The sequence below is a fragment of the Dreissena polymorpha genome, chromosome 12, assembly GCF_020536995.1.
Source record: "Dreissena polymorpha isolate Duluth1 chromosome 12, UMN_Dpol_1.0, whole genome shotgun sequence".
NCBI classification, from domain to species: domain Eukaryota; kingdom Metazoa; phylum Mollusca; class Bivalvia; order Myida; family Dreissenidae; genus Dreissena; species Dreissena polymorpha.
In genome coordinates, this window is record NC_068366.1 from 61,765,222 (window position 1) to 61,887,117 (window position 121,896).

Consider the following 121,896-nt stretch of genomic DNA (forward strand, 5'->3'; position numbering starts at 1 on the left):
GCAATTGTAATTACATTATCAACAAATGGACACTTATTTTGAAAATCGGCCGAAAAATTAACGTGCTGCACAATTTTGAAGTTGTTAGAGACACTTCTGGGAGGTTAAACAATATATCACTAATTTTAAGGCGCTTCATCGGCTTTTTATGTCTCACGGTGAAAGAGTTATTTCTAGTTACCGAGTCTGGTTCTGAATATTTTTACCTAAAAGTTCATTTTCTTCGTTTTAAGATTTTCTTCATTTTAAGATTTACGTAATACCTGCAGTTGATGAGGTTGGGCTTCGATTTCAAATGGCTTTTCTGGGTAGTGTTCAATTTCTGTATATTTTAGCAGGACGGAGTTTCTTTTGTGTTTTCTGTTCACCTTTCAAAAAAGACAATGTATCGGGCGTTGAACTTTTTTGAGATCAAATAATTTCTGTCTTCATTTTAATGTCATTTTGTTTTTGTATGTGATGGACTTTGTCGACTTTTGCGTAAAAACTGAAGTCTGAGCTTAGTTGCCATCAAACAGTGTTGTTATCAGATTAACGAAAATGGTTAATTAAATGGCAATGGCTATTCTAATTTTTAGCAAAAATACTAGCTTTCAAAGAATTATAATGTTAATACAACATTAAATAAGCGATGGTCTGATCGAGCTTTTATTGAGAATCGTGCTTGCAAATATATTTGGTTTAATCGTGCGCGGCTGTTCAAACTCGTCAATGTTAGTGTAGTGTTACCTCTGGCGCAAATGTTCAAGAAACCGAAAAGAAATTTACGTCAAAGAGTCGCGACAAGTAATTCTGACGCGGAAAAGAATCAGATTGGATTCTACCGGAGCCGAAAGAGCAAAAGGAACACACAATACCCAAATCTTCCTTCGTGCTGACTGCTGAGTTTCGTCCACAAAGAAGGTAATACGTTTTCGCGATTTACATTACCGGTGTAGTGAAATAACATTACTACAATGTTACCTATACACATAGGTAGATGAAGATCCCATCGATCATGGTGCCTTCGACAGGATACAAACAGATAAAAGTAACAGTAACAATAATACAACACTTGTTCTTCACAGATCTAGGTAGGCACTCTGGTTACCAGCGTTCTTTGCGGCTAGGGTACCGATTGTCCGAAACGGTCCCATGACAGTTTGGTCATTTCACCACACTCCTCCCCACTTTATAGTCCTCCATTGATACCTTGGGCTCGATTATACTCAATTTGGGCGGGGAGAGGGTGGTCGGGGACTTAATTGTTTCTTTTCCTCTCCTGGTACACGTTTTGAGCGTCCTCATCCGCTTCCGTGAACAGCGCAATTAATCCCTTTCCCGACATGAACAGATTGGGTCCACACACAATGGCCATGGTCATAGGGCTCATCTTGTTGACCTGCTCGTTGCATGCGACGATGGCCAGGAAGCGTATCACGTGCTTCCGAAGGTCATAATGTTCATTTGGCGGCTTCTTCAGCAGAGGTTTCAGATAAATCACACACGATTTGGGGTCCTTCGGGTACCTTTCATGTATGGCAAAGAACTGGGCGGTCATCCTGACAGGCCCTGAAGAACACATTGAGCATGCCTGCGATGCCATGATGTCGCCACACTCGTCCAGGCTGGCTTCTCCGCGGGAGTCGAACGGGCCCCTCAGGTTTTCTATCGTGGCATGACTGCTACTCGGCCGGAATATGTCCTCCGGGTGCATTCCCTGAAGTTGGATTTGCAAGCAGATCTTTTTCACAATGAACGGCACACGATTTCCTTACTAACGAGTTACGAATGTTCGGGCACCTTGCAGTGCTGGACGGTACTTCCATCTACAAGCCACATGACAATAAGTTCTCAACCAAAACACTCTTTTAGGCACAGACGTTACGGGTACTTCTAGTGTTATCTTAGCAACATGTGCCACGCGAAGATATTTGTGCCGGTTTTGTTGTCCGTAACAAGGATGGGTTGGTCACAATGCGGGGTGGGGATTTTAATTGCTTATCCCAGCAACAGCATTCACGGATCCTGAACAGCATGAAGTTCAGGGTCCCGGCGTCCTTCGCGTCTCACATGGCAGAGGTGCCGCTTAGCAATAGCGGCAGAGACACAGGCCGCTTCACCAACAGCGGTGCCGCTTAGCAATAGCGACAGAGACAAGAGCCGCTTTACCAACAGCGGTACCGCTCAGCAATAGCGGCAGAGACACGGGCCGCTTTACCAACAGCGGTGCCGCGTAGCAACAGCGGCATGGACACGCGCCGCTTCACCAACATTTTAGCCCCGCTTGGACCAGTCTTAATCCAGAAACATTCGCGCACTGAGGAAATGCTGAAAATGAAATAAATCTCTGAAGTTCAAAGCGCATATCACGGTCATCCTCATCTCGTGGTGGCAGAGGAAACTACATCTTCTCATATCCAGTCTTCTAGTACATCGCAAACACTTGTCCGTTCAATTGCGAAGAATAAAAAAACACAACTCTTTAAACCGTATTAATCCAGCTCTGTCCACAAAATTTAAAGCATTTTTTTCAAGATACAAAGGGCCATGACCTTAGCCCCTAGAATTATGGATGTTGAATGTGAAGCACCCCTAGATGATTGAGAACAACTATGGCAAGTTTCATGGCTCTCGCTCATGTGTTAGTGAAGATAAAGCTCTAAGCTTATATTAAAAAGCATTTTTTCAAGACAAAAAGGATCATAACTCTGTTATTAACAGATGGTGTACATCATCCTCTTATCCATATAATATACTCATACCAAGTTTCAATGAAATCCGCTAAAGCACTTACAAGATATGGCTCTGGACACAAAAGTGCCGGACGGACGGAATGACGGACAGACAGTGCCAAAACAATATCCCTCCGCCTATTACTGGGGATAACAAATGCCTACGATATGTTAACGACTTAAGTAAGGCTAACAGGTATATACTTTAAATACAATATTTAAATGGTTCACTTTTTTGCAATAGGACTAGATGGTGAATTATAAAAAACATTTATTAGAAACAAGATGGTAACATTTCAAACAATGTACAAAGCAAAAATACAATTTCATGTTATGGTACAATTCTGCATTAATATGTTATACAATTTAACAACCGACGTTTAAACATGTGTTCAATTTAGGAACTAATCAGAACACAGAGCCCACTACTTACAACTAATAAAGAAAAGAAATGAAATTAAGCATTCTACTAAAACTAAATTAAGAGTGAAGGTAGGTAACAACAATTTTTCATTTCAGAAACTACAGAAGTGAACTGCCAATAACGATTATACAATGATTTAGTGACAATTGTTTTGCTCTATGGGACATATATATCTGAACTAGTTATATGCAGGTGAAGTGTACCTGAACAGTTTTAAAAGATAACAGTGAAAATAAGGGACATTCTGCTATATACAACACAGGATTAATTTGTACCTGTATTTAAATTAGTATAAACCTGCATTTTAAACATACTGTTCTTTGAGTCAGTAGTACATCATAATGTAGCCTAGATATTAGTATACATGTATAAATTTCATAGATAAACAACACACACACTAGGCCACTGTGCCACTTTAAGGATTAGAAGATGCAAGATACAACCTTTTATTTATTCTATGTATAAAGTACTAATAAAAGTTAGCAATATCTATGTTCATGTTTAGCTATGGACGGACCACAAACTGATTATTACAAAATATCTAATATTAAGCTTTTTTTTCCTGTGTACATGCTATTATTATGGAAAACTTTGCACATTGCCTTTAAATAACTTTCTTTAAACCAGACCTGAAAATTGAAATATTAACACACTGACCAACTAAGCAATTTTTGAAAACAGGTTGAAATTTGCAAGCCACAAAGGGATTCCACAGATCTCCCAATTCCTATGAGTGCTCTACTGCAGCTAACCAGGCAGTAAACGGTTCATCATACATAAGCTTTATAACCAGTTCATATAACTTGCAGCACAAACACAATGAATTTTAAAACATCTGATATCTCAAGACCCGTCAGGGCTCTAAAAAGACAAAATTAAGACACACATTAATTTTTTGATTGTACATAGTTGGATTCCAGATGATGCTTTTGTAGAGAGCTGGAGTTGCCATTTCAGGTTCTAGGAGCACATCTTTTCAAGTTTCAAGTGTTTAACTCTCTTGTTTTATACTGTTAGGCAAAGTCAGGAAATCATATTGCTCACAGGAAACTTGAATGCATTCATGTCTTTCCTTCCAATAGAATATTGATTTCACAACCATTGATGGACTCTGAAAATATAATTTGACAATTGTTAAGGACTCTCTGGGTCAGGATATGTGAAATTTTGGTCCCTGGTGCGACCAGACAACTGGCTTCAAAAGTTAATGTCGAGCCCTGAAATGTACGATTCACTGACCATTTATTTACTCAAACCGATAAAAATGACAAACTGTCACAAACACAAACAGCTGGCGATCTCTATCAAACTCTTAAAAAAGTTGGTTAACTAAGAATAAATCTATATCAACTAAAACTTATCAAGTACATGTAGTTATTTATTATTTTGTTTAAAAGATCCATGTATGACTAATTAAACTAGATGAACCAGAACGATTGGATGGACATCCTGAGTGCATGTGAAAACTGTTCAGACCACCTGAGTGTACTAAAGTATCAAACCAGAATATTGCTTACAATCTGCGATTTATGTTATAACATTACACACTAAATGTCCAATAGTGTCATTGACATGAAAAACTACAAGTATCAAATTTTTTTAAAATGGGGGCGAAATGACAAGGGAGGAAACATCTTGGAAGCGAAACAAAATGCGAAAATACTTTGGCGCAAAACGTCCACAAATCTTTAACATAACAGTTAAGCAACTCCAAATGGAGTTATTGTTCTTCGCAACAGTGAAAATAATATCTATAATCACTTATGGGCAAGACTGAACTTTAACTGTACGCAGTTGTTTACCACTATCAACAAAGCATGGCTTTGGGGGCAGAAGGCTATTAGCCCCCGATACTAAGGAATTATTAAGGATAAAAAGGGTTATTAGGTGTTGCGTTTTGTGTTAGGTGTCGCATGCTTAGCAACGACGAAAGTATATGCTTTTCCATTCTTTTTTACGTGCCGGTTAAGTTCAATCGTCCCCACTTATGAAATAAAATGATAAGCTACCCTGGTCCATATAAACGTACTCCCAGAGCCTTTGATAATTTTTGCTATGGCGGCTTTGGGTTATACAGCTGAGAGTTGAATTATTGCAACTAATGCTACCCAAACCAACAAATATCCATACATAGTATCAGCCATAATTAACACTGTTAGCCATATATTTAAAATGATGGTCATCACAATATTCAGTGACCTATTTATCAGACCTATTCACACACCCATGTGCATTGTCACTTTAAATATGTGCCAACACAATTAATCATATAATCATTAATTCAATTATTAAATTTAATTTTCAATTTCAATTATTCAATTTATTAAAACAAAACTCACTTCTTATGTTGCTCTATGGATTCAATCATACGGACAATGATGTTAGCAAGTTCTTCCATCCTCGGAAGTTCGGTACACATTCTCCAAAAATTCAGCAACAACGAATTAAGGGTAAGGAGAGAGTCGTTCAAAACATTCCTACTTTGATCACCAAGTAGAATTCTACCGCATAATACAATAATTTCTTTAGCTCTCTGAACGAATTGCGCCGCCATTTTCTTCGAATATAGCATTTACTGCGGGGTCAATATTTCTTTATTCAAATTGTTTTACTTAATAAAATCATTAAAGGACAAAAACATATGAACAAACACATGAATAAGCTCATTAACTATCTTTATTCTTCCGTATTGATTTTATTTAAATTTATTGTTAAATATTTAATTATTTTCTTTAAAAAATCTTTGTTTGTATCGGCAAAAATGATTGGTTGAAAAATGACCCAAACAAATAAATGTAACAGCAGGCATAACAATATACCAACAGTCATAATTTGTGAACGATGTGAAAAAATTGTAACCGCAGTGACAAAATAAATATCACCGCAGTGATAAATTTATTACCGCAGTGACAAAAATGTCACCGCGGTGACAATTTTGTCACCGCTGTGATATCTATTTTTAGCTGTTGGCGTATCTGTACTTTTGACCCAAAGGGTACGTCATATGGTTATACTGAAAATGAGCAAGATGTTCAGGACTGATGCTAGTGGTGAACATAAAACCCACCCTTTTTTAGCGCAAGGAATGTTTTTAATTTAAAGGGCGGGGCCTTGAAACTAACATTTAGAAGATATGCCATACATAAAGAGCAAAAGGACGTGATTTCTTGGACCCCATCAATAACTACCTGTAATTACAAATATAGGTTTTAATAAAAGTCACGAAGAGCATCTTATACACGCCGCTTGTCGAAATATGAAGAAAGTTGTAAAAAAAGTGTTCCACGGGCATAGTGTCAAATCGACGTGTATTGTAACAAGTAACAAAGCGTGACAAATCTTCTATATTCGTACTTCCACATTGTGGTGATCGCAATCAACATTATGCAAGAAAGACGTCACGTTCGGTTACGATCTGTTTTGGTGTCAAGAATCGGGTGCATTATATATTATTGTGGTTAAGTCGTGGAACTCTCCGTGAATACAATCGTTGACAGCGAGAAAGATATTGAAAATATAGTCATATAGTATCGTAACGGAGTGCATTGATTCTTGACAAACGTATAGTAACGTATCACCTCGTGCAATAACGCACTTATTTTGGGAACCCAGTGATGAAGATTGTGTTGGAACGACACCAAAACGTGGAATAATTTAAAAACACTCCCATCGGACATTATGTAATCTTACCTAAACGAAGATGAGACCGTGTAATATCGTATCCACTGTTATTGCGACATCGTTCACATACTACAATCAAGCGCATCACAGCGTGCGCATCATATTGTTTCTAAGCCTGAACTGAAGACTCCTTTTGAATTGTTTAGTCCAGTTTTTTAAGCCACAAATATTGGGATTACAGAAACCTTATTGCGTTTTGTAATTGTATTTAGATATAATTAAGTTGAAGTCACGATTACTATTGAACCATAGTATGTATGAAAATAATTTTTACGTGTTGCTTGAACACCTATTTGATCTGATGCCGTTGTGATTTATTTTTGGAACAGTAAAGTTTTTGTTTGTTTGTGTACTTGGTTTGTCAGATTTTAGCCGTTCTCAACAGTATTTCAGTCATATCAGAGTTACCAGTAAACACATTCACAAATTGCCTGGTTGTCCGGATTTACCCGTACTAAGTGTTAACGCCATTAACTGACAACTGCCTTACTTGAATCAAAAGTAGGGATAGAATGACCGTTAATGGTATGTCATTACTAATCACTACATAAGTTATGGATCCAGGCCGGGTAACTCATCCACGATTCTCGGATTTGTAGAGCACTGGTCGGCCCTGTTATACAGCTTTTATATTGGTCATTTTTACAATGAAAATGGGTAAAATGACATGGTAACAATTTACAAAATATGTTGCAATTAAAAAACACAAAATATTTTATTTTTAGTGAAACATATTTTAATCAACGTGGTGACACATTTGTAATCACAAGAATGTTAACAATCTGTTAATTTACAAAAGGCAACGAAATTATTGAAACATGCTGCTATATTTTGCGCTTTTTGTTTCTACCCTGTTAGCGAAAAGCAGTGTTTATTCGACATATCAGACGAGTATGATATCGCTTTGACTTTCATCCAGACATTCTATGTTTTAATAAATGTAAGTGTTTTAATAAATGTCACTGTTGTACGGTTTGAAATGAGTTCAATACGCTTTAAGATATATTTTAAAATTGCAATGTTATTATCGTACGTGCTTTTACTTATTATTTCAATGTTCCTTAAAGTTTTCATTATTTCCATTTAATGTAATTGGTAACGGGATCTTCATTTACGTACGATACATTATTTAGTTCTTAATAATTAATTATTCTGTTCATTACGGTCTTAATGAATGTTGTATTTGTAGTGTTTCATTTTCAATTAGCATTAAATATTACCATTCTTCAATTTATGCGAATTAGCGTTAAGCGCTAATATTCTATGATCCATAATAGATGTGAATAATCAAAGAAGTCGACAGTGTAAACAGCCCATTTTATTCTCTGTAATATCCGAAAAAACACTGTGGTGAGTCCCCCACAGTGTTTTCTTAAATATCCTTCAGATGCAACTTTCTGAAACCTGATCAGACTTTTCCTAATACGTTTCTCACGTGATCCTATGTGGTCTCACGTGGTACGCTGATTCACCTACTTTTTTATATTTGTTCGGGTCAAAGTTGTTAACCCTTGGTCATGGAACTTTCCAGAAGTTTCTATTGCTTACGTTTGCGTTCTTGATTTGGTAAACAATTTAGATTGGAATGTGCTATTCTTTGTTAGCTTAGTAAGCTGTTTTCTTATAGTACATCAATATGATAGAGTTTGTAGCTCACCTGGCACAAAAAAGTAATCCGGTGTAGTTTTGTGAAAACTGGGCTTAATGCGTGATCTGAATGGGCAGATTAAGAAATGCTTGTTTTATGTCTATTTTAGTAAAGATAGTTGGCTTTTTTTCTGCGATCATATTTTGAACATCTACAATTGTAGGCATTTGATAATACATTTTCTTCGAAATTTTATTTAACAGTCGGTAATCAATGCATAACCTATATAATTGTTTATTTTCCTGTTGGTCTTCTGGTGAAATATCATCTGAAATGTGTATGTTTTTTAACTAATACAATAGGACTACTCCAAATTGAAGTTGATGGTGAAATTATATTTTTATCTAGCATTTTCTGTAATTCATCTTCAATGATTTGTCTCGTTTTGGGGTTTACCGGATATGGTCTTGAACGTATAGGTATAGCATTCGGTATCAATTCGATGGAACATTCAAAATTTTTAACAGCGCCGACATCTGTTTCTGAATTACTAAAAATATCTTGATATTGCTTTAAGAGATCGAACAGTTGCTGATTATTCGCAAATTCTTTTCCTATTTTATTATGTAATATTTGTTCTTTTTCGGTTGTCGTCTTAACGTTTCCACTTTCGTTACATTTATCTAAATTATTAATGTCATATATTTCGTTTTCATTTAAAATATGTATTGAAGCTAAAATATCATATTTATTTATCATTTTTTCTGTATCCGAGTTATTGTAAATTGGAAATTGTATAGTTTTATTTTTGTTGTCTGTAATACATAAATCAAGTTCCATGATATTTGTTTCATCCATAACATGTAAATCTTTATTCAAAAAACATTCTTTTAATTGAACAGGTATTTTCTGAAATGAATGAGCTTTAAGTCTTATCTTTTTATTAGCTTGAATACAGTGAATTTCATTTGTTATAAAATTGGTTTTGCATGTATTATTATCTTTATTTATTTCAAGAGTATTAGTCTCAAAATTTAATTTTGCCTCGTATTGCGAAAAGAAGTCTACTCCTAGTATTGCATTATTCGTTAAGCCTTGTACTATGTAAAACGGGTGCTCAAAGCGCGTGTTGCCAATTAGCATTGGGAGGTTAATGACCCCTTCTACATTGTACGAATTATCAGAAATGGCGGTCTTGACATGGAGATTAGATGGTAGGCATTCGTTTCGCGAAATGTTTGTGGAGGCGAAGAATGATTTGCTGATTACAGACATACTACTGCCCGAATCCAAAAGAATGTTTGTTGTGACATCTGCAATTGTGCCTGGTAAAGAATTATGAAAAAATGTGGATACTACCTTTAAAGCTAATATTTTACGTTTAGATTTAATACTTTGTTTTTGTTTATTTTGAGTTGTATGCGTGCTTTTGTTAATTAAACCCTTTTTATTTATTTGTTCGTGTTTTATTTGGAATTTTGAATAATTTGCGTTGTTAAAATGGTACCTACTGCTCTGTCTTTTCCATCATTTTTTAGTTCGAAAACACATTGATTGAAAGTGATTGAATTGTTGGCAATTGTTGCATCGTTTATTGAATGCAAAACAGTTTCTACCCCCCCCCCCCTACAAGAATCGTATCCGCATTTGGGGCAAATTTGGTTTTGTGCATTTTGTCTGTTTACTTGTAAACGTGGGTTAGATACGGATCTATCGACTATTCGCGGTCTTTGATAGTCTAACGGTACTGACATCCTATAATTTTGGTTTTGTCGTGGTTGAAATTGTTGATAACGGCTGTAAGGAACAGATGGCATTTGATTTGGAAACATATGTTGTTGAGCGTAAGAATTTTCTACCGGTATATTTGGTATTGGGGTTGACTGTAAAGCATTAATTTCCTTAATTTTGATGTCCGCTTTTAAGATTTTAATCTCTTCCAATAACGTTTGAAATTTTGTGTCAATAGCATTGACTGAAAATGACGTGGTCATGTCACAGAGTTTACAGTATTTGGCCAGTTCTGACAGAGATTCTGGCTGTCTTAAAATAACATCTTTCTTAATACTGTCTCTTAATCCATTGACAAGCAAGCTTACGAGAACTTTTTCTTCTAAGCCTTGTACATCAGTAGAAATTTTTAATGCTCTCGAGATATAATCATCACATGATTCATTTTCTCTTTGTTTAATAGCAATTAGATGATAATCTAATTCTTTAGTCTGAAATCGTTTAGCAAGTGCTTTGGTGAGTTCTTGATAATTAGATTTAATATCTTCGGTCAGATTATTGTAAAAATTCTCTGCATTGTCGGACAGGTAAAATGGAAGAACATTTGCGTATTCACCCCTATCAATGTTATTCATGCTACAAAATTTCTGAAATTTTGCCAGAAACGCTGGTAAACTATCATAGTCTCTGCCTGTAAAGCATGCTAACTTAATTATGTTTGGCTTAAACATTGTAGCTCTTGGGTCCGAAGTCTGTGCGGTATGGAAGTTTCTCGCCGGTCGTTCCCCGTTTGCTGGAGAGTGGCCAGGTGCGGAAGGCGTCTGCCTACGTAAGTTAATATTGTCACTATTAGCACTTTGCGATGGAAAATTAGCACTATTAACACTAGGTGATGGGGTATTTAAGAAAAAGTTAGGTCTCTGCGAAATAACACTGGAAATTGGATCCTGTAGTCGTTCGTCGGGAAGGCACTGAAAATTACCATATGGCGGTGGTACTGGGTCGTACCGGAAATTGGATAATGGCTCGAGCAGCGATTCCTTCGGCGGGTCCTGCGTTAATGGCTGGAGTGTTGTTTCTTGGGTTTCTTCGGTGTCTGATGCATCGGATTGTAATGGGTGACTTTGAAATGGGCTGTCATGTATTGTTACTCTTCTGATTGTTTTGATAGAATTTAATTGTTTATGAAAATCTGAACGTAATTGTTTTTTACGACGTTTTTCACTTGCAACAAAATCTTCGGGAGTTTGTAAATAAGGATTTGACTCACTTGATGATTTTGGAGTGTCTTGTTTTGATATGGTAGTTGATGGTTGAAATGGCTGCTCCGGAACTGTCGAATCGTCAGGTGGGGATGTTGGCGGCGTCAACTGTGGCGGTAGAGTGGCTGATAGGCGAGAACGTAAATTGTAGTGAGACATCTTGAAACATTTCTGACGATTTTTGTTGTGGAAAATGTTATTGTAAAGGAATTAAACTTTAGAACCTATTCTCCACCAGATATCGTACGTGCTTTTATTTATTATTTCAATGTTCCTTAAAGTTTTCATTATTTCCATTTAATGTAATTGGTAACGGGATCTTCATTTACGTACGATACATTATTTAGTTCTTAATAATTAATTATTCTGTTCATTACGGTCTTAATGAATGTTGTATTTGTAGTGTTTCATTTTCAATTAGCATTAAATATTACCATTCTTCAATTTATGCGAATTAGCGTTAAGCGCTAATATTCTATGATCCATAATAGATGTAAATAATCAAAGAAGTCGACAGTGTAAACAGCCCATTTTATTCTCTGTAATATCCGAAAAAACACTGTGGTGAGTCCCCCACAGTGTTTTCTTAAATATCCTTCAGATGCAACTTTCTGAAACCTGATCAGACTTTTCCTAATACGTTTCTCACGTGATCCTATGTGGTCTCACGTGGTACGCTGATTCACCTACTTTTTTATATTTGTTCGGGTCAAAGTTGTTAACCCTTGGTCATGGAACTTTCCAGAAGTTTCTATTGCTTACGTTTGCGTTCTTGATTTGGTAAACAATTTAGATTGGAATGTGCTATTCTTTGTTAGCTTAGTAAGCTGTTTTCTTATAGTACATCAATATGATAGAGTTTGTAGCTCACCTGGCACAAAAAGTATTCCGGTGTAGTTTTGTGAAAACTGGGCTTAATGCGTGATCTGAACTGCGCAATTCCTTAAGTATTTCTAACAATGTACAATAGTTATTCTAAACAATATGCAATAGTTATTTTAAACAATATGCACTAGTTGTTTTAAACAATATGCAATAATTATTTTAAAATTTTGTTAATTGAAATTAATTAAAACTTTATTAATTATGATTAATTAAAATTATTAAATAAGTTAAAGTGAAAATTTAAATATTACAAATATTTCATAAGATTGTGATTTTAATTGGATTACATTATTCCTTGCGGATTCATTTAACCGATGTATGACCTCCTATACAGCAACAAGCACAGTGTACAATATAGGCAAACATACAAGAGGTGAATTAAATAAATTAGTGTTACTACCGGACAACAATTATATACAAAATAAACGAAACGTGTGAGAAAAATAATAGTTACAAATTAAAATAAGTCACGAAGAATTGCATGCATATCATATGTGTATTAAAGATATATTAACAATAACATTAAAAATACAATATCAAAGTGCCAGAAGTTAACAATTCAAAACATAGATTCTTTTCCATGTGTTATACTTTCAAAAAGTATTAATTAAGATATTTCCTCAATATTTAACATATATCAGAGTCACACGACAAACATTACTTTTTACCTTAAAATACAGCTTATTTGGGATCAACATTTTTCAACGCTCTTTTGTATGAGCCTTCATAATTATTTTCCCTAAAACATAATAATTCTATCCAGTCTGTTGATATGTAATATAAGGTATAAATGTTAAGGATGACAAGGATTTATCGAAGGTCATACCGGTTAATAAAGATGCATATTAAAACCATGCATATTACCTCTGTTCTTAATGAATGACCTGTTGGTGAATGCTTTGAGTTAAAAAAAATATACGCTAGCCTAAACCATTTTTACGATACCCCAAAAGCGCACTTTTGTGGCCAGAATTAGCTACCAATATCAACGGTAATGTTTTGTGAGCACTCTAATCAGATGAAATAGTGTAAAATACTACTTTTTTCAAAATACAAAGGGCCATTACTCCGTTATTAACAGATGGTGTACAATGCCATTTGGCGTGCATTATCCTCTTATCCATATTTATAAGCATACCAAGTTTCAATGAAATCCGCCAAAGCACTTCCAATATATGGCTCCGGGCGGAAAGAAAGACGCACGGAAGGAAAGATGGACGGACAATGCCAAAACAATATCCCTCCGCCTGAGGCGGGGGATAAAAATAGCCACGGCTGTATCACCCTTCAATGTCGTAACGCGATATCAGTTCTATGGGATATTTAAGAATTAACCAGAGGTCCATCATTTACTCATCAGCTAATCCAAACGTAAAGAGGGGATTGTATCAAGTAATTGTTTGGTCGGAATGATTTTGTTGTATCAAGTAATTGTTTGGTCAGAAAGATTTGGTTGTATCAAGTAATTGTTTGGTCAGAAAGAGTTGGTTGTATCAAGTAATTGTTTGGTCGGAAAGAGTTGGTTGTATCAAGTTATTGTTTTGTCGGAAACAGTTGGTTGTATCAAGTTATTGTTTTGTCGGAAAGAGTTGGTTGTATCCAGTAATTGTTTGGTCGGAAAGAGTTGGTTGTATCAAGTTATTGTATTGTCGGAAAGAGTTGGTTGTATCAAGTTATTGTATTGTCGGAAAGAGTTGGTTGTATCAAGTAATTGTTTGGTCATGATACACTACCACGAACATTGCAATGGTTGCAATTGACATGGACAAAATTATATTTAATTTTCTCTTCAAACTATTTCATCTACATTTTAATTAACACATTTGTATTCACAAGAATGGTAGACATAAGTAAATTTACAAAATAAAAGGAAATACTTTACATAATGACAGATTTTGAACATTTTACACTCGACATATGGATATTAAATCCAAACGTATAAGGTACCGCGTTGGATTTCATGCAGACATTCTGTGTTTGAAACACGTATCTATTTTCCTCATGGATAACTGCATCAAATAACAAACAATTGCAACTATTTACTGTTTGAAATAAGTTGTCTAAGGTATTTAATCAGTAATATGTATTTCATTATTTTTTATATAATGGCATTCATAACAATGCGATTACTTAAAGTTTCGATACAAATGTATCACATCCTGTAAAAAAACACACACACTAAAACAATTAACTAAATAGGTAAACATACAAGACATGAAAAACAAGGGACAAAATTGTCACAAAACCAGGTTTTCATTGTGAAAAAAAATCTGATAAAGGGAGACAACTCAAACTGAACTTTTGAAATGAACAAAGAAAATTAACCCCCTTTGTAAGTTTGTTTTAAAATAAATCTATTTTTAGTCGTGGCGACCTTGACATTGGAGATATGCACATGAATTTTTTTTTTGACCTTTGACCATGAAGGATGACCTTGACCTTTCACCACTAAAAATGTGCAGCTTCATAAGATACACATGCATGGCAAATATCAAGTTGCTATCTTCAATATTGCAAAAGACGGTCAAAATTTGTGTGCGTATGGAAAGGCGTTGTCCATATACACATGCATACCAAATATGAAGGTTATATCTCAAGGGACATTTATGGCCATTTTTGACCTTTGAACTCAAAGTGTGACCTTGACCTTGGAGATATCGACGTAATTATTTCGCGCGACACACCGTCCAATGATGGTGAACAAATGTGCCAAATGATTTTAAAATCTGACAATGAACGACATAGTTATGGCTCGGACAAGCTCATTTATGGCCATTTTTGACCTTTGAACTCAAAGTGTGACCTTGACCTTGGAGATATCGACGTAATTATTTCGCGCGACACACCGTCCAATGATGGTGAACAAATGTGCCAAATGATTTTAAAATCTGACAATGAACGACATAGTTATGGCCCGGACAAGCTTGTTCCGCCCGCCCGCCAGCCCGCCAGCCAGCCCGCCAGCCAGCCAGCCAGCCCGCCCGCATTCGCCAATCTAATAAACAGTTTTTTCCTTCGGAAAACCTGGTTAAAAATTCTACCGGACAATAATTATGCAGATTTTAAAGGTGTAAAAACACTAATAGTTACAATTACAAGTAAATAAAGAAGAATCGCATGCCTATTACATGTTCATTTTTGACAAACATTAACATACAAATTACAATTACATAGTAGTTTACAATTCATAAAAAACATTCTATGGCATATATTTGACAAAAAAGGACTTTTACAAAATATCTATTATATGTCATAGTCAGACGACAACAAGTACGTTTTACCTAAAAATACAGTAAATGTTGGATCAGCATGTTCCAATAATCATTTGTATTCGTCACTCCAGGTTTCCCTTCACAAATATTTTCCCTAAAAACATTGCAATTGCATCTTGTCTGTCGCTTGTAATATTAGATTAAATGGTTTAGGATGAAACGAATTCATCGATGGCCATTCCCATTAATATAAATGCATATTAAAACCATGCATATTCATTTTGTTCATGCATATATTAATCAAGTATAAATGATATGTTGGTGGATGCTTTGAGTTATAAAAAATATACGCAAGCCTAAAACAGTTTTGTTCGATACCCCAAAAAAATGCACTTTTTGGCCAGAATTAGCTACCAAAATCAACGGTAATGTTTTGTGAGCATTCTAATCAGATGAAATAGTGTAAATAGCGGAAATAGTCGAGTTTTAATATTTGACGAAGTTCGTTACAAGTCTTTGTATATATAAAAATAGTACTACCCGGTATTTCGGTCTTGCTGTAACATTATACTTTAACAAAAACATTAAACATTACAAAATCAATACGGGTTAAACAGCATATTAAACACGTTTAAAAGGCGATATCATGCAGTCTGTTATGACACAGATCTTAGTTAAATAGGCAATATCGCAGGGTGAATGGAGTTTTATGATGAACACATTATATTTGTAAATATGTTAATTTTATCATTAACCAAGTGTTATTTGAAAGACAAAATCATATTACACGACTATAATTGTGATAATTCACTAAAATGTATCATACGAGCCGGAAACAGGTTAAACATTAGTGGAAGCCGACAGGCCCTTAGTCCCTGACATCAGAGCCAATTTTCGGAGAAAACACTTGAATCCTCAATGCAATAATTATTCAGAGAATACATGCGAAAATCCTATGAAAAACAAACAAACAAACATGATATGTGTTCATTGGTATAGCATATTAATCATAACCAAACAATATGATCAGCAAATGCTACTACTGTATAACAAAAAAGTTATCTCTAAGGACACAGACATTTGAAAATCATGCACTAGTGTTACGTGCAGATATCACAATACAATAATGTTTGAAATCATTTGGTGTTATACCTACTACATGAAGCATTTTTTAACACAAATCAATAATGCATTTAAACAACAAGATAAAACAATAGTGCTCTGTCAATAATTACTTAAATATATAACACATATACTAAGGATATGTTCTCCTGTTCATAAAAAGAAACATATTTTAAAAGATGTTTGAAACTGTTAGATTCTGTGAATGTCGTTCTTAATGTATACGTTCTTTGCTTTGTCTGCAACAGGTCTATCTCTGTTGAACCTTGCTGTATGTGTTGTACGCATAAATGGAATTTTTATTTAATTGACAACATGTGTCGTTGTACAAATACCATACGAAGATTGACCACTTTTGTTCCCACCATGTGAATTTAATTCACTATCTATTTTATACACTGGAATTTATACTGAATGTCATTTCGAATGTTGTTTGAAAAGCCACGTTTCAGGTTCAAGCTTATATTTCACATATACTCAAAACTCTAATCAGCCCCGAATATTGTAATACAATTTGTAATTATGCTCCATAGCCATAGCTAATATTTGGTGTACTAGTATCTTATTGTACAAGCGTTCAGCCACTCAAAGTGAACTTTACTTAAAATTATTTTACCGTCACATAATATGTCGGCATCATACGTGTCTCAGAACAGCAATGTAATACATAGAAAGAGAAGAATCAGAATGCATGTCTTTGCCTCACATCTTTCTTCATTAAATGTCAATGTGTCTTTGTATTAGATACTTTTTGAAACCATGATACATGTAAGTCTGAATATGTCTTTGTGCACATGGAGAAAGCATCCACATTGATCACTTTCAAAGAATTACACGATTTTCTACGATAGATTATTTAACCATTTAGTTCTTTGCCAATCAGTTATACGGAAATCCCCCTTAGGCCTGGCTGTGTCGAATCGATTTCGTCCACGACAAGCAAATTTCGTCAGGAAATGCATGAACGATTTCCCCACAAGTCGCATCATCTACAAATCTGAAACAAAAGAATGTATTTTTTCAAAGGCAATCGAAATAAACACACATGTCATGTTGGTCATAAATATACAACAGCAAGGAAGAGGTAATTGGTTACGTGTTTTTTCGGACATTTGAGAGTAACTGTATCAGTATTTATAATATGTACCATGAATAATGCGATCACATCCATACCCATATGTTCACCCTTTAGGAAAAAGTTACAACGTGATATATCATTTTACCCCATGATAATTTGAATCATACGGGTAAATAATACAGTCATGTAATTACCTTTTATTTCAACGGCCGCGAATTGCAGCATTGAACTTTCTATAATATAGTGTTCTTTTTTTGTAGGCTAAATAAAATATAAAAAATTGGGTATGAATGAATATAGCGTTCTGATCATAATAGTCCTCATTAAATTGTTCATAAATGTTTTCGATTGTTCAATATATGGCGATAACATTTTGTTTACTTTTTTTAACTTCTTATTGAAAGAAAAAGAAAATTTCAATTAACAACAATAAATATCATACATTACACAGTTGTTGTAAGTTTGCATTCACTTAAACATGAACTTTTGCGCTTTTACATTGGCAGGCTGGATATAATTATCGCAGTAAATCAACGTTAAAACCTATCGTAGACAGCTACGTCAAAAAATGTCCCAAAGTGATTATAGAGTGTAACGACATAGAACATTTGATTATTTTACGTTACGTGAATTCGTGAGGCATGCTTTAAAAAGATTTTACGTCAGTAGGACCGACATAACGGCAACTCTGCCGGGAGATTCCGAACACAATCGTTATCGGTTTTTCAAATCTCGGAGCGCGTGCTGGGGGTACAAACATTTAGCGAACAAAATGTGCATACAACAAAATTAAATGAGAATTCCGTGGAATTATGAAATAATTTCCAAACAGCCAAATAGTCAATAAATTTGAATAGATTATTATAAGATTGTGTTTTAGAATTCGAATAAAATGTAACTCGATCGCTTATAATATGTATTCATTGTCCATTAAAGTGATATTATGGGCGTGTAACAGTTTATAGGTGTCTATCGCAACCGTTGTTTATTTTTGATGTTTTCACTTCATAAACACTTATATTTGTTAATGCAGCATCAACATACTAAAACAATATCCCGGAAAGAGAAAAAGAGAATAAAAATGCATTTGAATATCAACCGTACTTTCGTGTTGACAACTGGCGACAGAAATGATTCGATGTACGATGTGAATCTAATTTTAGTTTTACTGCAGATTCGTTCATACGACACAAAGACGCTATTTTGTTTTACGGATCATTTCGGCTTAGAGGACTGGGTGGGTAAAATATCGAATATAATATATTATTTTTATATAAACAACTGGTAGCAAGATGAGTTGCAGATACTTGGTCAGTCACCAAATTTTAACTAACTCTTTTGACCTGGTAATTCTGTTCAGCTCAATTCAACAGTGAAAAATGCCCATAATATCACTTGAACATTACGAGACAATAATCTAGTACATCGCTGTCTTGTATCGAGATTTCTCTTCTCCGTATCGCGTTCTTGCGCTTTTAATCCAGTGGTCCAAACCACTGTCAACAATAGCAGGGCATTTTAACAAGAGCAAAAAACAGCGTATACATATACTGAATCAAATCATCCACTTACATGATGTATCACAAAGAGACCAAAATTCCAAAATTATAACAATCAATCCCGTTTTCTAATGACGCATGTTTTCGTGCATAGGGACGTTACTTGTGTCCGTTCCAAGCATAAAATCACAGTCCGTCTCGTGCATGAAGTTTCCGGTCCGGAACAGGGTGCCGTCGTCTGTTCGCCAGTAAGAGTAATTTCTACGACAACAAATGCACTTCACCGTAACTCCTAATCCCGTGTAAAAGAACCCCGCTTGGGCCAGTCTTAATCCAGAGACATTCGCGTACAGGGGCAATTCTGAATATGAAATAAATCTCTGAAGTTCAAAGCACATATCACGGTCTACCGCATCTCGTGGTGGCAGAGGAAACACCATCCTCTAAAATCAAGTCTTCAAATATTTTGCAAAAACGTGTCCGTTCGATTGTAAAGAATAAAAAACACAACTCTTTAAACTGTATTAATCCAGCTCTGTCCACAAAATTTATTAATTAATTTATACGCACTGATTTTAGAGTTCTAGGATTTTTAATACGATCCTATGGATTTCATTTAATTATAAGATTTATTTATACCAGGTTAAAATAAAAAACCAACTAACAAGCCATTATCATAAATATCACCTTTTTATTTTACGTATACAGTTAAGTTCTCAAATTACCTCGCGGATGATTTACATGTTATATTTTCATTGCAAAATGTAAAGTACACTTAGTCCAATGATGCGAAAACATGCAACACTTTTTATTAGCTATACTATAAATAAAGATGCGAAAACATCACATGCAACACTTTTTATTAGCTATACTATAAATTAGTTGTCGCGGTTTTATCAAACCAAAGATTTCAAAATGCTCTGCTAGATTGTTGAACACTGGCTATCATGTTTAGCATAATCTTACTTTCAACTATTATGATGTGTGTTTTAGTATGTTTTAATGTTATATAGTATATATAGTTATACATGGCTGTATACATGTATCTGTAAATATGTGTATATGGATGAGACTGGAATAAATAAAATATATGCAATCGCAAAATCAGATCAGTTTTACGCGTGATTATTAAATTTGCAGTGTAAAGCGAAGGTTTATATAGTGGGGTCCGAAAGCCGCCAATGTTCCTCGATTGATATCAGACGACTGTGATTTTGTTAGGCTGTAATCTTCGTATATTCCGACCATTTAACGGAAAAAACAGAGATATTTATCTATATGGGATTTATTTATTCGGTGGATCGTAACATAATAGTATTAGCGTCCATGGTAACCAGCCATTGTTACATTCACGTTTCACAAATATAATAATAAAAAAGGAATTGCGTTGCATCTTAATTTGAATAAAGTTTTAAAACGTACGTAAACAGTAATTATTTTCAATTGTATGAGTTGTATTACTATAAACAAACACGTATTTTGAGTTGATATGTACATGTATATGAAATCAAACACGGGGATGATGGCCATAAGTTCCCCTTATTTAAGTATGCTTCCATCGTTTCTTTCACTAGGCCTAAGCTTACTTAAGGGACGTATTGACCCTACATAACTCCTAAAATATATGACTTTTAATTAATTTGCTAATCTGCATCTGTGTGTTTGACCTTTTTAAGGGAAACTAACTGCTTGATGCCTATGATTACTGTTTTATCGCACAGGGACACATGAAGCTAACCTATTCCTATATTTGATTAGGCATTTTGTCCGTCAGCTGATTACGGTCCGGGCAGTCAGGCCACACCAGGTTATCAGAACAACACAAGAGTACACCATCCCAAAATATGGCGGGGTTGTAAATCAAATAAAGATAAAAATAGTTTGTCATATTGACAGTATTAAACTTTGTTTATAGTATTTAGAAAATAGTTTGAATGTCAAAGTGACAATATTAAACTTTATTTATTGTATTTAGAAAATAGTTTGGATGTGAAATTGACAATAGAAAACTTTATTTATTGTATTTAAACGCATTATTTTCTAGAGTATGTACTATGATAAAAGCGTTACTATAGCAGTGTGGTGAACAAAAGGGGAATAGCAGCTATAACATGCAGTAGTAGAATTTTATTCTGTCTGGTGTACTTGAGTGAAATTTTTCCAACATTGTATTTGCTGTTGATAATAGTTGTATATTTTATTAAAGTGACGCATAGTACATAAATATCATTGGTATTTACAGCAATAATACGATATGTATATATATATATATATATATATATATATATATATATATATACAAACATTGTACTACCCAGCCACTGAGTTGACATGTTATCGGTGAAGTCATAAAATAACATCAAAATAGTGCAGGAAAGATCACGATAATAAAAAGAGTTAAATTGTTTAAAGTATAAACATGGATAATTTATATCAATAACTTCTGTTCATTCCTAACAGGTGGACTTAAAATATTAGTATTGCAAGTTCATATAGAAATAACTAATATTATTTACATAGGTTATATAATTTACATAATGGTTTGTTTTAATTTATGTCGGATACATATAATGCTTCCGATCGTTTCATATAGCAATCTTGAATAAACAATGCAGATTTATAAATAAGTCGTTTATCAGTCAGCATACATGCTAGCCTCTCGCTATACGGGATGGTAGTTATGTTTGGTTTAATATTTGATATACAGTTTTAAAATGATAATCTTAAAAAAAGGTAGAAAGGACATTCAAATAAGAAATGGTATTCTGTTTCGACCTTATTGGGTTCTTTACACAGAAGGCAGAGTCTTTCTTCGATCTTTAAGTTTCTAAACCGCCCGGTTTCAATCCGCAGCGGTAAGGTACCTGTTCTTAATTGAGCAATGTAAGATCTCAAATGCTTTGGTAGTTGCATAGACACATAATTTTTACAACCAAGTTCGTGTTTAAGTTGCCGGTAAGTCCTGAGCTTGGGTTGGGATACGAGATATTGTTGCCATTGGTCAGCATATATACGTGTAAATGCCTCTTTAGCATGGCACAGCAAATTGTCCAGCGATAGGTTGCTCGTGGATTTAGTAGTGTACAGGTCAAGTAAATTTAATTGTTCAAAAACACGTTTCACGTCCGAACACCATCCGTGGCTGTGTGCGTAATCCCACAAAAATAATTTCTTCGTAATTCTGTCATCTGGCATTTCGACGGGGCGGTCCCATAGGCGGAGCATGTTCAGGTGATGTCGCATTGTGGGCGCTTACCATCCAGTATCGCCATTTATCGCCAAGTTCGACGCATGTTTATGGACGCCTAGAAACGACCGGATGGCCCTGTTCTGTATCATATCATATTTTGCGTATTTTTTATAACCCCAGACCCCAGAGCTGTAGTCCATCACCGGGATTACACTGGTGTCGTAGAGTTTTGTGAAGACGTTAAATGTAAGTCCATTTAATGCCTTAGCCTTGTTTGACAAGCCACCAAGTGCGCGACCAGCCGATTCCGCTAATATATTTGCTGTCTCCGTGAAGTCAAGCGTATCGTTTATAACTCGGTGCAACACTAATGATATCGTCTCCTATTTTAAAGAGGTAATCAGTTTTATTTTGACTTTGTTTTCTAAAGTGCACGATGTTCGTTTTTGTCGGATTAATTTTCATGCGCCAGTTTTTACACCAGTCACTCACTTTATTCAGCATGTTCTGTAATTTTTCCTCGTTTTCACTCAGAATAACAATGTCGTCCGCGTAAAGAAGTATGCATATATTTTCACCGTTAATCATGATCCCCAAGTTCATGCACTTCAATTCTATAGCTAAATCGTTTATATATAATCCGAATAGGGTAGGCGAAATTTTATTTCCCTGTTCTACGGAGCATTCTATGTCAAAGTAGTTCGTTAGGTGTCCATTAACATCAACCCTTGCACGAGAAGTGCTATACAGATGTCGCAGTATATTATAGAACTGTCCGTGGACGCCGACGGATAATAGTTTTGCCAGCAAGCAGTCTCTGTCAACCCGGTCGAAGGCCTTCATCATGTCGATAATGCACGCATATGTCGGTAAGCCTTGTGATTTTCTATTTCGGATGATAGGACATAGCGTAAATAGATGATCTCTACAGGAGCGCAGTTTCCGGAAGCCGTTTTATTCATCTACTATTATATCGTTCGAGTCCAGATATTTTGTCAGTCGGCTGTTTAAAACACTTGAAAAAAATTGCTCACCGCCGGAAGTAGGCTTATTCCACGGTAGTTGAGCGGTATACGGCGGTCGCTTGTGCTGCTTTTCGGTATTGGCTTAATGATGGACGATGACCATAACGAGGGCGTTATCCCGGTGATAAAACATTTGTTAAATAATTCATGGAGAAGCTTGTATGAGTTTTCATTCTTAAACACTTCATATGGGAGTAGGTCTTCACCACATGCCTTGCCATTTTTACAATTCAGAACAGCCTTTCTTATTTCAGCAATGGAAATGTTAGCGTTCAAAATTTAACACGAGTTGTCCTCCTGGTTCTCAATACAGTGTTCTTGTAGGTCGGTTTTGAATTGTTTGACATCATTATAAAATTGTTCGTCAAAGTTTGACCCTTCATAAGCTTTTGCCTTATTAAAAAGGTTTTTAAAATCAATCTCCCACCTTATAAGGACACTTGTTCTGTCATATACAATGTCGCCGTTTTCGTCAAGTGTCTCCATGGGTATTGTGGATCTTTGTTTTGGGCCCAGTGATTTTATGTGACGCCAAAATTCTTTGGTATTCTCTGTGCAGATCTCCTCGAGTTCAGTTTGCTGATGTCGTTCGTATTGTCGTTTGCGCTTTTTGATCTCCCTATCAAGCTGTTTTTGTTTGTCCTTATATAACTGCCTATGTCTGTGTTTCTCGCGTTTAGTTCCAGAGCATTTCAAAAAGTCACGTTCACGTCCACTCACTTGTTTGAATAGGTCGTCGAGAGTGTTATCCCACCACGGTTTTGATTTATTTCGAAATGATTTTTTCAGCGTTTTCAATGTGCACTGTCTGGTGTACTTGCGGGAAATTTCTCCAACATTGTATTTGCTGTTGATAAAGGTCAACACTGGGTTTGACAGTTACGCCGTGAAATCGTGATATATAACAATTTACAACGATTAGTTATATTAGAGTTAATATATATACAACATGTATATATGCTTAAAATTGCTTAATAACTTAAGTGCAGTAAATTTATGTCCATTCAAGGGAGGTAAATGTACTTCATACTTTGATTTAGTCACACATCGATTATTGTTCTTCTGTCGGTCGTCCACTGCGCTATCCTAGTGATGATGCAATGCCATGGCTAGATGGGTATTGGAATAGTAACGTGAGTTAAGGACATATCACTTTCTGAAATGATTGAAAATGCTTTGAAAATTGACTGATATATAACTAAGTTTAAATCACAGGTATAAAGGTAGCAGAAAAATTGGATACCAATTTTTCTGCTACCTTTATACCTGTGATTTAAAATTAGTTATATATCAGTCACCACTGGAGTTTACAATATTAAACTGCATACTAAAATTGAATATGTCCATTAATTAGTTCTATGACCTGTGAAACAATAGCCAAATCGCTGTGCGTCCAAACACAAATTGGAGACCAATTTGGCCCAAACTTTTTGTTCACACGTAAAAATGAACATCTGAAGAACAAAGTCTTAGAGAATTGTAATGTAATTTACCCCCGTTGAGAAGAACAGCCCCTAATTAACACGTCTCACACTAATGACATTCGGTATCGCCATTTTTTTCATTCATAACAAAATGTAAACAAACCAGCATGGCTCGAAAATGACACTAAAAAACATTTTTGTACATCAAAACTACTCACATTTACAAAATATTAACTGTTATGAAAAATGCATACCTTGAAATGAACGATCACAACATATTTATCAGCTATGACGCCTAAATAAACACGATGAAAAATTTACATGACGATGGTTTTCAATTTTTACAACCGTATAACTGTTTTAATACGCCGCACGCATCACGACCGATAACTCTGTATGTTGTTGTTGTTGTTTTTTATTTAAAAAAAACACTATACATGTGAAAAATACATCATGCATACAGGTTTTTCTGATGTCTATTTGCATTTTATTCGTAATAGACTGAAATTAATATCCAAAAAACACAAATATAACTGCTTTTCATTTTTTGTTGTTGAAAGATTTCATTTTCTTGCACGAACATCCGGGTTTTTTAAATGTATGTCATTCGGTCCACTTCCGACGATGTTAACAACAGTCGTGTTCTCGACAAATTGGTGTTGGTGAGTTAACCTGTTGTTGATCAAGGTAAGTTAATCATTGAAATACGTTTATTAACTAATATAAACATTATTCTACCAACCGTTTAATTCTTTTGTGTTTCGATTTTTCGATTTACATAAGGTAAATTTCACCGTGTATCATAACGTAAAATTACGTGAATGAAAATTGAGAAAAGCATGGTGGATCATACGTGTCACAGTGTGTAGCGTATTCGACTAAGATATTGTTTAGTGCTTTAAACTTCATTTTTTGTGTACTCCTGTGTGTTACAATTGTTTTAATTATGGCTGTAATGAATAAGGGAAAGTCTGGAAGAAATAGAAGGTTGTTTGGACAACCTGTTGGCCGCAACAGTCAAAAGAATAAGAGAAAACAGTCAGCTTTATTTTGCCACATGAAAGAAAAATACAAAAATGGTGTTGATAAACATGTAAGTCCATATCAAATAGTGACAATTACAAATAATTGTGGAACAAAGTTGGTAGTGCGTCGCATAAGATGCAATTCTGCGGGGAGCAGCAGGCTACTAAAGAGTGGTAAGAATAAATTGAAATTTAAAATGAATAAATACAAGAAAGAATTGACAGGTAATCGTGTGATAAATTTAGATTGTTTGCAAGAACATATATCTAGCATTACAGCGCATGTATGTTTGTGTCCCAAAGCAATTATTATTGCAACAAAAAATGAAAGCCCCATGACTCTTAAATATGAAAAGTGCAAGAGTGGACTTTTTAGCATTTTGATGGCCATATGTGCTGGATGTAACAAAGAGTTCAAACTTGAAACAAGTAAAAGACAGGGTAATGGACTTTTCGACGTTAATGTTAGAGCTGTTTGGGGAACTATGGCAAGTGGAGGAGGTGCAACTGACCTGCAAGAACAATTAAGCACTTTAAATATACCTCCTTTAACATCAAATATGTTTTCTAGCTTGGAACACACTATTGGTGAATGGTGGTCAAAGTCCATTAAAGATGAAATGTTGAAGGCTGGTGCAGAAGAGAGGCGTAAAGCTATTGAAAAGGGGAATTTTCATGAAGGAATCCCATATATTACGGTCATTTGTGATGGTGGGTGGTCCAAAAGGACACACAAACACACATACAACGCATCAGGTGGTGTAGCTGTTATTTTCGGGGCAGAAACAAAAAAACTATTGTACATTGGTGTCAGAAATAAATATTGCACATTGTGCTCTAGGGCAAAAAACATGAATACTGAAGTTAAACCACATCAATGTTTTAAAAACTGGCATGAAAGTTCTCAGGCAATGGAAACATATATCTTAGTTCAGGGCTTCCTTGAAGCAGAATCAACACATGGACTTAGATACATTTACATGATAGGGGATGGAGACAGTTCTGTGTATCCCCAACTTCAAGAACAAATTCCTGTATGGGGTAAAAGTATACAAAAACTGGAATGTGCAAACCACACGTGCAAATGCTTAAGAGCAAACCTGGAAAAGCTTGTGGCTGAAAAACCTCACCTAAAAGGAAAAGGAAAACTAACAAACCTGAATCGGGTAAGGCTCACAACCGCTGTGAGATGCGCTATAAAAATGAGATCTTCCGAAAATGACTCTAAACAATTGAAAAAAGACATTATAAATTCTATATATCACATTTTAGGCTTTCATGATAAATGTAGCAATTTCTGCACCAAGAAGATTGAAAAAGAAAACATTGACAGTGTTGAACAATTAACCAATGAAAATGGAGATAATGATTATTTTAATGAAATTATAGACGAACAATATGAATTTTCGAAATTGCCTTCACATCTTGAAATGGAAAACAGCCGAAATGCGTTAAAGAAACAGTGTCAAAAGGCGGAACTAACAGAAGTAGTAAGGGATGTGCAAGTATTTTTAAACCGAATTGCAAGCAAAAGCGATCGTTTGATAGGAAATTTTACCACCAATTTATGCGAAAGCTGGATGTCAATAAGAGCAAAATTTGATGGAGGAGAGGTTGTGAATCGATGTGAAAGAGGATCTTGGCACGCACGATGTTTTGGTGGTGCTTTGCGAAAAAACCTGGGTGAGGAATGGTCTGTAAGAACATTTAAACATGTAACCAAAGAACAAGGTGGACAGTATTTTTTTGAAGCTGTGCACAGACAAACAAAGAAAAATTATGCAAGTGCCAAATATCAGGCTAAACCAGAAAGTAAATCATTAAGACGTAAACGTAAATTTCAAAATTTGAAGGAAAACACTTGTAAAAAAGCTAAAATTAACTATGGCAGCAATTTAGATGATTCACCTGATGTACCAGCAGACCAACTCAAAACTGTGTGTGACCAATTTTATGACTGTCAAATATTAAAAACAGATACTGAAATAATCGATATTGAAAAAAACAACATTAATCAATCCCAATCAGAATTGTGGAAAAAAGAAAGAAGTATTAGGCTAACTAGCTCCAACTTTGGAAAGGTTATTTCTCGCCGCAACACAAATGTATCTACAGCTTTAGTTAATAATATGCTGTATTCCAAATTCACTGGTAACATCCATACAATAAGAGGACTGGCACAAGAGGACAATACTATCATAGAATATAAAAATGTTAAAGGAAATGTTGAAGTGCAGAGAACTGGATTGAGAATTTGTAAAGAACACCCCTTTCTAGCAGCTTCAACTGATGGAATTGTCTTATCAAAAGAATCTAATGGTCTTTTGGAAATAAAGAATCTGCTGCAAACAAATTCATATTTAATAAAAGAAGCTGTGGAAAAAGTCCCAAATTTTTGTTTGGAATGTGTAAAAGGGAAAATTAAGCTTAAAAAAACCCATAGCTTTTATTACCAAATTCAAGGACAATTAAATATCTTTGAAAAACCATGGTGTGATTTTGTGGTAAGACGATCAAAACCATATGACATGTTCATTGAAAGAATACAAAGGAACTGTAAATTATGGGAGACGCAAATGTTACCCAAATTGCTAGCCTTCTATATAAAGTTCATGCTTCCTGAAATAGCCCTCCCAAGAATGGGAACATATACTGGAATTAGACAACCAAACAAACCATGGGTAAGTGTTGTATACATTTATATGTTTTATGCTACCCCCTAAATTATTTGTGTGGGTATCATATATTTATGTGTCTGTTTGTCTGTCTATCTTAACAACAGTTACTAAATAATGTAATTCAATGACCTTCAATGGAAGATTCACTACTAAGAGGAGATACACATACTATCAGCTTGTCCTAGTCTGATGATTTGTAACAAATGTATGTCCCTCACAAAGTTACCTTAAATTTTATATATATATATATATATTTTTATATATTTGTTTGTGTTTAAATAATCCTTTCTGGGTTATGCACTGACATAAATTTTATAATTTAGCTTTTTCCTAATACAATTACATTCTGACATATTTAAAGAAAATTAAATTTCATAACAATGCAACATTTGATGAATTTTATAATAATACAGAATTTCACATTTTTAATTAATGATTTTTATTAAAATAAATGAAATTTTTCATATATTATTTCATCTTTATGGTTTAGTGTTATGCAGAATTCGGGAACATGAAAAGGGTAAACATTATGTAATACAGAACTTTAAGATATAACTTAATAAATGTTTATTTACTTCATTTCAGTTCATTCCTAGTCAACGAGTTGAATTGACGAAGACAAAATGTACAAGTGTTTCCAAGCCATTAGTAAAACCGTCAAAATTGGTAGTACATGTAGATGATCAAATAGCGGGTCCATCCCATCTATGCGATGATACATTGACTGATGTCAATAACAATTCAACACCAAAGGTATATAATATATATATTTATGATTTACTATTATTGACAAAACAATTTTTTAATAAAGATTTTGGTAATTTTGGTGATGCTTTCAATTTAATTTTAGTAACATAGTGAAATTTTTAATAATGTACATTGAAAAACCTTAATTACCATCCATGCTTTACAAGAAGTTACATTAGATACATTGTATTATCATTTGTATCTTGCAACTGGCAACATTTGAAAACCTAATGACTAAACGATAAATATTTCATAATGACAAATTTATATTTTTGTCACTATGTTTTTAATGGCAAATTACGTGTAAAACAACAAAAGTAAATTGACATATGCATTTTTGGGAAAAATGAATTAAATTCCTCATATGCAAACTGTAAAAATACAAAAATTAGTAAAAATGTAGGCATATTTAAATGTGGATTGTAGATTTTCCTTGTAACTTAGTCAAATAATCATCTAAATTACATTTATTGTTGGTTGTTATTAACTCATCTTGCTAAGATAATTAATAACTTACAGCAAAATATCATTTTTATGCCCCCGGATTGATTGATCATTAGTATATTGTTTTTGGCCTGTATGTCTGTCATTGTATGTGTGCCAAAACAAAAGCTTAACCTGTCCTTGGTTATGAATTTTGAAATATTTAATATAGCAACTTTATATTTGGCATGCATGTGTATGTCATGGAGCTTCTGCACATTTTGAGTGTTGAAAGGTCAATGTTAAGGTCATCCTTGAAGGTCAAAGGTAAAATATATGGGTTCAAAGCACAGTAGGGCCTAGGGGGCATTGTGTTTCACAAACAAAGCTCTTGTTTTAATGTACAGAAATTATTATACATGGTTATTGCTGTATGAAGATGCCTGTATTTGTAATTACTCACTATATTTATACCCCCTTCGAAGAAGAGGGGGTATATTGTTTTGCACATGTCGGTCCGTCTGTCCGTAGGTCTGTCTGTCCGTCCACCAAATGGTTTCCTTATAATAACTCGAGAACGCTGAGGCCTAGGATAATGAAACTTCATATGTACATTGATCATGACTGGCATATGACCCCTATTGATTTTCATGTCAAAGGTCAAGGTCACAGTGACTTGAATACACTACAACTGACAGCCCATTTTCTTTATGTTTTAGGTTGAGCAATATGGTTTAAGGATAGATCTATGACATACCAACTCTGGGCTTAGTAGAGCAATATGTATCAATTTCTAAATTTCCATTTGAGTCGCCTTGTGAGAAAACTGGGCATAATGCATTTGCGTAAAGTGTCATCCCATGTTAGCATGTTCAATTTGCACAGGCTAATCAGGAACAACACTTTCCAATTATATGACATTTTTTGTTTAAATGCATTCTCTTCTTAGCAAAAATCCAATTGAGATGGAAAGTGTTGTCCCTGATAAGACTGTGTGTACTGCACATGCTAATATGGGAAGACACTTCAAGCAAATGCATTATGCACAGTTTTCTCAGAACAAGGCTCATTTAAATGTCTCCTGTGTGCTATGACTTCTAAGTCAATAGTAAACCATTCCTGAAATTAGCAATATCTACTGGTTAGTAGGCAGGAACAATAGTTGATATATAAAAGCTTATTAAAATTATATCCAATATGTATTTTTTTATGACCCCGAAGGAGGGCATATAGTGATCGGTCCACCTGTCTGTCCGTCTGTCCTTCCGTCAAACTTTGTTTATTTGGCAATTAATGTTTATGTTGATAGCAAATAGAATTTCATGTTAGTTGAACATGCATGTAGTCTGATTATTCATGTATACAATTTTTTTACCTCATCTGAGCACAAAGTGCTCATGGTGAGATTTTGTGATCGCCTTTTGTCTGTTGTGGGGCGTGCGTCGTTTACATTTGCCTTGTTAACAATCAAGGTCGCAGTGGTGTAGTGGATCTGGTGTCAGCCTAGTGACCGGGAGGTCATGGGTTTGATCCCACTGTGGGAGCGTTCTTTACATGTCCCTCACAGACACCAAGTACTGGTTCTAGGCCCAGGAAACGGACTCAAGAGCGTTTATATAAGCCTTAGGCTTTAGATGCAATCGATCTAAAATAATAGGTTTAAATTAACACTCTAGAGGCCACATTTATGTTCAATCTTTATAAAATTTCATCAGATGATTGGTGTCAATGATATCTTGCATGATTTTTAAAATAGTAAGGGTTGCTTTAAACACATGTCCACCAGGGGGCGGGCGGTGCATTTTTCCTTTTATGGCTATATATGGCTTTAGTAAAACATTGCTATCAATATAGGCCACATTTATTGACCGATATTCATGAAAGTTTGTCACAAGAATTGTCCTAACAATATCTCGGATGAGTTAAAAAATTGTTCCAGTTGGTTGAAAAACATGGCCACCTGGGGTTGGGTCATTTTTCCTTATATGGCTATTGAAAAAACTTGTTTGCACTTTTTATGTCACATGTATTGTCCAATCTTCATGAAACTTTTTCAATTTTTTTTTTTTAATGTCGAATAATAATATTTTGGATGTGTACGAAAATGTATCCGGTCTGTTGAAAAAGCCCGCCATGGTGTTCACTATACATGAAAGTTGGTTAGAACATTTGTTATAGTGACATTTTGGGCTGCACAGGCCAGGTCAGTTCCTTTCAATCTTTCGTGAGCGACTTTGGGCCTTTCAGGCCGTCTTGTTTATAAATAAAATGTTATTATAGGAAGTTTGCACCAATAAAAGGACTGGTCGATGCAGAACAGCAAAGTTTGTTGGTCGACAGATTCGACACAAATGGATTGTTGATAAGGAAACCAAAAAGAGCAAATGGTATATTGGAACAGTGATAGATGTAGTATCAGGTAATTATTATAAATATATAATTGTTCAATCAATTTATTTAACTCTTTGGCCCGCATACACATTAATGTGGCTTGCAATCTACAACCATTGGAGACATGGTAACTAAAGGAGAAATATTTCATAATGACCAATATCTCATTTTTTCAATACCTTTTCAAAGGGCTAATGATGTATTAAAAACCTAATATAGCACATATATGTACATGTATACTAAGGCTTGTAATTAATATGTTTTATATACATGTGTACCACTGTAATAATTTCACATTTATTTACCAATTGTCCTGTTATAAACAAGGATATTAAAAAATGTTAACTAATGTATGCAAAATAAAAAAAATATTTATGATAAACTGCTTATTTATGAAAATAAGTCTTTGTTAACATCAATTTTTATATTGAAAAAGATGATATTAAAGTTTGTGATCAAAGTAGGAATTGTTAATTATTATTTTATTTTTTTTAAATACTCATGATGCGCAATTTATTATTTTCTCACAATAGGCTATCTTGCAATTTTATATAATTTATTGAAGGTTTTCAACCTGCAAAATTGTATCAAGTAAAAATTAATTTTACCGTATGGAAAATATAAAGCCATGAGACAATAAGAATTTGCAAATGCTGATTTTTTGTATTTTTTTTCCACATACCTATCCTGAAGATTCTTCAGATGCCTTTTGTATTTGGAAAAGGATTGAAATATTTAATGCATTTGTTTAGGAAAAGACGGTGATCCACAAGCGGTACATGAAGTCTTGTATAAAGGAGAAGACAGCCCATATGAGGTGGATGGTCTTCAACGGGATTTAGATGAAGGCTCGTTGAAGTTCGTTGATATATAGACAAGAAAACATTGCGAAAAAGGTATATTTATTTGTCATTAGGTAAATTGATAAATCAGTAATTAATATATTAATTGGCATGGAAATTTCAGAAATGTGCTATTTCTCAAAATAATATGAAATGACATAAAACAATAATAGCATATATGGATAGTGCCATCTCAATGGTTTGAAGAAACACTGAACAAAGTCAAAATTGGATGACTTTGAATGCCTCCAGTGTTGCGCCAATCCAATACTTAAATGTAACCAATGGAATAAAAGTAAAAATAATTTAAAACTGCAATTTTTCCTTTTTGTCAATATTTATTATAAGTGTTTAAGGCACTTGACATGACATGGTCTCTATCTGCATGGATTGAAATCTTTGTATGAACAATTTGTATGCCCCCGGTGGGGTGCCATATAGCAGTCGAAATGTCCGTCAGTATGTCCGTCCGTTTGAAAATTTTAACATTGGCCATAACTTTTGCAATATTGAAGATAGCAATTTGATATTTGCAATGCATTTGTATATCATGGATCTGCACATTTTGATTGGTGAAATGTGTAGGTCAAGGTCATCATTCAAGCTAAAAGGTCAAATATATGGGTTCAACACAACGCATTAGGGGACATTGTATTTATGACAAACACATATTTTGTTTAATCCTTGTATGAAAAAGTTGGATTTGTGGCATCAGTATCACTGAAGCAAGCTTAATTGCATGTTACAATGCTTAATCAAGTGGTGTATTATTTCGTCATCAATTTTGCATTTCATTATGACAAATACTAGTAATGTGCTGTTAACCCTATATAAATAAAGTAAAACATTTTTTAAGTGCACATGTATTACAATTAGTGTATATGTAGTGTGAAGGCAAAATGGTAGAATAACAAAATGAATACATTCAGTGCATGTACAAATTATTACAAAATTTATTAAAACCTGCAACTAAGAGATAATGTAATAGGTTTATATTGTTGTAATGTAACATTTATTGAAACATGTTGAACCAGTGTAAAAAACTAAAATGAAGATGTATTTGTGAAACACTATGTCCCCCAATATATTTTACTTTTGACCTTGAATGATCACCTTGACCTTGAAGTTTTACCAATTAAAATGTGCAGATCCATTAAATACACATGCATGCCAAATAGCAAGTTGCTATCTTCAATATTGCAAAAGTATGGACTATTTTAAAGTTTGTTTGAAAAAAAAGACATGGCAAAAACAATATGTCCCCCAGTATTATGTGGGAAACATAAAAATATTATTAATATACACAAAAGCATGCTTTCCACATTTCTGTATATATATTATCTTTTTAATAATTTGTCATTTCTGGCCCACCATACTTTTTCAAGAGAACTATTTTTGACTCCATTTGTTTACATTTTGTTCTTAAAAAAGGACTTTATAAAGGAGACTTTTTTAAGTGTTTCTAGTGAATTATATTTAATAATACTCTAACATAATGTTCTACACTGGTATAGGTTCCAGCTGCTGTCAGTGGATATATGAATACACAAAGAAAATAAGGACTTACAACTCCCAAGAAGAAAGTGGTTTATGAGGTGAAAAAATGTCATTATTGACTTTTTTTGAAAGATTTATTTACAAATGGTGCATGTATCACTGAAATATATGTTATTTTATTTGTACATATTGTTCCAAAATTAATATAGAATGCATATATAAGAAATTTTTAGTTTAAATTACCCCACCCACTTTTGACCATTTGAGGAAGTGATATGCCCTTAAGGTTCATGTAGAGGCTTAATTTTGAAAAATGTGGGACCCCTAGCATTGAACTCAAATTTGACTAAAGGAAGAGTGCCACATTGAAAATGTATACATATATGCTTTAAAGGATGTTTTTCCTTCAAACTGCTACCAATTTTGTACATCAACGTTTCATAACATCCACAAAATCAATCAAAATACAACGCGATTTTAACAATAAAATATACATTATTTTCAAAAATCTGAATCATGTTTATTCCACGTATTTCGGCGGAAAATTATATAACTTGTGATTAATATCGACATTGACGAGGGCAAGTTACGCTTAAATAGTTAAAAAAGTTTACATATCTAGAAATATCAAAACTCGAGCACATGTCATTTCATCACCATGGGGGGCAGCCATTTTTAAATTAATAAAATAGAAAGAAACATGCTAAAAACTCACCCATCGCCTAATTGACATTCCGCCTAATTGACATTCCAAACGATTGACGATGACAAATGCATTGGATTGTAATCTTTCCGTTCATGTTTGCAAACTGCACGATCAGACCTCACAAACACTCAAAACAATAACTATGTAAGAAGCATTTCACCAATGTTTACAATCGTTGTCGAATCACATGTATTATATTATTGCGCATAAAATAGAACGCTTACAGACTGACAGAAAGATCGATACGTAACTCCGTTCAATTCATCACGGTATACTATTCTAGTGATAATATATAATAAAACATCGCTTTAACAATCTAAAATTAGAAATAATTCTTTTAAACGGAGTTTTTAATAATGAAAGTGAAAACAATGGAAGTTGGGTGGATATTCTGTGAGATGCACTTCGGCTCCAGAAAAACAATACATATAAACTAAAAAAGACGTGTGGGGGACAATTTTCAGCTGGAAAATATTTGAAATAGGGTAATTGATGATATCTCTACGTGGTCATTTCTGTTATTTTGTGCGATCTCTTGCTGATTAATGTTAATAGTTGTTTTACTAGTTGCCACCCAACTGTCAAAATACGTATGTGTTTTCTCAGGTATGTGTATACACATACCCGGTTTTCTCACCACTGCACGTGGTTTCGACCGATTTGTTTTGCACGTTTTTCTACGGAGCACAGCGATGGCCACGCTTTCAAAATGGGTAAATGGAATCGAAATATAAAATCAATTGGTTTGCCGATTTCTTTATATTCCTTTACAATTTTATATATCGTCTGCAATCTATTTCAATTTGAGATGGTTTAAAATTTGCAATTTGGTTGAGAGGTAAATAACAAAATTGTGAAGCCTTTGAAATAGAATTGTGACTCTTATTATCCACCATACCTGGATTTTTTAAAAGTAGTTACGTTTTAGTTATTTTTAGAAATTTGTTTAGGAAATTTACCCAAAAAGGCAGTTGAATAAAAACTCATTTGTTGTTTTATGACAATATTTTTTTGTGAAATGTTGCTAACTTGACCTTGTATATGTATATAGCTTTGTATTTATTCAACTTAAGGTAGTGCATATCCTTCCTAACTTTAGATTGAGATTTTGTAAATTAGTGTAAAAATGTATTGGTTTTAAACCAAAATATGAATAAAGCACACACATATTGAATGTCAAAATTGTGTTTATGTTATTCTATCCGTCTTAAGCTTTAAAATGATATATAGTTTGACCATATTGTACCACATTGAATGAAGAAAAACCAAAGCGAAGTTATTATGAATTTTATCCCCCCCCCCCCCCCCATGAACCTTAAAGGGATCTTTTCACGCTTTGGTAAATTGACAAAATTGAAAAAAGTTGTTTCAGATTCGCAAATTTTCGTTTTAGTTATGATATTTGTGAGGAAAGAGTAATACTGAACATTTACCATGGTCTAATATAGCCATTATATGCATCTTTTGACGATTTTAAAACCTAAAAATTAAAAAGCGTTGCAACGCGAAACGATTGAATAATTTGGAGAGTTCTGTTTTTGTCGTTAAATTTTGTGAAACTACGAAGATTGCTTATATAAGGTATAAAATACGTCGAGTAAGTGTACTCGGCGGAATAGCTCAGTAGGCTAAAGCGTTTTTACTTCAGGACTCTGGCAGGACTCCAGGGGTCACTGGTTCGAAACCTGGTCCGGGCAATGTTCTTTTCCCTTTTTTTAATTTTATTCTTGATTTTTTACTGGAGCTTTTACGATCCAATGTTTACATTTTTCGATATAAAGCATTTAATGAATAAGTTAAAAAATGCCAAAATCTGTGAAAAGGCACCTTTAAGTGCGCAGAGTTGAGATTGCGATCTCGCATTTCGGTCATTCGTATAAAAGCGTTCTCGTTTTTATTCGGCGTAACTGTTTAACCCAGCTTTTCACCTTAAATGACTTGAACAGAGACCAAGCAGACCCGAATGAATAGTTTAAAATCACAGTTCGTCTCGTGCAAACGCAGGCTGGGCTCGACCTACGCTGCCGAGACGACATAAGGCCCATTTAAGCATGACACGGGTCTGAATGTGTGATTTGATTGTGTCGAAAGAAAACTGCGTGTTAATCAACTATTAACAACCCATATATTTTGACGGCGAATAAATAAACTGATAATAAGGCTTCTGAAGACACATATGATTTGATATCCCGTAGTAAAATTCTTACAAACGAACACTACAGTGTGGTTTGAATATACGTTTACTTAACCCATTTATGCCAAGCGTCTAGAAAAAGGCCTTGGCAAACAGCGTAGACCCAGATGAGACGCCGCATATAGAAATAAATATACTAAACATCCCTAATTTTGGAAATAAAATGATCCAATTTAGAAGGATGTGAAAGTCCACTAGGCATAAATGGGTTAATAACACATTTCATGAGGTGGATATGCAACCAACAAAAGTAGAAAATCAACAACAACAATTAAACCGTTGTTTTTAATTTAATTATTTAGAAATGTAAATTTTTTAACTTTATTTCAAAGTAAGGATATACGCCGAATATCTTTTTTTTAAATGATATTTCTTTTTTTTATATTGGGTGTCGTATAAACAGAATAACCAACATAATTTATATAATTTCCATTATGACAATTTTAAAATGATCATCAGTTACATGACATTACTTACATGATGTATGCCTCAGATATTCCGTAATCATATATGCCCATCCCAGTTTCTATTGACTCCTGTCTTCGTGCATAGGGACGTTACTTGTGTCCGTTCCCAGCATAAAATCACAGTCCGTCTCGTGCATGAAGTTTCCGGTCCGGAACAGGATGCCGTCGTCTGTTCGCCAGTCAGAGTGGTTTCTACGACAACAAAAGCACCTCACCGTAACTCCCAATCCCGTGTAAAAGAACCCCGCTTGGGCCAATCTTAATCCAGAGACATTCCCGCTCTGGGGAAATGCTGAAAATGAAATAAATCTCTGAAGTTCAAAGCGCATATCACGGTCCTCAACATCTCGTGGTGGCAGAGGGAACACCATCTTCTCAAATCAAGTCTTCTATTATTTCGCAAAAACTTGTCCGCTCAATTGCAAAGAATGAAAAACACAACTCTTTAAACTGTATTATCCAGCTCTGTCCACAAAATTTATTAATTAATTTATACGCACTTATTTTAGAGTACTGGAATTTTCAAGAGATCCTTTTGATTGCATTTAAATAATAAGATTTATGTTAACAAGGTTAAAAGAATAAACAACTAACTAGTCATTATCATAAATTTCACCGATATGTTTTCTATTTTACGTAGATATAAGAACAGTTTAGTTCTCAATTCGCGACTCGCGGATGATTTTAAAAATGTGTGAAAATCCCATGTATGGTGTGCTAGAACTGTCTTATGATTACCACATATGGTTCGCAAATAAATCGTGTTATTGATGTTGTATCTTTGTAGCGTGATCGTTTTGTATCCAAGATAGTTATCGTCTTAACGCAAAACAGATCGGGAAATTAAAATTACTAACTTCTTGATTTCAGTTAAAGTTAAATTAATCAGTTTACAGGTTTCAGGAATATTAACGTGTTCTAGTTAATCAGAATTCAGGAATATTATCTTGTAAGCGTTGTAAAATAAGTATACGTTATTTTTTGCTAACATAAAGGGATATATACACTTGCTGAATACTTAAAATTACGTCTTAAACAATGCATATACATTTGAATGTAACGTGCTTTGATACTTTAATTTTTTTTCTGAGCTGTGGCATCAACATTATTGTTTAAATCTGGCAATAGAAAAGTCCATTCTATTTTAAACCAAATATCTATGTTAACAATGTACCTTTGTAATAAAACTAAAGAATATGTATTCACAGAGCAATCTACATATATCTGGTTAACACATAATTATGTTCTACATCAATGTCGCATATTATTTAGTTTCGATTAAGAAATCTTGTTTGGGAAAGTGAAGCCTCGTTAAATGGTATAAACAATCCGCCCCTCGACCATGTAGTTGTTATTGGCAAAGACCAATTCGATTTATTATTGCATACTATCAAGTAATATATAAAGAATAATTACTATGCATGGACAAACGTTGTTCTTTTAAATTACTCGATGCATACCCATACTATCATGTTTGCTTATTTAAACGTCTTTCTGATCTTATATACCTTTTAGTTTTGCTCATTTGTATAAAAATCAGTTGTATTTAAACTTTTGCATTTTTTAAAATTCAATGGTCATGTTATATAGTATGAATGTATAAACGATGATTGATAGAACTAGTAATGTTTTAATGTTTACGTCAACATATATCGTGATATTATGTGATAAAACTCGCGTTGGCAGGCTGTCGGGGTATATCTTGGATAAGATTATAAGTGTTTACATGAATATTAACGTTTTAATTCAGAGATGTTCGTATAAATGTTTAAAATCTCATGAAATGTTCAAAAAATGTATATTGACTTAATAGTCTTAGCCTATTACAACAGTAAGACAAAATTTATATTGTCCTATCCCAAATAAGGTTACATTATAGTAAACAATAGAATTGCTGTACTCTCCAAAAATTGTACTCGAGTGCATGTTTTAGATAGGGTAACATAGGTGTTGACTACTAAACCTATGAAAGATGATAAAGTTAGAGTCTATAGTAAACTATTGCTCTTTAAAGGTTACATTCCACTAGAAAACGGCCGAAAAAAGAGGGTGCAAAAACAGTCGACTTTGATTTGTGTCGAGTACTTTCTTTGCTTATCCATAACATATATATGTATTGCTTTACCCCATTAAGCTTAGAATACCCTTTAAGAAAAAATATAGTTATGAGGGTCTCTATGTGCAAAATGTTACATTTATGTTCGCTTAAAAGTTGCCTATTTTACATTGAATTATATAATGAAAATATTCAGTGTAGTGTGACCTAGAACCCTTTCCATGGGTTTCGAACACGGGACCTTTGGCAGCAAAAGCGCAAACACTACCACTGCGTCACAAATGTCTTCGTTCTTCAAGTCGAATTATGAACGGTATATTAGTAATACATAATACATAATATTTTTAAAACTATTAAGGAAAATCGTTACACTCGCTTTATCATTTTCACAAATTTTGAATGATCCGTTAACAAACCCTCAATTTTTCATTTTTTCTCAGTGATGAGTGTGATTTCGCTTGTTTGAACATAATGTTTACATTCTTTTGCGAATCTATGACCTTTTAATCGTTAAATTTTTAAAATGTGAACAAGTTCCTTAAAGATGAAAGTTTTCAGGTAAATTTTATGATAAACTTCACATTAGGTGACTAATTTGATGACATAACAATCTCTATAAATATTTTACTCACGTCGCGTTCTATGCAAAGCGTGTGTGGTAACTTCTTGACAATTCTATGCCACCATATCTATCCCGGTACAATTTGTATCCCATTAATGGTAGTGCACAAATAGCACACGCTCTATTCATACAGATATTAAAGCATGGGACGTATGGCTTTCGTTTAACATGCCTTAGGAACGCAACTCTGCATCTAGATTGTCGATATTAACCTTCTTTTTTGTCCGTATAAAGCGACTCTTTCACGTTTTGGTAAATTGACAATAAAAAAAGTTGTTTCAAATTTGCACGTTTTCGCTGATATTATATTTGCGAGGAAACAGTACTAGTGACCAATTCACATGCTATAAAATATTCATTATTTGTATCATATGACAATTTACAAATTATAAAGCGAAAAATATAAATCGCTACAAACGCGAAACGATTTGATGATTTGGAGAGTTCTGTTGTTTCGTTATATTTCGTGATATTACGAGGTTTTCTTATATAATGTATCAACATGCACCACTGAATGAATGAGCACGGATAGCCGAGTGGTTTAAGTGATAGACTCCAATGGTCAGTGGTTCGAGCCTAGTTTAGGTTTTTATTTCTTTTCTTGAATTGTATTTTTTTAATGCAGCTATTTCGTTCCAATTTTTACATTTATCAAATTTAAAGCATTTTATGACAAACTTCCGTACAGGCCAAAATCTGTGAAAAGATTTTTAAAATAGGTAAAATATACAGGGGTAATTCTATTTATAGTAAGTCCAAGTCTGGCACAACGGTTGAGAACGACAAGAGTTATCGGTGAATCAATGGTGATACATCGACTATCTCCAGAATCCTCCGTAAGATAATACATCGAATATCTCCGAAAATGCTCTTCAAGACAGGTCTCCATGTAGAGTTGTCGTTCCTTGCTCTCACATACAGGTTACGCATGCGCAATTAATTTCCTTCTATATTATATATAAAATACTAAGTTCGATATCAATGTTTACCGTGATCAAGCGTATAGCCACTATATCATCATACATCATTGGAAAGATAAATGCATAATCTTTTGAAAACAATGCATGTCATTAAATTTTATGCGTTTTAACTCAAAATTTTTACTTAGAATAGGCACACCGGTTTTGACAGATGTGGGGGCGGCCATTTTGGGCTCAAATAGTATGAACTTCTTTCAAAGCCGGGAACCATCAACAGAAAAAGTAGAGCACAAACATGGCTTTTTTTCTTTTGCTTACAAATTTACCTTCAATTTGATACCAAAACATACCATTTGCAATGTATTTTACAAATCCTAGGCAGCATGCACTAAACAATCACGTTGACAGGAGTTCCGGTTTGGGGTTATGTGACCTACAACTTGCCAATCGTGATACATCGGCTCCGGAGTGATTGATTTATGAAATAAATCGTCTGCTGATCCAGAGTGACACCACAGGAAATTCATTTCTGCGTTGAATAAGACCAGTCATGAAAATCGCTGCAAAATTGAAGGAGTAATGGCTGTTCAAAGCGATGCGCCCTGTTTTCGGGTGATTTCGAGTTGAATACCTTGTTATATACAAATAATAAGAATTTTCATCAACGTTCATGTGTTGCCGATATTTATTATATTAATTTATAACATATAATTAAAGAAAGGAAATACATCGCAGACATAATTAGATTTTTCATCAAGGTTCACGTGTTACAAAGATCGATGACATTCATTTAAAGACGTGACAACATTACACAAATTATCAAAACTAATAAAGACACAACAATAACATCAACAAATGGTTGTGTTTATAATGAATACAATACTTTCAGACAAATGGTTATGGGTCTATATAGTATTGTGTTTTATGTACATTAAAAACTCCTGTTTTCAAAAAGGATGCCATGTAGTTAAAATTTCTCCTGTAATATTTGTACCACACTTTGTAGCCTAAGGTTATAAATGCATCCTTTATCCAAAAACCTTAAAGCAACAACCAGTTAACAAAATGGGAGTGTTATTAAGCATAAACTCTGATGTTTTATTTACAGAACCTTAATACATGCATCTTCATAGACTTTGAAATTAAAGGGTCGGTGTTTTGAATCTAGATAAAGAATATGATCTGCATTGTATTGTTAGATATGCTATATGTTCATGCTAAAAAATGTGGAGTGGAGTGTAACCTGTGCGAGGTGTCGGATGCTCCCAAAAATGTGCTCCAGAATTTTCAGAAATTAAAATTAATTTAACAATATTTTAAGTGCGCCAGAATAACAACAAGGTGCGGGGTCGTTTTATGAACACTATTCCACCAGTGGATTAGAAAGTTTTCAGGACATTTTGTGTTTTTCAATATTCTTTTGGACTCAAAGTTTTGCCGCCATTACCCCACCCACCAGCTAACACAGCGAGCGGTGCGCGAACACGAGGGCAAGATGGCCGCCTTCAGGGAAGTGAACTTTAATCTTACTTTTTGTGCAGTAGTAGTTTTCTTTATTGCTATCTCATGCAATATTAGTAGCCCATATGAAATATCCAACCAGGACTCGGAAACAAACAGTTTATTTAATCTGTGTACTTCATTGAAACTTAGAAGGCCATGTACTTTGCATTTTAAAAATGAACTGAAACCGTGTGTGCTTATATATTTGTTATTAATACAATCCGGAGATACTGAAACCAACCCAGGCCCAGTTAAATATCCATGTGGAATTTGTCATAAAAATGTAGGCTGGAACTCCAAAGCTATCCAATGCGACGGCTGTGACATTTGGTACCATGCAAAATGTGCAAACATAGGACCTGACTCGTTTAAGGCACTTAATCAGTCAAATGTATCTTGGATTTGTTTACTTTGCGGAATCCCTAACCTATCGTCATCCCATTGTATTGACTTAGATAGCTTCGCCATAGAAAACCTTTTCCAACCATTGAACCCAGATATACTACCTACAGAACACAGCAGTGTAAGGCCTTATACTACGAACAAGGCATATTATTCATCAACCCCTAAGCGCGGTAACATCACACAGGACATAACCTCCAACATTTCAAAGATCACCATCGACACTATTTCTTCGCACTCAAATAGCATAGAAAGCGAACCAACATCATCATACCTAGGTACCTCTTATGTCCCTGAACCATCCAGTGAGGACGGTAACAGTAACCATCAAGACCCGATCACGCAAGCAGATAAAAACTATCTTAGATTGCTCGTAATAAACTTTCAAAGTGTACGGAACAAGAGAGCGGAACTTTATAACATTATATCTAGCTGTGCACCCGATATAATCATAGGCTCGGAAACCCATACTAACAGTGAATACTTAAACGCAGAAATCTTACCGCCTAACATACCAGCTGAACATAAATACCAAATATTTAGGAAAGACAGGAAGGAACTTATTGACAAAGGCGGCGGAGGCGTCATGATAATGGTACGACCAGAACTACCCGCTGAAGAATGTTTAGACTTAGACTCTAACTGTGAAATCATATGGACCAAAATCACAACATCGGTTATCGAAACGGTACTTGTCGGCGCATTCTACAGAGAACCAAAATCCAAAGCAGATGCACGAGATGAACTAAACAAATCATTATCCTTCATACAAAACAACCAAAACTACAAAAACATGAAAATATTTTAGGAGGCGACTTTAACCTTGGCGACATCAATTGGGATGTAGATGGTACATGCGTTGGAGCAAGAGACAAGGCTCAGTGTGATAAGCTAATCCAGATAAGCTCTAATAATTCACTCGAGCAGATTAACACTCTACCAACCCGACAAGGCAGGATACTAGACCTATTACTCACAAGTCATCCAACCCTAATACAACGCCACATCACCTGCCCTCCGATTGGATTGAGCGATCATGATATTCTATCATTTGTTACCAGCATTAAACCGATTATTAGCAAGAAAGCCCCGAGAACAATCTTTAATTACAAAGAAGCAGATTGGATTAAAATCCGGAAAGATATGTCAGATTTTAGTGTTAACTACCTTCAAACGGCTTCATCAAAAAAATAGAAGAAAACTGGACTAATTTCAAAGACGCATTATTCTCAACCATGGAAAGAAACATCCCGAAAAAAAGTACTGAAAGGAAAACCAGACGTACCATGGATGACACATAAATTTAAACGGATGATAAATAAAAAGCAAAAACTGTACAATAGGGCCAGGGAATCTCAAAGCAGCGAAGACAAAGAAACATTTTATAAATATAGAAAAACTGTCATGAAATGAACTACATACATCTTACTACAATTACATCAGTAGGCTAATTGACCCAGAAAATGACAAAGCGGGTAAAAACTTTTATAAATATATTAAATCCAGGAAACAGGACACTATGAGCATTGGAGCCTTAAAGAACAACGGACGGATTGGTGAAAGCGCGAAAGACAAAGCCGAGATGCTTAACGAACAAATCTGCTCTGTATTTACTAACGAAGACCTTGATAACATTCCAAATAAAGGTTGTTCACCACACCCAACCATGCCAAATATTCAAGTTACAGCCCAAGGGGTATCAAACTGCATCAAACGACTAAACGTAAAAAAAGCAAGTGGTCCAGACAAAATTCCAATCTTTGCACTAAAAGAAACATCGGAAGTAATAACCCCAATTCTACAGAACCTTTACCAACAATCTCTAGACACCCACGATATACCAAAAGACTGGAAGCAGGCCAACATTGTACCTATCTTCAAAAAAGGAGACAGAACAAAACCGTCAAATTATAGACCTGTTAGTCTGACAGCAGTCGTCTCAAAAATGCTTGAACATATAGTTGTCTCTCAAATTATAAAACATCTAGATATTAACAACATACTTCATGAAAACCAACACGGGTTCCGCACTAAAAGATCTTGCGAGACACAATTACTACTGACAACTGATGAAATTTCCAAACATATGAACCAAGGTCTTCAGGTAGACATGGCGATACTCGATTTTGCTAAAGCGTTCGACAAAGTCCCTCATCGTAGACTAGCCGAAAAAAATGTTCTTTTATGGCATACGTAACAACACCTTGTCCTGGGTGAGCAATTTCTTAAATGACCGATTACAGCAAGTTGTCATAGATGGCGAATCTTCTAACCTATCCAAGGTAACTTCAGTCGTGCCGCATGGAACCGTTTTAGGACCAACATTATTTCTTTTGTTCATAAACGACATTGCCACAAACATTTCTTCATCTATTCGTCTATTTGCCGACGACTGTGTTGTATATACACCAATAAGATCCAAAGATGATCATTGTCTACTTCAGAACGACTTAAACACCCTAGTCAACTGGAGTACTACCTGGCAAATGCAATTTAACATTGACAAATGTGCAATCGTGAACATAACTACAAAGAGAAACATCTCAAAATTCGACTATAAAATGCAAGGAACGTCACTTGAAATTGTTAAAAACCACCCCTACTTGGGAGTTGAACTCAATGAAAAACTGAAATTTAATCTACACATCGACAACATCACCTCAAAGGCCTCTAGTGCCTTAGGTTTCTTGAAACGCAATCTAAGACATTGTCCTAAACAAGTCAAAGAACGCGCCTACCACACACTAGCGAGACCGAAATTGGAATACAGCTCTACAATTTGGAATCCTCAACAAAAAACACAAGTGTCGCAAATTGAACAAATCCAACGTAATGCCGCCAGATTCGTACTCGGCAAACCGTTTAATTACCAGAACCCTAGTAGTGTAACATCTATGATCCAGGAGTTGAATTGGCCTTCTTTGGAAAAACGAAGATACAACGCTGACTTAGTACTTATGTATAAAGTTGTGCACAACCTAGTTGCAGTTCCAACATCTATTCTGCCTGTTCCATCAGCTCGGCACGAGATGAAATTCATTCCTTATCACTGTAAGATAAATGATTATCAACATTCCTTCTTCCCGCGAGTTATTGTCCCGTGGAATCGCCTACCTGACCAAGTGCTTCAGCTAGACACTGTAGACAGTTTTAAGGCTGCTCTTCAGCCGGCAGTGGTGGTGTAATCGGCTATCAGTAACAATGTAAAGTGTACATACAAGTTGAACATTTTAAGTCACTTTTTATTTTTGGGAGCATCCGACCCCCCGCACCTGTACAGTCACCCGCACCTTAACCCGATGACCAATAGGATTTTGTGAAGTACCTCATCGAACTCGAAGTCGAAAAATAGAAAGTGGAAATCTATAATCAATTTTACAATAACCGGTGATAATATAGTTTGTATCTATATTTACGTGGTTGATTGCTACTTTCGAGCAATCATTAATTAAGACTAAAAAAGTTTTGTTTTTGTTATAGAAAATACTTGAATTAATGTCTTTTTCCAAAAGATATATGATAATTACATGTACATAGATTGGGATTAAGTGTTTTAGACAGTTATGTACAATTTATGTACAATTTTAAAAGAAAATAACATGTAAACAAATTCAACATAGAACATATTAGAGCTCAAAAAGTGCTTTTGGTTTTCAATGTGCAGTCATAAAATAACATACATATTCACATTGTAATGTATGTAAAATTTGATGCGTTCGCCTGCAGCAGATTGTCCATATACCAGGGGGGCACGCGTATACGGGAGCTTACCGCGTTTAAGTGAGAAAGTTGTTGCAAAACTTCAAAGATGGCGTCGTTTCAGTATTTTTCGTGAAGGAGTAGCGGATATTTTGACCCGGTAAGCCAGTTTATATTTATATTTCTTAAAAATGAATAAGCCCTTTCGGCTCTACGGTGTTTGTGCTCCCCTCGGTTTTTTGTTTCAAAACCGTAGACGTCTGAATAAAAAAGTTATTGAAGCAAAACCGTCGACAAATTTGTTGTTTAATTTCTTGACCTTCGAGATGTTGGATGTTCGAATATCATTTCTCTCATAATAAACAGTATTTGTGCATGTGTACAGTAAAATATAACATAAATCACGAATATTTTATTATCTCGACGCGTTGTTATGTCTATTAATTCATTTAATGCCGAATTATAACGGGTTAACCCCATTTTTGGAACTAAACTTCCTTTTAAGCATATTTTGGGACCTGACTTCCAAATGATTAACAGCTTTTTCCTATGTTACAAGGTTTTATGCGAAATAACTTTCGTGAATGAATTCCGCATTGGTGCGAATGTCTTGGAAAACATTTTCACTTGAAGAAATCAAGAGTTTCCTTTTTTCTATTAATTGTTTTATTATTAATTTGCATTATTATATGTTTTAGTGCGTACTTAACGCTAACATTAAGTGTGTGTAATGTAAGACAGTCAACGGTATTATAAACACAGTGTAATTCTTACCTGTTTATTTTAATACATATGGACATACTTATGTTTGAATATGCATCCAACGGAATACTATGCTTACTATTTCCAGATATCTAGACGCCAGTTATATATGTTGAGGATGCCAAGATTAAAAAAGACGGCGTAACGAAGTGTGTACCGCTCTAGAATGCGATACATGAAAACCCACCAATCAAACAAAAAGATTACGTCGAAGTACCTTGCATGACAATCACATATACGTGCAATAAAAGTGTAATGAAAAACAGAAGAGGGTAAAGCCGGTTTGATACTAGTATAAGGTTGATGTAACCAAATACTGCCATTGTTGCGATTCGGAATACATGAGGCAATTTGGAATACCTGACATCTGCTAAGAAGATGCATATCGGTGGATGTTTTTTTATGATACCTAAATATGAATTGTTTATTTAATACAATGACATTTGACGCATTTTACCATAACGATACTGATACATGTATGTGACTTTGATGTGACACATTTTGAACGACCTTCTTATGAACCAGTTCTGAGTTGGTCACTATATTATAATCGCAAAAAGTGAATTTGTAGTGGATAGAAAGATTTGTGCAAATGCAATACACGATATGATTTCAGTAGAAGTGATCGATATAATTGTTATACATGTATGTTTTTCTCTTTTATACCTATGTGACTACATATTATTTATGACTGTTGTATTGAGGGAATAAAGTATTGGTTCACTTAGAACGATTATTTCGTTTGTTCCTAACATTGCCTTCTAATCGTAAGTCATGTTAATATGTCAAATGCATAACGAATTAAATCCGACCCAAATCTTTTTTCATCATGTATGTAAGTGCTGAATACAATTGAAAATTTATGCAGAGACATCATAGGCAGAAATGACGTAACACAGATAATGGTTTATTTTCATAACAAAGTGAGAAACTAGCATCATGACATATACGTAATAAAACGTGTAAGTAAGTGTAAGCATTCATAGCAATTATACGTCAGACGTGTCTATGTAGACTTTATAAATAAAACAAAAACACTACAAACATCAGCTGTACATGTTTTGTTATGTTCGTGTTTTTTATTTGCTGTTTTAGTCTGGCTCTGTTGAAGGATTCTTTCTTGCATATTCTACATTTAAACTCATGTGGTCCATGAATGGGGCATGATATCTCAATCCTCCCCTGATGTAAAATTCCTCATTACATATACTGCAGCGAAAGATGCACTTATTTTCACCCTTTAATATGCATCATCTGAAAAGACAGTAAAAGAATGGTTAAAAAAAGCTCATAGCAGAATAAGGTCGACACGTCATAAAATACATGAAATTAATTATAATATTACTGAAAGATAAACGTTATATTATCTCGTACATCAGCCACCACACAACCCATCTTCTTGAAAATAGGTGAATTGATTCAATTGGTCGGCAGGTTTTTCGAACAGCATTATTATTATTCTACAGTACGTAACGTGATTAAGAAAACATTTATATTGCACCACGTAACATGCTATAAAACTATAATATTGAAGTACACATATACACTTTATTTAAGATGGGTAGGTATATCATGTCAAGCTCTTTAACATATGAAAGAGCTGTTTGTCATTTGGAAGTCAGGTCCCAAAATGTGCTTAAAAGGAAGTCAGTTCCAAATAAGGGGGTTAAACCAATAATGTTTGCCAATAAATTAATTATCAGTGATAAAACGGCGTCGGTAAAATTAAAAAAATCATGATTTTATTTATATTTTACTGTTCACGTGTGTCAATACTGTGTATTATAAGAGAAAATGATATTTGTACATCCAATTTCTCGAACGTCCCGTAAGTAGACAACAGATTTGTGGACGGTTTTCCTTCAATAACTTTTTTATCCCGAGGGAAGCACACACACCGGAGAGCCGAAACGGCGTATTCATTTAAAATAATTATAAATACAAAGGGGCTTACCGGGTGAAAATATCCTCCCTTCCTTTAAGAAAATCCAACAAACGACGCCATCTTTGAAGTTTTGCAACAACTTTCTCACTTAAACGCGGTAAGCTCCCGTATACGCGTGCCCCCCTGATATACCGACCCAATAAAATACCAAGCACTGTCAATATTTGAATGCAGGAGAAGCCTGTTGACTAAGCCCTGGTTGAGTTTTGTGACATCGTCAACCAGCTTGTAACCGTTTCTCATTGGAGTTAATAAGTACCGGGCGAATCTGCCCCCTCTTGGTAGGGATACGGTGCAATTTCGACTGAAGGTCAACTTCCGTGTTGGTCTTCTGAATTTCTCTTTCAGCTTTTGCAAGTGAAATTTCGTTTTCCGTTATATTGGGGATTTTTATGTGTTTTTTTCTTGAATCTTGCTCGTTTTTAGTTTTATGTGCAGGTCTGTCAATACTAAATAAATTGCAATAAATGTTTAGCTTATGTATAAAATCATTTAATATTACAAATAACACTCGTCATGCACTTTAATACACATATATATGCTAGTATTTGCTCACAATATAATTTTTTAAAGGAAAACAATCACGTAAACGTACTTAATATTTTGATTTGGTCACCCACCGATTATTGTTCGTCTGTATGTAGCGATCACAAACTGCACCAACCAGTCAATCAATGACACAATGAGCGCTCTAGATAACGTTTGTTGAAGTGACGTGATTGAAGAGTGCAGAGTTGAGATAGCGATCTCGATTTGTTCATATCGCATTTCGGTCCTTTGCATGAAAGCTATCTCGTTTTTGTTTAATTAAACAAATTACAAGTTAGAAATGCTTGTCAGTAACACCACATTAGACCGATTCCTTAATCATAAATGACCATCCCAGTTCCTACTGATTCCTGCTTCCGTGCATAGGGACGTTACTACTGTCCGTCCCCAACATAAAATCACAGTCCGTGTCGTGCATGAAGTTTCCGGTTCGGAAGATGGTGTCATCGTCTGTTCGCCAGTCAGAGTGGTTTCTACGACAACAAAAGCACCTCACCGTAACGCCTAATCCCGTATAAAAGAACCCCGCTTGGGCCAGTCTTAATCCAGAGACATTCGCGCACTGTGGAAATAATGAAAATGAAAGAAATCTCTGAGATTCAAACCGCATATCACGGTCATCCTCATCTCGTGGTGGCAGCGGGAACACCATCTTCTCAAATCAAGTCTTCAAGTATTTCGCAAAAACTTTTCCGTTCGATTGTAACAAATAAAAAACACAACTCTTTAAACCGTATTAATCCTGCTCTGTCCACAAAATTTATTAATTAATTTAATTGCACTGATTTTAGAGTACTGGAATTTTCAATACGATCTTATTGATTGCATTTAAATAATAAAATTTATTTATACCAGGTTAAAAATAATAAACAACTAACAAGCCATTATCACAATTTTCCCAGATATGATTTCTATTGTACGTATAAGAACATTTTAGTTCTCAGTTTATTTCGCGGATGATTTAAAAATACAAAGGACAGTCTCATTGGCAGTGGCGAATCTATATGACCCAATCCCCAATAGAGTAAGTAGTAGGCAAAAAGATAGCAACATACAGCTCAGCACATAAACTCAGTTAGATTACTAGTAGTTTAAATGTTGAACCCGTATATATTGGTTTTGAATGATCTATCGCTCAAATAATTTTATAATAATAATAATTTAAATGTTCGTTATGTAAGTTGCAACTACACCACACAAAATATGCTTCCATGAAGGTATAAATTTTAATAACTGCATTAATTACATTAATAAATTTTCGTTTCTTGCGCTAACTGACGATCAATATGCTCACTTCCTTCAGAAAGCACAGAGACATCACAAAACTTAAGTAGACAGTATCTTCCGGCCAAAAATGGGAATCCCCATCAGGAGGGGATTTTTTTACATGTAAGAAAACCTTGTCTTCTTAAGTAAAACAGGATACTCGCTTTACTGCACTTTTAAAAATGAGTGGAACAGCGTACGTAAACGTGTAAGATATGTATCTAAACACTGTGACACACAAACACTGAATGTTTAACCTTAAACTTTTTGACCTGTAAACAATCCTGTTTGTTGTCAGGTTTATTAATAGCTTTAGACTACATTGTCTACAATATGCGTGATGCTGTTGTTACTACTGTGCCGATGCAATTTTTTTAATACTCCCGCATAACATTGTTATTGTGCACTCGAGCCGTTACAAACAAATAATTAGCCTGTGTGTATTTCTTATGTCTCCATAACGTTTCAATAAAGGACACGCGGGGTTATTATTTATTATGCATTAACGTACATTCACGATTTCGACATTGTTAAATCACGCGTAACGAGACTGCCGAGATAACGCGAGATTTAGGGTTGGGGGGGGGGGGGGTTCTGCCAGTATTCGCTCTACATGACACACCTTACCTATCCGCTATATTGACTTTAAAAATAGAATAAAAGCGATAAATTGCCGATTTATTACTAATAAAAACAATCATTATTTTTATTATAACGTTCAACGACCATCTGCTCGATACTAGTTCAGTACCATTGTAATTAACGGCGCCGTAATTAACGCTCGATTGGTCATTGTCGGCTCGGGTACTACTTTCATGTACCCCGGGTACCGTTAATTATACTTACATGTACCGCGGGTACGGTAAATATACTTAAACGTACCCGGTCGATATTAGACTGTACCCGAGTTGTATTAACGCCAAAATCCGATGTTGTAAAACGCGCAACCAATTACCGTAAAACGATATCGTATATCTTAAACAAATTTTTTCTTTTGAAAAAAAAACTGCATCAACATGAAATTTTAGTAAGAATTCCGATAATATAGAGTCCAATTAACAGAAAATTGCAATAAATGTAAACACAATTATTTAAAAAAAAAAATAGCCGACAGCGACCGATTTAGCGTTAAAATTCCCGGGTACGTTTGAGTATATTTACCGTACCCGGGGTACATGTAAGTATACTTAAGAGTACCCGGGGTACATGTAAGTAGTACCCGAGCCGACAATGACCAATCGAGCGTAATTAACTACTGACAAAAATAACAAGATCATACCTTAATTACTGTACTGTGTGCAGAAACCTGTCAGAAAATAAAACAACCCTAGACTATTATAATTTTTGAGTGCAAGTTAATTTAAACCCACCCACATATAAAAAAATAAACATTATTTTATTATATTAGCTCATTTTTCAAAATTTCCTGAAATATAAACCAATTGGTATTTGCACGATTCAGTGCACATAAGACTACTTTATTGTTAAATATGTTTGATTTGTAAATTGTATAATAATCTATATATTTTTATTAGTAATGTTGCAAGCCTAACTTGTTGTGCTTTTAAAATACATAAATATCAAATTGTTGACAACTATAATATTATTTAAGATCATTATTAAGCAAAAGTAAGTCCCCCAATTCCAAGCTTACCCCGGCCAGCTAAACCGGTAGAGTGCTGATCTCTAACTCACTCATGGGTTGGTAAGTTTAAGCCTCAACTCGGGTTCATCTCTTAGAAATAATTACACCTTAGGCTACCCTGTCTGTAACCAAAATTGCAGTTGAGGGTCACCGGCATATATGTATCAAATACAATGTATATGCTTATGTTAACATTTCCTGAAGATTCAACCACTGAGCAGGATTACTAAGTTAACCCATTTTATTTATGAAAAAAATAAATATACTATTAGATGTATCCAAAAAGACAAACCAACTAGTACCTACTAGTACTATCATAAGGAACATCATCCATTAACCATCTATACTTCAAGGTCTTTTGGCTCTGCTACATCAACAGGAATTAGCGTTCGGTTAATGTTTTCTGTGTTAATCATAGGGGTTACAATTTATAATACTTCATCCCAACAACAACATCTTTACAATGATAGTAAACATTTTACAGTCAGGTTTTACTTCTATTAGGTTAAAAACTAAATAGTGAATCAGTTTTTGAGATGAGCTTGTACCAAACACACACACAAGCTCCTGCACATACACACACTTTAATGAGCAAGTTTTTGGAGTGTCACAGTTATTGCTTGTTGGAATGTCTCAGACTAACTGTCCCGTAATCGTTCATAGTTCATAGACGACACATAGTTACTAACAATGTTCATTACTCTTAAATTACCGGTATGTAGCCTATCATTCGATATCTCGTCATGCGCGAATTGCCAAGATGACGAGTTTTACATTAACTCCCATTTTCTCGTGCCGCGCATGGGACAAGTCGGTCCCTCTCTATTTATGTTAATTTCTCTGCATAATACAGGATAAAATATTCAACAACACCATGTATCAGTTTCTAGTCCAATTTAATGTCTAACATACTTAATATTTTCGGTTATACAAATACAGTCTGATAGCTACATGATCATATCTTTCTCGATCCGTACACCTCCAAGTCTAAACGCTAACTGTCTTGTTTCCCTCTAACATCTGCCCAGTGAAACTCAGTTATCTATCCCATTGGTCAGTGTTCTATGTGTGTTTATTTCTAATTGGCTGAATTACAATCTGGAGAAGTCACTATTCAAGTATGCACACGTTAATGAGCGTTGTAGTACAAATAATAAATAATGTAAATACAGCCTAAGGCTTGTGTCAACAGCATTGTAACCCCTTTGTTGTTAATGCATACTCGCTACTGATATACTTGTCAATATTTCGTACATAAAGAAAACCCAAATATTTCACCCAATTTCTCATCATTATTTGACATAACCAGCATATACAAGCAGTCTTGACTTTAGCATTTTTGAACAACTAGCGCCAGCCCGAATCTGTATGCATTAAATTTAATAGAACAGATTAAAATACCCACTAGCCCGACAATATGAATCTGGAAATTTTAATAGCCCAAATTTAAAACATATCACTAGCCCCGGGCTGTCTGGCTAGGGGTAAGCGTCAAGACTATAAAGCAATAATAATTCTTCAAACATTGATACTTGTCTTGTTTTGAACAAATCTGCCATGACGGGTAGTTAATTGGGATAGCCCAACACACAACCAGCTAAGGATGACTGTGATGCAGGTGAAAGTTTCACCCATACGGATATTTAGCCAATGGACATTTGACCAGGGACACTTATTTTAATTCGAAGTAAATGTTTTCTTAGCAGTGTTAATTGTCATGTCAACACATCACATGTTATGTTAAATGATTACATGACAACATTGGATGTGTAGCAAACATCCATGTTATTATATTTCTGAATGTGTAGGATATTTTTTAATGTAAGGGTATGAAGTATACGCACATCTAAAGTATCTTATTTTTTTTTCAAAGAACATAGTTATAATACTGTGGTGATGTATAATATTAATTGCAAGAGTTAATAAAATTCCAGGTGTAGAAGTCTTGAGCTTGATGCAGAATGAGATACAGTATCCCAGTTGCTGTTGACACTTTGATATTCCTGAAAAAAAGTTTTTTATAAGTTATAGCAATAAACCATTCAATAACAATATCAAAGTATATATATATATATATTATTGAAACATTCGACTATTTATTTGTGGAAAAAAACTGCACTTCTTTTTCAAGAAGTTAAAGCAAAACATACCATCATAATGTACAGGTACTTACCACACAAGCATTCGAAAATGTATTCAGTGGCAAAAAAAGCTTCATTTCTTTGACATGACGCTCACGCAAAACATAATAATTCGCTGTGAACCTCTTTTTCCATGTCGATCAGCTTGACGATGTTGTCGTGATGCAGCCTCCGCATGGAGTCGATTTCTCGATGTCTCGTGGTGGAGATGTGCCGCGAGATACGCTCATAGGAGACCTTGATAGCGCACACGTCACCCGTGTCTTGCAAATGAAAGTAAAACAAACATATGAGCTACGCTATGTGAAAATGTGGCTAAATTCATGTGCGAAAAGCGTCGTCCCACTTTAGCCTGTGCAGTTATCTGCCTAAACTGAATTTTCGCTGTGAATAGTCTTCTTTTGAACGAAGAATACCATAAACGCGGAAAGTGTCGTGCCTTATTAGCCTGTGCGGACTTCACACGCTTATCTGGAACGACACTTTACGCGCATGCCTTGGGCCCCGTTTTCCAAGAGCGCGGCTCATAAAAAGGACTTAGAATAGAAATCAGTACCGTTGAATGCGACAAAATAAGATTCGTCGAGTGATATTATATGATGAGTACACTTGACTATAATAATGATCCATGCTCGCAACAAGATCCAACCGTGTGAGAATACCCCAACTTGGCCAAGGAAAGTGTAATCGAAGTAGGGAGTTAATACTTAGAAAACGAGTATACATTAAGAAAATTGTTTGAATGCATGTAATTGTGCGTGGGTGAAGAGGACAAAGATTATCTCTCATACGGACCTCGCCCCAAAAGATCGATAGCGATAAAAAGAGCATCGAATACTAGTACTAGTAGATAGAGACGCCCCGTTTCCGCAGGCAACGACATATGGTATGCTAGAGTCCAGTGTAAAGCGTATAGTGTTCTACACGGCGGCGTTGCGTCTCTTGAGAAAAAATAGTAAGTAGGTAAAATATAGTGTGAGATCGAATTTGGAGACCGATTCTAAAAGCCACCGTTATCTGCGACTGGTGAACCATATACGATTCTCGCAACTGATCATCTTGCCATTTAAAATAGCATTTAGACTGCATGGTTAAACAGTCATCATTTACGAGGGTTTATTCAAACGGTCTCCTGGGTTGTAGGGCCAGTGCGTTAACACTAGCCCACGGTTGTGTTACATGGTAAATGAGACCGAGCTAAAACATTCTGCAATAAAAGTCCGCCTTACGATTCAATGGCCCGAAGTTTGATCGCCACTCTGAGATCATTTTCAATATTGTCTGCTATAACACCAAAGCTACACGTAAAACGAACTGCAACGTGTCTCAATAAGCCATATGTTTTACCGATAGATCCAATCGAGGTAATAGGGGTCTTGTTCTAGGAAAACTGGACTTCAGGCATGTTTGTAAAGTGTCGTCCTCAATTATCCTGTGCAAACTGGACTTCAGGCATGTGTGTAAAGCGTCGTCCTTGATAAGCCTGTGCAAACTAGACTTCGGGCATGTGTGTAAAGAGTCGCCCTCTATAAGCCTGTGCAAACTGGACTTCATGCATGTTTGTAAAGTGTCGTCCTCGATAAGCCTGTGCATGTAATCAAGGAATACACTATCTGACTAGAATGAATTTTTGTTTAAAACGAAAAATTCCATTAAAACGGAAAGTGTCGTCCCTGATTACCTGGTTAGCATGTTCGGACTGCACAGGCTAATCTTGGATGTCATTTTACGCACATTAATTAAACAAAGTTTTCCAAATAAATTTAAACTAACGCCAATACTGCACCTTGTTTCGGCCGTAGAAGACGGTTGCTGTGGCCCCTTTGCCGAGGACGTCGGCAGTGTTCCAGCGGAAATGCTGGGTCTCGTGCAACGTTCTCGTCCTCGCGCCACCAGAGATGCTCGAACATGCTTGCATTTTATTTTCATGGAACAATTTGATGAGACTTAACCTAGCATGTTCAAGAACATTGACCAGATGTTCATGTGATATACTACTAAAAGAGAGTGTGTTGTCACCTGCATAGTTTGGTTAAAGGTTTGATTCTGTTACAAATTCAAATATATCATTAATACAAATATTTAAAAGGACAGGACCTAGAATAGAACCCTGAGGAACTCCCTTCAATGTCTCTTGGAAAGAACAATGGACATCACCAACCCTGACACATAGCTGCCTTTGTGATCGATAACTATCAATTAAAGATAAAGACTTTTTATCAATACCACTAATAGATCATGTGGTAAGCAGTCGAAAGCCTTTGAATGATCCATCAAAATAGCTGCAGCGCCATGGTTTTTATCAAGAAATGCTGTCAAATCTTCAATGATGTTTAGCAAAGTTGTATTACATCCATATTCCGGTCTAAAAGCACTTTAAAAAGGATTAAAAATGTTAAAGGGGGAAAACATTGGTTCTTACGACAAGATCCCGTGAAACATATGGAGGTGCTCACAATCACATGCTGGTTTATATTTTGTTAAGTTTAATCCATATAGCAGAAACACTTTTTAAAGGGGCCTTTTCACAGATTTTGGCATTTTTTAACTTATTCATTAAATGCTTTATATTGATAAATGTAAACATTGGATCGTAAAAGCTCCAGTAAAAAATCAAGAATAAAATTTAAAAAAGGAAAAGAAAATTGCCCGGAGCAGGTTTCGAACCAGTGACCCCTGGAGTCCTGCCAGAGTCCTGAAGTAAAAACGCTTTAGCCTACTGAGTTATTCCGCCGAGTACACATGTATCACGTATTTTATACATTATATAAGCAATCTTCGTAGTTGCACAAAATTAAACGACAAAAACAGAACTCTCCAAATTATTTAATCGTTACGCGTTGCAACGCTTTATAATTTTTAGGTTTTAAAATTGTCAAAAGATGCATATAATGGCTACATTAGAGCATGGTAATTGTTCAGTATTACTGTTTCCTCACAAATATCATAACTAAAACGAAAATTTGCGAATCTGAAACAACTTTTTTCAATTTTGTAAATTTACCAAAGCGTGAAAAGATCCCTTTAAGTTATGCGCGACACATGTACTAGTAAATATCATGATAAACTCCACGCTATGCGGATAGTTTGATGGCATAGCAATCTCTATAAATGTTACTCAGGTTGCGTTGTTTGCAAAGCATATGTAAACTTGATGACAATTCAATGTCACCATATAAAATATGCATAACCTCTATACAAGTATTCATTCATTCAAAGTAGATAATTTACGATCTTGATAATCGATTACTGTAAACGTATAGAAATTCGTCGGTATTAAATACTGATCCGTTGACACGTAATTTCGTGGATTTCAAATGCTTGAAATTGCAATTGGAAATACTATAATAAAGAACAATTTGTAAGTCTGTGGGTGGGGTGGGGGGCTTTGCCCTTTATTCCTGTTGGGTTCCTGGTTCTAAGACCTCCGGACTAATTTTCAGGATTTCAAATTTGGGACAACTTACTCCACTGTTAAGTGTACATGTGCAAATTAATTTATGTTTGTACTTTGAAAAGTACCATAATAATTATTTCTATATTGAAAACTGCATGTTATATGTGATATGCCCTTGTTGTCATAAAAAGAAATATGAACAAGTTGATAGTATATATTATTATTTCAAAACCACTTTTCGAGCGCCAAAAACGAAATCTGGTTGACTCAAAGAAATTTTGGGCCAGCGCTAGCCCTGGGGATTGATTTGCTGCGTAAGTACGAGTTTTTGGTCTACTATTGCAGCATTGTGTTGGCTCTGAGATTGATGAGAGTAAATATTCTGGCGGTTGATAATTTATAATTTAGTGTTCCTGTTTTCATTTTTAATTGCTAAAAACTATGAAATTGCGTTGTTAAATAGTCGTATATTTGTTCTACATGATTGACTCCTTTAATATACCAGTATTTGTTATAAATGAAATATTCCAAATTACTTCTTTCCGATATGTGAGATGTTTTTAGCGTTTTAATATGTCCGTTACGAACACTGATAAAAGCTTTACATGGTTTGTAAATTTATACTTAAATTTTAGAAAATAGCTTCCTGAACAAATAATTAACCCGGGATGCCTATCTAATGCTTGTGACTATTTTATGTATTAAACTATTTAGGTTAAAAAAAATAAATATATATAAACAATCAGAAGTAAGCTTACTGAGAGCACGAGTTTTTACGCTCTAATCTTGCACAGGCGGTTGAAGCGAGTAGATGTGTTTGCCTGAGGTGAGTATTACCAGGAGGACTTGTGAGCCTGTGACTGTATATGTTAGCCTGTGACTGTGTATGTTAGCCTGTGCTTGTGTGATAATACATGTTTCTCTGGAGAGGTATTCCCAGAATGTGTAAGTGCGATTCCGAGACGTATACCCGACGAGTGTAGCCGAAGAGCCGACGAGTTTCCCTCGAGAACGTAGAGTATGATTGCTGCCATCCTGACGAGGATTCCAAGTCGATGTTTATGTCAGTATCATATTTAGTAGACAGTTTCACTTGTGCTTTGGTTTGTTTGGCAACACCGTTGGTTCCTTTTCAAAAGTGGACAATAACGTGATTTAATAATGTTGGAAAGGTAAATCATTTGGATAATAGATCAAAAGGCAACACAAATGAGAATAGGCAGTGCTTTTTATATCAAAGTTTCGGTAGAAAGTTTAGCGCTAGTTCAACGTGCGTCGTATACAGCCTTAAAACAATAGACCGACAACCTTTTGGGTAGTAAAGTAGTAATACAAGCCAACATGGCGACCATACAGTGGATTCCGAAGATAGTCGATGCATCACGATTGCAGGCACGTGCTAGCATATTTTCCGCAAGTAGTACCCCAGCCGACAATGACCAATCGAGCGACACGAATTTCTATTGAATCAATTTTGCAATTATCAATATAACAGCATGAGTCATAAATTATTAATAGTGATTTATTATGAAACATCTTATGTTTTGTTAACTTCTTGATATGCGTGAATTAAAATATTTTTAACATGCGCAATGTCAAGTTACCAAACAAGTACTTTACATCAGAGGCGTAGATAACGTTGCATACGTCTCTGTTTACATATAGTGTGTTTAATAATTTTATTAAGTAAAATAATTTCATACATTGAACATGTGAATGTATTAACTACTGGTGCTATGAAATGGTAGTTGGTACCGTCAGGTTTTAAGGACTAACAAAGACGGCATATTGTCTTTTCAAACTCCGCACCGTCAGCGATCCGCAAGTTGATTTTCGTAGTCATTCGTTCAATAGTCGGATGTGTAGTTAATCCGAAATTAATACAACCGAAGACTTTGTCTTCGGGACCATTTACACTGCCTATGTTGTTTATATACAGTTGTTACTTTTTTGTATCCGTCCAATTTGAGAACGATGGCAAACATCGATGCTCGTACCAAATATGTACAATCTGGATGTATACAATGAGGCTTGTGGGTCAGTACTAACAATTGCAGATGAGTTACAACTGAACACTTATGGAAACCAGCACCCTGTCCACCAAACAATAATGCAATATAGATCCATTCATTCATGCATAATGTAATAAACAACAATTAGACACTCTTATGCATAGCAATATACAACAATGGCGCTAGCTAGCGAGCGATTTCATGTCCATAGATTACATCGACAATTAGACAGCAGCTAAAATTATTCAATTTCTTAGAAATGGCTTACATTATCTGGTCATGTGAAGCGTAATAATCACACATATTTTCGTGATGCTTTATCAAAACAAAACATTAGATCAATAATGACCAAGCCTCATTGAAGATAAATACGAGCAGAATGACATTAAAAGTTTGGATGTGGTTTTATTTCTGAAATAATCGTTATAAAATAAATACTACATGCACGATATATACAAGACAACACATTCAATGATATTATGAATTAATTTAAAGCAGAAACTTGTAAATAAAAGATTAACTAGTGTGTATTTCATATAGAGGTACTTAACTCACAATAAGAAAACGTAATAAAAAACATATAAACTATCATTTACAAATCATCATGGACAAATTTCAACAAAAAATACGTTTCCTTCTACTAATTATTTATGAAAAGCATACATCATAACCCTACAATATTAAATAATGTAAAGACATTGAAAAAAAAATCGATTATAATTTTCTATTTTCAATGATTTAATAATTTGACACGTCTGTCAAATGTCGTAAGAGTTACCATAATATTATGTAATATGTACCGGTAACCACTGTTTATCATAAACAAAACTGGAACAATCTGTTTGAAATAAGAGGGTGAATTTTTCTGTCCAAAAACTTTTCTTCCCCATAAAGTCTTCCTATACTATTAAAATGTAGTTACAAGAGCACAGCATAGCGGGAGCCAACGCCCGGCTGTGGGTGCAGTTTTGAATAAATAAAAGCTTGCCTGAAAAAAAGGAAGAAAGGTAAGTGGCAAGATTTTTTTTTAAGAGGTCACAGTGACCTTGACCTTTGACCTAGTGACCCAAAAAATGGGTGTGGCGTGTAGAACTCATCTAGGAGCAGCTACATATGAAGTTTCAAAGTTGTAGGTGGAAGTACTTTGATTTTAGAGCCAATGTTAAAGTTTTAGCAAGACGCGGACGGTGGACGAGCTGGCTATGACAATACCTCGGGTTTTCTCCGAAAACAGCCCAACTAAAAATTGTAATATAAAATGCAGCTGCATGAGCAAAGCTAAAGTACTTTAAATCATTTGAAATAATGTGTCCCTCTTATAGTATTGATACTATCTGTCCTTCTATGGATCCTTTCTGAAATGTTATCACAGCATTTAATTCAAACTTATCGCACAATAATACTGCATTAAATGTTTTTACTCTGCATAGTCCTTGTTGTTTTTTGTTTTCACTTTGCCTTTCAGTTCAAAGGTCACATTGACCCGACAGGACACAGTGACTGTTGCCGAGGCAATGGCCTGCTGCATAGAGGGGCGTGTCTCCAAGTCTGCCACGCCCTCTACCTGCCCCTCCCACTCTTTGGACTCCTCCTCCTGGAATTCAACAATAAATATGAGCCTTGCTCTAGGAAAACTGGGTTTAATGTTATTTAGCCTGTCAGGTTCACACATGTTAATCAGTGACCTGGGTTTAATGCATGAACGTAAAGTGTCGTCCCAGATTAGCCTGTCAGGTTCACACATGCTAATCAGGGACAACACTTTTCCCTTTTTAGTTTTTTTCCCTTTTTAACCCTTTGCATGCTGGGAAATTTGTCTTCTGCTAAAATGTTGTCTGCTGAATTTCTAAAATGAGCATTTTCTTTGATTTTTTTCAATAAATACTATCAGAATAGCAAACAGTTTGGATCCTGATGAGACGCCACGTTATGTGGCGTCTCATCTGGATCCAAACTGTTTGCAAAGGCCTTCAAAATTCGGTTCCAGCACTGAAAGAGTTAACAGGAAGTCTCTTCTTAACAAAAAAGTTTAGGCACAAAGTGTCATCCCAGATTAGCCTGTATGCACATGCATGAAACCCGGTTTTCACAGAGCGAGACTCATATGTACTAAGATATCATTTTTATCGCATCATTGGTTATCAGCCAAAAGACAACTATTTGGAGTTCTTATGCATAATTATTAATCCATAAAATGAGTGTAACTATTAATGGGTTCATCGTCATACACTCTTTTTTATCCAGCCAAAAGTCTGTATAACTGGTTGATACTCATCAGCTTAGCTCAAATATCATCAAGGTGATGCCTTAAGAAAAATTAAAAAAGAACAATGACTTGTTTTCACAGAGTATTGTAAAATTGTTGTTTTTTATGTCTAAGAGTGCACTCACATTTGACACAAATGAAAAAGAAATGCAAAGAACGGACATTATTATAAGTCTTTTAGTTTATTATTCTTAAAATTTTACAAAGTCCATCATTTTTTTAAAATAAATTAAGCCTTGTTTGTGGAAAACTGGGCTCAATGCAGTCCACACAGGCTAATCAGACGACACTTTCCGCGTTCATGGAATTTTTTGTTTAAAGAAGGTCTCATTTTAACATGCATCCAATTAAAGCCAAATGTGTCATCCCTGATTTGCCTGCGCAGATTGCACAGGCTTCTCTACAACCACACTTTACCAACATTTATTTTGCCCAGTTTTCCGAAAACAAGGCTAAGTTAACAAAGAATGTTCCCGATCATACCTGAATAGAGATTGGTTTCCCCACGGCCTGGTGCACAAACGTTGCCATTTCTTGGGCTTTTTGCTTGGCATTATGGACTGCTAGAAGACTGGCCTGTTGTCTACAACACACCGCCAAATATTACACTTCACAGTCTCAGATATATGAGTAGAGTTCTGAGAAAACTGGGCATAATGCATGTGCATAGTGTCGGCCCAGATTAGTCTGTGCAGTCCGCACTGGCTAATCAGGGACGACACTTTCCGCTTTTATGGTATTTTAAGTTTCAAGGAAGTCCATCCTTACTGAAAATCAAGTTTAGACGGAAAGTGTCGTCCCTGATTAGCCTGTGCGGACTGCACAGGCTAATGTGGGACAACACTTAACGAACATGCCTTATGCCCAGCTTTCTCAGACACGACAGATATCAATAATTAATGTATTCCAAGGCAATACTGAACTAAAAATGGCGCAGCAGAGGCTGACGCGTATCCCCACGCCGCATGTTTGACACAGTGGCGCCCCAGGGTTGGTAATGGGGCCAGGCATCGATGAGATTGACCGTATTGTCATAAGAGATGTTCAGTATAAATGTGAAGTAATTCAATGTAGAAATGAAAAAATTCATGTTAAATAACCTAATCTAGAAATGGCGCGGCAGAGGCCGACGCGTATCCCCATGCCGCATGTTTGACTCAGGGGCGCCCCAGGGTTGGTAATGGAGCCATGCATAGTTGAGATTGACCGTATTGTCATAAGAGATGTTCAGTATAAATTTGAAGTAATTCGGTGTAGAAATGAAGAAATTAATGTAAAATAACCTAAAAAATGAGTGACAATCTATACCCTGATTTCTCCTCCTCATCCTGTTCTCCTAACAAATCTAATAATGAAATAACTTCACTGTAGTCAATTATGTACATGTCCTCCTAATTGGAATGACTTATGACATCGCTGAACATGCTCTCTTATAGCCAATCCTCTTGCATCTGTTTTGGAAAAGTTATGTTTTGAGGTTAAATGGTTGACTAAATAGTAGCGTCTCAGAAATTTTCTAGCGCAATCTTGTACACAACAATGAATATGTTGAATTTCATGTCTGTCTTTGATGTGCCTGTTCAAAGTCCATCTGGCTTTAAATTGTTTCTCACATTTTTCCCACTTGAACATTTTGACAGATTTTCAGTAATGAGTCTAAAATTGTAATTGAACAAAGTGAAAGTTTCAGCCCTGTTATAGATTCTTGAGGCTCTATTCCATGAGTTTCTCATGCTTTTTATGTTTGACTGCATTCTATCTCTTCTCTCATATACAGGTGTCCCTTTGCACCAATATTTTATAATCCCTTGTATAAACATTAGATGGATGAGCTAAACCATTTCACAAATGAGTTAACACAAACAATTGTATACTAAATACATCTCTGCGCCACTACTGTATAACTCTATGTACCGCTTTGATTTATTATTTTTTTTTATATCATTTGGCAGGTTATTTTCTTACCTCCCTTTAAAGCTTATTACTTCTCTTGGATTTGTTTTTTTTAACTTTGACCTTGAAGGATGACCTTGACCATAACCTTTAGCCACTCAAAATGTGCAGCTCCATGAGATACACATGCATGCCAAATATCAAGTTGCTATCTTCAATATTGCAAAAGTTTTGGCCAATGCACCATACTGGGGGCATAAAAATAAGTGTAAATCTCTGACCTGGCCCCACCCAAACCCCCATAACTTTTGACCCAGGGGTCAGATCAAAATTCCGAATAGTGCAGGGTCACACATATGCTCATAGCTGCCATCTGTGTAAGTTTCAAGGTTCTAGTGCTTATAGCGTAGGAGAAGATAGTGGCCAGGACGGACAGACAGACGGACAGACAGACGGACAGCAGAGATAACCACAATATCCCCACGCTTTTCAAAAAGCGTGGGTATAAAAAAACAAGAAACCGTCGGAGACGGGTGATGCTCCCCAAAGGTTTTTTTTGTCACAATATTGCACTATATATTCAGATAAAAGGAAACGTCTTGAGGGCACAGTAGTTGGGGGGACAATTTTTTTTATAGAAAATTTCAAAGGGCCATAACTCTGTGAAAAATCATTTGACCAGAACCCGCTGATAATATGGCCATGCACATCTCCTCTTGGTAGTGAAGCTTCCCATAAAGTTTCATTGAATTCCGGTCATTAGTTGCTGAGAAATAGCACAGACAAGAATTGCACTACATGAATATGTACAGTTAATGGAAAATTTCAAAAGGCCATAACTCTGTGAAAAATCATCCAACCAGAACCGGCTGCTAATATGCACATCTCTTGTTAGTGAAACTTCCCATAAAGTTTCATTGAATTCCGGTCATTAATTGCTTAGAAATAGCCCGGACAAAAATTGTGCACGGACGGACGGACACACGGACGGACACACAGACAGACAGACGAAGCGGCGACTATATGCTCCCCCCCCCCAAATTTTTTGGGGGAGCATAATAAACAAGAGGAAACAAGCCCTATGGCGCTCATCTGTGACTTCTGGGAACAGAACTGTTTTGGGCAACTTGTGTGAAGTTTTAAAACCCTTTTCAAACTTGGCCAAGATATCTTTTAAGTTTAAATTCTTAGCAAGTTTAATCAAGACCAACAAATGCTTCTTCTAGAGTGTTTACAGTGTTTCACTATAGCCATATGAGGAAACTTGAACCCCACTGTGACCATGTTTTTCAACTGACTGCAACCTTTTTTAAACTCAGCAGATATATCATGCGATTTCACTGCGGATTGTTTAAGCTTTTACTATAATCATATAAGGGTAAACAAGTAACACCCAGGCAGGGGCATTAAACAAGTAGAGGACCACTAGAAGATTTTTCACACTAAGTAGTAAAACCTGACCTTTGCAGTTTAAGTGAAGATTGTTTAAGTTTCCTTTTAGATATCTACTACCATAATATTTTCAAGCATTTATTTTGAGGTAATGAATACTGTGTCATTTATAATTCTTTAATACCTTAGAGTTTCTAATGTTGTTCCTGCATGAAAAAATTCTGGGTTTCCAACAGTGACAGTTTCATCAAGTTTTTCCACAAGAAGGTTGCAAGCTGTCTGGCATTTGTGAAAATCCATGAAAACCACAATGACTTCCGTGACCATGTCATACATGGCTGCACTTCTCCTTAACGACTTGTGTATTTTCATATCTGACTCCTGAAAGTATAACAATGGCTGTTGAGATTTGAAGAAGATTGAAAGTATAACAATTTTTGTTGAGATTTGAAGAATATTGAAAGTATAACAATGGTTGTTGAGATTTGAAAAATACTGAAAGCATAACAATGGCTGTTGAGATTTGAAGAATACTGAAAGTATAACAATGGTTGTTGAGATTTGAAGAATACTGAAAGTATAACAATGGTTGTTGAGATTTGAAGAATATTGAAAGTATAACAATGGTTGTTGAGATTTGAAGAATCCTGAAAGTATAACAATGGTTGTTGAGATTTGAAGAATACTAAAAGTATAACAATGGTTGTTGAGATTTGAAGAATCCTGAAAGTATAACAATGGTTGTTGAGATTTGAAGAATACTGAAAGTATAACAATGGTTGTTGAGATTTGAAGAATCCTGAAAGTATAACAATGGTTGTTGAGATTTGAAGAATACTGAAAGTATAACAATGGTTGTTGAAATTTGAAGAATATTTCTTCCAATTAAATGGATAATTCAATATAATAAAGACTTTGTATTGTACTTTTAAGTAAAGTTCATTGTAACACAAAGTCTACATAAATTAATATTACATGTAAATAAACAATAACAATCATTCTGATCTTAACTATTAATTTTAAAAAGGAAACAAAAGCATTCTAACATTATTACCCAGTAATTATTTGCCTAGTTTAAACAAGAGGGCCAGAAAACCCATGCTGCTCACCTGAAAAATGTAGAAACTAAACTTATATGATCTGATTATGTGATGTGTATGTCATGTTGTGTTTTTCATCTACCGGTAGATTGTGACCTCTTTATGACACAGATTTGATATGGTTTGAGACAGAATAAGAACCAATTTAAGTTTTTACAATTAAAATCTATTTAAACAAGAGTTCCGCAGCCGGAGACATATGCCCCTCAAACAGGACTTTGAACTAGTGACCCCAATTTCAAAAGGTAAATGCACATGTTAAGTATCAAGCCAAACGTTCAGTTAGTTGAAGAGTTTTTGATCGGAAACAATTTTCACACTAATTGTGACAGTGACCTTGATCTTTGACCTAGTGACCCAAATTTTAATCTTGTTCATTTGATTTTAAACAAAAGTATTTGGTAGTCAGCATTAATAAGAATATATAAAACCTATGTGTCATCATCATCCGCTTGTATTAGATTGGTGGTTATTCTATGTTGATAATTTATAATGTGAAAAAGCTTGTGATTGGGCCAACATTTAAATAGTTGCTTAAAAGTAAGATTTTACCTGTATGCATTTACTTTTGTTTCCTGTTTTTTTTTAACTTAAATTATTTCTAAAGGTTGTACAATATAACCATGTAGCATGCCATGGTATGATAGACAGAAGATATTATTATTAAATTGATCATGAATGAAATCATTTTAAGCAACGACCAAGTATTGATTGCGTGAGGTGGAGAGGAGATAGGATTGAACTAACAACGGGTTGTTTTCTTCCCTCATTGATACTTGCTGAATATTGGCCCTTTTCTCTATAAAAGTTGTTTCCCTTTCCATAATTTTTCCCATGAAATGAATTTTAATTGTGCACATTATAAAATCAATTTAAGCTGTTAAAGATGAACTATTGAAGTATTTCCAACAATTCTTAATTTTTTTACTTTTTATCATGTTTAACGTTCACATATATACCAGATTCCATTATTTTCTCAACTATCGTTTACAGAGCGTCTTCAGTTGTCACCAAACAACAGCGGACAATACAACTTATTCGCAAATGTAGTTAAAAATGAATGATGTTACCTTGCTGTGCACACATTTCCATAATTTTTATTTAAAGATGGTGGACAATGGAGACTTTTTGCAAACATTTATACCAAAAAATGACAAATATCAATCAAATTTATAAATACTTTTACATTAAATTATTATGACTAGAAATGATGATCTATGATTAGAAAAAGTTGCATCTATCAACCCTGGCAAATGTTTACACCAAAGGTAAAAATCATTGATTTACAAAGTTAAAGTAATTCTCTGAAAAGGAAATGTTACTTAAAGAAGAAGTTCAGTGTTTTATAAAAACAACAACATTTTGCAACAACAAAATTATAGATTGAAAATAGTAAATGGCAATCATGACTTATCTTTATTAAGTAAACCTGTGTATAGTTAGATTCATAAATATATTCTACTTTACAATGTTTGTTCCACGACACTACACAATCTACAATAATGGCTTGTTAGTGAAATGAAAAGTAAACTAGAAATGTCGCGGCAGAGGCCGACCCGTATCCCCATGCCGCATGTTTGCCCCAGGGGCGCCCCATGATTGGTAATGGGTCCATGCATAGTTGAGATTGACCGTATTGTCATTAGAAAAGTTCAGTATCAATTAGAAATGAATCGGTGTTGAAATGAAGAAATAATAGTAAAAGACAATTTTGGGTGGGCGTGGCCTATTATGGGCAGGGCGTCCCAGGGTTGGTAACGGGGCCATACATAGTTGAGATTGACTGCATTGTCATAAGAGATGTTCAGTATCAATTTGAAGTGAATCGGTGTAGAAATGAAGAAATAGTAAAAGGCAATTTTGGGTGGGCGTGGCCTATGTGGGCGGGCGCCCCAAGGTTGGTAATGGCGCCATGCATAGTTGAGATTGACTGTATTGTCATAAAAGAGGTTCAGTATCAATTTGAAGTGAATCGGTGTACAAATGAAGAAATTATAGTTAAAGGCAATTTTGGGTGGGCGTGGCCTATGTGGGTGTGGCCTATTATGCGCAATGCGCCCCGGGGTTGGTAATGGGGCCATACATAGTTGAGATTGACCGTATTGTCATAAGAGAACTTCAGTATCAATTAGAAGTGAATCGGTGTAGAAATGAAGAAATTGTAGTAAAAAACAATTTTGGGTGGGTGTGGCCTATTATGGGCGGGGCGCTCCAGGGTTGGTAATGGGGCCTTACATAGTTGAGATTGACCGTATTGTCATAAGAGATGTTCAGTATCAATTTGAAGTAAATCGGTGTATACCGGTAAATGAAGAAATATTAGTAAAAGGCAATTTTGGGTGGGCGTGGACTTTGTGGGCGGGGCGCCCCAGGGTTGGTAATGGCACCATGCATAGTTGAGATTGACCGTATTGTCATAAAAGAGGTTCAGTATCAATTTGAAGTGAATCGGTGTAGAAATGAAGAAATTATAGTAAAAGGCAATTTTGGGTGGGGGTGGCCTATGTGGGCGGGGCGCCCCAGGGTTGGTAATGGGGCCATGCATAGTTGAGATTAACTGTATTGTCTTAAAAGAGGTTCAGTATCAATTTGAAGAAAATTGGTGTAGAAATGAAGAAATTATAGTAAAAGGCAATTTTGGGTGGGCGTGGCTTATGTGGGCGGGGCGCCCCAGGGTTGGTAATGGGGCAATGCATAGCTGAGATTGACTGTATTGTCATCAGAGAGGTTCAGTATCAATTTGAAGTGAATCGGTGTAGAAATGAACAAATTATAGTAAATGGCAATTTTTGGTGGGCGTGGCCTATGTGGGCGGGATGCCCTAGGGTTGGTAATGGGGCCATGCATAGTGGAGATTGACCATATTGTCATAAGAGAGGTTCAGTATCAATATGAAGTGAATCGGTGTAGAAATGAAGAAATTATAGTAAAAGGCAATTTTGGGTGGGTGTGGCCTGTGTGGCCGGGGCGCCCCAGGGTTGGTAATGGGGCCATGCATAGTTGAGATTGACCTTATTGTCATAAGAAAGGCTCAGTATCAATTTGAAGTAAATCGGTGCAGAAATGAAGAAGTTAATGTAAAATAACATAAAACAAGGGCTGTTTGTAAAAAATGCATGCCCCCCATATGGGCTGTCCGTTGTAGTGGCAGCCATTGTGTGAATACATTTTTTGTCACTGTGACCTTGACCTTTGACCTAGTGACCTGAAAAATCAATAGGGGTCATCTGCGTGTCACGATCAATTTACCTATGAAGTGTCATGATCCTAGGCAAAAGCGTTCTTGAGTTATCATCCAAAAATCATTTTACTATTTCGGGTCACCGTGACCTTGACCTTTGACCTTGTGACCTCAAAATCAATAGGGGTCATCTGCGAGTCATGATCAATCTACCTGTGAAGTTTCATGATCCTAGGCATATGCGTTCTTGAGTTATCATCCGAAAACCATTTTACTATTTCGGGTCACCGTGACCTTTGACCTAGTGACCTCAAAGTCTATAGGGGTCATCTGCGAGTTATGATCAATCTACCCATGAAGTTTCATGATCCTAGGCGTATGCATTCTTGAGTTATCATCCAGAAACCATTTTACTATTTCGGGTCACCGTGACCTTGACCTTTGACCTAGTGACCTCAAAATCAATAGGGGTCATCTGTGAGTCATGATCAATCTACCCATGAAGTTTCATGATCCTAGGCATATGCATTCTTGAGTTATCATTCAAAAACCATTTTACTATTTCGGGTCACCGTGACCTTGACCTTTGACCTAGTGACCTCAAAATCAATAGGGGTCATCTGCGAGTCATGGTCAATGTACCTATGAAGTTTCATGATCCTAGGCCCAAGCGTTCTTGAGTTATCGTCTGACAACCACCTGGTGGACGGACCGACCGACAGACAGACCGACCGACAGACCGACATGAGCAAAGCAATATACCCCCTCTTCTTCGAAGGGGGGCATAAAAATGAGTGAAAATCTCTGACCCAGCCCGGCCCCAACCCCATAACTTTTGACCCAGGGGTAAGATAAAAATTCAGTCACTGTCACTGTCGCACATATGCTCATAGCAACAATGTATGTACATTCAAGGTTCTAGTTCTAATAGTGTAGGAGGAGCAGGTGGCCAGGACGGACAGACAGGCGCACAATATCCCCACTTTTTCTCCGAAAAACGTGGGGATAACAATATTTATTTTATAATGTGCATTGATTCAAATGCAATTTTATACTACAATAACACTTAAGAGTCTATGTTAACAATTGTTTAAGTTTTCACCAAAACTTCAATTACTGGCTTAAATTTCCACCAAAATCCTTATTTGCAAATAAAAGGGCCAGTTCTTTTCACCCCATGTCGGAAAAAGCCCTTAACTCACTAGTTTGTTTGTTTACAATGTCATTTTGACAAACATTTGACACACTCCCAATATGTATTGTTTTGACCAACTGGCTTCCGGACCAGTGCTTTCCACAGGCCATTTAACAGTATCTCACCGGGGCGATTAAATTTCGAAATCAGAGTCCGCGGGGCACCTGAACTTTTCCAATCAGTTCATTTTTGCAATTCTGCAACTAGCCTTCCTAAAGAGCATAGCAATAATGACTTTGCCGAACTTTTGAAAGCCGATTTATGATCCTCTCATGTATTGCTTTACCCAACGACAGGCGGAGCAACATTTTATTGGACCATTATTATTGACCAATAAGAGCTCTAACTTTATGAGCAACAGCACTTGTAGGCATGCAATACCTGTAGTTCAATCATGCAGAGGACTTGTGACGTACATGAAATTGCCACATAAATTTTGGCCAGTTAATTAGAAGAATGATGATGGCAACCGGCTCCAATCCTCATGGAAATTGTGCATTTCATGCATTTTTCGTCAAACGTTGTGGAAAAGCGTGGGTGTATTGATTGTTGTATAAACAGACACACATCACGTTAGGTGGTCCGGTGGTTTATACATGTTTAGTGTGAGTATTTTATCAATCTTTAAATAGCCACTTATACAAATAACGTTTTAAACAATTAAAAAACAATTTATAAATATTTCTTTATTAATGACTTTATAGTTGTTGTTTTAATAGTCATAGCGCATCAAATGACACCATAGGCTTCTAAAAATGTATTTTAAAAAGTACGGAGGGAATGGTGGTCCCTACCCCATTGGCCCGGAGCATCTGGAAAAATTCCTAGGTGCAATAATTCAACTCTCAGCTTAGGCTGAGAGTTGCAATGCGCTCTCTCTTGTCCATGGGTGCAAAATGTTATCAACAATTCAAAAGTTAATGAACACTGAAACTGCAAGAACTTTTTAAAATTTACCTATCTAAACCACAAACTCATCCAAATGGTACCATTAAAGCAAGATATAATTGATTTGTATTAACAAAGGTTTTGTTTTGTACGCTGTATCCGCCATATTGGAAAATTGACCCAATATAGGTCAGGTCACATTACACCAATATTTTGGACATCGCGTTATGTGTTGGAGCCAACTCTGTTTAGTGAAGCCAGGGATTCGCTGCGCTGAACTGCACCCATGTTTATGAAGGGGTGCATATGGACTGCCAGAGCCGCCATAGCAAAAATTATAAAAGGTTCTGGGAGTCGGTTTTTATGGACTAGAAAAATTCCTGTGGAAAGCACTGTTCCGGACCCAACCAAATTGCTTTTATATCTGTAATTTTGCAGGATACATAAATACCTCAACATGTGTGAAATCCTTTTCAATAAAGTTGATATGATAGACAGTTGTAATGCTGATCATTAAGCTTTAACCAACCTTAATGTTATGATTTTGGAAAGTTTGTAAGACGTAGTCAAGCCTCCTTTGAATGCTGTTCTTCACATCTTGGACATTATCTTTCTGACTGTGAATTTTAACTGTAACTCTGCAGCGGTCCGGGGGTAATGAAACCTCTCCTACTGCTGTCACTTTTATGTGTCTTTTGTCCCCAGAGTTGGAAACACCGGCTGGGACAAAGTTGCCCGCGCTTGGAAGCATGTTTTCCTTCGATTGTCCTTGGAATATATGATATGGAGACTTGGTCTGCACGCTCGCATAGACACGCGATGGTGTAAATGCTGACATCTAACACCTTTTTCAATCTTTTGCAACAATTTGATTTGTTTATACTTGTTACCTCTCTATCATATAGACGTTTGCTTGCTTAGTGCTCAGAAAGGAATCCGGGTCGTTTCGCCCTAAATCCCGTGCGCCCCCCGAGTCGTTTCGCCCCCCGAGTCGTTTCGCCCTGGGTCGTTTCGCCCTAATTCCTGGGTCGTTTCGCCCTAATTTTTATACGTATAGCGATATTAAAGGATTTATCTTAGGCTTGTCAGAAGCTGATAAGGCTGTAGTATGGAATACTTAAATAAATTTAATTTCCCATATATGATAAACAAGTACTATTCGGAGCGAAAGAATCATTTACAAAAGCCTAATATTACATAATAATTAAATAAGGGCGAAACAACCCACTTGTAAGGGCGAAACGACCCTGGGCGAAACGACCCGGGGTGACAGAGGGCGAACGGGATTAAGGGCGAAACGACCCGAGACCCTCAGAAAGCGCCCACAATACCCAACGTGTAGAGCTCGGCGAACATGTTTCTATAGCATACTTCCAAGTGACAATGTTGTAAGTATCCAAGCGAGACCTGCAGCATCTTTTATACAGTATATAAGTATTTGTAAAAAAAAACACTTTCCGATCGATCAGTCCAAAAATATTCGTTAAATTTTAAACCTTTAAAATTATTATTACAAGTCCGAATAGTTTTCTAATAAAGTAGAGGAAAACAAATTTGATTCCAAAAAGCTATGGCAGAGTCTAAAATCTTTAGGGTACAAAAATCCTAAAAATGACTCACAGAACGTCGTTTTGAATATTGATGGTGAAACTTGCCATGATTCTTTTAGCGTTTGCAGTGCTTTTAATGACTTTTTTACCAGTATTGCTACACTTTTGGTTCAAAAACTTCCAGTCGCAACACAAAAATATGACTTAAAGTCGGAAGCATTGGATAGTTTTTACAAAACAATGAACCCTAATAACAAGGAAATGCACCTCCACCATGTTACATAGAATTTTGTTTTTAAAGAACTTAATAATTTGAATGCCGGTAAGAGTACGGGTCTGGATGATATTTCAGCTAGGTTCCTTATGGATGGGGCAGATGTTTTGAAAATTCAAATTCGTTTTATTGTTAACTTGTCTATATCTGAGAGATGTGTTCCAGATGACTTTAAACAAGCTAGGGTTAAGCCTTTGCACAAGAAAGATAGTAAGTTAGATGTTGGAAAGTACAGGCCAGTCAGTATACTTAGTGTAACCTCAAAAAATTTAGAAAGAGCAGTGTACATACAATTGGAATCTTTTTTAACGTCAAACAATATTTTTTATGAATACGATCAGGATTTAGAAAATCATATTCGTCCGAGAGTTGTCTTATTCAGCTTCTAGATTCTATTAAATTAAAAACCTCAAAAGGATTGTATACTGGAATGATAATGTTAGATCTACAAAAGGCCTTCGATACAGTTAATCACAATATTCTTTTTGGAAAATTAGAACTTATGGGCATACGATCAATTCCCTGGTTTAAATCTTACCTATCAGATAGAAGTCAAATTGTGAGTATTGGTAAGTGTTCTTCTAATTCTAACCCTGTTTCGTGTGGTGTGCCATAAGGCAGTATTTTAGGACCACTTCTCTTTCTTTGTTTCGTGAACGATATGATTATAAGCAAAGACAAAGAATGCAAACTTATTTTATACGCTGATGATGGTACAATTTTATTTAGTCACAGAGATCCTGATTTTATATGCTAAAAGCTTGGTCATGTTTTAGAATGTTGTTCTGAATGGCTAGTGGATAACAAGTTGTTACTACATCTCGGCAAAACAGAGTATATTATGTTTGGGCCAATACGAAAAGTAAGCAAACTGATAGTGTCTCCAGTAAATTGTAACGGCCATACGATAAAAAATGTTAAGAAGGTTAAGTATTTGGGCCTTCAGATTGTTGATACTCTTTCTGGTGATAATATTGTAAATAACATCGTTTCTAAAGTAAATGCAAAACTTAAATTTGTATTCAGACACAAAATTTGTTTATATTTTAATTCGAGAAAACTTTTCAGTTCAGCTCTTTTACAATGTCATTTTGATTATTGCTGTTCATCTTGGTTCCATAGTTTAAATAAAGCCCTAACGAAAAAATTACAACTTATGCAAAATATAATTATCAGATTTATTAAAGATTACGAACCAAGAACATCCATTACCAATGATGATTATGTACAATTGAAAACGTTAAATGTGGAAAACAGACTGAAACAACTTAAATTAAGTTATATGCATAAAATTTATTATGGAAAATGTCCTTCATATCTCAGCGAGAATTTTGAAAAATCATCAAGTTCTGGAAAAAATTATTTCATAACACCAACTGTGACAAATGCTTATTTAAAAAAAACATTCAAATACTCTGGGTCTACAGACTGGTATTCCCTTCCAGAGGACATCAAAAAAGTGGAAAATGTTGACAAAATTAAAAGAATCGTTAAAAAACATCTACAAAACAAACAAACTGAGATAAGTGAGGACATACATATGTATTATTTATATAAGAATATGACTGTGATATAAAACAATTGGAATCTGTGATATATACTTTTTGAATTGAAATGTTTCCATATTTGCAATAATATGTATTTAGTTAAGCCTCATGTTTGTAATGTTTTTCATTTTTTGTTAACATTGGTTTAGTTGTCGGATTGAGACAAAACGCTAGGTTATTCACATGTTTTCTCTCAAACACCAAAGTATATGTGTGTAAGTTAGATTTTATAACAACTTGATAATTTTTTTCTCGTACTTTAAATGGACCCCATTTGAAATGAGCTTTTAGCTTAATGGGTTATCCATAGGTCAGATATTGCATTTCAATTGATAACTAATTTTTATAACTGTTATAATATATATATATTTAAATTTATTTAAATATTAATATATTATTTGATAATAACAGCTGTCAGAATAACATTGGTGCAACTATGTTTTTATGCTTTTATGTATTGTGATATTTTTATATGCGTTTGACCTAGAAGGCAAATAAATAAATAAATAATCATTGCAAATGAGTATGTGCAGAACTGTCCCGCAAACGTAACTCTATACAATTTGATGATCCGCATTTGCATACACGTCGCAAAAAATCAACCTACTTCCGGTAAATTTGACAGGTGGATATTTCACCTGTTTTCGCATATTTTCGTAACTTCATCCTTCAAATAATGTCCAGTTTCGGAAAAAGACCAGACGGGACAGATGGTAGTGATCACTGGCATCGTGAAAGTGTCGCCTGGCAATACAAAATAAGGTAAATTGCCATATATGGAGAGACCGCGTCTGAAAAGACATTGGATACCAATCAATTACAAACTCAAAAGATCAGCAGCCTGTACAAATCCAATAAGCGTCTCGCGCGGTTGTATCGTGCGGTTGGGCCTTTTTTCACTAACACCAGTGAGTGGCAAAACTGGATGAATGGGCAGTAAAGTTATCTAATTGTGTACGATCAAAAGAATATTTTTTTTTGGTGTTTATACAATTTACTTTAAAAGAACATTTATAATCTGTAATTGTCAGCTTTTAAGGGGGTGGGGGCAGTTTTTCCTTACATGGCATTAGTGAAACCTTGTTGATACTCTAGAAGTCAAATTGTTTGGTCAAATCTTCATGAAACTTGTTGAGAACATTTTTCCTAATTATATCTAGGCCTAGTCCGTCCGGCACTTTTGTGTCCGAAGCCATATCTTGGAAGTGCTTTGGCAGATTTCATTGAAACTTGGTATGAGTATATATATGGATAAGAGGATGATGCACGCCAAATGGCATTCAGGGCCCTCAATCTATCAAATCTGCCGCCGAATTTCGGCAGCAGTCCCCAACCTGAAAAGTATATTTTTTTCCAACAAAAAATGATTTTTTTCCCTTCAGAAAATGAGAGAAAAAATCACTGATTTATAGTTGAAAATTGATTCAATATATCACTGTCCGTAATATTGCGTTGTCCAATATATCACAAATCGGCTATGGTTATGGCTCCCAAAAATGTGACAAGCATAATCCCCAAATAACGTGTTTTAATCTGAGAATTTGCAGAGATAAAATCAGGTACAAGCTAGTATTTTACCCTTTTTTCACCCACTTTAATTTTCTGTTTAATCCGACATTCATAATCCAGTTTTGACCAGATTGTTTGGTTTCATTGTACATCACTGTAACACCTGTGTACTGCGATAAACAATAACTCCTCTTGCCAAACATCAGGTCATTTTGGGTGTGAACATTCTCTCTTGAAATTGCTTTGAACTGCCAAAACGCACCAGTGCACACATGAAGGTGTTTACAATTTTAACTGTAAATGTCACAAGTCAATACTGACCTTTCTCAACAATCTTTGCGCGTTAGATACAGTGTAAACTACTTACTTTTAATTAAGATGGCAAAGCTTCCTCAGTTTGTCAAAATGCACCATGCTTTCCATGAGGATAAGATGACGTCATTGTTGTTATTTTGTACATGGGGTCTAATTTGTGCATGCTTTCTTGAACAATAAAACTTGGCAATTGTTTTCGGATTACAAATTTAATTATACGCATTTGAAAATACTTACATGGAATAATGTTTTGTTTTATACCAATGAATAACATATGAATGTAACACATACTTCAATAATGTAGGAAAATAGCCTGTTTTGAGATTGCAAAATTATGATAATGCATACTTAAACATGCAATAATAACCTGACAATTTATATTGCGGGCCGGATGTATCTAGGTCGCGATCTTTGGACCCCTTCAACCGCAATATATTTGGACTTTTAAATAAGATTACTGTTATATAGATTGAGTAAAAGTCCACCTTTCTGTCCTATAGACAGTCACATATATACAAATATATGTTTATAACTGTTGTTGTGTTTTGTTATAAAAATTCCCCCATTTACAAAACAATCCCCCTCCTAAGGGCTGCGGACCCCTTCCCCCAAAGTAGTGTGAGGTGCTGGCATTTGTACACCATCGAATATTAACGGAGTTTAGGCCCTTTGTATTTTGAAAAAATTCTTTTTTTGTGTGTCTGGAGCCATATCTTGTGTCCAGAAGTATAATGGCGGGGGATATCAATTCAACGAATTTGCTTGTTTGATCTTAGTCATAAAGTAAAGAATAAGGTGACTAGGTCAGTAAGTCAAGTTAAAAAAACACTAAAGAAGGCTCATTTTAAGTCAAATCTTCTTTAAACTTGTCAGCAAAGTTAAACAAACATGAGCTTAAAATTAAATATTTATGATTCATAAAGTGCTTTCATTATTCAGAACAGCACTTTCTCAGAAAAGTTCATTCATGTCTCAGATGGGCACCTAAGCCAAGGGCCCATAGCCCTCTTGCATTGATTATTGAAACATTATTTTTCATTGGTGATTTGTTTGGGGTTTTAACAAACTTTTTGTGGGTCTTTACAAAAAGTGAGTGGGGAAACATCAGAATTTCTTTTTCTGTGTTATGTAGGATGACAACTATTGAATTTCATTTATTTTATTTCAGCTCTATAAATAAAGGAAGATTGAAGACTACTTTATGTACACAGATACTGTTTGGACTGGTCATCATAGTGCGGCTACTGCCTGGCCTTACTGCCTTACTGGGACTGCCAATATACAAGCGACTGCAGTTATGGGACTTACCAGCACCGAAAGCATGGGAGTATGCCTGGATTGTGAGTCTTGTAGCAGCTGTATTGGGCCTGAAATCTCTTTCGAAGAATGACTCGCTTATCTTGAAACAGTCCCTCATTGGAACTGTGGTATTTGGAGTCCTCCCTGTGTTGTACGGACTCATAGAACTTGCAGACGATTTGTTGATCTACTATAGAGAACGGAAATACTCGTCTCAGATTTTAGGTTTTCCGTCAGTGCTAGTGTGGTACTTGTGTTTGATCATCTGTTTTCAAATGCATGCCTTTGCCATGTACTTTGGTGCCAATCTCTTAAAAGCCTGGAAACCAAGAGATAAGAAAACCAAATAGGTGTGATGGATAGTCACTAGGAAATGTTTATGAGAAACACTCTGGGAAAATGAGGCTATTTGCATGAGCGTGAATTGTCATCCCAGATAAGCCTCCGCACTCTGCAAAGGCTTATCAGGGACAACACTTTCCGCTTTTTAACAAATATTTTTCATTAAAAAGAGATCTCTTCAGAGCGATAATCCAGTTTAGGCACAAAGTGTGGTCTTTGATTAGCCTGTGTGGACTGCACAGGCTTGTCTAGGAGGACACTTTATGAACGTGCATCAAGCTTCTTGTCCCAGAGTGCGGCTCTTATTTATATAAATTTTATTTTGTGTTCATTTCCATACAAAAACTGGTCAAATTCCTTTAAACTGTATTGGTTTAAACCTTGCAAATATTTACATAGAACTGATTATACAATAGTAGTGTGCCATTGAGTTATTGGGACATGTCTCATCAAACCAGTTTTATTTGACTTTCTTCATAAGTATGTCTTGCATCCTGTTCTTTCAGTAAACAATACAGACATCTTTTTTTTATTTGAGTGACTGTTGATTGTGGAATTGAAATTTTATTGGTTGAAGAATTTGGTTGTTTGTGGGACATGTCTGTGTATTCCACTTTGATAGCATTTACAGCAATGCCCCAAATATGTTTGGATTGTTTTTGTGTATTCATTTGTTTGAACTGGTAAGCCATATCTAATAATGCTCAATATATGTAAACTAATGTATGTTGTTTTAGTTATAAATTATAATAGAATATTACAATCCACTCACTAAAAATTGGGTAACATTATACAGAGAAAAACATTTGATTTTTGTTTATTATTTCCAATTTGTACACAAAATTTGTATGCTATACATATTTTTAGTAAAAAAAAGGTATTTAATTTTTATTTAAATACGCGTAAAAACATGCTGAAATTATTAATTGTTGTATGAGTATGGATGAGTCTTGTTTAAGACACATTAGTTTAACTCTACATTATTTTTAATAGAATTTAATGTCAATTAAAATTTCACAATGATTCTAGGCATGTACAAAATTATGCTAACATAATCAGTTTATTTACACAAAAACTCAGTTTGAATCTATTTTAAATAAGCTTAAATTCTGTTAAAAACTGCAAGTTTACTTATATACTTCTTGTTTTTTTTTATTGTCACATGGTTTCTTTTTTCCTATTTGCTTTTGTGATTGTCATCTATGCATTTTTTTCTTAAATTTGCTTGCCACTAATCCTAATAAACTGTTTCTAAATTATGTTTCCATGTTTTCAATATGCATGTAATAAATGATTTCAGTGTTATATACCCTTTTTTCAAGTCTAAATTTCCCCCCATGTTATACATAACAGGAAAGGCAGTTAAAAGGTTTAGGCAAGTACTAATACCTTCCTGATCTGTGTTGGTACCATGTAAACATATTTCTTGTTTCAATAAGTTTATTATGAACTATTGATCATTTAAAGATATTTTAACATACATTTGCACAATTGAACTATTTTATTTGGAAACTATCAAATATCAATGCTAAGGTGAGCAATATGATCTTTTTTGGGCCGCAATTGCTTTTGTTTGCAAATTATATACTTATAATGTTACATGTTATTCATGCTCGTAAGCAGTGTATGCCAGTTGTATATAAATATGCTATATTTCATAAGCAACATCAAACATTCTCAACAGCAGCATGGTTATGAAATATCCATTTGTTCAAGTAAGTGAAGCTGGTACTTAACATATTTGGGTTGAAATTTAAAAAAAATTTGATCATAGAAAACTTCTTTACTCAAAATTTGTATTTTCTATCTGCAGTAATTTCTTGAAAAAATATCTTTAAAATTACTTATTACCGGAGATAAGTATTGTTCTTGTTTTCTGAGGGAAGATAACAATGCTTGTGTGCCTATATTTTCTGTATTCCGCTTACTAAGCCTCATTTACTAACATGAATGCATCAAAAATGTGAAAAATAAATCCAAAATTAGTCTTTCTTTATCAATATGTATGTTCATGAAAGTGAAATTTGAAATAAAAATGATATGAACAAATTGGGGGCAAAAGATGGTGGGCTGGCATCTGGGATTTTCTCTGGGAGAATCCTAAATTGTTCCGTAAATTTCATCTTAAACTTTGATTTTGAAAGCAGAATTATTTTTAGTATAAGTTTTGATCATATAGAGACCATTTTACAGAATATTGACATTAAAATGAACATAATTTATTTGAAAAAAGAGAGCTGACAACGACCAACTTAGCGGAAGTATTCCTGGGTACATTTTAGTTTTTTGCGTACCCGGAGTACATTATAGTATAATAAAGTGTGCCCGAAGTACCCGAGCCGACAATGACCAATTGGGCGCCAGTTTCTCGGGAATTGCACGAGGGATTCATTCAAACGTGTACCATGTTTTCGCCATATTTAAATGACCCCAATGGCCAGGTTTGGTGGTGTTTTTATGCTCCCCCAAAATTTTTTTTTTTGGGGGGGGGGGGGGCATATAGTCGCCGCTTCGTCTGTCCGTGAATGTTTCCGTCTGTATGTGCACAATTTTTGTCCGGGCTATTTCTCAGCAATTAATGACCGGAATTCAATGAAACTTTATGGGAAGCTTCACTACCAAGAGGAGATGTGCATATTATCAGCCGGTTCTGGTCGGATGATTTTTCACAGTGTTATGGCCCTTTGAAATTTTCCATTATCTGTACATATAATGCAATTCTTGTCCGGGCTATTTCTCAGCAACTAATGACCGGAATTCAATGAAACTTTATGGGAAGCTTCACTACCACTAGGAGATGTGCATATTATCAGTCAGTTTTGGTCCGATGATTTTTCACAGAGCTATGACCCTTTGAAATTTTCATTTAACTGTACATATAGTGCAATTCTTGTCCGAGCGATTTCTCAGCAACTAATGACTGGAATTCAATGAAACTTTATGGGAAGCTTCACTACCACTAGGAGATGTGCATATTATCAGCCGGTTATGATCGGATGATTTTTCACAGAGTTATGACCCTCTGAAATTTTCTATAAACTACATATTGTTCAATTCTTGTCCGGGCTATTTCTCCCCAACTACTGACTGGAATGCAATGAAGCTTTATGGGAAGCTTAACTACCTTGAGGAGATGCGCATGTTATTTTTGGGTTCTGGTTAGATGATTTATTTAGAGAGTTATGGCCCTTTGAAATTTTTAAGTTGCTAAACCATCCATCGTATTATTTTGTCCAAAGTTATGCCCCTCAAGACGTTTCCTTTTATCTAAATATATAGTGCAATATTGTGACAAAAAACACTTTGGGGAGCATCACCCGTCTCCGACGGTTTCTTGTTTATAGTTCAGTTTTAACTTGGTCGAAATTAGCGTACATTTTACATTTAGAATTTTTTTACGTATGCACTATATAGGCAGATTTGAGTTTTTCGATAGCTTGTTTCGCACGAATGTCTTTGGAGATTTTATTAAAACTGATAGCATATACTCCCCATATTAAATGACCCCATATGATAAGTTTCGTATAAACTCTACACGTAGTTTGAATTTTGCGAAAACTACGGACCATTTTACACGTAGAAATGTAAATATGCACCAAAAAATGCATTTTTTTTTCGGTAAGCTAGTTTCGCAGTAATAGTTTTAGGTCGATCCCATATCAAAATGACCACACAGGCCAATTTTGGTTATTTTTGTTTTAAATTTGTCACGATTAAGGGCCTTTTCATTTCGAAATTTTACGTATAAGCTATGTAGCAGGGCAATCAAACTTAGACATTTTCATCAAACTTTTTATGACGATACCTTATGCAAAGACACACGCACTCTTGGGGTTACGTATAAGTTGGGTGAGGTCAAGGTCACCGTGACTAAATAGCACAATGGAGTCAACTAAATTTCTCGATAACGAATTGAGGTTATGTGATGAAACTTGATACATTAATTCCTCGTACACAAACCAAGGTTTGGATTGTATACGGGGAGGTTGGGGTAAAGGTCATTTTAAGGAACTATAGAACAATTGGTTTTGTTTAATAATTCAAGAATACATTTAAAATAGCTAGAGAGGAATTTACAGATAAACGACGGTGCTTTCCCGTTGTTAATAGAGAAACCAAGCGATTTGAACATTGGTAACTCATTTCTCCAAATAGTGAACAGTATCGGCAAAAAGTTTACTTCAAAATATAAATGATACTATCAAAGCATGGTATTTCACTTTGCAGCACTGACTGCATTTTACCTGGTTGAGGGGGGGGTGAGGCGGTGGAATCTAGATTTAATTTCAAGATTTAAATCTTCAATGTCTGTTTGTATTCTCATTAAGCACTGCTTATAGTGTAACATCGAGCGATAAGAAATCGCAGGATTTTAGACGAAGGCTTATTTAATAAATCTCCGTTAGATTGAAATTGAGAATCGTTGCCAAACAGCCAGCCTCGTGTCTTATGCTCATAAAAATTTGAATTTGCGTCTGATATGAAGCAGAAGAAAGTGCAATGGATGTGAACAGTTTTCATGTCGGAATAGCTATCATTTTCACATGTGAGTATTGTAGTTCGTACGATTCGGCTCTATCATGCTATCATGCGAGTAGAATAGTATATCTAGACGAGATTCCTCTACACGTGTAGACTCGTTAGGTTCGCTCAATCAGTGCTTAGCATTGCGCGTTCTCATACTATGAGGTACCATTTGGGTCAAAAGTCAACAAGACTTACTAGGTAAAAAGAGAATTACGTCGACGTACAATTTTTACCGACCCTTGAGTGTTAGCCAATCAGAAGACCCCGTACATCTGTTGCTTTGATCCGCGTGTTAAACATTCACTGCGCTATTTTCAGACTCTTTATACGATTTTTATTTCAAAATTTTATTCCATATTATTTGGCCTATGCTTTCTAAACAATCGTGTTACCACCATAAAACAGTGGAAGTCTACACTGTGTATTAGCAACCTGCTGTGGTGATCTCTATCCCTTTGTGCGTCACGTTATGACATATAGATTAGACATCGGCCGGCAGTCGAATAAAGTGTATAATATTTATTACTTAAACCGATTTTAATATAAATACCGACAAGTAGATACTTATTTTTAATTCTTTGTTTGTTGTTGTTTTTTTCAATTTTGATATTTTTATTCATTTTGTCCTCAATTAAAAAAGAGATTTTAAACATTTATTATGAATAAATCTGAAGGAAAAGCGGCTCAAGAGACGAGTGTTTTGATTGGCTGTTCAGAAAATGTGAACGTCGACGTACAAAAATGTACGTCGAAGTACAAATTGTACTCCGACGTACAAATATATACGTCGAAGTGTATTTCATATTTGTACGTCGAAGTACAATTTTTGTACGTTGACGTACATATTGTACGTCGACGTACATTTTTATTTTTATCTAGTAGGTCTTGTTTACTTTCGACCCAAATGGTAGGCCATAGTTCTCACTGTTTCTGACGCTAATGCAATACATCTTGTAACCGCGGGGTAATAAACTCGCTCTCATACATGTTTGCATCTTATCTAGCTCTTAGATGCGCTTAATGTGTTTTTGGTGCAATGTTGCGCTAAATATATACTGGTGTTTATCGGCATACCTAGATCTATGTTATTATGTTATAATTAAATTACTATCTCGTGTTTAAACGCAGTAATGTTTAAAAAGAAAATAATTTACCCGTCGTTCGCGTTTCCTTTCTATTTTTTACTTTTTGTCGTAAAAAAATACTTTTGTGAATGATGAACTGGCCGAATATAACATTTTAAAATCGTGTTTGATTAAGAATAACATATGATATTTGTTTATGCACTGTTGGGAAAAATAGGCCAAATTACGCCAATAGTTTTATTTTTATTTTTTAGATAGTTAAACACCGATTACATTCAAAAACATGCTATTTATGTTTTAAAATAACTTGTATGGTCAAAACGCACTTCTTTCATATTGTGCACGTTTCAGTTTCGGTCGTCATATTCAATATAAAACTAGTACCGGGTATTCTCATTTTACTGAAAACATAACTAAACATTCGTAACTGGTCTAGCAATTTTTCGGCGTAAGCTGCATAAGCCAGCTTTTCACCTTAGCCTGACCTTTGTAAGTGTCCAATAAAATTCCAAAAAAATTTCCCGCGGCTAGGTACGAATGAATACACTTCATTTATTCCATTGGCTGATTTGAGTATACCACCAGAACATTGGAAACATATCCGCGTCTTTGTAACACTGTTTTACTGTATGAAACAATTTTATCTCGAATGAAAAGGCTTAATAGATAGAACAGTTTTACACTCAATTCTCGACATCAATACAGTTTGTGCGTACACCTTTTATTTTCAGAGTATTACCAGCGCAAGAGCGTTTATACTTAAAAGGCTATGTTCTCATATTTAGTACTTACTTCCTTATTCCTGTCAACATGTTAACATGTAAAAGTATAAAGAACAATGGAAGCGAGGCCTCACTTTAAAGCATTGCATTTCAACCCGCGAGGTATATCGGGTCAATGCGCGGACATTCAGAGTTTATATACAGGTCATCACCGGAGTTGGCGGCCAGTAAAATAATCGTTATATAATAAAGACGCTATCCGTGAACTAGGTGACCTGGAATTTTCTTTAGACCAGAAATATGTTAAATGAAGATATTCAGCAATATAATTATGGTATGTAAATAATAGATTCTTAATGTGTTTTCAACAATACAATGATAAATATTATTGTTGATAAATTTAACAATAATTATTCGTCCATATTGCTTAATGTACTAAAGTGATATTATGAGCATGTAACAGTTTATAGGTGTCTATCGCAACCGTTGATTATTTTTGATGTTTCTACTTCATATACACTTATATTAATTAATGCAGCATCATCATACTAAAACAATATACCAGAAAGAGAAAAATAATGCATTTGAATATCAACCGTACTTTCGTTTGACAACTGATCATGCGTTTACGAGTTGAACCTAAATTTAGTTTTAGTGCAGATTTGTTCATACGACACAAAGACACAATATTGTTTTACGGACCATTTCAGCTTACAGGACTGGGTGGGTCACGTAAGAATATCGAATATAAAATATATTTTTATAAACAACTGGTAGCAAGGTGAGTTGCAGATAATTAATCAGTAACCACATTTTAACTAACTATTTTGACCTGTTAATTCTTTTCAGCTCAATTCAACAGTGCAAAATGCCCATAATATCACTTTAAGCATTAGCACGATGATAATTGATACTGTTAATAATCGAATCAAATAGCAATGCCCGACAAACCACTAAAACAGGTTTGTTCGAAGAACGCGCCTATAAATACGGATACTTCTCGTGTGGCCGGTTGACTCATATATTTAAATTTCACTTCCATTCTTCTTTTGGTTTTCTGTTTTGTATCTATAGGTTTATGACCAGCAATATGTTATAATGTAAAATAAGCCGCGAAAACTCCCCGTAACATCCCGTACTGCGTGTGATGCAGCTAAGAACTGCACAGAAAAAGACATTCGCTATCCTTGATCTCATTCATTAAACTATTTACGCCGTATATCTTTTTTAAAGATATTTCTTGTTTACAATAACCCGTTTTGTGTTTATTTTGAATCATTTTAATATAAAATAACGAAAACAGAATAATTAATATCCAGCTGGATTTTCACGACCTTTTACATACATGTATTGATCGTGCTTAAACATATCATGAATTTCAAAATGCACTTGATAATATACTGTAAAGATTTTGGATTTATGTGCGAGAATATGAGCCTTACAAAAACTAGACGGATAAAACTCGAATGAAAGTCTGCGCTTTACTGATAAAATAAAAATTATCATATTTTAAAAGAAAGTTCTTTGATAAAGCAATTGAGGAGGAAAAGACTCTTCATTTTTGTTGGGAAACATTAAAATGCGTACAAAGAAACTCAAACTTCCAGTGAAACAAGTGCACATCACAACGACAATAATCAATGATGAAATTGACATTGCAAATGAATTCAATAAGTACTTCATTAGTACATCAGGCGAAATAAAAAACAATAAAAATTGGGAATAGTATTTTAGGCCGGCAACTTTGTACAAAACATATAATGTAGAAAGGCAGAATTAACCCTTAAAGCGCTGGAGCTGAATTTTAAAGGCCTTTGCAAACAGTTTGGATCCAGATGGCGTCTCATCTGGATCCAAACTGTTTGCTATGCTGATAGTTTTCTTTGAAAAAAATTCGAAGAAAATGCTAATTTTAGAAATTCTGCAGACGACATTTTAGCAGACGACAAATTACCCAGCATGCAAAGGGTTAATTTAGCATTTAGTTAATCAGTTCATTAGTAGAAAAGCATATAGCAGATAAGATCAATATTGAAATGTCAATAATAGCGTAAGCCGTAGGATTTGACAATATCAGGATGCAGGTTCAACGGGGTTCTCACGGGTTTACACACGGGCTGGACAGAAAGAAAACACACCGTTATGAATTGTATTTTGTATTGTATCTCTAGTTATTGAAATACATATGCAAACATTTTTAGTGCATAAAAGACTTGCGGTTTTTGTCGATATCTTTAGAATTTTGAATACATCTGAAATCGGTGACAAAATTTCACGTTGCATATGAATGCTGTACAATCGATTTTTTTTTTGCCAAGAGTACAGGCTTATTAAATAAAGTAATGGTGATGTATTTCACATAGTCATAAGCCGCATAACAAATGTCTTTTATGCACTTGTTTTAATTTAAGAAAATTTGTTTTTAACAGCCATTTGAAAAAAGCACCACTTACCGGTGTGTTTAAATCCATTAGCGTCCATTTGTGAGCCCACACAGTCACGTGATCCTGCACCCTAAATATGGGAGTGATAAATTAAAACCCAGCTTTTATGTCAATTTTTAATAACAACATTTTATCTTGACTTAATATGATTGGCCAGAGTCGTGCCAATATTCTAATTGGGCAACAATAAATTACCAAGTAACTACATCCCAATATTGATCAATTTGCCAACATTTTCGAAAATATTTCTTTACAGAAACCCATTAATATTTTAAACCTAGGAACACAGTAAATTGTGCCATGTCTGACTGAAGAAAACACCACTCACTTAACCCAACTATTTTTTACCTAAAATACACACGACGAAGACAAATAATGGTTCATGTGTTGTTACGGTGTTTTATGACTTAGAAATGCCTTTGACCTCGTAGACCATGCCATTTGACATTTTAAAAAAGTAAATTGAAAATTTAAATTCTATTACTTCTTTTAAAGATGAAATATACATTTAATAGGCCCCGTCTGTGAATAACTGAAAAGAAACAAACATGCATAATGGAAATACAAAAATATATTTCTAAGTTATACAATTATGTTATTCCAACCAATTGTGCACACAGCATTGTCTTCAATGGATTGTAATACATTGTAATACATATATTTGTCAGGGCCGGAGTCCTATATCACAAATAAACAGAGCTTAAACAATTTAAGGGATATTTATAAAGCATGCATTCTACGTATAATTGCTTTGATATTTGGCAAGCGAACGCGTCAAAAAGATATACGTTTAAAAACGATTTGTGAAAAAAGTGCTTTAAAAACCTGTATGAACACCATCTGGCGTAATTTAAAACAAAACATTACGTCGAATGCCAATAAATGACAAAGTTACATATACCAGGTCTCTGTGCACGTATTTCATCCTTGCACTGCTGCGCGGGCCACAACCGGACATCCAGTCTGCTCGGGGTGGAGATCCGGGCCTGCGGCAGCGCGGAGGCGGGCTCTGGATTACACGTGCACCTTGCGTGCCCGAGCAAATACCTGTTGGTCGACATTGAGATCCATGTGGGACGCTCGCGTGACAAGTGCGTGGGGCAAACGGCGGATCTCATAGCGGCGGTCAACTTCTGCTACTGGAAACAAAGCTGCATCGTTTCGTTTCCAAGGAAACAGATGATCACGTGCAAGCCTACCATTCAGCAGAGCACCGAAGAGAATTGTCCGTGCTTTCTGGCCATGCCGGACATGATTCTAGTCACGCGCGCTAAATGCGCCGAAAGTAAATGTAAGTAGGAAATATGTTTTTTTGTAATACATATAGAAATGTATGGTTACATCAAAGTTATTAGGCATTTTCAAACTGGTGCCGCATCATGTCTTTTGCGAACCGACTTGTGCTACGAACAACCCTTAATAGTCAAACATTTAAATTGCGACTTATTGCTTCCGACAGCTTGGAGAAATCTGTTTAATTAACTGAGATTATTGATCTGTATGCAAGTCCAAAATTTGCGACGGCAACTATGACATGTAGAACACTGGTCAACATGCAGGTATTACTGAAAGAGATAATTATTGAATGAATGATGGTAGCTTGTAAACGAAATTTTTTAACAAACAGCTATCGTCGATGTTAATTCAAGGGTTATTTAGTAGTTATTTTAAGTGTATTATAATTTAAAACATTCCTCTTGTGTCAGCCATATCTAAATGCATGCACATAAGTGGATATAAGCGAATTTTGTTTTCAACAAATTTGAAGCTTTGTATGTCAACATCAAAATGCAATCAGTAAAAACAACAACATAATTTGAGCATTTAAGCTAGATGTTTTCATTTCACTAGTACTGACCTCACGGTTTGTATACACTAGAACTACAAAACAGAACGTTAAGTGCCTTAACATGATCAATTACCGGAGATAAAGCTCGCTTTATTGCTATTCTTTGATAGAAAACGAGTTTCATTCAAGCTACCGGTAAAATAAATTTTGACACACGGCGATTGTCTAAAAAGCAATCTCGAGGAGATTGGTGTTTGGTTTGCTCTTGAGGTTAAGCGGCGTGTCAATACATAAACATTTACGTGCATAAGCTTACATGATACGCCTTGTAAAGGGATCTCCATAAACCAATCATCGGTGCTTTAGTCATAGCTTGGGCATATAAACATTCTATTTTAAGGCGAATATTGAATATACATGAATACTTGTATAAGAGCCGCGTCATGCGAAACTGGGTCGTATGCCATATGCGGTCAGAGTAGCAGCTTGTGAATTCGCGCAGTCTGGTCAGCAGTCACTCCGTCCTGGCAATAACATATGGCAAAATACCAATTTTCGCAAGTAAATTGTATCGCTGTCATCACTATTTAAGGTTATCACTGCCGTCATAAGCAAAGGTCATTACTGTTGTCACAAATAAATGTTATAACTGTCGTCACAAGTAGATGTAACAACTGTCGTCACAAGTAAACGTTTTCCTTTGTCGTCATAAGAAAATGTTACCATTGTAGTCACACGTAAAGGTCATCGCTGTTGTCACAAGTAAATTTTAATATGATTATAGGTGCTACCTAATTTACGGGCAAAAGCTTTTTAACTTTTTTTGATAACCATGTATTTTTAATAAATATATGGACATGATTGTGTTCAAAATATTATAATTGTTGCAATAATTGAGTAATGCATCCAAAAAAATCAATCTTAAAACGAGTTACATGTTCCTAGCTTAAAGATCTAGCATCTTATAATTATTTTGTTTTCCAGCCACAGGAATTTAAAGCTGGTTCGGTGGCTGTGGTATAGTGGATGGGGTGTCTGCTAACTGGCTTAGTCACTGGAAGGTCTCTGTATTGATCCCTTAAGTGGGAGCATTCTTAAGATAACCCTAAAGACATTATATGGCGTACCACTTGGGTTGAAAGTCAAGAAGACCTACAAGGTAAAAAGAGAAATGTACGTCGAAGTACAATAATTGTACATCGACATACAAATATAAAATACACTTCGAAGTATATATTTGTACGTCAAAGTACAATTTGTACTTCGACATACATGTTTGTACTTCAACGTACACATTTTCTGAACAGCCAATCAAAACACTTGTCTCTTGAGCCACTTTTCCTTCAGATTTATTCATAATTAATGTTTATAATCTCTTTTTGAATTGAGGACAAAATGAATACAAATATCAGAATGGCAAAAAAACACATAGAAGTTTCAAGTATTTAATGCATTGAAATAGATTTTATACAAATTTGAAGAAGATTCAATTGTTACCTTTTTAAAATTAAAATTATTCAACATATTGTGAGTATTTATTGATCATGCGGGGCGGAGTATCACGACCGTCCAGCGCATTACTGTGTAGGAAATTCCCAACGGTAACCAAACAGTTACCAAACATTAACGGGATAAATAATGTATAATAACCTCCCCGTTGGTCGTATTTTGTAATACCATAACTTGCATAAGTCAGAGGTTAATTCAGCCACGCCAGGTCAATAAATACGCACAATATCTACGAGTTAGCGGTCGATAGTCGCATAATTTGGTATAAAGTATAATAACAAACATGTTTAATAAATACGCACAATATCTATGAGTAAGCGGTCGCTAGTCGCATAAATTGGTATAAATAAAAATAATAATATATGTATATAATGAATAATGTTCAATGTCAAATATATCTAAAAGCAACAGATGTATGGTGTCTTCTGATTGACTAACACTCAAGGGTCGGTGAAAATTGTACGTTGAAGTACATTTCTCGTTCTACCTAGTAGGTCTTGAAGACTTTCGACGTCATGGTACGTCAAAAAGACACTAAGTACTGGTCCTGCCCAGGAAACAGTTTCTGTTTGTTTTATCAAATGTCTCAATTCAACTTGACAGCTTGCTAAAGAAGTTGCATTTAGAAAACAGTACACTGATTTAACATAATAAAAATCATGTGATGTGTCAAATCAATTTTGATTGACAAATTTGACAGGATTTTTTTTAATCCAACAAGTTTTAGACTGTCAAATAACACACACTACGTTTTGAAAGCCATACCTGGAGATTTCGTCTGTATACCACTGACTTCATCGGAAGAATGATTTCTACTGTTGGGAAACGTTAACACCGCTAATTGTCTTCTTATTTATTATCAATGTATAATTATGTGTAACAGTATATCAACATACTTGTTTCGCAATTAAAATATTTAATAAATACAGGTAACTTGCAGGTTTCTAATTTTCTTTCGCAAACTATTGTTGAATAGTTTAAATTTTGTCGCCACTAAAAAACTAGCCATTTTGTAGCAATTCTTAAATCACAGTCTAAACTGCACTTAGCTCTATAGTTACAATTTGAATGCAAATATTGGAATGCATCATGTTATATCATCCATATTTTTTTATTTAAACATTCAAATAACACATAACACAGTACATATATAAAAAGGTATGTGGTATTGTGTGGAGATACAAAACACTTCACATCATTTATTTGCACATAAAATATTAGTTACAAAATAAGTAATACTAAAACACTTTCATCAACCTACAGTACAAGAATATTTACGTATATGATATTACAAAGTGGTGTTATTTTATTACCTTTTACAAAATTAACAATGCTGGTTTTGTACTAGCCATAAAACATTTATCATGGAATAACAAGTAACAACCAATTTATTAATTACACAATAGAAAGGAAATCATATTAATTGCATTATGCATTTACTAAACAAGCTATTTGCTACTGTTTAGAATTGCACTATCTTACTAAAAATGATCACAACAGGTACTTAGTGCTTTTACATACTTGTGGTAAGTTTTGTATTACTAGTTTGACATTTATTGGCAGACACTTGTCGATATACAGACTAAATTTGCATGGGAACTTTCATATTTTTTCAGCAAAATTGCATTCAAATTGTTAATTTAACAACCCTTTGACATTGTTTGCACATCTAATCTTATTATACCATAGCTGATTTTTGTATAAAGATAGACAGATATAGATTTTTCAAAGTTCTATAAAAGTTCACACATGTTCCATCCAAGTAAACCAACAGAACCAATAAAGATCACCACAGATAATAACTGTGTGTATAGCTTGGAAATTTTGATAGTTCAGGAATCCCTTCTTTGTTGATTTCTGTAAACCAAAACTGTCAGTTTTGCTGGATATAATGGCTTGTGCCCAGCTCTTGCCTTTACAGAACAGCTTCTAAAAACGGAAAACCAACAAATATCTAAAAATTTGATCAATAATGCAGACAATTTATAAATGTCTTGTTTTTTTTGTTGATTTTGAATCTGGAAGATTTTTTACGTAAGATTGTGGTACGAAAATCCAACGGTATCGGATTTTTTGTGGTTTCAGGCCTAAACTTATTGTATTGATATGTAACCTTTCGGGATATTGGTAAAGTGCGAGCAGACTAAAAAGTTAGATCGGAATATCTTTAAATTTTGTGAATAAATGTGTTTCTGATGGATAACAACGACAACTTACCAGAATATTTCTCATGATCACACGTAAAACTTCTTTCTGAGAGCGAATGGAAAATGCGTCACGAATTCTGACAAATAAACTAGGGGCAGGTATTGAAATACCGCGAGAATACTGGAAGAATAGAGATGCCAACTATAATGTTTAAAACAAATAATTGTTTAACAAGCGTTTGTGATTTGTCAGGATAATAATAACAATAAGATATCGAAAAGATCAAAGCAAATAAATTCGACAGAAATCTGAGATTCGGCAATATATTTAAGACGGGTTATGTTCACGTAAATTGTGTTTGGTAAAGACTGTCAGTCTTCGGCTTATACCCACTGAAGATGAGTATTCAGGGGAGATAATTGAGTAATGACTTAATTCTGGAACGGTTGCGAAGAAAAACAAATAATGCGAGAATATTTAGTGCGATTCGCTACACAAGTATGATGTCATTGATATAATTTTTCCTGAGGTATGTATTTACATGTGATTTAGCTTATGTCAAAGTGTTTTTGATTTGTTCAAGGTCATAAATAGCATCGCGAAAATATATGTCGCGTGGCATTTTTTTAGACGCATCCCTATGTGGCATTCTTATGTAATGTTATGTCTAAATTTCCATATGTATGAAAGGTCAACGCCCGCTTCGCGGGCTTTTGCCCGTATTACTGTCGTCATTAGTAAAGGTTACAATGGTCGTCGCAGGTAAATGTTATCATTGTCGTTACAAGTAAATGTTATCACTGTCGTAACAAGTAAAGGCTTTCATTGTCGTCACAAACAAATGTTATCATTGTTGTCATAAGTAAATATTATAATTGTCGTCACAAGTAAAGGATACCACTGTCTTCACAAATAAATTATATCATTGTCGTCACAAGTAAAGGCCATCATTGTTATCACAAGTAAATGTTATCAATGTCGTCACAAGAAAAGGATACCATTGTAGTCACACGTAAAGTTTATTACTGTCATCACGAGTAAATGTTATCACTGTTTTCACACGTTAAGGTTACCACTGTCCTCACAAATAAAATTTTCCATGTAGTCACACGCGATGGCTTCCACTGTCGTTAAAAGTAAACGTCATCACTGTCGTCTCAAGTAAAGGTCACCACTGTTGATACAAGTTTATGTTACCATTGTCTCACAAGTAAATCCATCATTGTCTTCACAAGTATATGTTATTACTGTCGTCACAAGTAAAGGTTACCAATGTCGAAACAAGTAAATATTATCACTGTCGTCACAAGTAAATGTTATCGCTGTCGTCATAAGACAATCATGAATGTTATCACTGTCGTCACAAGTGAAGGTTATTACTGTCGTCACAAGTAAAGGTCACCACTGTGGTCACAAGTAAATGTTATCAATGTCGTCACAAGTAATTTTATCACTGTTGTCACAAGTAAATGTTATTAATGTCGTCACAAGTAAAGGTTACCACTGTCGTCAAAAGTAAATGCTATCGCTGTCGTCCCAAGTACATGCCATCATTGTTATCACACGTTAATGTTACCACTGTCGTCACAAGGAAAGCCATCACTGTCGTCACAAGTACATGTCATTACTGTCGCCACAAGCAAAGGTTACTACTGTCAACACAAGTGAATGTTATCACTGTCGCCACAAGTAAATGTTATCGCTGTCGTCACAAGTGAAGGTTATTACTGTTGTCCCAAGTAAAGGCCACCACTGTTGTCACAAGTAAATTTTATCACTGTCGTCACATGTAAAGGTTACCAAGGTCGTCACAAGTAAATGCTATAATTGTCGTCACAAATAAGTGTTACCAATGATATATCACTGTCGTCACAACTTAATGTAATCACTGTCGTCACAAGTAAAGATTACCACTGTCGACAGAATTAAATATTACCACTGTCGACACAAGTAAATGTAATCAATGTCTTCACGAATAAATGTTATCGCTGTCGTCACAAGTTAAGGTATTACTGTCGTAACAAGTAATTGTCACCAATGTCCTCAAACGTATAGGTTATCACTGTCGTCACAAGTGAAGGTTACCATTGTAGTCACACGTAAAGCATATCACTGTCTTCACAAGTAAATGTTATCACTGTCGTCACAAATAAAGGTTACTATTTATGTTAATAGTAAAGGTTATCACTGATGTCACAAGTAAATCTCATCAATGTTATCACTAGTAAATTGTTAAACTTTCGTTACAAGTAAAGGTTCTCACTGTCGTCACAAGTAAAGGTTCTCACTGTCGCCACAAGTAAAGCGTATGCTTATCGTCACAATTAAATGTCATAACTGTCGTCAGAAGTAAATGTTACTACTGTCTTCACAAGTAAACGTAACCAATTCGTTTCAAGTAAATGTTACTATTGTCGTAACAAGCAAATGTTACCACTGTCATCTCAAGTAAAGATTAGCACTGTCGTCACATGTTAAAGTAACCACTGCAGTGGCACGTGGCGGCTTCCAATGTCACAAGTAAAGGTCATCACTGTCGTCACATGTAAAGGTTACCAACGTCGTCACGAGTGAAGGTTACCACTGTCATTATTTGTAAAGGTCACCACTGTCGTCACGAGTAAAGGTCATAACTGTCGTCACATGTTAAGGATACCACTGTCGTCACATATAAAAGTCACCACTGTCGTCACAAGTAAAGGCCATCACTGTCGTCACATGTAAAGGTTACCTCTATCGTTACATGTTAAGGTTACCAATGTCGTCACAAATTAAGGTCGCTACTGTCTTCAAAAGTAAAAGTTACCACTGTAGTTACATGTAAATGTTACCACTGTCGTCACATGTAAAGGTCACCACTGTCGGCACATGTAAAGACCATCACTGACGTCAGATGTAAATGTTACCACTGTCGTCGAATGTAAATGTCATCACTGTCGTCACAAGTGAAGGTGACTACCCTCACAAGTAAAGGTCACCACTGTCGTCACAAGTAAAGATTACTACTGTCGTCGCAAGTAAAGGTCACCACTGTCGTCTAATGTAAAGGTTACCACTGTCTTCAAAAGTAAAGTTACCGTCGTAGTTACACGTAAAGGCTTCCGCTGTCGTCACACGTAAAGGTTACCACTGTCTTCACAAGTAAAGGTCACCACTGTCGGCACATGTCAATGTCACCACTGGCGTCAAAAGTAAAAGTAACCACTGTAGTTACACGTGAAGGCTTCCACTGTCGTCACTAGTAAAGGCTACCGCTGTCGTCACATGTACAGGTTACCAGTGTCGTCACATGTAAAGATTACCACTGTCGTCACATGTTAAGGTAACCACTGTCGTCACAAGTAAAGGTCATCACATTCGTCACAAGTAAAGGTCAACACTGTCGTCACATGTAAAGGCTACCACTGTCGTCACAAGTAAAGGTCACCACTGTGGTCACAAGTAAAGGTCACCACCGCGGTCACAAGTAAAGGTCGCCACTCTCGTCACATGTCAATGTTACCACTGTCGTCATAAATGAAATAACATGTCCTCCTGTCCAGCTCTGGAATGATTATGAGTTTGTATTTTTTAGAATCTTTCACTTTGAAGAATCTATACTTTCTCCGTCTCCTGTGGCCTTCCCGACCATGCATATACTTTGAACAATTACAATTCTGGTGTTTAAATGTCCCCATATTTATTATTACTGTGCCGTCATTAAAAGGAATACTTTGAAATACCTGTAAAACCTATATTTTTAGACGTAAAAGACCTAAAATGCAAAAAGAGACCTAATGGACGGAAGAAAAAGCGCAGAAACATCACAAAAGGGAAGTTAAAACGAAGGAACGTCGAAGAAAGAGAAGCAAAACACAGACCCTCCGCAAAAAGGGCTTTAAAACACAAACACATCATGAAAAGGTCGGTAAAACGCAAACGAAACGGCAAACGCGTAAAAGTTGGAATCATACGTAGTCACCAAGAGTATCCGTGGTTTTACAAGACACTCAACGAAACAAACGTGTGCAGTTTTAACATCAACCACAAGAAGAAAGATATAGTTGTCTTGGAAACAAAAGTGAACAACATTTGTACGTTTGATGGGCTGAAGATTGTCAGTCAGTACGGTAGTAAGGAGAACGAGAAGTATGACATATTTGACAATAACTTAACTGTGATAAACAGCACGGACAGCGGAAAGGTGACAGTTGCGTTCACCAGAAACACCGAATTCGGGTGCGGGGGATTTATAATATGCTATAAAGGTACGTATTTGTGAAAGGGGGCTTTAACATTTCCGCAATGTTTCGTAGTTTGGTAACGGGGCTTTATAAACGAACGAGGGCTTATTAATCTAAATGTAAATAGACTTTGATGGTTGCTGATACTATAAAATAAGCGTTATGGAAATGTAGGTATTTGATTATTTATTAATTTTTTGCTTAAATGCATATAAAATAGGGTGTAAAGACTTTTACAAAGACGAGTATTTGGTAACGGGGTAGGCTTTGCAATCTACTAGTCTGCGTATGTAAGTTTGTGTTGTTTATGATCCACCAATGTACGTATTTAGGTGCGGGGCTTTATAGTCTACTTATATACGTATTTGAGTGTAAGGGCTTTATAATCAACGGATGTACGTATTTATGTATAGGGGCTTTATAATATCGTAATGTACGCATTTACGTGTGGGGCTTCACTTTCTACCAATGTACTAATTTATTTATGAGGCGTTATTATCTAATACTAATGTACGTATGAGGCTTTATAATCTACTGATGTGCGTATTTATGTGTGCGGGCTTTATAATCTTCTGATGTACGCATTTGTGTGTGTGACTTTAAAATCTCCTGATGTACGTATTTATGTGTGCGGGCTTTATAATCTACTGATGTGTGTATTTATGTGTGTGGCTTTAAAATGTACTGATGTAGGTATTTATGTGTGCGGGCTTTATAATCTACTGATGTACGTATTTATGTGTGCGGGCTTTATAATCTATTTATGTACGTATTTAAGTGTTGGGTTGCATAATATCCTGATTTACGTATTAATGTGTTGGACTTAATAATCGTATGACGTACGCATTTAAGTGTTCGGGCTTAATACTCTACTGCAGTACGTATTTATTTGTGGGGCTTTATTATCTAATGATGTATGTATTTATTTGTGGTGCTTTATAATCTACTGATGTACGTATTCATGTGTAAGGGCTTTAAAATCTACTGATGTACGTATTTATGTGTAGGGCTTTATAATCTACTGATGGACGTTTTTATGTGTAAGGGCTTTTAAAACCTACTGATGTACGAATAAATGTGTGCGGGCTTTATAATCTACTAATGTACGTACTTATGAGTGCGGGATTTATAATCCACCGATGTACGTATTTATGTGTAAGGGCTTTATAATATACTCATGTACGTATTAATGTGTGTGGACTTTATAATCTACTAATATACGTATTTATTTTTGCGGGCTTTATAATATACTGATGTACATATTTATGTGTACGGGCTTTATAATCTACGGATGTATGTATTTAAGTGCTCGGGCTTTATAATCTTCTGATGTCCGTATTTATTTGTAAGGGCTTTATAATCTACTGATGTACGTATTTAAACGTAAGGGCTTTATTAGCTACTGATGTGCGTATTTAAGTGTTTGGGTTTTAATATTATACTGATGTACTTCTTTATGTGTGGGGCTTTATAAACTACTGATATACGTATTGATGCGTGCTGACTTTATATTATACTCATGAACGTATTTTATTGTGCGGGCTTTATGATAAACTGATGTACGTATTTAAGTGTAAGTGCTTTATAACCAACCGATGTACGTTTTTATGTCTAAGGGCTTTATAATATACACATGTGCGTATTTATGTGTATGGACTTTTTAATCTACGAATGTACGTATTAATGTTTGCGGGCTTTATAATATACTGATGAACATATTAATATGTAAGGGCTTTATAATCTACTGATGTGCGTTTTAAAGTGTTCGGACTTTATAAGTTACTGATGAACGTACTTATGTGTAAGGGCTTTATAATAAACTGATGTTCGTACTTATGTGTAAGGGCTTAATAACCTACTAATGTACGTATTTAAGTGTAAAGGCTTAATTATCTACTGATGTACGTATTTCAGTGTACGGCTTTATAATTTCCTGGTGTACGTATTCAGTGCAAGGGCTTTATAATATACTGATGTACGTATTTATTTGTGGGGCTTTATAATCTTCTGATGAACAATTGTAAGTGTGAGGGCTTTATAATCTACCGATGTTCGTATTTTAGTGTAAGGGCTTTATAATCTGGTAATATATAAGCTATATTTAAGTGTAGAGGTTTTATAAATTATTAGTGTACGCATTTTATTGTGGGGGCTTTATAATCCACTCAAGTGCGTATTTAAGCGTGAGGGCTTTATAATCTACTGGTGTACGTATTTAAGTGTGGGGGCTTTAGAATATACTAATGTGCGTATTGAAGCGTGAGGTCATTACAATCTTATAATGTACGTATTTAAGTGTAAGATCGATCTTTATAATCTACTTATGTATGTATTTCAGTGTTTTTTTAATATAAACAAAAAAGACACGTTTTTGGATGCGAGTGCATTATAATCTTATACGACATCTTTTTTTTGGCGCGCGAGGGGGATTGGATTTACAATATGCTTTCAAAGAACGTTTCTTGAACGTGTGGGTTTTAATAAAAATAAAAATTGTCCTTTTTCAAGGGGCAATATAATCTGCTCTAAAGATACATATTTGAATACGAAGGCTTTTTATCTGCCACAGATGTACGTTATGCAAACCAACATACATTATATCGTGTTTTTTGTGGATCTGTGTGATAATCACTGACTGGTTTTATAAGGGCGTTGGAACATTATGTGCATAGAATCCATAGATAGCGCTCGACAACTTTTTACAGGATACATCTCACAATCGTAACAAGGGTGATAACTTTGTATCTGTTATCCGACATCTCGCTTTTGCATGTCTCCCTGTAGAGACTTAGCGTAAGTAACGCGTAATTTATTGTACAACTGCTACTCAGTTTTTTGGTAAAATAAATATCGACATCTGTTTTACAGTTACCGACTCTATAGGTCGACAAGACGTGTGTGAAGAACTGATGGAAAAGGACGCAATAATGACGATCACTTCCGGTAGTCTCTCTGGATCATCACAACCAAGTAATATACTACATGTTTAATAGGAATATAGTATAATGTGTGGTATACGTGTAGGTTAAGCTACACATTATATGTTTCGGGAAAGTCAGACTCCACTCAGCGACCAGAAACGGCCCAATCGTTTTTTCCGTCCGATACCAGTTTTGTTTGCTGGGTATTCTCTTTGTGTATAAATTGTGACATTAAAAAATTTCCGTATTCAATTTGCGAAACGCTTATCTGATTTCCAAACGCTATTATATGTGAGCCGCGTTATGCGAAAATTGGTTTTATGTCATATTCCGGCGTACCTGCAGACCAGCATGCGCCGCATATAGTAAAAACCCATTTTCGCATGACGCGGCAGATATGAGAGCGCGCCTTAAAACGGTGAAGGTATGATTCCACAAAACAACTTGGAAATTTAAAAAAAATATCGGAAATGAATTTTAAAAGTTAATAACCTGTAAATTGTCATAAAATGAATTTATGCCATTAACGAACGTATTTCATTTTTAATAGAACATGGCATGGCTTCAGCTCAATACATATTCACACATTAATGGGGCCTTTTCACGTTTGGTTAAATTGACAAAATTCAAAAAAGTTGTTTGAGATTCGCAAATTTTATTTGTGGTTGTGATATTCGTGAGGAAACAGTAATACTGAACATGTATCATGCCTAAAATAGCCTGTATATGCATCTTTTGACGATTTAAAAACCCGAAAATTATAAAGCGTTGCAACGCGAAACGAATTAATAATTTGGAGAGTTCTGTTGTTGTCGGTGTATTTTGTGAAACTACGAGGATTGCTTATATACAGTAATAAATACATCTGGCAGTGTATCCGGAAGAATGGCCAAGTGGTCTAAGTCGTAGGCTTTTTACTCCATGACTCCAGGGGTCAGTGGTTCGAGCCCTGCTGAGGGTTACCTTTTTTTGTTTTTGTTTTTTTATTCTTGATTTTTTAATGGAGCTTTTTATATTCAACGTTTACATTTATCAATATAAAGCATTTAATGATAAACTTCAAAACATGCCAAAATCTGTAAAAAGGCCCCTTTAATTAAGATTGAGAGTTGTTAAAATTATTGAACGCATGTGCATGCGTCGATATACCTGGCCATGTCGGTATTTCATTTTGTTATTTCTGTTACAGAAGATTACACCGAACAGTGCGCAGATAACGGGACGGACACTTGCTGCGGTGACACATAGTTAGGTGTAACCTCCATGTGTAACACGCAAACAGAGATGTGCTGACATTAAACTGCAAACCTTTGGCTCATCAGATGAGGAAGAGCAGTAGGCTGTTGGACATTGTCAGACGTGTGGTGTTTGATATAGAGCCGGGCAAAAAACTTTTCAGACTCTGTTAAATACAAATCATTTTATTGCTTGTTCACGTACACAACTTTATAGTCACGGGAACTCTATAGGACGCGCTAATGTTCAGTTTGCGTGTGAAACATGAACGTATATTATATATCATTTGAATAATTTACATTCAAGTGAGATTTTCATTAACAGTCTGATTCAATAAATATGGACGACGTAAGCATTGGGGGTGGGGGGGAGGTAAAGGGGTTGAAAATGGCGTTCAAACCCACTCCACAACACACTTTTTCAGGTCTTACTTGTTTTACTTATTTTAACCCATTTATGCCTAGTGGACTCTCCCATCCTTTTAAATTGGATCAATTTATTTTCAAAATTAGGGATTTCTAGATTATTTATTTCTATACATAAAATACTTCTTATAGAAATTCCTTTAAGCAAACAGCGCAGACCCTGATGAGACGCCGCATCATGCGGCGTCTCATCTGGGTCTACGCTGTTTGCGAAGGTCTTTTTTTCTAGACGCTAGGTATAAATGGGTTAATGCAAAGTCTGCGATTTGATTGATTGTCTTTTTAAGATTATTAGACAACATGCTTTTAGTTCAACTGGTCATATAGTGATTTAAGGTAAAAAAATAATGGCAACGCCACACTGATCAGATGATTTATATATACTTTACTTATAAGAACGTAGCAAACTACTTTTAAAAATCTTCTCTACAACGAAAAGAGTCAGATGTATTATATTTGGCATATAACATCGTATGGTTGTCCTCTACCACGATTGTTCCAATAATTTCATTTATTCCAAACCGGGACCCGCCCCGTGGGTTATGTATTTCCGATAATATGTATAAATTAAACACTAATTATCAATTATCTTAGTGTATGCACATTTAGTCAAAGCCGGCGTGAGAAATCACAATCTATCATAGAGGTCAGACGAACGCAGTGACATCACTCTTCCAAGGAAAGTTTGCGTGGGGATGCCATTGTTGAGATATGAAAAAGAACTCACATTGAACACAAGACAAATTTTCAGTGTACCATTTCGGTTTCCGCGGCAGAGTAAATCGGTTTTCATCAATGAGGTTTTTCGAAATTGCTAAAAATCGAGACGGCAGGATCTGCAAACCAATTCATTAAAAATCAGACCAAACATTGAATAGTTGTTATTCGGAACTCTCCAGTCTCTGGTTTAATAATTATAATTTCTCTTAACGCTGAATAATAAAACACCACTTTTTCTGCTCAAACGTTCGTTAAAGTTGATAAAAGTACCATGATTTAATCATTTTTCTTTAGATGAACTAATCTCGATCGTGTTTAATTTGTAAGAATACTATGGAACACGATATAATGCTGCATGTACATGTACACAGCTTCGGTCACGTAACTATGTCATTGCATATACTGTGCGTAGGCCTGTGCATACAGTTTTAATGGAAGTTTGTCAACGAAACTACCAAGACATTGACTCGATCGTATATATATTATACTATTCAGATATATTTAGAATCATACAGACAAGTACCAAACAACAAAAACCTTACTATCCTCAGTTCATTCGTAGTACTAAAGCTAATTGGGTCATTGTCGACCTGAAATGGCTTGAAGTCACCCGGGGGTGACTAGAAGCCGATTCATGTCACCCTGTGGTGACTTCAAGCCGATTGTAGTCACCCGGTCGACTTGAAGTCACCCCAGCGTGACATGAATCGGCTTGAAGTCAACCTAGGGTGACAAGAATCGGCTTCTAGTCATCCCCGGGTGACTTCATCCCATTTCTTGTCACCCAGTAAGCTTGAAGTCACCCCAGGGTGACATGAATCGGCTTGAAGTCACCCTAGGGTGACACGAATCGGCTTCTAGTCACCCCCGGGTGCCTTCAAGCCATTTCAGGTCGACAATGACCCAATGAGCAGTACTAGAACTAATAGATCGTACCATATCAGTTGGATATTTATATGTCTATTGATTTAGCTCTATTGTGGTGATTTTCGTTAATCTAATATGAAAAGTAAAGAAAAAATTTCGATAAAGGCTAAGACTTTAAGATTATAAGGCACATCACTAACGAGCTTTACCATATATTACTTTTATTTTTCAGAAGAAATATTGCATATGTCAAGCCGTTTGTATAGGTTCCTTCATTTCTATGCAGCTGACAAATTCTGCTTTTCATGTCTTTTAAGGATGTGAGCTACTGGACCCATTCGTATAGGTGGCTGTACATCTGTGCGTGTATTTAGACTTTAATCATGTATTAAACGTCTGACCTACATGTATATCAGTGTTAGATTTGGTATGTGTAATTAATAATAATAATAGTAATAGTTATAACAACAAAAGACTTGAATATTGACATTTCCTAAAAGAAACACTACTGTCGTTTAATATACTTATTATTCATTACTGAATGGGAAGCAAATCGGATATCGACGTTGTACTGGTCGTTACTTATTAATGACAATGTTTGTACCTCACGCGCGCGCTCAGAAATCGGAAAAAAACCCACAGCGAGCAAGTTCCGAATTAAATCTATTGTCTTATTTTAGCAAATTCCATCAAAACTTTGGCTGCAAATCTATTTTGAGACGAATGGAAAATTGTTTTTCTTGATATTGTTCACGTTTTATCACTTCTTTATGTTCCGAGCTTTAAATTGGAAGGCTCATTTTTATTGATTGTAGTTATTGTTTATGAAATGACGTAATGACCATTATTTCCCCTTTCCCATTAACCTCCAATTTAATTCGAGGCCAGCATTTAGAAGGCCGTTCTTCATGTATTCGATAGGCAATCCTGCGTTTATAAGCCCCATTCAACTGGCATATATAAATATTGTGAAGTATTTGTTCTAGCAAGAAATGCCTTTAAAAAAAGATAAATGGCGTTTATGTTATTTGGTTTTTGAAGTTCAGAACGATCATCAATAAAATCAAAGAGTTATGACTAATGTCGCGGGTGGGGGGTTTCTAAACAATTTCTTCAACGTTATCGTCAGTCAAAAGAATGTAGACATTTTTGCGCCCAATAAATCCTCTCATTGCATTTGGGTTATTTGAGGGATGGTCGCATCAAACACATTGGCTACATATCTTGTTTTAGAAATGTTATTCCAACAAACATATTTGTTGATACAGACGTTGTGCCGTACACAAACATTTAACTCGTGTTTATTTCTTTTATCTGAAATCGTTGCGGTCATGCGGTCATGCCAAATATATGAGCTTATTAAATATTACATAGTTAATAAAAGATATTCTACATGTTTTTGTATAATATTAAAGTTAAATCACAATAAAAGATTTCAAGGTTCAATTAAACTCAACAAAATCTTAAAAATTATGTATATAAGTCGTGTTTTGAGAAAACTGGGCTTGATGCATGTGCGTAAAGTGTCGTCCCAGATTAGCCTGTGAAGTCCGCACAGGCTAATCAGGGACTACACTTTCCGTTTTAATGACATTTTTTCGTTAAAATGAAGTCTTATTAGCAAAAATCCAATTAAGGCGAAACGTGCCGTCCCTGGTAATCTTGTGCGGACTGCACAGGCTAATCTAGGACGACACATTACGCACATGCATTAAGCCCAGTTTTCTCAGAACGCGACTCATATAGTTCCTTAGCGTGACTTTTTATTAATTAATTTGATTATCCATTTTATCAACCACAGACGCGTCATTGTTTTTAAGCAATTCCTTTTTTAATAGGGAAACTATTGTTGTAGCATTGTTCGAATAGTTTACATAAGCGTGCAATTTTCCCCAGCCCTTGCAGGAACAATACAGATCTATAGTGTTGCGTGGTGTCTGTATGAAACGTTAAATAGCCTTATCAATGGAATTCAATAAAGATGGTTCATTTTGCAGACCTGATTCAATTTCATTCACCTGCCACGCGGATGGGGCGGCATTTTGGAATCTTAACTCAATTACAAAGATTTAAGTCTGCATATTCAATTTAACTCGCTTTATTGTGTAACGTCGATCGATACGAAACCTCAGGATTTTGAACTAAGGCCTTTAAAATAAATCTTCGTTACATTTAAATTGAGAGCCGATGCTAAACAGCCAGCCTCATGTCGTATGCTATCTTTAAATTTAGAGGTTACGTTGGATATTAAGGAGGAGAACATGCGATGGATTTAAACGGATTTCGTGTAGGACTAGCGATCATATTCACATGTGAGTATAAACTGTAGCTTCAAACGACATTAATTTTCACACGTTAGTGATTTAGCTTCATGCGATTAGCGACAAGTCTTCTGCATGTTAGTGCCATAGCCGTATACGAATAGCTACCATTTTAGCATGTGCCTACTATAGCCATTAGCCACAAACTACAAGCTATCATTTTTACATATGAGTACTATATCGTCATACGATTAACTACTTTTTTAACATGGATGTACCATAGCCATATACGAGTAGCTATTTTATACAATATAAGTGCTATAGCCCTATACGACTTGCTACCATTTAAACATATGAGTACGATATCGTCATACGATTAACTACTATTTTAACATGGATGTACCATAGCCATATACGAGTAGCTATTATTATAAAATATAAGTTATATAGCCCTATACGACTTGCTACCGTTTTAACATATGAGTACTATATCATCATACGACTAATTTCTATTTAAACATGTGAGTACTATAGCGATATACGAGCAGCTATGTTTATACAATATGAGTTTTATAGCCCTACACGATTTGCTATCATTTTAACATGTAAGTACTATAGCTTTACAAGACTAGCTACACTTTAAGCATGTGTTATTTAGCATCATACCACTAGCTTTTGTACGCGGTTTACCTATCTTACTTTAATAGGCGAGTTTGTGTCTTCGCATTGCATATTAATTCACTGAGCGAACAACATGCAGAAACCTCAAACAAAATAATTATCTTACAAAGCAGACACATAAACCTGTTTGTTTTAACGGGCTCCAATGGAAATATATCGCGTCATGTGTTACGTGGAATTGTACAAGTACCGCTTGTGTTATTTTTCACTGAATTTCTTGTTTCATATAATTATGTTATCAATATTTACCATGTTCTAACAATGTTACAATGTGGGTACATGTATCTATGGGTAAATGTTATAAAATCATACGCACTGATGTTTTTTCCCGATATCAGACACAATTGTGAGTATATTTTTTTTACCCCACATAAAAAAACACAATTGATAAGTCTTCGATACTTTAACGCAGCTTTTCCCGTATTGTGTGTTCCGCCTCCAAATCGGAAATAACGCACAATGGGCGAGTGAGTGAGCGCACCTTCAACTTACACGTTCAAGATGGCTTCTGGGGGATCGCTGTAGTAGCTATCAAATCGTGATGCAATCATCAGAAAGAATAATTCGACTTATTCGAAATACTTTATTATTCAAGCTTTTGGAGACTTGAAAAATCAAAATGAAGTTACAAGGAATACCCCATTATTTAATATCTCCAGAAGAATCAACAATGCAAAATTCGTTAAATTGTTATAAAATGTGAAGTTCTTTTTTTAAGTGGCTGCTCGCCATTATGCTATCATCAACCTCGAGTCAATAATATCATTCGGACTTACGGCCCTAATGCGATTGTTGATATCTTCTGTTAGTAATGGCATAATGAGCAGCAAGTTACCATAAACCTCTTAGTAATCAGTTGTCATTTGTTGAGAGTGATCTAACGTCTGATAAAAAAACGGGACTAAAATGCATGAGCGTCAATTGCAGTCTCATATTAGCCTGTGGCTAATAAGGGAAGACAATTTCCGCGTATATTGTAATTAAAAAAAAAGACTCATCTAAACACAAATCAAGTGCAGGTGGAAAGTGAGGCCCTTGATTAGCTTGTGCAGATTGCACAGGTTAATTTGGGACGACACTTTATGCACATGCATTAAGTCCAGTTTTCAAAGATCGCGACTCATATCTGTTTGTATTTATGGCATGATAGCCAGCAGCAACTTATCATTAACATTAAAGTTATCAGTCGTCAAATTTGTAGAGTGATCTAATCTCTGATTAAAAACAGTTTAGAAGGAATTTCATTAACTGATTGATCTCTCCATGTATATCACAGGTCTCTGTGCTCGCGTGTCCGCCGTGCACTGCTGCGCAGGTAACAACGGGACAACCAGTCTGCTGGGAGTTCAGATACATGAGTGCACACGCCAAGAGGCGGACTCTGGAATACACGTAAATATCTCATGCCCTCACAGGCACGTTTTGGTCGACATCGTTATCAGCGTGGGTATCTCGGAACGAAAGTGTGTCGGCACGTCTTTGGAACTCATTGCGTTGGTCAACAACGAGTGCTACTGGCAACAAAGCTGCAAAGTGACGCTTCCAAGGAAACCGATAGTTTGCAATAAGCAGAACACCATTTACAATTGCCCTTGCTTACAATTGCCCTTGCTTGCACCAGATATGATTAGAGTTGACCGCGCTAAATGTGCACCAAGTAAATGTAAGTCAAGAAAACGTTGTTCTTAATTTAGAAAAAAAAAATAAGATTTGAGAATTTAAAAAAAGGGCCGGTGCGCATTGGGGTCCGTTTGCTTACATTGCCAACCAGGGTCTCCAGGTAGCACAAATAAGTTCTTAGAGATAAGAATAAATAAATGACTGAGATCATGTTAAAATTCTTCAGAGTGTACATATATACAAGCTTACAATGTTACTTATGTACTTTTTTCAAAACATTTAACACTCACCATTTTTCTTTGTGCTAAAAAAAATTTTTGCAGCGCAGTCCACCGGGCTTATCTGGGACGAAACTGTCCGCCTACACTTGATTTCGTTTAGAAGAGACTTCCTTAAGCGGCAAATACCATAAGAGCAGAAAGTGTCGTCCCTGATTAGCCTGTGCGGACTGCAGTAAAGGCCGTTTTCACAGAGAGTTTCATATATATTTGTATGTACGCTTACAATAATAACAACTGTTGAATAAAGTGACGGGCAGCATAGCGTGTTCAGTATATATGCTTTCCGCTTTTAATTTTATCAGCATTAAATGAAAACACATTCAGACTAAGCACCGCTATGTGCACTATTTGAAGAGCGGTTTTGTCGTCAACGGGTCAATTATATACGTCCGGTCGTGTGTTTTTGTCTAATGTAAACATATAATTTCTAAACAAAAATGACATCGTAGCCGGCCGTTATTTGCATTTGCCGGGTCAATATGATAATATCGGCCCGCTTTTCAGGGTCATTTTTCATATCTGAACAGAATCGGATCGCGCGGCTAATATTGAACAAAATGGCGTCCACATTTAGTTTTAGCCAACGGTGATTAATAAAATTACGCCTCTGATTTACGACATAATCGAAAAATAATGATCACAAAACGTGGTACATAATTGAAATAATAAAAATATCGATTGCAACTGAAACCGTACTGTAGATTAATGACACTCTTTGAGATTTAACTAGAAGTCATCAAAACGCAAAATTAAGTAAACGAAACACGTGCCTCAATGACAAATTAAATCCAATACTTAGAACATAAAATTATAACGATACGCACTTCGATTTTCCGTTATCCATACATCTGAATGCATTTTAAAACACATTATTTGTTGGAAATGCTTGCATTGAATGCTTACTATTTTGACCAACGATTTACATTATAAAATGACTGGTCGGAGCGATTTATTTTATTTATATCGAAGTTTCGAACAACCAATGACAAAAAAGCCGAAATACGTTAATCGATGTTAAAAAAAAAGTCATATAAACCATTACGTCTTTCAAATCCAGTTAGTCTACCGGATAGCTTAAACAGTTGTGTTCAGTCATGTAATGTCGGCGGCGCCCCGATTATTGACCTCCGGCCAAGCTATTCCATGTGTTATCGTCTAATTCCAAACCTAACTTTAAAAAATACGTTTAACATATGTTTGTAGACGTTAAAGACTTAGCGTGCGAACAGAGAGGCCGCCATCGCAACAAGAAACGCAAAGCAAAAAAGGCGGCAAGACGAAAACAATACGACAAAAGTACAAATGCCGGCATCATTCGAAGCCACCAGGAGTACCCGTGGGATTATAAGAGGGTAAAAAAAGGCACAGTTTGCAGTTTTAACATTGAGCACAAGAAACAGGCAGTTGTTATGGAAACGGTAGTGCAAAGTATTTGTGAGTTTGACAAACTCAGTGTCATCCGTCATTCAGACAGTGGCAAGAATATTAATCAAGAGGTTATCGACAACATCAAAATCATGATAAACGAGACGGACAGCGGTAAAGTGAAGTTTTCATTCAAGAGAAGGAGCGCCGAAGGGTGCGGAGGATTTATCATTTGTTACAAAGGTTAGCATTTTGGGGGCGGGGATATATTATTTGTTACAAAGGTACGTTTTTAGCGGTATAATTTATCAATTGTTACAAATGTATGTTTTTGTGTGCGATAATCTATCATTTCTTACAAATGTTAGTATTTTGGGTGCTGGTATTTATCATTTGTTACAAAGATACTTATTTTGTATGCGATGATTTATCATTTTTTAAATCGTACAAAGGTACGTGTTTTGGTACGATTGAAGGACTTTGCTATCTACTACATATTGTTCGTGTTTTGGTACGGTTAAATGGCTTTCAAAATTTTTTTTATCTGCTATAGAGATACGTGTTTGGTACGATTGAATGGCTGTATTATCTGCTGTAAAGAAGTGTGTTTTGGTTCGGTTGAAAGGTCTTTTTAGCTTCTATATAGGCACGTGTTTTGGATACGGTTTGTTCGTTTGACAACATGAAAATATTATTGTATAGGGAGAAGAACTCTATAAGACCTTGTCTTTCGTTCCTATCCTATTCGAACATGTACGTGTTATAAATATTGTTGTAATTCTATGTAAACAAAAGTGCATTGTTTGAAATAAATATGTTTAAACTAAACGTGTGCGATTGATTATGACTTACTTATGACTTAGTTGTCTGGACTATTCGCTATGGGAATGACGTTTGACTGGAAGATCGTAGCCGACTTTAATAATTAAATAGACATTATAAAATCTCGCTTACTCATACAGACATAGCGTGTGCTTGATAAGATTTTTAAATATACAAGATGCTTTATTGTTCATGCAAATAGTTAATGCAAAACATCTCGTTTACAGTAACCGACTCTATTCGGCGACAAGACGTGTGTGAAGAACTAATGGTGATGGACGCAACACTGAATATAACTTCTAGTATTTCTGGTACGAAGTAATAATATGGTACATGACATATGAGCATTGATTGTGTGTTATATACAAATATTTAAGGTAATATAATCTGTATCCATGCATGATAGGCCATACAATCTGTATTCGTACATGTTAGGCCATACAATCTGTATACATTCATGTTAGGCCATACAATCTGTATCCATGCATGATAGGCCTTACAATCTGTATTTATACATGAATGCCATACAATCTGTATACATGCATGTTAGGCCATACAATCTGTTTACATGCATGATAGGCCATACAATCTGTATTCCTGCATTATAGGCTATACAATCTGTATTCCTTCATGATAGGTCATACAATATGTTTAAATACATGATAGGCCATACAATATGTATCCATGCATGATAGGTCAAACAATATGTACTCCTGCATGTTTTCATGCATGGTAGTCCATATAATCTATTTACATGCATGATTATCCATACAAACTGTATTCCTGCATGATAGGCCATACAATCTGTATACATGCATGTTAGACCATACAATATGTTTACATGCACGGTACGCCACATAATCTGTATCCGTACATGATAGGTCATACAATCTGTATTCATGCATGATAGGCCATACAATCTGTATTCATGCATGTAAGGCAATACAATCTGTTATCATACATTTAGCCAATACAATCTGTATCTACGCGTGTAGCCAATACAATCTGTATCCATGCAAAATAGGCCACACAATTTGTATTCATGCACGACATGCCATACAATCTGTATCAATGCATGTAGAGCAAACAATCTGTATCCATGCATGATATGCAATGCAATCTGTATACATGCTTGATAGGTCATACAATCTGTATCCATGCATGCTATGCCATGCAATCTATATACATTCTTGAAAGGTCATACAATCTGAATCCATGCATGATAGGTCTTACAATCTATATCTATGCATGTTATGCCGTTCATTCTGTATCCATGCATGATAGGCCATACAATCTGTGTCAATGCATGATTTGTTATATAATTTTTATTTATGCATTAAAGGCTATACAATCTGCATTCATGCATAATAGGTCATACAATCTATATCCATGCATGAGAGGCCATACAATTTGTATTCATACATGTTAGGTCATACAATCTGTATCCATGTATGTTAGAATACAATCTGAATCAATGCATGATAGGCCTTACAATCTGTATCACTACTTGATACAAACCAGACCATACAAACTGTATTCATACATATAAGGCTATACAATATATATTCATGTATGTTAGGTCATGCAATCTGTATCAATGCACGGTAGACCATTCAACCTGTATCCATGTTTGCTAGGCCATCAATCTGTATCCATGCATGTTTGGTCGAACAATCCGTTTTCATGCATAATAAACCATACAATCTGTATTCATGTATGCTATGCCATATAATACGCATCCATGCATTTTAGGCTATATAATTTTTATCTATGCATATTAGGACATGCAATCTGTATCAACGCATGATAAGTCATACAATCTGTATCCAATACTATCCATACATGTAAGGTAAAACAATATGTACCCATGCATGATATGCCAGACAATATGTATCCATGCATGTTAGGCCATCCCATCTGTATCCACGCATGTTAGGCCATACAATCTGTTTTCTTGCATGTTAGGTCAAACAATATGCGTCCATGCATGTTAGCCGCACAATCTGTTTTCAGAGATGATTCGTTTCAGTTTAAGAATAGTGAAATGAATTAAACCCATTCATTATTTCTCCATACAACTTGTGGAATTGTTTTTGGAATTTTACTGAAGTACGATTAGTTTTTATATGCGCTTCTGTGTTACCCTTTAATTAAAGTAAAGGTGTTATTCATTTATGGTTTATTGATTATATATTGATGAAGTATTAAGGTTTTCATAAGGTATCCATCTGCAAAACAGTCAGAATATCGAAACAAATGCTCCATTATGCTATTTTACATGAACAAAAATGGATGCATGTCAAACCGGTCACAAGTTAACACATTTATGCATAGCGTCTAGAAAAAAGGCCTTGGCGAACAGCGTAGACCCGGATGAGACGCCGCATGATGCACGTCTCATCAGGGTTTGCGCTGTTTGCTTAAAGGAATTTCTGTAAAACAATATTCTAAATATATAAATAATTATACTAGACATTCCTAATTTTGGAAATAAATTGATCCAATTTAGAAGGATGGGAGAGTCCACTAGGCTTAAATGGGTTAAACTGATTCCTCATGCACTAAAGTGATTGCAGTGTTGCCTCGTCCTTAGGTTAAGCGGTAAAGGGTGGACATTGCATTCACATGTAAAGTCAGTTTAGATCTGGAATGATGTCTCTGTAAAAGGTTAGCCCACACTGACACGCTTCGTATAACGTCAATAAAATCTTCCTACACAACTTTGATACGTTCGTTGATGTGTCTATCAGCACACTATTATAACCATTACCTCATTTTGACTTTGATATTGACTTTTTTTGGACTAATTCGGAAGGTCCAAATTCGTCTAACATCAATATCGCTTTCAACAAAGCGTTACTACTTTTATGTATGTTAATTATGAACCATTTAACATGACCTCGTTTTGATATTGGCATTTACATTAAATTGGACTTGATGAAAAGCTTTGATCATTCAAAACGCATTACACTCATATCACCCTAGCTTATTCTTACCTTGACATTGCCTACTTTTGGACAAATTCAAATGGACCAATTGCCAATACTGATAATGATTCCACTGGCGGCATCTGCGTTTATTAAACGCAGTATCTTGGTATAAAGGTCGAACATCCAGAATGAATTATATTAAATAGCAATACTTTTTTAAGTAAATGAAACAACGTACAGCGTTGGTATACTTAAGCGCCTACCTAATTGGAGGTTCCTTTTCTGTTACAGAATACATCGAATATTGCACGGATAACGTGACAGACGCGTGCTGTGGTGAGACTTCATGTGGTGGCTTCTCCAAATGCGACTTTAAATAAAAATGAGCCGTGCTCTGGGAAACCGGGGCTTAATGCTTGTGCGCAAAGCGTCCTCTCAGATTAGTCCGTGCAGTCCGCACAGGCTCATCAGGGACTACACTGTCAGCTTTTTAGGTATTTTTGGTTTCAGGAAAACTCTTCAAACGAAAATCTAGTCTACGCGGAAAGCGTCGTCCCTGATCAGCCTGTGGTGACTGCACAGGCTAATCTGGAAGGTCTAGTAAGTGTCTAGTAACACTTTTCGCATATGCATAGAACCCCGTTTTCTCAGAGCGAGGTTCAAATGGACCCTCAGTTTAAAGTACAATCGTGGTCAGACATTATCAGTGTGATTTGTGAATTTGAAGCCTCATGAACCTTAATTACCTTTTTAAGTTTAAGTCACAATTAATTCAATATCGCTGTATTGTTTGCTCATACATCATTAGCCATACTAGTAGTCCAGTGCCCGTTAATGCAAATATCAACAGTTCATCAAGTTTATGTTGATGGCATATCATTTGATTAATTTCAATTAGTCATTTTAATTATTGAAACTTTAAGTTCCCCAAAAGTTTTTCCGCATGTGATTACAGCTTTCCATACTGTCCGTCCAACAGTCCGTCCAAATCTGGATCCTTCGAGAACTAAACAATATCCCTCAGCTAGGTTGATGAAGCTCGGTTTATGAACAGAGGGCCATGAGGGAAATATGCATGTAATTTCAGTTTGTTTATCGGACGATTGAGATCGCTATGGTGTCAGAAATATTCATATTTATGACAGTGCAAACATACTTATGTTATAGATTTCATTACTACAAATTTTCAACATTAGATGTATTGTTTGTATATGAGTTTGTCTTTTTTTCATCTATGCCATAAACATTGCAGTCGGCTATGTGTTATACACGTCAGCAAATAAACTATTTAATAATGTAATGCCTTGAAGTATCACCTAACATGTTTATTGTTGTGTAGTTCAAAAGTAAACAATTCCCATGTGTTCATTATTAATCACTCATCTATCAATCCTTCATCAGGTATATAGTTTAAGGATAGCACATATAAGCTGAGATGATGAATATGGCATGTATATTTAAAAGATCATTAACCAAAATTATTTGCTAAAACTTACTGCCGATGTCCGTCTGCAACGAAGTCCGGCGTCATCTCGGAAGTTATTTTATTGTTTATCTTATCATACAGGGGCGTAGCTAGCATTTTTGTGAGCTGTAGGCCCGGATTTGATACATAAAAATGGGGGGGGGGGGGTACGGGGGTCCTCCCCCTGACCATTTTTAAACCCTATAGCGCCTGTGGTGAGATTTAAAGCATATTTAGACAAATAATAAGATAAAAAATATAAGACTTTGGCCTGTTTTTCTTTGATATTTTACTGTTTTATCTCAATGTCAGAGAACTAAATTTTGTTTTTGCTCGGCATCAAGGGAACGAACGGACCCGGATTGAGTCAATGGATCGGGATACGGGGGCAAGTGCTCCATTTAAAATTTCCGCGGTCATAAACATCATTCGGAATGTTTCTTAAAAATCCAATGATAATCTATTGCAACTTACTGTAGAGTTGAAAGGAAGACAAGTAGATCTACATGTAGATATATGTAAACCTGTAACAGCAAGTTACGTAAAAGAAGCGAGCTAGAGTCTATGCACACAGAAAGACGTAGAGTTGATAATTGGAAGACATGTCCTTTGAACACGACCAGAATCCATTGTCTGAGGATTATACCAATATGAAATGTAGATTTCTAGCACATCACCACCCTTATGGGCAACATTGTAATGCGTTTTTCGAAGTTGAAGCATATATATGTTTTCATGTTTAAAAAAATTTGTAGGCCCGGGCAAGCTGTGCCTAATAGCAGCTACGCCCCTCTCATAGGAGTGAGTTTTACATTGCATATATATAGTAAATGCTTATTTTCAATATAAGTTAGCATCCATTGTTGTAAACTGTTAGTTATTATTTATATATTTGTTAAACTTGCCATTTTAAGCATTCTTTTGACAGTTACATCTTTCGGATATTTTGTGCCGAAATATTTCCTCTCTATTAAAATGGCAAATTCATTTTGGTCAGAAAGTACTAAATTTGTCTATTGTTGTATGTAAAGTTTTATAGGTACAATATATTTAATTACAAATTGTTATTGTTAGTAAGAAAAAAGTAACTTTATTGTTGAATATTTGCAGCGGAAAAACTACGTTTAGGATTTAGGATTCCTAAATACATTTGATTGGTTGTTGTAATCCGAAGTCATTTTGATTAGCTGAGGAAATTCCTAAGTCATTTTGATTGGTAAGTACTTAGAATCCTTATCCTAAGTTGCTGAGCGACAGACATAAATAGCGCGGATAAACAACATGGTATCTTTCATGATCACAATTTCCTTTTATTACGGCATTAAAATCAGATCTTTATTAATTATTTAGATCTTACTGTCAGATATTCTCCATTTTGAAAATGGTATGCTATTATTCAAGTTAAAATTAACTTCACATCTTTGGTGTTTGACAGTATTAAGTACGGTAAAATTGATCTACACTCATAAAATATCATTGAAATTGAAATGACCTATTTTCTTTTATTCATGAATCTTTTGAAGAGCAAAAATTTATTAAAACCTTTGCGCCCGATGGTATTGGCTCGAGTCGCGACAGTAATAACGGTAACAAAAACAAGTTCCAAAACCAAAATAATTTTAAGCATGTTTTCGTGTTTTTATTAGTGAACGCGATCTCGGCTTGTCAACGCTTCCGGAAGACCATTTATTAAATGACGAAGGCAATACAGTTTCTTTATGTAAGTTGCGTGTCTGAACCTGGCTTCTCAAAAACTTAACCCATTTATGCCTAGTGGACTCTCTCATCCTTCTATATTGGATCAATTTATTTCCAAAATTAGGGATGTTTGGTATGTTTATTTCTATAATTAGAATATTTCTTACAGAAATAACTTTAAGCAAACAGCGCAGACCCTGATGAGACGCCGCAACATGCGGCGTCTCATCTGGGTCTACGCTGTTTGCCAAGTCCTTTTTTCTAGACGCCAGGCATAAATGGGTTAAGGGCCAGTTAATCGAACAGCAGTTAAGTTATTTATGTGCCTTAATTTTAAGTCCTTAAATATATGTGTTACTTTTAAAGAAAAAGTATACTCGAATAATTTTAAAATGTTTTATATTTACATTGTTTATATATTAATTGTATTTGGAATGACGTTAACAGACTGTTATTTTAACTGGCTGTACAACTTTTGAGCGACCGGGCCCTGGTGGTTACTAAACTTTAATCTAAACATATATGTTCAGATCGACGTAAAGAGGATTTATGCCTCATACAAGTTTTAAACTTCATTAATATGAACCTTTATCTCATTAGTGTTGGCATACTTTTGTAACATGTCTTGATAATCGACTTGGTTTGTTTAATTGAGTTAGCTTATTTTATTCATGTTAAATAGACGCACTGAAATTACGTGATAGGATAATATTTCGTTGCCTGTAACGCTCACTTTCTTGACAAAACACTGGTGAATGAACATTTACATTAACTTTACAAGAAAAAAAAACCGTACTATTTACTTGTCAAAAATATATTTTTTTTCATATAGACAAAACTATGTTAACTCAGCACATGCACTGGTCGAAGCAATCCGTTTTATTTCAGTTGACTCTAACGTCCTTTTTATGATGTCTTGGACCTGGTAGATGTTCCATATCCATCCTTTTGTTCCCTCCGAAAATTTGTCAGTCGCGTGGAGGGTGTCACATAACTTTATTTATATATTCTATATATATAATGTACTTGAAGTAGTAACGTATGACTGGGTTCTACTCTATTTACCATTAAAAAATGCAGTTAAACTAATTGGTCTTAATAATATACACTTCATATTGAATTACCCTGAATTACAAATAACAGCCAGTAGTGTTTATCAGCATTTGTGATTCCGCCGTTATAATAACTGCATTACAATAAACAATCGATCAGTAACTTTTACTGCAACCGCCTCTATTACATGTTCCTGTCAACTTCTTACAAACTTCATTATGTAAAGTTACTCGTGTAAAATAAGTAATGAAATACCTTATTTCGAGAAGATGCAATTATCACGCGTAACAGTGTTTTATCTGTGTCGAAATATGAAGTTTTAAATAGGTCTCATGTTATGCCTCGCATCAGTGGCTTGCTTGTAGCTTTGTTGTCATAATCAGCGTGTCATACCTACATATCGCACAGTGAACGGGATAATTGAACGTATCCTTGTTGAAGTCCGTTGTGGGTACACACTACACAATATAAAATCTTCAAAACCTACCAGCTTTATCTGGCTAGTATCTTTCGTATCAGAATTGTATGAACTTTTCACCGCACATGAAGAAGACATTGCAATAAAAGTATGGAGGCTATTTCGGACGACACGATGTTAAATGAACAAGGTACGTTCATTGCATTGTTTCGTTTAGCCTCATGATTTATGACAACATAATTTTTTAATTATGTATGCAATAACAACATTTAGACAGTTGTTTGTCATTTGTATTCAAGATATACTTTTCATACGATTCTGATTATTTTCATACAGTGTATGTTAGTTATTCAAGTTTGAAACACATAAACATTAAATCCGTTTCTGCTAAAAATGCTAAGCGTGTGTTTATTATAGTGAAAGTTTTGATTAATGAGACACCTTCACTGATTTACATCCCGATTGAAATCCTATAGATACTAATTGATATATCCAAATTTGGTGTGATAAATTATGCAATTTAAAATATGAAGTGATGAGCATTTTGTCATTTTTATTGCCTTTTTTACACCTCATTTCTTTCTATCTTCATTTATTTTATAGTACTATTAGGCACTTAAACATGGTTGCGGTTCTTAAACAATCAGGGGCGCATTTGCTTAGGAAGTTTTCCTGATATGGTTACTAAGTGGCATTTTGAACTCTCCAGAACCTGCAAGTGTTGCCTAATCATCATTAGATGTGTTCCGTACCTGATAACGTATGATATCGCATCTTAATTCGAACATAGTTCCGATGCATGCAAAACGGAGCCGCCAGGGTGTGATTATTTGTGAGCAAACTAGAATCTTTGTGCACAAAATCTTGCTCACAATATATGTTGGTCTCATGATATTTCGAATACGTTCAAAGAGTGTTGCGGTCTATGGATAAACATGGGCGGCAGCGATTAGTATGGTTTGAGTAATAACTTTTAAAACTCATAAAAGTCCCACTTTTTACAATCATCCTGAAACTTGGTAAGAACATTTGTTTATTATGATTTATCCACCAACTTTTAACATGAACAACAGCCATTCCTTGGGATTTGGCCGTTTCCGGTATTTGGCATGTATGCATTTGTAGAGCCACACATTCCCCTGAAATTTAATCTACGTAAGGCAGTTCTTCAACATAATGAAAAGCGCTACAGAGCTTTTACTCGATTTTAGTCAAAATGATCATCTAGAGAACATCTTGTTTGTCCAATCTTTATAAAACTTGTTCCAATAATGTTTTGGCGCAAATTATACTTGGGTGCATTGGAGGTAAAAACACTAGGTACAAACCACATTTAGTATCCGAGCATCACACTACCGGCTCGAAACAGTTTCTTTCCGTCGGGTCTCAGGTGAGCGTCAGACCTCAGGCGTGCCCTTCATCCCTATTGTTTTCTTATTGAGTATTTATCAGTGTCTCAACAATTGTGTTTGGTAATACTTTAAATTATCAATTGTGTTTTCAGTTCGTGTATACGTCGATGACATCGTTGATGCTGCCGTTAAAATTGTAAAAGAATGCAACGATAGCGAGGATAACAGATCGCAATTTGAACAAGAAAAAAACATTCAAACGTGAGGGTTTTAAGATTACCGCATGTGCTTGTCTTTAGTTATTTCTAACAAGGAACGACTTAACCGAAGAGACTCTGTGAATTATTATTGTCAGTTACACGAATTCATTATAGTTGAATCAATTATTGTTTTACCGATTCGAAAACAGCAACACACTCATGTATTTTAAGCAAATGAGGTCAGCTATTTACGGAACGTTCATTTTGATTTATTTTGTATTATATTTATACCATTTTGTGTTGTTATTTTGCCTCAAATTTGATGTACATGTATCATGATTGTGACGTGAGTGATAATTTGTATTTAAGATGGATGTAGTATTCTAGAGGACATGCCAATTGAAACGTGACATCTTATCCGGCATTTGCACGGGACGATTGCTATGCTGACAAGCGAAAAATTTTCAAGAACACACGGATGGAAAATGATTGAATACGACGTCGAACAGACACTTTGCATATGGCAAATGAGTTGATAATACAGTTTTTTTTACTTGTACGTTTGTTTAGCGTTTACATAAAACAAAGCGGTTTCTCTTATTGGCATTAAATGAAAGTTAAATGCATGGCTTAAACAAATTTCTGCGTTTAATGCAAAAAGTGTTAACGTGATTTAAACAGAAATAAAATGTGTTTGATTTGTTGATTTTGAGGATATAACTTGAGCTTTTCTCTGTATATTAACACATGTGTGAGGTTGGATAGACAGCTATTATTATGTTAACGGTTCAATCATTTTGTACTTCATTACTAATCGATGACATGCGCAACGAAAACTACTTTTAACGCGCTTGTTCCAAGTCAGTGACCCAAGAATAGAAGGATGCGTCTTAAAAACACTGCCATTTTCTTACGTTTTGTGTATTCAACATAATGCACAATACGAGTTTTAATATAGGCTACGGCTGGATGGACCAAACTAGTTTGCTCCGTTCTTTTAGACATTTTTACTAACTTAAATGGAAAAAAATGACATGTACATCTCATGCTCGTACGACCATAAAATATTTATATCTACATTGTCAGCGATTTGATTTTTACCCATAACTACACGAGCATAGCAAGCAGCCAAGCACTAACCATCACACGCATGTATGATTGGTCGTCTTACCGCTCCACTGGCCGTGAAAAATCGTATGAGGTTTATTGTGTATCGTGGACATAAAATGGACCTATTCACGTTTTGTAAATAGACAAAATTAAAAAAAGTTTTAGATTTGCAAATTTTCGTTGTAGTTATGTTTTTGCCAAGAAATAGTAATACTGAACATTTACCATGCTCTTATGTATCTATTATAGGCATCTTTTGACGATTAAAAAAAAAACTAAAATTTATAAAGCGTTACAAACGAGAAAAGACTGTGAAAGTTATGTTTTCATCTTAATATTTTTGAGCTTACCAGGATTTCTTAGATTATGAATAGTAAACAATATCAGCAAGAATGGACGAGTGGTTAAAGCGTTAGACATTTACTCCAATGGTCAGTGGTTCGAGCCCAGGTGTGGATTACTTTTTTCTGTATTGAATTTCATGTTTTTAATGGATCTCTTTAGTTCCGATGTTTACATTTATCGATTTAAAGCATTTAATGACAAACT

The 121,896-nt window shown here is 35.3% G+C and overlaps 5 protein-coding genes and 1 long non-coding RNA gene across 7 annotated transcripts; 5 read left to right on the forward strand and 1 right to left on the reverse strand.

Annotated features, from left to right (window-relative positions):
• Nucleotides 1-28,450: 28,450 nt before the first annotated feature.
• Nucleotides 28,451-34,558, forward strand: LOC127853415 (uncharacterized). The gene is made up of 5 exons (XM_052387945.1): nt 28,451-28,541; nt 29,124-29,291; nt 31,989-32,127; nt 32,852-32,995; nt 34,456-34,558. The coding sequence occupies exons 1-4, from the start codon at nt 28,473-28,475 to the stop codon at nt 32,971-32,973; spliced, it is 498 nt and encodes a 165-aa protein (XP_052243905.1). The 5' UTR covers nt 28,451-28,472; the 3' UTR covers nt 32,974-32,995; nt 34,456-34,558.
• A 26,267-nt stretch (nt 34,559-60,825) lies between these two features.
• Nucleotides 60,826-73,545, reverse strand: LOC127853414 (interleukin-1 receptor-associated kinase 1-binding protein 1-like). The gene is made up of 4 exons (XM_052387944.1): nt 73,169-73,545; nt 66,460-66,656; nt 63,474-63,573; nt 60,826-62,318 (listed from the first exon to the last, which is right to left on the reverse strand). Exons 1-4 carry the CDS (start codon nt 73,475-73,477, stop codon nt 62,142-62,144), a joined length of 783 nt encoding a protein of 260 aa, XP_052243904.1. The 5' UTR covers nt 73,478-73,545; the 3' UTR covers nt 60,826-62,141.
• A 3,042-nt stretch (nt 73,546-76,587) lies between these two features.
• LOC127853979 (protein jagunal homolog 1-like) lies at nt 76,588-80,780 on the forward strand. Its single transcript, XM_052388875.1, has 2 exons — nt 76,588-76,772; nt 79,003-80,780. Exons 1-2 carry the CDS (start codon nt 76,687-76,689, stop codon nt 79,481-79,483), a joined length of 567 nt encoding a protein of 188 aa, XP_052244835.1. The 5' UTR covers nt 76,588-76,686; the 3' UTR covers nt 79,484-80,780.
• A 2,948-nt stretch (nt 80,781-83,728) lies between these two features.
• On the forward strand, nt 83,729-103,092 carry LOC127853856 (uncharacterized). Its single transcript, XM_052388657.1, has 5 exons — nt 83,729-84,021; nt 89,158-89,544; nt 97,443-97,946; nt 100,791-100,892; nt 102,033-103,092. Exons 1-5 carry the CDS (start codon nt 83,976-83,978, stop codon nt 102,089-102,091), a joined length of 1,098 nt encoding a protein of 365 aa, XP_052244617.1. The 5' UTR covers nt 83,729-83,975; the 3' UTR covers nt 102,092-103,092.
• Nucleotides 103,093-106,101: 3,009 nt separating this feature from the next.
• On the forward strand, nt 106,102-115,261 carry LOC127853464 (uncharacterized). The gene is made up of 5 exons (XM_052388013.1): nt 106,102-106,403; nt 108,310-108,696; nt 110,138-110,542; nt 111,349-111,432; nt 114,343-115,261. Exons 1-5 carry the CDS (start codon nt 106,358-106,360, stop codon nt 114,429-114,431), a joined length of 1,011 nt encoding a protein of 336 aa, XP_052243973.1. The 5' UTR covers nt 106,102-106,357; the 3' UTR covers nt 114,432-115,261.
• A 3,356-nt stretch (nt 115,262-118,617) lies between these two features.
• Nucleotides 118,618-120,943, forward strand: LOC127853401 (uncharacterized). Of its 2 annotated transcripts, XR_008036594.1 has the most exons (3): nt 118,666-118,875; nt 120,190-120,298; nt 120,607-120,943. It is a non-coding gene; the product is annotated as an uncharacterized LOC127853401 (long non-coding RNA). The 2 variants fall into 2 exon arrangements; XR_008036593.1 differs by having other exon boundaries at nt 118,618-118,875; nt 120,190-120,943.
• The last annotated feature ends 953 nt before the right edge of the window (nt 120,944-121,896 follow it).

Excerpts from the sequence above, each read along its gene's own strand:
- LOC127853415 (XM_052387945.1), top strand. The coding sequence starts at position 28,473 with ATGCTTCCTGAAATAGCCCTCCCAAGAATGGGAACATATACTGGAATT. Across the intron at positions 28,542-29,123 it reads GACAACCAAACAAACCATGG|TTCATTCCTAGTCAACGAGT; the intron begins GTAAGTGTTGTA and ends ACTTCATTTCAG. Across the intron at positions 29,292-31,988 it reads ATAACAATTCAACACCAAAG|GAAGTTTGCACCAATAAAAG; the intron begins GTATATAATATA and ends ATGTTATTATAG.
- LOC127853414 (XM_052387944.1), bottom strand. The coding sequence starts at position 73,477 with ATGTCAGCATTTACACCATCGCGTGTCTATGCGAGCGTGCAGACCAAG. Across the intron at positions 63,574-66,459 it reads ACAACATTAGAAACTCTAAG|ACAACAGGCCAGTCTTCTAG; the intron begins GTATTAAAGAAT and ends GGTGTGTTGTAG. Across the intron at positions 62,319-63,473 it reads GGAAACCAATCTCTATTCAG|GAGGAGGAGTCCAAAGAGTG; the intron begins GTATGATCGGGA and ends GTTGAATTCCAG.
- LOC127853979 (XM_052388875.1), top strand. The coding sequence starts at position 76,687 with ATGTCCAGTTTCGGAAAAAGACCAGACGGGACAGATGGTAGTGATCAC. Across the intron at positions 76,773-79,002 it reads GCCTGGCAATACAAAATAAG|CTCTATAAATAAAGGAAGAT; the intron begins GTAAATTGCCAT and ends ATTTTATTTCAG.
- LOC127853856 (XM_052388657.1), top strand. The coding sequence starts at position 83,976 with ATGGATGTGAACAGTTTTCATGTCGGAATAGCTATCATTTTCACAT. Across the intron at positions 97,947-100,790 it reads ATTTATAATATGCTATAAAG|TTACCGACTCTATAGGTCGA; the intron begins GTACGTATTTGT and ends TCTGTTTTACAG. Across the intron at positions 100,893-102,032 it reads CTCTGGATCATCACAACCAA|AAGATTACACCGAACAGTGC; the intron begins GTAATATACTAC and ends TTTCTGTTACAG.
- LOC127853464 (XM_052388013.1), top strand. The coding sequence starts at position 106,358 with ATGGATTTAAACGGATTTCGTGTAGGACTAGCGATCATATTCACAT. Across the intron at positions 106,404-108,309 it reads ACTAGCGATCATATTCACAT|GTCTCTGTGCTCGCGTGTCC; the intron begins GTGAGTATAAAC and ends TGTATATCACAG. Across the intron at positions 110,543-111,348 it reads ATTTATCATTTGTTACAAAG|TAACCGACTCTATTCGGCGA; the intron begins GTTAGCATTTTG and ends TCTCGTTTACAG.